The sequence below is a fragment of the Amblyomma maculatum genome, unplaced genomic scaffold (assembly GCF_055883805.1).
Source record: "Amblyomma maculatum isolate TAMU_Amacu unplaced genomic scaffold, ASM5588380v1 scaffold_13, whole genome shotgun sequence".
Lineage (NCBI taxonomy): Eukaryota > Metazoa > Arthropoda > Arachnida > Ixodida > Ixodidae > Amblyomma > Amblyomma maculatum.
The window spans coordinates 11,660,995-11,805,173 of record NW_028146738.1 but is presented as its reverse complement, the minus strand read 5'-3'; the positions used below and the strand labels follow the sequence as shown (position 1 = coordinate 11,805,173).

Sequence of the window (144,179 nt, the reverse complement as noted above, 5' to 3'; positions counted from 1 at the left end):
ACATGGGGACGTGATCAAGCTCATGCCTGCAGAATGCTTGTTTCCGGCCTCATCTCTCTACCTGTCCTGGCGCTCTTCGATCTTTTTGCACCTATAGGACTGTGCACCGATGCTAGAGGCCATGGTATTGGTGCTATCCTTGCCCAGTACCAGCGTGGTTACGCTCGCATAATTTCTTATGTCAGCCACGTGCTATCTTCCTCTTAGCGCAAACATTCAATTATGGAGCGGGAATGTCTTGCACTTGTTTGGAAATCGACTAAATTCCACCTTTATTTGTTTGAGAGGTCCTGCGTAGTGACAGACCATCATGCTTGTGTTAGCTGTCCTCACGTAAGGAGCCCACCAGCCGCTTAGGTCGCTGGGCCTTGCGCATACAAGAGTACATATTTACTGTGGTTTACAAGTCAGGCTAATTGAACCAAGACATTGATTGCTTGTGCTGCAATCACGTAAATCCACCCGATTTGTCTGACCATACCACCGACAACTACATTTCGCCCATCTTGGACTTTATCAATATCGGTTCCAGACAGCGCCGTGATCGTGCACTGCAACACATTATTGACCAGCTGCGCAACACAACTCTGATCCTTCCACCAGCATGTTTGTGCTCCATCACGAGACATTATAACGATGCAATATGCGTCCAGACGACGCGGACATTTTACTGGTTGTTCTGGCTCATGTGCGCTGTACTGCTCCCGCTCAACTTCATGACTCCCCTACAGCAGGGCATCTGGGAGTGTCAGCATGTACGACAGTGTGCAACGATTTTTCTCGCCTGGTCTTTACCGATCTATCCGTCGCTGTGTCGCCGCTTGTGAGCTGTGTCAGCGCCGTAAGACACACTCGCTTCAACCTAGTGGGCCCTGCAATCACAGTTCTGACTTAGCCATTTTCTTGTGTGGGCCTCGATCTGGGGCCTCTTCTGACATTGACTTCGAGTATACTATCCAGTATACTACAACCAGAACTATCCCCAACTGCTGTGCCTCTGACGTTGCAGACTTTGTTCGGCATAATGTCATCTTGTTTCATGGTGCTCCCCATCAACGGCTCACAGATCATGGCCGCTGCTTCCTTTCTCAAGTACTTCATGACCTTCTCCATTTCGTCACCAATTCTCAATGGCCGACCATTCACAAACGAATGGTCTTACTAAGCGCCTTAAAAGTCCACAGAAATGGTCACCAAGAAGGTAAACAATCCCATACCACTGATCGATATTGAACCAGCCATCACTCTCCCACGAAAGTGTTCGATCTAGTTTCTGCAACACCAGAGATATCGGCGAAAAAAATGACTCTTCCAATTTTCCCTCTGAACTCGTTTGCCGAAGGGAGTCGTAAAAAAATAAAGAATACAAGCAAGCTCAAAGCTCCACCCAGAAATACGGCACTTCGACGAGCTTCAGTTTGTCGTGTGCTCGCTCGCTGGCGTACTCGTGTGTGTCAACCCGTCCTCGCTCACACACGCCGGAGGAGTTCACGCATCGATACCCCTGTTACACGGGCAGGGTTAACCACGGTTATGCAAAACCGGGGTTAGCCCATGTTACATAGCGGACCAAACCATGGTTACAGCACTTAACGCAGTTATCGTAAACCGAGCTTGGCGACCTCGGTTTGCGTCGTTAACCAAGGTTATGGCGGAGTGTGTTGATCGAGGCTACTCGACGGCGCCCGAGAGCGCAAAACATACGAGCGGGTCTGCTTCACAAAGTTATTCATTTACCCACTGTATCACGTTTAAAGATCAATATATAGAATATGCGGTGTCTACTGTGCTGCCCAACGTCTTTGATTACGGCCGACAGCGCACCGACTGCGTACTGAAGCCTTGTCCTGCCTGCAGTATCGTTTGAACGGCTTAATTTGTTGCTGAGCAGAACATCAAAAAATGCGCAGCCTTAGCTGTAATGAAAGTACACGAGTTCGGAATACTTGCAGCACGGAATGCCGCGAGCAGGCTAAGTACTGTCTTTGCCAAAAGTAACCGAGGTTACCGAGCAGCCCCGCCGGCTGGCGGAGCAGGCACGGGACCGAGGTGCGGTGCTACCGTCAATGGAGGCCAACGCTCCACTTAATCAAACGGCTCAGCAGCAAGTGTGGGGGCGCAGGGACGGAGGTAGCGCGTCGCCTCTCCGTCGCTATTCTGCTCGCTAAGCTCCGCTACGGTGCCCCTTACTTTGACTTGACCGCAGCAAATTACAAGACACTTGGCTTACTTTATAACTCTGCCTTGAGGGTTATAACTGGTCTACCCGTACACACGCGCATCACGGTGCTTCACAGATTCGCTCAGCTCCCACCAGTGGATGCACTTATTGCTACGCACCGAGCCAATCATGAAACTCGCTTGCGTCACACACCCAACGGGCATCGCCTCCTCACTCGAATCTTTGACGAAGCTAACCTACACTTTCCCATATTGGACCACCTTACAGCACCATGGACAGAAACATTGGTAACAGATCCAAAATCCCTTCCAACCAACACCAAAGGGCCAGGAAGAGATCACCGACAACGCCACATAATTGATACACAAGACCAGCACATCGGTCTCCGCATTTATACCGACGCCGCCCTGTATCATGACGATGACACCGGCATCATGTTTGCAACCACCGCTTACTACCAAGAGGGTTCAAAGCTGCACGCTACTAGCCACAGTGGTCGCCGGTACTGGTCCGCAACTGAACTCGAATTAACAGCCATCGACGAGGCCCTTCAACACTGCACCAAAGGAACAGATCGTTTCATCCACATCTACACCGACAGTCAAGAGGCTATAAAAACCCTGCAAGCCCGTTCTTACAAGACCTCAGTACAACACAGCATCAAAGAGCGCTGCCGATACCTGCGAGAGACCTCACAAGTCTCGGTACGAATTCATTGGACACCTGGACATCACGCACAAGGAACTGGGACCCACGAGGCCGCTGGCGCGCAGCTACAGGAAGACCGCCGGCACAGCCTTGATGTGGGCCCGTCCAACTCGGACTACCCTTACTGTTCTCCCGTCTCCGTCATCATACCGGACTCTGTCATCACGCCGCTTAAACATGAGCGGAGGGTTTTGTTGCGGGACCTTGTCCCCGGTATTACTCCTCCGATCCCTTCCGGCCTCTCTCGTCCAGCCCAAGTTTTAACTCACAAGGCGCGAGCCGGTGCAGCGTACACACCGGACATCCTGAGTCAATGGCGCCGAACCAAGATCAGCTGCCCCAACTGCCCTGCTGACTCCGTTGACCTGCAGCACTTGGTCTGGACCTGTCCTGGCACGGCTGGCCTCCGCACGCTACACATCTGCTCACCACATTCAGAGTTACGAAGACTGGACAGCCCCCAATACCAACGCCAAGCGCAAGCTTAGTGCCCTGCTAGACTTCATGTCGGAGTCTGGCGCCCTCAACCTCACCTAACCCACCCCCTTCCCCTCTAGGCCTCAGGTCATCCTCATGAATAAAGGTTTATGAATGAATGAACGTCGCCGTTAAAAGTCGCCGTCGCTGGCCGCTGCTCTCTGGCGGCGAGTGTAAGCTGACTGACGCAAGCATGCTGCCTCGCTCTCCTTCTTGGGATGATAAAAAGTAAGCGAGTATCACGTGCGATGTCTGATTTGGCGCCTTCAGAATGTTGTGCTGCTGAGGAAGGGCGCTCCGCATAGCATCGCTTGCTCAACGCTCCTCTTTGGGTGGCGGTGTGAAGCTTGGCTCTTCGTAAGAATGCCTTCGTGTTTAATATCAGTACAGTACTCCCGTAGGTTCAATGAGTGGGCATATACATCCTTTTTTACCCGTTTGGTTTGTCGGAAAGTAAGACGAGGAATTAATTTCGAAAACACGATGCGCGTTTCGTGCGGTTTTTAGTCGTCTGTTGTGACCACGACGTACTGGATCTGCTGTGATGCTCCATTAAGCTGAAGGAGAGAAAAAGAAATGATGTTCAGCTGTTGCATGTGCCCCTCTTGCTTCATACCATATTTCCCGCTATTTGGTAATCTACAAAAGTGGGTAGTGCTTTCCGCTTTGGAAAATACGTTCATGAGTTAGCCTGTGGCTGTTTAATGAATGAACTGCATAAAATATGTAATTCTGGTGCCTCAAACATACGTCGCCAATTTCCTTAATAAGTACAGCCGTTTTCTGTTTTGTTTTAGGCGGGAACTCCATGCGACCAACCTAAACGCAATATGTTCTGGAAATGAAGAGAAAACCGGAGACGCGGCATTTGGACTGAGAGCTATTTTTGCATTACTCGTTATTACTAGCGATTTGATTGGTAGCTTAGAGCCCTCTGGCAGAGTGGTGCATCGGTAACTCGGTATATAAGGGGCTGGAATGGAATCTTCAAACACAATGCAAGCTCGCAAACCTGAGACTTCCACCTTTGCTGAACTCTGGTGGCAAAAAGGTGAAGCTTCAGAGGGAGTTTCAATGTATATTCGCAACTCTAATGAACGACAGGGCACGCTGCGAAGTCTGGCCGCACTGGGCAAGATGGCGGCAGTATCGAGGTCTGCACGCAAGTCGTCCCTTTAAAATGTATTGTGGTTCCTTGCTTGTGACGAAATTTGTGGGTTTTGTGAAGAGTCGTCGCGTTTGTGACGGTCCACTTTTCATTTTGGCATGCCCCAAGTGCCCCAGGGGCTATCAGACCGAAGTTCAGGCGCCGGTGTAGCTGGAGATCCTCAAGAAATAGTGATCAGCTAAAGAACTTGTTTATGAAATCTACCGTGGCGAAAAGCGACGTGTTACTGCTTTGCCGATTCTGCTACGGAAGCATGTTGGCACTGCACTGTGTTTGCATATTGTAACAGTACAGAAGAAGATGAAGTTTGGAACACAAGTGAAGGAGAAAGACGTTGGAAAAAAGACTCTCGTGCCGGACGCGCTGCCGTTGACCAGCTGAGCTCCCTACCCTATCGTCTTGTTGTTCAGCGCTCCGACGTCTTACCCCCGTCGTAACAAATTGGTGGAGGTGCTGGGTACGACTACCCTGAAGACGCATCCTCAATCGCTGGAGCTTCGTCGGAGCCGTCGCCTCGCGGGTCTCCCACCCTTTTCAACAAGAATGCAGCAGACTACCGAGCAGCCCCGAACATCAACACGGGACCCACTACCCCCGTCTCGCGATGCGCCGCCGACCACCACGAATGCGACGCTACCGTTTCGCGAGCCTCGTTCCTTTGCCGGCCAAGCAGGGGAAGATGTTGATGACTGGCTCACTCATTATGAACGTGTGAGCCGCTATAACCGCTGGGACTCAGTGGCTAAACTAGCCAATGTAGTCTTTTTTTTCACGCAACCGCCTTGATGTGGTATGAGAACCACGAGGACTCCCTGACAACTTGGGAAAGTTTTGTCGAAGCTATCAAGGAATGTTTCGGTGACCTAGCTGCAAAGAAGAAACAGGCCGAGCAGACACTTGCTCAGAGGGCCCAGGCAGCCGGAGAAACTTGCACCACCTACATAGAGGCCATACTCAAGTTGTGCAAGACCGTCGACAGCAGGATGACTGAAGATAAGGTAGGCCATGTGCTCAAGGGCTTTGCGGAAGATGTCTACCACTTCCTCAGTGCCAAGGAAAACTTGAGTTCGGTCTCTGACGTTATCCGGAACTGCCGAACATTCGAGGCCCTAAAGACTCGCCGCATTACACCGAAATTTGGACGGCTCGCAAATGTGACTACAGTGGCTAGCATTGAAGAATCGTCATCTCAAAGCCTCCTGTGCGCCATCCGTGAAATTGTTCGAGATGAGATGACACGACGTGAGCAGCTTGCTTCGGAGGGGACGTATATGCTCTTCCAACCTATGGGGGTGCGTGCCCGCCGATGTCCGCAAATGTCACCGACTTTGTCTGCCGCGAAGACCTATATACACTCCGCGACCAAGACCTGAAGAGAATTTCCAACAATTCTCTTGCCATCAGCGTAGAGATCCTCGCCCTTACTCCAGTCTTACATCGCGCCGACCGCCGGACAACTACATCGTCTCGGAACCACCATCTGGATATTCGTCGCGGCCTACCATGCAGGAACCAGCTGACACGCCGCTTTTTGACCGATGTCTTCCGGTGTGCTACCGGTGTGGTGCCGCGGGTCACATTTCCCGCTACTGCAATCGGCGCACATCGTTCCGGAATCCCCCGACGGCACCGAAATGACGCATCGTCCAGCCCTACATCGACAACTATCGACCAGAACATCCCTCCCGGAGGGGCCGTTTTCAAAACGAAGGGCTCCGCAGCCATTCGCCAGCGTCTGACCGTAGTGTGACACCCCCTCCGTCATTTCGTGTGCGCCGCTCCCCGTCTCCACGGCGCCGACCTCCACCACCAACGCAGGAAAACTAGCCAGCGCGGCCAATGGAGGTGAGGTCGCTGGACAATGTGCGCTGCTACCTATTATTCTTCCGTTTGTGTTCACATTAAAGAACAACGTCAGTGTGATTGTTGATGGTTTGCCAACGACGGCGTTGGTAGACACTGGTGCTACAGTTTCAGTAATGAGTTTAGATTTTAAGAACCTTTTGAAGAACAGTTATGTTTCGGACAAAACTGCAAATTTTTACGGAGTAAGTGGAGAGTTATTGTATCCGGTGGGGTATGCAGCGTTAAAGTTTCCTTGGGGGGCACAGTATTTCCGGCGGAGTTTGCAGCACTGCCCCGATCTACACACGACGTAATCTTGGGAATTGACTTTCTGCGTATGTGCGGCGCTACAGTTGACTGTTGAACGGGAGAGCTAAGTGTTAGTGGTTCTCTTCCTCATGAACTTTTGGAAGAGACATCAAATTATGAACACGTTTTGTGTGTGTGTGACGAAGTCGTCATACCGCCACATTCAGCAGTGTGTGTGCAGGTGTCCTGCTCCCGTGCTATTAACAACTCTTTTGAGGCTACTGCGGCGCCTCTTAATTTACAGTGTGTAAAGAAAAATGCGTTAGTGCCTCATTGTTTGGTTAGCGTGAAAGAGGGCCGTACCGGACTGTGGACTATAAATTGCTCATCGGAAGCAGCTGTTTTTCCAGCGGGCTCCAAACTAGCTTCATGTAGCGCAACTCTCCCGAATTGTGTAGCTGTCGTTACTCCTTCCCTAGAAAACCACGCTACTAACTCACCTGCTGACGAAAAGCTTCTTCCGATGATCAGCGCATCGTTGAACACCTCACAACGACAGATATTGAAGAATCTCTTGTCCCAGCACCTATCCGTCTTTGATTTCACGCAGTCCGACGGCTCGCAACGTTTTCCGCTGTCGCGCGTACGCCACAGGATTGACACTGGATCTGCCCATCCTATCCGTCAAAAGCCGGACCGTGTGTCCCCATCAGAGCGTAAGATCATTACCGAGCAAGTCCAAGACATGTTGAATAGGGGTGTTATACAGGAATCCTCCAGTCCTTGGGCTGCTCCCGTGATATTGGTGAAGAAAAAATACGGAACATGGAGGTTCTGCATTGACTATCGTCGCCTCAACTCCATCACTAAAAAGGATGTGTATCCTCTCCCACGCATCGACGATGCCGTAGATTGCCTTTTCTCCGCGTCTTATTTCTCTTCAGTTGATTTGCGATCGGGGTATTGGCAGATTCCGATGAACCCTGCTGACAAGGAAAAAACTGCATTTGTTACGCCGGACGGCCTATTTGAATTTAACGTGATGCGCTTCGGCCTATGTAATGCGCCGGCCACATTTGAAAGATTTATGGACACAATACTTCGTGGCCTCAAGTGGGAAATCTGCATGTGCTATTTAGACGATGTTGCTATTTTTGGCCGGACTTTTACTGAACATAACACGCGACTCGCTGTCGTTTTAGATTGCCTACAGAAGGCTGGCCTTGTCCTGAATTCCAAAAAGTGCCGTTTTAGTGAACGTCAAGCGCTGGTACTCGGGCATCTCGACCGCGATGGAGTTCGGCCAGATCCACAGAAGGCTGCAGCAGTTGCAGCATTCCAACGACCACGCACTCAAAAGGAGCTCCGCAGTTTTCTGGGCCTGTGTTCCTACTTTCGACGATTCATCCCAAGGTTTGCCGACGTCGCCTACCCTCTGACATCCCTTCTACAAAAGGACGTCCCTTTCGACTGGACCTCAGATTGTGACGCGTCTTTCCGCCAACTAAAGTTTCTGCTTACGTCACATCTCGTACTACGGCACTTCAACCCCTCCGCTCCGACTGAAGTCCACACTGATGCAAGTGGGATTGGTGTTGGCGCTATGCTTGTGCAATGTTTGACAACAGGCGAACATGTAATTGCGTATGCAAGCCGTTCCCTCAGCAAACCTGAGCGTAACTACACTGTTACGGAGCAGGAGTGTCTCGCTGTAGTTTTCGCAGTTCAGCGGTTTCGGTACTACCTATGTGGATGCCATTTCACGGTTGTGACGGACCATCATGCCCTGTGTTGGCTTGTCAACCTTCGTGATCCATCCGGTCGTCTGGCACGCTGGGCCCTTCATCTGCAAGAGTACGACTTCACTGTTTCGTACAAGAGTGGCCGCAAACACGCCGACGCCGACTGCCTATCACGTCTTCCTCTTCCTACGACCGAATGTGACTCTGGTGATTTCGATCATTACATCGCCTCCGTCGTTCCCGAGTTTCCCGACGCCTCGGCTCTGCGGACTGCGCAAGAGACCGATATAAGCCTCGAGCCCCTACTTGCGGAGGCGCGGGATTCCACTGCTTCCAGCCCATTTTGTCTCCGTGATGGCCTTTTGTACAAAAAGGCTTACTCAAGCACCGGTACGAATTTTCTGCTAGTGGTTCCCGAGAGCTATCGCTCGTGCATCTTACGCGCCATGCACGACGACCCCACTTCCGGTCACCTGGATTCTGCAAAAACGCTCCATCGTGCCCGCGACCGGTTTTATTGGCCAAAGATGCGCCAGACGACTGATCAATATGTGGCGAGCTGCACTGAGTGCCAAAGACACAAACGCCCTACGTCCACGCCACAGGGCCTGCTGCATCCTGTGACTCCACCACGTGGCGCATTTGAGAAAATCGGAATCAACCTTATGAGTCCCTTCCCGAAGTCATCCGACGGAAATCGTTGGATCGTGGTTTGTGCCGACTATCTCACCCGCTACTGCGAAACGGCAGCTCTTCCTTCAGCCACCGCTCACCACGTGTCCCTGTTCTTGCTCCGTTCTGTGATCCTCCGCCATGGACCTCCGCGAGTGATCATCAGTGACCGAGGTCGCCAGTTTATGGCAGATGTTGTGGAAGAGCTTCTTCGTTTGTGTGCGTCGCATTTTCGGCATTCCACACCATATCACCCTCAAACCAACGGCTTGACGGAGCGCACAAACCGCACACTCACAAACATGCTATCTATGTACATCGCATCTGATCACAAGAATTGGGATACTATACTGCCATTTATAACGTTTGCATTCAACACTGCAACACACGAGACTACTGGCTACAGCCCGTTCTTCCTGTTATATGCCCGTCCTCCTCGGTATTGTCTAGACACCATTCTTCCTTACTCCGTCCATGACGAACCGTGCATCGCGGAAACTCTTTGTCGAGCCGAAGAAGCTCGCCGTCTCGCCCGTTTGCGAATTCTCGCTTCGCAAGAGCGTTCAAAAGCTCGGTACGACAGCCGGCATAACCATGTGTCTTACGCCCCTGGAGATTTAGTGTGGCTTTGGCGACCTCTCCGAAAGCGTGGTTTAGCCCAGAAAATGTTGGCGCATTACGCTGGCCCTTACGTTGTGTTTGAACGCGTCAGTGAAGTGAACTACCAAATAGCACGTATGACAGCAAGTGGTCGTCGTTCAGTCAGAACCGAAGTTGCCCATGTCGCCCGGATGAAGCCGTGTCATTCTCGTGGAAACGAATAACTACCTCGCCCGGGGGGCTTCGTCTGCCCAGGGGGAAAATGTAACACTACAGAAGAAGATGAAGTTTAGAACACAAGTGAAGGAGAAAGACGTTGGAAAAAAAGACTCTTGTACCGGACGCGCTGCCGTTGACCAGCTGAGCTCCCTACCCTATCGTCTTGTTGTTCAGCGCTCCGACGTCTTACCCCCGTCGTAACAATATGACTACAGGTAAGGACCTCGATGATTTCGCAATTATTCAGTGTGAATGGAAAGGCGCCACGTTCATCTCACGAGCCTTCGGTCCTCGAGCTTGTTGCCGCTGTTTGATAGCGATCAGCAGTATAACCTTTTTTTCCCCGTCTGCGGTATGTTTTCGTTCTCAGGAATAATATGAAGCTATTAGTGATGAGAAGGGTCATCATGATTATTTTAAACGAATGTGGTTTTTGATGAGACTTGGCTTGTGCACGATAGTGCAGTTCAAATTAACATTGCATTTCACTGAACTAGTGCAACAATTCTTTCGTGCTTGATGGTGCCACTTGCATTGCTAGGTGTCAATTTGAGCACGCAGGTGTCTTGCGTTTGCGTTTTATTTCACTACGCCGACTTTCTTTGTTACGTGCACGTGTGCATTTGCTTTCCTCGAGAGTGCGAGCGTGATGCCTTCGAAAAGCTTGCGTGCTGCATCGCCTCTTTCGCGTGTGTATTTACATCTAGGCTATCGGATATTATAAAGGCGTTCTCTAGCGAGGCCGTCGGGAATTTTTGCTCCCTCAGGCAGTCTGTGATCGAGACGCTTGTTATTATGAATTCCGTATTGTGTTATATTGTTACGTGGTGGCATGACAAGCGATGGAACACGGCGACACAACAGAAACAGAACGACGTGATGACATGACGATGAAATATGCTTTAATGGCCAGCGGGCCTGGCGCGAGCGCTCCGCCCCGTGCCACTGCCCGCTTCGTCATCTTCGTAGCATTACCCGGGGCCACCGAGCGATCGTCCCTTGCTAGAAATCCAATGCATGACATGACTATGAACACAGACACAGGATTGGGACATGAAACGCTAGACACCACAATGAATGCGAAGATGGGAAGAATGCTTGCACCGGAGCATCAAGTCCAATCTTCACCATTTGCCGAAGGCCAAGGCTCATGGACACGCTGAACGGCTTGGGCGGGGGTGCTGTCTTCGCTCGAGTGGTCGTGAGGTCTCTTCGTCGTGGGGTCTGTAGGGTCCGTAGAGTCGGCTTTGGGCTCTTCCTGGTCGTCGTGTGTTGTGGTCAGCGCTGGGAACGAGGCTGGGGACAGCAGCTGGTCGGGTCTGAGCAAAAAGGGCTGGGGCAGAGCTGGGCGGCGATCTCTACGGGCTTTCGGCAGATGGATCCGGCGTACGGTTGGCTTCGACGGTGCAAGGCGAGGATGGCGATGAACCGCACCTCCAACCAAATGTTACGTGGTGGCATGACAAGCGATGGAACACGGCGACACAACAGAAACAGAACGACGTGATGACATGACGATGAAATATGCTTTAATGGCCAGCGGGCCTGGCGCGAGCGCTCCGCCCCGCGCCACTGCTCGCTTCGTCATCTTCGTTGCAATATTCACATGCTGCTCGGCCCGCCTGGCTTGTGTCTACATGTCGACGATGTACTTCCAACCCAGTTACAGGGCTTAAAAAAAAGTTGTTAAGAAAGTTATTGAAACGGCAGACATAAAAGTAAACCCTAAAACTGTGCTTTCTGTTCGCCTGCATGGTTAGTCACCCTCAATTTCGTCTTGCTCCTTTAATGCTTGAATCAGTGAAGTGATTCAACAACTGAAGTGAAAGTGAAATTATTATGGCACCTTTGGCTCCCCTACTGTGCACTCTACACAGCATTTACCAGTTGTTGCAAGGCACACGCCCTGGATGTGTGTGCCTTTCTCATTCAAATGCCTAAATCGGTGTGCCTAAATCATTCGGACCATAACGTGTGTTACATGGTATCTCACCCATTACTTTGCCACTGGCCTGGTTTCAGGCTAAGGGAGCATGGCACCGCTATGTTAGGATGGGTGGAAAGTTTTTTTTTCTTAATGGCTTCAGCTTCGGAGTTTGGAACCTTTCTGGTTAAATGATATATAACTTGTTCTCTATAGGCTACAAGTACCACTAGGATGATATTTCAGGAGATAAAAAGTTCTGGTTGAGGAAGAATATGCTTCTACACATTTTCAGTGCTAATATCTCGAGCATGGTATAAGAAGAGGGACTTGTCCTTCCTTTAATGTAGTAGACCTTTTTACTAGACTGTGGAACCGCCTATGATTGTTATTTTAATCTGTTGCTTCAAACATTTTTCTTAAGATGTTACATATCTTTGGCAAAGAAATTGAGCAATTTTTTCTCTAATTGTAGTTGCCAACTCCTTTTTGAAATAATTTTATTTGTACTCTGTTTGCAGAGGCTTTCTTCACCATATTTTTATGTTTACACAATTTCTCTGAACCATAGGGCTTGTTTTGTTCATTGCTAGTATTTTGCATTGTTCTAATTGTGTTCTTTAACAACGCAGCTGAAAAGGCCCGCCGTCCACATCAACATATTGTGCTGAAGAGGACCGGCGGATGCCTGTGTGTGGAACATGCTGCGCGGAGGACGACAGGAAAACTGTAGAGTCAATGACACTAAGCATTCTCTTGGTGACTCAGATATCAAAAGGATTGCATCAATGTAATTATCGCAAATACCATCTTTACCAGGCCACAAGGCTTGCTTCTCAGCCACTATGCATATGCCAAATAATACCCACAAAGGCTAGAACACCTTTTAATTTGAGCAAAAGGGTGCTCTTTACCTTGTAGAAGTTTAGAGCTTGGAGGTAGCATGGTGCTGTATTGCATGACTAAGAAATAAAATTTGATGCTTTGTAAATTTTTACAAACTATGCATCTGCAGTCTGCGCAAACATTTCATGAAAAATTCTTATGAATCTTGAAAGTAAACCTGTCTGTACTCTAGTCATGATTGCTTGAATGCCAAAGGAAAATTTTGTAATACGCACTTAGTTGTTTGAGTCGTGATACACAAGATAGGCATCACGTCACTCCAGTTTCCTATCACTGGGTGCTTTGTGCCCATGAAGCTGGTGAATTAAATTCAATTATGGAGCACTTGAATGGTAGGTGGGCGACACAACTCAGCTGATCGCCATCTAAAATAGTCGAATTTGTCTTTTCCAGTGATGATTACTGTATATTCTGAATCTATGTTATGATGGTGCTGTATTCCAGGCACCTGAAGACTTGTTTGCAAATATGTGCTAGCAAAAATCATCACAGTTCCTTCACAAAGGCTGCCGGGCATTCCTAGTCGACGCTGGGAGGAGGTGAAAATATTTATTTGGGCACCGGATTTTCAGTAAGGCAGTTCACAAACTGTTAGACTGCCAAACTAGTCTCTCTGGAGCTCAGTATTGTGCTTATCTAGGATTGTAAATACTTCACAACTTTGTACATTAAAGCCCCACTCCACATAAAGTTTAAATCTGCACGACATACAGTGACAATGTTTCAATTAAACATTTTCTTGTACCTCACGTACCCTACATTTTGTAGCTTATGGTCTTAAACTTTGTTTCTTAACTTAAAAATGATTTATGAAGACGAGCAGGCTGAATGCGTCTTTATACAAGTCCATCAGTTTATTGCCAACCTCTTCTGCATTTCATATATCGTTCAAATAATTAGCTCCATTCCTTCAAACCTTCTGCTCTTGGCTTTGATAAGCCCAGCAAAGGTTAGCTTCATTGAAGTTCTTACACTAGTTCATCCTCTTGACATTTCTTTGCGCTTGGATTTTCATGCGTGTTGCATGGCTACTGCTGATGGACATTGGTGTTCATTTGTAAAACTATCCTTTGGTGAGTGCAATAATATTTTACCAGCTAACATGTTATTGTTGTGCAGTAGTGATTCTGCAGGTCTGCACTCACATACAGACGCATTCCTCCAGTACCCGCATATGCAACTTCCTCTCGTATGCAACAAGCTCTCCAGACATATAATGTAAGGATTCAAAATACAGTCGAACCCGAACATATTGAATTTCGGTTATATCGAACTCACAGAACATCCCCTTGAAAATCCCATGTAAATGCATAGGAAAGCCACGTCATATATCGAACTCAATTTCACCGGTCGTTCGATATATCGAACTCCGCACCACGCACTGGAAAGTGTGCCTTTCTCAAAGACGATCGCACCACCATCGGCAGTTTGCCGCGTGACGTTTTCTAAGCCACGCGCGGAAGTAATGAGAGGGGACAGTTTGGCTAGGGCAGCGCCGTGTCCAATCCCTAAAGGCGCGCGCATTTGCGGTTATCGTTTCCTGCGCGCCAGCACGTGACATTTGCAAGCCATATGCGTGAATGAACCAGCGACAACTGGTGGGAACGAGAGGGAAAAACGCGACAGAGCGAAGCGCAAGGGTGTGCCCATTCTTTTGCCGAGCTATTTCTCTCTTTCCTTTTTCCCGGCCTTCGTTCGCAGTAGCACGTGCTACGCATGCGTCAAGCCAGCTCAGCCCGTTTTCAGACAGAACGTCGGACGCTTTCTCCAGCGTGTGTTGCGAACCCTCTGCGCGCGGCGGCTGATGTGGCTATGGCGCCTGCGGAAGTTAGGAACGACAGATCTTTTTTTTTTTTTGCTAGAGTCGTCGTTTTTTTATTGTGCTGTACACGCGGCGTAGCGTAAGATATGGCGTTAAGAAGTGACTTTTTTTTTTTTTTGCGGGAGTCATTTATCTTTGGATGTATGAATCAACGAAAGCACGCGGTCAGCTGCGATCATGATACCGGCTTTTAGCATTTTTCGCTTCAAACGGGATTTGAAGCTACTGTATCACACTTTCCAATAATTTTGTGGCCGTGGACTACGCCCGCCCCACGCGCGGCGTGATAAATCGAACTAGGCTTGTGCAATCAAACTATCACGGGCAGTCTGCCAAGTTCGCTTCCCGCCGCCGCAGGAGCTATCAAAAGATAAACACGCCGTGACGTTATCGCTGCGCAGCATCTTGGCACGCTGCCAAGAAATGAGCTGTGGATGAGGGGACCGAAACAGAGTCCGACATGCAAGCCAAAACGCTGGCGATTTCTGCCGCGGCGACACAGAAACCTTGTTTTGAGCTTCCGCGGTGGCTCGAACGGCAGAGGAACGGCAGAGGAACGCAGTTCCAACAAGTTGGAAATTTTTTGCTCTGTCGCTGAGAATGAGATCGCTTATCGCTTGCATGCGAGCGAGCTGGCCTTAACGCTTTTTTTTTTAAGTCTGGAGTGTAAATGTGGAGGGTGGGTTCATTATGCGAGTGAGTTAATTACGCGACAAATACGCTATTGTTTTTTTGCATCGTAGGTGCCGTCCCAAGCCGATTTCTGTATATATATATATATCGAACTATTTCGCGATCTCCTTCGAGTTCGATATATCCGGGTTCGCCTGTATTTATAAATTTCGAGTTCTGTTGTTATATTATTTTCCTTCCAGCATCGGAACTGTATGATTAAAGATGCCACCGAGCTGAAAGAAAATAGACACCTAGTGAACACACGTAGCACAGACAAGTGGCTGGTACCATTTTTTGCACGGACTATAGGCTGCAGACATTAGAATATACTCTTCCCTCAATTTTAAATAAATTAAAAGAAATAAATCAGTCCACTAAACCTGCACTGCGTCAGTGTTTTGCAATTATATAACCCAATGGTATTTTCCACAGTTGCAAAGGTCTCTTATTTTCATTCATGGCCTGTTATAATTTCGCACTTAAAATTGTGAAAGTATGCACTATCTGCGGCTATTTTTTTAGTGATTCTCTGAATATATCCTGCTTGTTTGTTTTGCTTGTAGAACTGATATTTAGATGCTGTTGTGATATACCTATGTTTCCATTGCATTACTTACATTAGTGATCCGGTTAGCTGCATTTAAGATATGAAAAAAAAAAGTATTTGCTTCTTGATATATATGTATATTATTTTTATTGTATGTGGCCTGCCTTATAACGGCTGCGTAGGTCTCGTCAAGCCGTTTACTCGCAGCTTTTAGCCCAGGAAGCCGACCAGAACATTCTGGGAAATAAAATTGGAATTGAATTTGACTAGCAACAAGTGTGTCGACAGGGTGCAGGAGGCAAGTGGGAAGAAACCCTCCTGATAGGAAAGGGTTCTATATCTTGCCGGAGAAAGTGCTGCTGTATTTGTTTTGGATGTAGTTCATATAGTGGGGCCCTGGGTAGGGCCAAACTAGCAATACAAATTGACTTGTAGGCCTGGCCACTGGAAATTACTGCCCTTATTTTTTTGTTAACCAAGTGATTGAAGAAAGAGTAGTTCACTCCATCCTCAGCTTCGACTGCGTGCATAGTCATATAACATGGTTAGGTTGTAACCATTTAGGTAATTATAGGCCCTAACCAGTTAAGTAGCATAAAGTAGTTGTTTTTAATTCATTTTTGGTCCTTTCAGTTTTACTCTCTATATATTTTATGCTCTAAATATATGCTCTGCTACCATCATCTTCAAGCATGCCTCCTGGTCTTCCATGTGGAACTACACGATTGATGTATATTCTGGTGTTTGTTGAAGATAACATCTTTGACACTGAATGGCACTGTGCCCTTTGCTGAAAGTGAGGACAGGGCCACTTTGTGTTTGTCATAGCTCTTCAAAGATCAGAACACAAAAGAGCAGTGCAGCTGTCATGGAGAAAACTAGTTTATCATTCCCTGATTTGTAATAAAAATATTTCTTGTATAATGCCTGAGTGTGTGTTCTCATGAGAAAACAACACAGTTCCTGCTCACTGCAAGATGATCGCAGCAATGACGGAGTTGTAGCAGGAAAACACTGCTCTAAAAATTAAATATTGATAGATAATACTCATGTGTCAACCCCAAGTGAGAGCATGAAGTGTGGATTCTGTGACAGTGGAAACACAATGTTCCAGCCAAAGGCTGTGCTGATTATGTTGTCTATATGTGGTAAGTAGTTTTCCCTTTCATATAAGCTGCACGGTAGAGCAACTAATGTTTACTTATGCTTTATGGTACATAGCTGCCATATCTCATGTTCTTTGTTTACCTGATGCTCATTTATAGTTCCACACGGCTCGAACAATGCCACGCTTGCTGCTGTTGACTACATAGCTTCAAAAGATGTAAACTGGGAAAGCAAGAATGGTGCAGAAAGCGTTTCAAGAGAACTATATGTCGGGCGCAGACACAGTCATGTACAGTATGTCGCTACTATCTAGACATCGATGCAACACTGCTTTGTTAACACAAGTGTTCAAGTTTACTGAAAGCAGTTTGTGACACCTTTCAGAGTTAACACATGGTAGAAGGTTAACATGTCGAGACTGTGTGGCTGTTTAGCACTTAGCAGGATATTGCAGCGGAATGTGCGGCTGGGTGTAGATGTTGAAAATTCTTTGCTGTAAAGAGAACATGCAATCTGATATCAAGTGTAGGAGGCACATGGCAATTACTGCTCGTGCCAGATGATGTGCCTTTAACCTTGTATATAGCAGTGCAAAAATAGAGCTTTAGAAAAGTGACAAATGGATGCTTTGGACATCTGGTATCAAAGAAAAAAAATTTGGAGGACGCTTAAGCTCCGCCTTCAAGAGTGGAACGCGATAGCGTCAGGGGCGAGTGGCGCGCCACGTGTCGGGGCAGCGCCGCACATTGCGAGGAGGGGTTCTTCTGTGTTTGCCGCAAGATGGCTCTGCATGTGCGCAGAGCGCAGAAGAAATGTAGCGGAAACGTACTTCGCTACTCGTGTAACTGCGCTTTCTGTAAGTAACATGCTCATAATTACCGATATACACCGCAGTATAACGTTCTAGGGCACGTTTCTAAGGAAACACCACATTCATTAGAAGCGCTTTTGTACCGCTTTCAAGAATCGAACTCGTGGCTGAGTGGTAGCGTCTCCGTCTAACACTCCGGATACCCTGGTTCGATTCCCACACAGCCCATCTTGGAAGTTGCTTTTTATTTATGAAGTGCATGCCGGGATTTATCGCTCACGGCCAACGCCGCCGACGACACCGGCTTTTCTGCGACACGAGCTCCTTAACGCTACCGCGTTAAAACAAGATTTGAGGAGAAGCCTCAGTTCGCAAGCAAACATTTCAACAAGAGGACTTCTCTTCGTCCGGGTGAAGACCGATCCTGCTTGCTTGTAAACTGAGGCTCATGTTCAACCCTTGTTTGGTTTTTTTTGAAACTGTGTATACATCTCCCCTCATTTTGGTGAGTGCTTATGCACACTTGCAATACTCTTGTGCATTGCATACGCAGAAAAAACGTTCAAGAAGTTTGATAAGGTCTATAAGTCCCAAGGGCACTGACTGTACAAAGATGGAATCTCGAAAGCTGCACTGTTCATTGATTTATTGTTTTGCAATATCCTACGTGCTTGTCTACAATGATAAGCACAATAGGGCAAGTAGAAATATCGATAGAATAAGATGCCATGCGACGTTTCCTGATAAAAGAACCAAAGGAATTCGGCACAAGAAAATAAAGCTCTCTGAAGCAGGTAGCAGATGAATTGTGTACAAAATAGCATCAATTTCACAGCTTGTGTTTTGAGACTTCAAATTCAAGAGAAAAACTAGAGGCAGGGCTACTTAGAGCACTGCACGGGCCGTAATTATCGGCCCGGGCCCGGCCTTCTCTGATACAAACCCGGGCCCGGCCCGAGGCCGTGGAAACTCTAACCTACCCGGACTGCCAAGTGGGCAGGCCCGGTCGAGGCCCGAAAAACGAATTTATAAGCTATATGCGGTTCAAATGCAGATGTTCTTGTTATTTCCTGTTTCCATGAAAAGATGCTCTCGTTTCTATAAGAGTGGCGTAAAACTCTAATTCCTAGTACTGGTGGCGTTGGTCTCTGTGTCCGAAGAAAGCACAGGGGCTTGGATTATTTCCTAAACTTAATGCTATCATAAGATGGTTTTAGTTCTGGTACTGCTGGGTACAAATATTAAAAGAATATGTAAAACAACCTCTTAGCTCAAAATCGGTTCGCTGCTAGAGGCCAAAGAAGCCTGCGAAGCCGCTCCTCAGTCAGACGTCTGCATTGTGGATTCCGATGTGTATTTGAAGGGGGGGGGGGAGGTAAAGGCGGCGGGGCTCTGTTGAAAGTCCTCGTTGTTATTAACTTACCGAAAAGTAAAGAAATTATTAAGGGCAAAAAGCGCACCAAGTGCATCCAACATTCCAGTCTCAGCCTCAGTTGGGGTTCGGTAAAAATTCTAATATATGTATTCCTCACTTCTGCGCCTATATTTGCTGCGTTAAGTCCTCTGTTATTGTGATATTGGCTTCAATTATTCTTTGAGTCAGCAACAATGATGAATAGGCACAAACCCGTTGATTTCAGCTGTTAATGCGGTCTCCTGCTGCAAAAATATTAAATTTGAAGCAGCTCAGTGTCACGCGATGGAACACGTACCAGTTCTCATAACATTTATTTAGACATCTCCGTTGATCAACAACAAAGCAGCAGTCCCTAAGAATGCTCTGTTCAAAGGGCAGTTATTCAACTGTGGTAACTTGTAAGTGTAGAAGTTTCGTGCTCTGCGCATTCTTATGGCGCAATTCTTTAAAGCCTCCTGTACACGTATACTCCTATGAAGATTTGTGTCTGTCACGGTGTCGTCTTCGTAGGTGCTATTTGTAGCGCTCAGGAAATTTGATAGCCTATCAAATGTTCAATGGTTGATTAATTCAGATTTTTCTTCAAATCGTTTGCGGATGAACTCATACGCTGAATGTCGTGCAGTCTCCTGCAGAGCCATATTCAACTGGCACGACCTTCACCTGGTAACCACGTAAAAGAAAAACAGTGGGTATTAGGTTAAACTAGCCAGTCATTCGCAGGCCTGAGCCCGGCCCTGGCCCATCTTTTACAGACCCATGCGCGGACATGGCCCGTGGCTGTAAAGCCCGTGCCCGGCCCAGGCCCGCCAATGAAGTGCTTTACCCAGCCCGGCCCTGGCTTTCGGGTAAGCCCGAGCCCGTGCAGTGCTCTAGGCTACTTTGGGAGAAATGGAGAGCGCATTTTATCTTTCCGTGGGCATTGCTCCTCAGGGCAACATTACCAGACTGCACTCCCAAGTACCAGTAATAAAATTTTACCTGCAAAAATACCTGGGTGCCACGGTTCCAGAGTAGTGCATAACGTCGGCAGCAAGTCTCTTCAGAGGTCACAGTGACGAAAGGCTGAATTTCCCAGTTGAGGTTCTATTTCCCGGTTAGGCCCGGACGCAGTACCGCACCGGAGCTTCAGAATTGATCAGCTGTGCTGAGCTGCCTTTGCCATCATCATCATCATCATCATCATCGTCAGCCTGACTATACCCACTGCAGGGCGAAGGCCTCTTCCATGTTTCTTCAATTAACCCGGTTCTGTGCTAGCTGCATCCACTTGACCCCTCCAAACTTCTTAACCTCATCCGCCCAGCTAACTTTCTGCCGCCCCCTTGCTACGCTTTCCTTCCCTTGTAATCAAGTTTGTTACCCTAAACAACCTTCGGCCATCCTCTCTTCGCACTACATGTCCTGCCCATGTCCATTTATTCATCTTTATTTCTGCTAGAACGTCGGTTACTTGAGTTATTTCTCTGACCCACTCGGCACGCTTCCTATCCCTGAATGTTACCCCTACCATTTTTCGTTCCATAGCCCTATGGGTTGTCCTCAACTTAAGTAGAACTCCCTTGGTTAGCCTCCACGTTTCAGTGCCATAGGTGAGTACAGGTAAGATGTAACTGTTATATACTTTCCTCTTTAGCTATACCGGCAAGCTGCTAGACGTAATCTGCGAGTGCTTGCCAAATGCGCTCCATCCCAATCTTATTCTTCTTGTTATTTCCTTTTCATGGTCCGGATCTGCGGTTACTACCTGTCCTAAGTAGACATATTCGCCTACTACTTCCAGTACTTCGCTACCTAATGTAAACTGCTGTTCCTTCCCGAGCCTGTTGAACATTACCTTAGTCTTCTGCATATTGATTTTCAAGCCAACCTTTCTACTTGTCCTGTCTAGGTCATCAGTCATTATTTGTAGTTCATCTCTCGAGTTGCTTAGCAAGGCAATGTCATCAGCAAATCGCAGATTACTGAGGTATTCTCCATCTACACTTATCCCTCAGTTCAGTTCAGTTCAGTCGTTCAATCGTGTCCGACTCTTCGTGACCCTATTGACCATGTCGCGCCACGCTTTCCGGTCTCTCACTATCTTCCTAACATCACATAACTTCATCTGCAGTGCCTCGAGGATGCCATCAAACCATCGCGTTCGCTGCGTACCCCTTCTCCGGCGACCCTCAACCTTTCCCAACATCAAATCTTTCTCCAGCGACTCCTCTCTTCTCATCAGATGACCAAAGTAGCTGAGCTTTACCTTAGAATTTGACCCTCCAATGAGCAGTCAGGGTTTATGGTCGACAATATTGACTGATTTGATCTTCTGGCAGTCCAAGGAACTCTCAAGAGTCTTCGCCAGCACCACAATTCAAACGCGTCAATTCTTCGGCGGTCAGACTTTTTCACAGTCCAACTCTCGCATCCATACATCACAACTGGAAAGACCATAGCACGAGTTATACGGATCTTGGTTGGCAGACTAATGTCTCTGCTCTTTACTAGGCGGTCAAGGCTAACCATTGCTCTCTTTCCCAGAAGCAGGCGTCTCCTAATTTCATGGCTGCAGTCTCCTTCCGAGGTAATCTTGGAGCCCAAGAAGAGAAAATCTGTCACAGCTTCCACTTCTTGTCCCTTGATGCTCCAGGACTTGATAGGGCAAGACGCCATGATCTTTGTCGTTTTAATGTTCAGTTTAAGCCCAAACTTCTCACTCTCTTCTTGTACGCGCATCAGAAGTCTCTTGAGTTCCGCTTCACTTTCTGGCATTAAAGTGGTATCATCTGCATATCTAAGGTTGTTGATACGTTTTCTAGCAATCTTCACTCCAGCTGAAGACTCGTCCAGACCGGCCTTCCTCATGATGCACTCTGCATATAGGTTAAATAGGCAGGGCGACAGTATGCAGCCTTGCCTCACTCCTTTCTCAATCGGAAACCAATCAGTAAGACGATGCCCAGTTCTGACTGTGGCCTCTTGCCCTTAACTGCTCCCATTCCAAGTCTCTGAATACTTCCTCTAAGCAAGCTATGAATAGTACTGGGGAGATTGTGTCTCCTTGCCTAACACCTTTCTTTATGGGAATTTTGTTACTTTCTTTATGCAGAACTATGGTTGCTGTGCAGCCACTGTATATATCTTCCAGCACTTTCACGTACGGCTCGTCTACCCCCTGATTTCGCAATGCCTGCATCACCGCCGAGGTTTCAACTGAGTCAAATGCTTTTTCGTAATCAATGAATGCTATGTATAAGGGCTGGTTATATTCCGAGCATTTTTCTATCACCTGATTGATGGTATGGATATGATCGATAGTAGAGTACCGTTTCCGAAACCCTGCTTGATCCTTTGCTTGATTGCAGTCTAAGGTTGTCCTGATTCTATTAGCGATTACCTTAGTAAATACCTTATACGTAACAGACAGTAAGCTGATTGGTCTGTAATTTTTAAGGTCCTTAGAGTCCCCTTTCTTGTGAATGAGGATAATGTTTGCATTCTTCCATGGTTCCGGTACCGTCGATGACACCAGGCACTGCGTATACAGGGTGGCCAGGTTTTCTAGCACGATATCCCCCCCGTCCTTCAGCAAATCTGTAGTTATCTGATCCTCTCCAGCTGATTTCCCCCTTTTCATAGTTTCTAGTGCTTTCTTGACCTCGTCCTTCGTCACTGGTGGAACGTCTGACTGTTTTTCCCTACCGCCAATCTCATTACGGTCCTGACTACTTTGGCTACTGTAGAGATCTGTATAGAACTCCTCGGCTACTTTGACTATCTTTTCCATATTAGTGATGACGTTGCCCGCCTTGTTCCTTATCGCATACATCTGGTTTTTGCCTATGCCCAATTTCTTCTTTACCGCTTTAAGGCTTCCCCCGTTCTTTACAGCATGCTCAATTTTCTCCATGTTTTACTTCCTTATATCGGCCACCTTACGCTTATTGATTAGCTCTGATATCTCGGCCAATTCGATCCGGTCTGTTGGATTGGTGGCTTTCATTCTCTGGCGTTTCTTAATCAAATCTTTCGTCTCCTTAGACAGCTTACCGGTATCCTCTCTAACTGTCCTACCGCCTACTTCTACCGCACACTCAGTAATGATATCTCTGGAATTATTGTTCCTTGCTTCTAGAGTAATGTCGCCATCGTCGGTTAGAGCTGAATACCTATTCTGTAGCGAGATCCTGAACTCTTCTGCCCTCCCCCTCACCGCTAATTCGTTGATGGGTTTCTTTCTTACTAATCTGTTGCGTTCCTTCTTCAGATTTAGGCTAATTAGGGACCTCACCATCCTGTGGTCACTGCATCGTACTTTCCCTATTACCTCTACATCTTGCATAATGGCGGGGGTTGAACACATTATGAAGTCGATTTCATTTTTAGTCTCCCCGTTCGGACTTTTCCATGTCCATTTCCGGTTCTTCCGTTTGCTGAAGAAGGTATTCATGATTCGTAAGTTACTGCGCTCTGCAAACTCTGCCTGCCTGCCTGCCTACCCGCCCGTCCGCCCGCCCGCCCGCCCACTCGCCTGCCCGCCTGCCCGCCTGCCCGCCCGCCCGCCCGCCCGCCCGCCCGCCCGCCCGCCCGCCCGCCCGCCCGCCCGCCCGCCCGCCCGCCCGCCCGCCCGCCCGCCTGCCCGCCCGCCTGCCTGCCTGCCTGCCTGCCTGCCTGCCTGCCTGCCTGCCTGCCTGCCTGCCTGCCTGCCTGCCTGCCTGCCTGCCTGCCTGCCTGCCTGCCTGCCTGCCTGCCTGCCTGCCTGCCTGCCTGCCTGCCTGCCTGCCTGCCTGCCTGCCTGCCTGCCTGCCTGCCTGCCTGCCTGCCTGCCTGCCTGCCTGCCTGCCTGCCTGCCTGCCTGCCTGCCTGCCTGCCTGCCTGCCTGCCTGCCTGCCTGCCTGCCTGCCTGCCTGCCTGCCTGCCTGCCTGCCTGCCTGCCTGCCTGCCTGCCTGCCTGCCTGCCTGCCTGCCTGCCTGCCTGCCTGCCTGCCTGCCTGCCTGCCTGCCTGCCTGCCTGCCTGCCTGCCTGCCTGCCTGCCTGCCTACCTACCTACCTACCTACCTACCTACCTACCTACCTACCTACCTACCTACCTACCTACCTACCTACCTACCTACCTACCTACCTACCTACCTACCTACCTACCTACCTACCTACCTACCTACCTACCTACCTACCTACCTACCTACCTACCTACCTACCTACCTACCTACCTACCTACCTACCTACCTACCTACCTACCTACCCACCCACCCACCCACCCACCCACCCACCCACCTACCTACCTACCTACCTACCTACCTACCTACCTACCTACCTACCTACCTACCTACCTACCTACCTACCTACCTGCCTACCTACCTACCTACCCTACCCTACCCTACCCTACCCTACCTTGCCCTACCCTACCCTGCCCTGCCCTGCCCTGCCCTGCCCTACCTTGCCTTGGAGTTTGGAGTTAGTTTATTTTTTTCGTTAGCAAGAAAGGGGAAGCCAAGGCAAAAGGCGATAAGCCTGACTGGGCCTTGGCTCCCAAAACAGATAACAACAGACAACTGCACACACCTCTAGTGTATATAAAATATAAATAAAAAACATCATGCAACACTTACATACGGAATGTAAAAGGTATCAATACATGCAGTATTCACTGGATATACAAATCAACAGACCACGCTCTCGATAACATAAAGTTGATAGCAAAAAATATTTACACAAAAGAGATTGCACATGATGAAAATACAGTTACTACCACCATTGAAATTTTAGGGCATATTCATTTAAATATTGTTTTACGTTCTTTTTCAATACCGTAGGTGCCAATAAAAATTCCACATTTGGTGTGTTGCTGATTAGGGATGGCACTTGAAAAGTTAATTTATTTCTTTTATTTTGTTTTGTGGCTTTATAGAAGAGATGCATGGGCGCAAATGCAACGTTCTCCACGATCGCTTGCAGCGAAACTTAAGCGATCTACTGATCTTTTTTTTAATATACTTGGAACATTTTTATTCAGTCAAGACTTGGCTGGGCTAGTTAGCTCATGGCTAAATGGTGAAAGAACAGCGCGAAACAAACGAGGACGAAGAAACACGTGAACACCGGACGCTGGTCCTGTGTCACGCGTCAAATGTGCGTGATCTTGTACTGCTTATTTTGTACCTCGCATAGCCGAATCCACTTTGGCACATTAAACTCACCATATATATACCATACTTAAATATCCTGCTCGTTCAGATCTAGGTTGTACGCGGATATATATTTCATTCGTCAGGTTCCTAATGACCTTCGAAATAAAATTTATTAATCGTAGGAATAATGCTGCGTGACTTTGCCGGGATCCTAACGATGTTATACTCACTTTCTAGGACCGGTGATGAAGAGTCACTCGTTAAAACATGCGAAAGTGAAAACAGAGAAAAGCTACTTCACAAGACCGGGCCTGCTGGAGTGACCGCTCAAGGCAACAGCAGTTACCTTCGCAGCAGCTTTTGTGTCCTTTTTTGTACGGACACACGGGCAGTACTGCAGGTGAAGGGGATGCCACAGCGCTGCTTTCTTGCCTTCGATTAAGACCATATGCACACGGAATATCGCGCCAAATCTTCCTATGACTTGATAGTATATACATCAAAACCTGCACAAGCTGCAAGCGTTTGCTATTGCGCTCTTCGTCGTGTGGCCGAAAAGCAATCACGAAAATTAAGAGTTGCAAACTACCTGATCAAGTTTCAGTGAATAAGTGCAATGCACGTTAGCCGCGAAGGTAATCCGTCGCCGAAGGGTCTACCTATTGCACTCAACGTGGCTGCCGTTCGCTCTCATCTTTATCCGACAGCAAGAAACATGTGAAAACAGGTGTCATTTTCTTTTTTGTGCCTTGTGGCGCAACCAACCTCATCATAGCTTGCAGCAATATGAGGAATTATACTCCAAAACACAGCAAGCTCCGCGCATCCAATGCAAACCGCTCGGGTACAATGAACTTTGCTTGCACCCCGAAAGTCACTGCTGTCGCCAGCGCCGCCGAGTCTCCACAGACATCACGGGCTGACACTTCCACGCGCGCTAAACGCGCCAATCCTGACACTATTTCCCCTCCCGCCCTCTTTCAAAGAACTGGTGTGGTCGGCCGCGCTGCTAGCAAAAGACACGGGCACAATTGCGAGTTGTACAGAGCTCCTGCAGCAGCTTGAAAGAATGAGGTTTTCAATTTTGTCATGACTTGTCCTCGATCACATTACAGTTTCTGGCAACGCCACCAACTTTTGTGAGCCCATGTTGTTTCGTGCGTTGACAAACACGTGGATCCTTTTCTCTTCTTTCGCTTCCCACTCATAGGAACCGCTGCTTCTCACAGGCATTTCTTTATTTCTTTTCCACCGCGCAGCGCGGTTGGAATGATAAAGAAGTTTATTGTTGTCGATATATGTGCTGTGCGCCCCATAAACGTGCCGAGACTTGTAATGCTCGCAGCCTGCTCGATAAACTGCTGTTTTTTTGGCTACTGTGCGAATGGCAAAAAAAAAAAATCTAAAATGGTAACCTCGAGAGTCTTCATACATTTCATTTTGCACGTCATATGTCTCTAAAGCACGCACAGCGTATTTGGGTTTTTCCCCAGGTAAACAGACGACGTGGCGCGAAGTGCCTTATGGATAATGCAACAGCGTTCGAGAAAAAAAAAAAGTGACTGTGAGCACGGCCGCTTGTTCGATCAACTTCCCTTGAGGCAACGACTTCCTTCTCACCAATGAAAAGGTTATATTCTGAATGCCGCATAATCGTGCGATGATCACTCGGTTTCGTTTTGTATGCGGGTTCTCACTGACAACTGAATCGCACCAGTGTTTAAGTACTCCTGCTGCTTCTACATCGTTGTGGTTGGGTCATTCCATCTGAAGCATCCAAGATGTACCACGGGATTGCCTGAGATCTACCAGAAAAAAAAAAAAAACGTTCGTGGTAGTGGGTATAAATATTCGTAATCTGCCGAATATTTCTCGAGAAAAAAAATTCATATTAAAGTGCGTGTTCAAATACAAGGCTTGGTGCGAATGGAGGGATCAGAATTGTTTAACACTTACATTGATCATACTGTTAGGACGGGGGTTTGACGTCGGAGCGCTGCACAGGTATAGGAGGCAGAGAACTCAGTTGGTGAACGGCTGCGAGTCCGGCACGGGCACGAGAGTCTCCTCGTCTTTCTCAACTTCCTTTTTCATTTCTTCATCTATGTGTTTTCCTCTTCTTCAGGATTACTACCTTTCCCCCCGGGACAGCCGAAGCCCCTCTGGGCGAGGGAGTTAGTCGTTCCCACGGGATTGGCACAGGTTCATCCGGGCGGCATGAGCGAGTTCCGTTGTAGCTGAGCGACGACCACTTGCGGTCATGCGTGCGACTTCATAATTCAGGTCACTGACGCGGCCGAGGACAACGTAAGGGCCAGCGTAATGCGCCAACATTTTTTGGGCTATACCACGTTTCCGGAGAGGTCGCCAAAGCCACACTAAGTCTCCAGGTGTGTAAGACACATGGCGATGCTGTCTGTCGCACCGAGCGTTGGAACGCTCTTGCGAAGCTAGACTCCGCAAACGGGCGAGACGGCGAGCCTCTTCGGCCCGACAGAGTTTCGGCGATGCAGGTTCGTCATGGACGGAATAGGGAAGAATCGTGTCGTGGAAATGCCGAGGATCACGGGCATAGAGAAGGAGGAACGGGCTGTAGCCGGTCGTCTCATGCGTTGCATGGTTGAAGGCAAACGTTATAAACGGCAGTATTGTATCCCAGTTCTTGTGGTCTGATGCAATGTACATAGAGAGCATGCTGACGAGTGTGCGGTTTGTGCGCTCCGTCAAACCATTGCTTTGAGGGTGGTATGGTGTGGAGTGTCGAAAATGTGACGAACACAAACGGAGAAGCTCTTCCACGACATCTGCCGTAAACGGCCGACCTCGATAACTGATGATCACTCGCAGAGGTCCATGGCGGAAGTTGACGGAACGGAGCAAGAACATGGACACGTGGTGAGCGGTGGCTGAAGGAAGAGCGGCCGTTTCGCAGTAGCGGGTGAGATAGTCGGCACAAACCACGATCCAGCGATTTCCATCGGAAGATTTCGGGAAGGGACCCATAAGGTCGATTCCAACATTCTCAAATGCACCATTTGGTGGAGTCACAAGATGCAGCAGGCCAAGTGGCCTGGATGTAGGACGTTTGTGCCGTTGGCACTCAGTGCAGCTCGCCACATATCGCTCAGTCGTCTGGCGCATCTTCGGTCAATAAAACCCGTCGCGGGCACTGTGGAGGGTTCGTGCAGAGCCCAGGTGACCGGAAGTGGGGTCGTCGTGCATTGCACGCAGGATGCACGAGCGGTAACTCTCAGGGACCAAAAGTAGACAATTCGTGCTGGTGCTGAAATAAGTCTTTTTGTACAGAAGGCCATCACGGAGACAGAATGGGCTGGGAGCTGTGGAATCCCGCGCAGCCGCAAGCAGTGGCTCGAGGCTTATGCCGGTCTCTTGCGCTGTCTGCAAAGCCGAGGCGTCAGGAAACTCGGGAACAACGGAGGAGATGTAGTGATCGAAGTCAGCAGAGTCACATTCGGCCGTTGGAAGGGGGAGACGTGATAGGCAGTCGGCGTCGGCGTGTTTGCGGCCACTCTTGTACGAGGCAATGAAGTCGCATTCCTGCAGACGAAGGGCCCAGCGGGCCAGACGACCAGATGGATCACGAAGGTTGACGAGCCAACACAGGGGATGATGGTCCGTCACAAACGTGAAATGGCGTCCATATAGGTAGCACCGAAACCGCTGAACAGCGAAAACTACAGCGAGGCACTCTTGCTCCTTAACAGTGTAGTTACGCTCAGGTTTGCTGTGGGAACGGCTTGCATACGCAACTACATGCTCTCCGGTTGCCGAAGGCTGCACAAGCACAGCACCAACACCAATCCCACTTGCATCAGTGTGCACTTCCGTCGGAGCGGAGGGGTTGAATGGGATCTGGGGCCGTAGTATGGGATCTGACGTAAGAGGAACTTTAGCTGGTGCAAAGAACGTCACAATCTGAGGTCCAGTCGAAAGGGACATCCTTTTGTAGAAGGGACGTCAGAGGCTAAGCGACGTCGGCAAACCTTGGAGTGAATCGTCGAAAGTAGGAGCACAGCTCAAGAAAACTGCGGATCTCCATTTGGTTCTGGGGTCTTTCAAATGTTGCAACTGTTGCACTCTTCTGTGGATCTGGCCGAACTCCATCGCGGTCGACTAGATGTCCGAGTACCAGCGCTTGACGCTCGCCAAAACGGCACTTTTAGAATTCAGGGAAAGGCCAGCCTTCTGCAGGCAATCTAAAACAATAGCGAGTCGCATGTTACGTTCAGTAAAAGTCCGGCCAAAATTAAGAACGTCGTCTGAATAGCACATGCAGATTTCCCACTTGAGGCCACGCAGTACTGTGTCCATAAATCTCTCAAAAGTGGCCGGCGCATTACATAGGCCGAAAGGCATCCCATTGAATTCAAATAGGCCATCCAGAGTAACAAATGCAGTTTTTTTTTAGCGGGGTCCATTGGAACCTGCGAATACACCGATCGCAAATCAACCGAAGAGAAATAAGATGCAGAGAAAAGGCAATTTAAGGCATCGTTGATGCGCAGGAGAGGATACACATACTTTTTAGTGATGGAGTTGAGGCGACGATAGTCGATGCAGAACCTACAGGTTCCGTCTTTTTTTTTACCACTATCACGGGAGCAGCCCAAGCACTGCAGGGCTCCTGAATTACGCCCCTGTTCAACATGTCTAACTTGCTCGGTGATCACCTTGCGCTCTGACGACGACACGCGGTACGGCTTGTGGTGGATCGGATGGGCAGATCCCGTGTAAATCCTGTGGCGTTTGCGCGATAGCGGAACACGTTGAGAGCCGTCGGATTGCGCGAAATAAGACGGACACCTGCTGGGACAAGAGGTTCTTCAACATCTGTCGTTGTGAGGTGTTCAACGATGCGCTGATCATGGCAAGAAGCTTCTCGTCAGCAGGTGAGTTAGTGGCGCGGTTATCAAGGGAACAAGTAAGGAGAGTCACATAAATCGGGAGAGCTGCGCTACATGAAGCTAGTTTAGAGCCCGCTGGAAAAACAACCGGTTCCGGCGAGCAATTTATAGTCCAAAATCCGTTACGGCCCTCTTTCACGCAAACCAAATAATGCGGCACTAATAAATTTTATTTACGCACAGTAAATTAGGAGGTGCCACAGTAACCTCAAAAGAGTCATTAATAGGACGGGAGCAGGACACCTGAACGCGCACTGCAGAATGTGGCAGTACGACGACTTCATCACAGACACACAAAACGTCTTCATAATCTGTCGTCTCTTCCAAAAGTTTACGAGGAAGAGAACCACTAACATTTAGCTCTCTCGTTCGACAATCAACTGTTGCGCCGCACATACGCAGGTAGTCAATTCCCAAGATTACATCGTGTGTTGATCGGGGCAGTACTGCAAATTCCGCGGGAAATACTGTACCCCCCAACAAAACTTTAAGGCTGCATACCCCAACCGGACACAATAACTCTCCACTTACTCCATAAAAATTAGCAGTTTGGTCCCAAACAAACATAACTTTTACCGCGACAGTAGCACCAGTGTCTACCAACGCCATCGTAGGTAAACCATCAACAAGCACATTAACCTGAGTCCATACTTGCATTTGCCTACTGTAACCTTACATTGTTCGCCTGGTATTACCCATGTAATCCCTACATATACCTGTATTGTATCTGATGCGTTATTTCTCCGCGACATGTGACATTATGTATTGTTATAGCGTGGTGACATTATGCATTCATCTTTCTTTGCTTTATTTCTTGTATAAGTTCTACGCGCTTTTGTTTGATTTGTGAGGTTTTAGTTTATATTTTCTTCTCTTCATTGGTAGTTTTACGAATGTATAAGCGATAACTAACTTTGTTATGTTTATTGTAATGTTACTACTTCTGATGTCTCTAACTTTGACGATTGGGTGCCTGCAACCTATGAACTTTTTTCATTGGACCCTTTACTAGCCGCTGGCTATGGGTCCAAGCAGTGTCTGCTTATTTTCCTGTAGCGCACCAAAAAACAATAAAAAAAAACTTGTTTAACATGCACACAGACGGAGGAATATAAGGTAGCAGCGCACATTGTCCAGCGAACTCACCTCCATTGGCCGCGCTGGCTAGTTTTCTTGCTTTGGTGGTGGAGATCGGCGCCGTGGTGATGGGGAACGGCGCACACGAAAGGACGGAGGCGGTGTCACACTACAGTCAGATGCTGGAGAATGGCTGCAGAGCCCTTCGTTATGAAAACGGCCCCTCCGGGATGGATGTTCTGGCCGATAGCTGTCGATGTAGGGCTGAATGGCTCGTCGGTGCGATGCCGTCGGAGGATTCCTGAACTGTGCGCGTCGATTGCTGTAGCGGGAAATGTGACTCGCGACACCACACCGGTAGCACACGGGCATAGGCCGATCAAACAGCTGCGCTTCAGTGGACTCTTGCAAGGTAAGACGCGACGAATATTGAAATGTAGGTTCCAGGTCGACGTAGCTTTCCCGCGGTAGGCGCGGTGTACGGTTTGAATAGGATCGAGTGTCTCGGTGCTGATGAGAGAATTGCCGGTAAATCTGGCTGGGCCTTGGTCGCGGGGTGTCCAGGTCTTTCCGGAAGGTGAAGTCGGTGTCATTGGCTGGTGTATAGCTAGACGTTGGTGGTCACGTACGTGCATGGGCTGGAAAAGCGTATGCTTCATCCGCGAAGCCAGAGGGCAGCCGGGCAAACAGCTGACGTCGTGAAATTTCATTCCTTACGATTTCACGAATGGCGCACAGGAGAGTTGGGGATGGAGATTCTTTGACGCTGGCCATGGTAGTGACATTTGCCAGTCGCCCAAACGTCGATGTAATGCGGCGTGTCTTGAGTGCCTCGGATGTCCGGCAGTGTCGAATAACGTCGGTTACTGAACTCAAGTTGTCTTTTGCAATGAGGAAGTGGTAGACGTCTTACGCAATGCCCTTGAGCAGATGGCCTACCTTGTCTTCCTCGGTTATCCGACTGTCGACGGTCTTGCATAATTTCAGTACTGCCTCGATGTACGTGGTGCAAGTCTCGCCTGCTGTCTGAGCTCTCTGAGAAAGTGTCTGGTCAGCCTGCCTGCTCTTTGCAGTCAGATCGCCAAAACATTCTTTGATAGCTTCCACAAAGCCCTCTCAAGTGGTCAGAGTCTTCGTGGTTCTCGTACCACATCAAGGCGGTCTGCGTTAAGATGAATACCACATTCGCTAGTTTCGCCATCGAATCCCAGCGGTTGAAGCGGATCACACGTTCGAAGTGAGTGAGCCACTCAATAACATCTTCCCCTGTTTGACCGGCAAAAGAACGAGGCTCTCGAAGCGTTAGCGTCGTATTTGAGGCAATGGGTGGTACATCACCAGACGGGGACAGAATGCTTCGCGTTGATGTTCGAGACTGCTCAGTTGTCGGCTGCATTCTCAGAGGAACGGGAGGAAGACCAGCGAGGCGATGGCTCCGGCGAGGCTCCAGCGGTTGAGGATGCGTCGTGAGGGTATTCGTACCCAGCACCTGCTACCAAGTTGTAACGAAGGGGGGTTGACGTCGGAGCGCTGCGCAGGTATAGGAGGCAGAGAACTCAGCTGGTGAACGGCTGCGAGTCCGGCACGGGCACGAGAGTCTCCTCGTATTTCTCAACTTCCTTTTTCCTTTCTTCATCTATGTGTTTTCCTCTTCAGGATTGCTACAATATTGTTACGAACCGGCAAGCAAGAAGAAGCGGGCAGTGGCGCGGGCAGGAGCGCTCGCGCTAGGCCCGCGAACATTCATTAAACGTCATCTACCATCGTCATCGGTCATGTTCTGTCTCCTGTCTTCATCGGCTTGCCGCTTCGTAACATTTGGTTGGAGGTGCGGCGTACGGCATCCCCATCCTCGCCTTGGAGCATCGACGCCATCTTCAAGCGGGACCATCACCGAGGGCCCAGGGACATCGCCGAGCAGCTTCGCCCCAGCCCTTCAAGCCCAGACCTGAACAACTACCACCGCCCAGCCCCCAGCCCGGACCTGAAGACAAGGAGAACATACATACCGATCAGAACCGAGATGAAGGACCCGAAAGACCCGAATGACCCGAAGGAACCGATGGACACGAACATGCAACCCCCGCCCAAGCTGCCCGACGTGACCTCGAGCCATCGGTCCCATGGACTCTGGTGACGGATGGTTGACAGCTCCAAGGGAGGCGGATCCCCCACGCATCAGACATCGTACCGGCAAGCCGTTCTATTCTTCCTTCTTCCTCTTCTTTTTCAAGCATCCATACACGCCCATCATCATGCCATAAAATCATTAACATCGCTAAACTTGCTCGTCCACGATCGGGACGATCGCTCAGTGGCCCCGGGTCATGTTACGGACGACAAGGAAGAAGAAGCGGGCAGTGGCGCGGGCAGGAGCGCTCGCGCTAGGCCCGCGAACATTCATTAAACGTCATCTACCATCGTCATCGGTCATGTTCTGTCTCCTGTCTTCATCGGCTTGCCGCTTCGTAACAATATTACTGGATTTACATATTTTGCCTACATATTCAAATGCTCCTTCAGGCTCAAGCCTCATGCAGAAATGAAAAAATTAGACACTAAATGTTGTTCACTTCACGCTATTATGCTAATGATCATGCGCACCTGTGGTGGTAGGCGCTGCAGGAAGAGTTCCCAGAGGAGTTTGCTGTCGTGTGAAGAAGCGTAGTCTCTAGCCAGGGCGGTCATGCGACGCAACAGCTCGGTAGGTCTTCGATCTCCGAGCTCTTCTGAGGCAAGGAGCTGCTGCAGACGACGCGGCTCCGCTTCAGAAGTTCGCTGGATAAGCGTTGTCCGAAGATGATCGTAAGGATGATCGGTTAGCGGAGAGCGGAGTACATCACGAACAATCGCAGCAGTAGTAGGCGTGACGGCGTCAATGACTTGGTCGAACATGGTAATCTGTGAAGTGACGCAGTGCCGGCTGAATAAGGCCTCGATGGTGAGGAACCAAAGTTCAGAGTCCGATGACCAGAAGTCAGGGAGCTTGAGAGTGGAGAGCGCGGACTCATGAGGTGGCGCCATGTCAGGCGACGGAGACGGTACATGAGTGGAGGAATCCGTGGCCATGGCTTACACGATCGAAGGTATAGGCGGGGTCTCAAGCTCCGGGAGCTGGTAGGCCTAGCGAAGCGGTTGATACAAGCGCAGGGGAATGAGTAGAGAGCGAAGACTAGAAGTCCAGGGTCATCAAATTTGTGGAGATGAACCACAGACACACTCGTTGTCGGGTCCCCACAAATGAATTCGACAGAACTCGTTGACCCAAGCGGGGACGCGTATTTCCAAACCCTATCCCGTAGGAGCACTCGAGTAGACAACACTCTGGAGCGTGAGCTTTCTGAGCAGCGTCACCTGACAACAAATAGTGAAAATATTGTCAAAACAAATAAGAGCGCATTTAAATGACACTGGTCCCGTCGCTTTTGTGGCTCAATTTATTTCCTCACTGTACGGTTTTCCTTGGAATACCTATACAGTCTATCCAGAAGACAGATGACAAAAGTTCTTATTGAGACATTATTTCCTGTACCGATGTATAGGCACCCTTACCTGTCCTTTCTAGACAATAGTATATTAAAGCGGGTTCAACGAATGTATATACAATTAGCCGCAAAGATTTCTTTTTTTAAACTTCAGACATCAACCTTACCTGTCAAAACGGGGCTTCGTACAAAAGGGACTTCTGTGCCATGATCAGTAGACTGTCGCCGGTGTCATCAGCCAGAAACTATAGATCATTGCTTTGTGTATAGCTGTGATGCAGTGTTTTTTTTGGGACATTCTTCAACGGACTCTCAAAAAGGACACTGATATTACGCCGCCTATAATGTAAGCTTCTCAGGCGCCATGTGACCTTTTTGTGCTCATGGGACTTTTTAGCCTGTAGAATAGCCGCATGACAGATCGCCACGCTGAGCCACCACGTTCATCGAAGTCGCTGTTCAGAGAACAATGTGCTACGGTGCGGGGAGTGTATGCTGCGCAGGATCGACCTCCGGCCTGGTTACCTTTACTAGATGCATGTTATGTTTCCTGGAATTTTAATGTGTGGCCAAGTGAGCGCTCGATGCTGGTGTAACTGAGTATTGACAGGTTGCGGAATGAGACCTGGGTAAATTGCTGGAAGTACGTCCATGCACTACAGAAAAAGAAAAAAGCTTTTGTGGCGCAATGGATTAACACTATTCGTCTCAGCACTGACGCCACTGAAACATCTGTTCAAATCTGTATTGCATTTTTTTCTGAATATTTTTTTATTTAACAAAGTTAAAATAAGTTACTAACACCTTTCCTGAGGTATGTTCCTGTTTAGGTTGTACTATGTGACGTTTTTGGTTGTTAATATATATATATATATATATATATATATATATATATATATAAAACCAGCCACTAACAGAGCCACGAGGTGACGGTATGACGACGATTACACTAAGCAGTTACCTTCACCGTAATTATTTCTTGCCTTCAGTGAGTGTGTTACCTTTAGGTTGCGTTCAGAGGCACTTTAAAGCAGCAAACTATACGGCATCGGTTATACTAAGCAGTTGTATACCTTCACCTATAATAATTCCCTGCCTTCAGTAAGTGTATGTTACCTTTAGGTTGTGTTCATAGACATCAGCAAAAAATCGCCGTTAAACTCGCTGGGTGCGTCATCTGCTCGAGTGCTCCTACGGGAAGTCGTTTGGCGATACGCGGCGGAGACGGGACAGCGAATCGCCGGCATTCAGTCCTGCTGCCACGAAGAACTAACTGCGTGTGCTTGGTAGGCGTGCTGAGGGTGTCGTCTTCTTTTGCGGCGGAACCACGATGGCATGCCACAATTTCAGTACCTCGAAAATGGCGCTATTTCTCGGATTGATTTCAAAAGCAGTGCTCGTTGAATAAATCCTGCTGAAAAATTGTCAAGATGCTGTGATTTAAAAAAAATAAATTGTGCTCGTGATCAGTATTTCTGTTTGCAGAACAAACTAGAAAATGCGCGAAAAACAGCAATTTCGAAAAATATTGGTTGCATGAATCTCGCAACCAATATCTCGCAACGCACTGAATCTCCACCTAAAAACATTGAACTCCGCTCATAGTCCAATATATCTCCTTCTAATACAATATAATGTATTTGAAATAATTTTTGTTCTTAACCGGAAAATATACTTCGTTTCAGTTGAGCGGTATTGCAGTGCAGCGCACAACTCACCTCGGGCACTTCAACAATTATGAGTGCGCTGATGGCACTATTGGATTGATCGGAGCTACAATCCGCACAAAATGGGATTTGGTGCCACAGGAAGTAAAAAAACAAAAATTAACTTTTTTGTCGTTGTCGCTTATGCGTTGGGGTACTGGCCACAGAACAAAGTTCCGGTGAAACTTGACAACTCGTTTAATTGGCTGCACGAATGAAGAAAACTGTACAGAAAATCCTATGGCCGACCGTTTCGTTCGGCGTCTCGCAAGCCACTGTCCCCGCCGCCGCTTGGCCTTGTCTTCCTCCTCTCAAGGTCTTCTTTTGTCTCCTTTTTTTACCTCCTTCGTACTCGGCAGGCGTGCGTGTGTGGGATCTTCGAAGCTCGTATAGTCGCGGCGGATATATGGTTCCGTTCAAAACTGGCGGCGGAAACAGGTCCCATTCTTCTCGTCGCCTCGTCAGCGCCCACTCGCGGCACCCTTGCCGGTTTGAATGTCATTGAAGTTAGGCCGCCAGCGCATCCACACACATACACACTCACGCACACACGCACATAAACATATATTAATAAGCAGCAGCGCGGCCGGCATTCAGGACGGCGAAACTGCGCGGAAACAATTACGTATATACGTCTCTAAGTACCCGCTTCGGCTTTGGCGTTTTCTTTTTGTCCCCGACACAAGTTAGCCGCAGGTTAACTTACATAAACCGATAAACACATGTAAAAGCACTGTTTATAGGCACGGTTTGGCAAGGTTAAAAGAAGTTCACTTTGATCTGCACTGCATGGTTCCTTTAGTTAGTCATCCTAACTTTATTGCATGGAGTGTGTGATTGCTTTAATACAATAACTATATATATTTTACAGTAGATGTTCTTTTATATTAACGTTCTGAATTGATTGCGTTCCCCAAATATGTAAGTCCAAACTGTGCAGCGATCCATTACGTTATTGATATTACTCATTTCTCTTTGTGATTCATTTTAAAACCTTTCATTTTAAAACCTTTATTACACCCAACAACATATCCTTATGACTCAAGCACTGCGACACCTTGCTCATGTTGTCTACAGAAAACATTTGTATAATGTAATGCTAAAGTCACGGTGAAGTTTTTTGTTTTTGAATAATGGGATATCACGCAACCCTTGTGACTTCATACACAAACTTTATGATCCCGAATGAGATGGACCTTCAGTATCACACACGGCATATGCTATCAACTCCAGTTGTATGAGAGCTGAATGAGGCGGGTGACATGCGATGTTGAATGACGGGCGATATCACATAATTTATATGATCTCAAACGAAAATCATTCGACCTTTACATATATATTGTTGAGATCATACACATCAATCAGCTATCGCACATTTCTAATACATTTCTCATACATTTTTTTTCAGTAGGGTTGCACAGTGTGTGCCGGCTGCTTCCTGGCAACAACGCCTCGCACAACGCGAGGGCTATCGAGGATTGGGCCACCCGTGTGCCAGCGCTTCTGAACTGCTCCACACCAACATCCAGGCGCCCCCAAGCTGCTCTCGAGGGAACAGCGGACTCAAGCCCGCAAAATTTGCGCAGCCTTCCGCCACCTCGGCTTTTTATCCACCCACGCCTTTCCCGTCTCAGGCGCTTTTCATGGCAACTACACAGACACTGACCCTCGGAAGTTTAGGAGCTTGAGTGAACTCCCTCGGCGGTACTTAGTCAATTAATCTCACGCAGAGTCTGCATTTGATCGCCATTATTATTCGTAACTTGCGCAGCTACAAAGCGTGAAACAGCCATGTGAAGATTTTGCAGATTGTTCAAATCCGCCATTGAGGCCTTTATTTTGCGTGTAGTTGTGGAATTCCGGTCGGAAATTATCTGGACACTAATGAACGCGTCCATGCCTTGAATATCCACACGGGCGAGCTAGCATCACGTTAAACATTGTTTCAATTAGGTGTGGGGAGGAAGTGGAGAGGGGGCTGCAGTTGCTTGTTAAGCCGAGCACGGCCCCTGAAAGGTATTTGGCAGCTGTGATTTGGACAATAATTACGCCGTTTTCATTGAAAGCAAAATGAACGGCTACATGTAGACAGAGAGAGGTTGCAACCTCTCTCTGTCTGGACAAGAAATGTTCAGCGATTCTCGCGATTTCTTTAGAAGGTCGGAATTCTGTTGATTAAACGTAAAGCGAAAACTGTATAATGTGGCTTATGGGGGGTATTTTTATATGTATATGGCCAGAAGGCAACCCAAAAGGTACACAGACGAGACGAGACGACAAGAACGGCGCTCAAATTCCAAACTTTTATTGCCAATCAATAACGTTCACTTTGAAGATACGGCATCATGGTCAACGCGTGCCCATATAGGTCAGCTCTTTTGCGGGGAAAGTAATAGCTGCGAAACTGACATATCCTTCCTCCCTACTGCATATCAGTTCCGATTCCACTATTCCTCGGGTCATACCTTCTTTCTTTTTTTATAATCAAGGTTCTCGGAGGAACACGGGATCAGTCCTTGTAAGTCAGTCAGTGAGGGGCCCGAAAATCCTTCAACATATTTCCCTTTACGGCATTTTTTACGTTCTTGGCGTGTTCTTTTAACCTTTCATTCAAGCGTCTCCCGGTTTGACCAAAATACGTTTTTCAACATCTTAAGAGAATTTGATATACTACGCCTTCTGCGCATTGAGCGAAAGGTCACCTGTTCCTCCTGGCGCATTTCCGTTGCTGGGTAGCCTCTGGATTGGTTACCCAGCACAGCTTTGAAAGCTTGTGAGGAGCAGAGACCTTCACGTCATGCCGCATCGATACCCTCTTGACTTTGTGTGACAATGTCTGAATGTATGGCGTCACAACTACTAATGAGGGAGTAATTACTCATTGATATCCATTTAAATATTCGACCATCACAGCTACATTTCGTCTACATTGTGTGTGGGCGTCACACTTTTTCACCTCAGTTCGCAATTTTTTTTTCAGGAAGCCTTCAGCTGCCGAGATGAGAATGTGTAGAAAATAACCGGCACTGCGCTGCCTTTCGTCTTGATGGTCGAACGCTTCTGTGATGAGGTGTGTGGAAGTTCTGGCGAGCGCATTCTTGATCGGTAACGTGGCAATGGCTCTGACGGGGTGGAGTTGAAAGGCACAAGGGTTTTTTTTGACACGTGGTTCATGACCGCAGCAGACTTAAAATTTCAATTGTCATTCCTATTTTCGTTTTTTACCTTAGCTACGCACTTGTCACTTCCTCCATTCACTTCAGTGCCTTTGCCCTCTCTTCCTATTCAGATGACGCCTCAGGATTCTCATCCGCCAGTAATGTAGCGAGCGTAGCAACTCAAAGCACAAAGCTTTCAAATGGAATATGGCCTTACCAGGGAAGTGGTATTCTCTGTTAAGGCAAGAAGAAGACACGTATAACAAGAAAACCACTCGGGTGGAAAAGTTTGTGAAGGCTGCCATAGAATCCTCGTTGATGCACAGTGCTGAACAAACGACTTTAAAAACCTAGACTCTGATTTAGTCAACATTAGTTTGAAGCTAGATATAATAGCTAGCATGAAAATACATAATAAAGGTATAATGACGGCATGAAGACAAGCAACAAGGCTTGTCTGGTTTCTTAAAGTGCTGCTCAGTCACTGGAGGAGTAAAACATGCCAGTCTTGACTCCAGCTGATGAATGGCTCGAAGCCGCCGTTTATTATTTGGTCCCTGCTGAGCGGTCACGAGATATACATGCTATTAGTTCGGTACAGTTAATTGACCCGTGTGCTACTGTACCATTCTGGCTTGTTGTTCTATTATGATTAAAAAAATGAAAGCATGTGGCCGTCGTCTACTGCGCAGGGTAGGGAACTCTTCATGCAAACGATCAGCGCGTACGTGGCCAACAACAAGCTTGACCTATGTACCGTAATCGCGCGTCGCAGTCGGAAAAACCAGCGCCAGCCTATGATGACAGCTAGTATAGATATGGCGATGAAGAGCGGCCACGGTTACGCGAAGAAAAACAAACTCTATCAGGTCTCAAATAATCCGATTATTTCAATGAAGTCATTTTGATAATTAACTGTGTGTTCCGTGAATTACTGATCGTTCTTTAAATGGTTTCTTTTTCGATAAAAGACACCGCTAAACACATTCTAAATTCTTTTATTCCTCGTGTTACAAAGAGGATGGCTATATATACATTCATTTAGCAGGTTAAAAGTGAGGAATGATCGCGTCTGAGCTGCAGTGGAGAACTAAGCCAGAAGTAGTGATTTCAGACTAAAATATCTGAAAATAGGTGTTCCTGAACTTGAACAGTACCTGCAACCTTGAAACGTTCCTAGAGCACGACTGAATCTGCATTAGTGGGAAATGCGAAAGCCTGAGCATTGTGGCCGCACACAGTACTTCTCGCACCCCTTGTATAGCTTTTGCTAGTCTGGTGCCGCAAAATATACAATTTCTCTCTTTGGTGTGCGCTCGGTTCAGTGCTGTATATAGTTATAATTCGTTTACAGGAAACAAAACACGAAGTATCTGTCATACTTTTTCCAGTAAGTGTTAGATTTGATAGTAGACCGTCGCTCCTGTCTCGTACCGTTCCTTGGGGCGCGTTCGCTGCAGTGCATATTCAAGTATGAGATTGGCGCTACGGCGTCGCTGCTATCTCGCAGCGTTCTCATAGCCGCGTGACATTCTGAAACAAGAAACGGCTGAAGCGTGGTCGAGGTGCACGGACTTCTAGTTTTTTTTTTTTATTTCGCCCACGCCCTCACCCAACGACGTAATCGCCCCGCCGCCTTCTCCCATGACTCCACGTTGTTGCTAGAATGCGCCATGACATCAGCGGTGGCGGTCTCCATGGCAGCCGCATTGGCATGACGCCACCATAAGCGCACTCCTTTTACCATGTCATGTTGCCATGGAGACGGCAGGAACTCTCTACAAAGAGAACTAAGATATGTTACGTGCCCGGTGTGGCTTAGTAGCTTAACGTAGTAGCTTAACCCACTCGGTCGGTAATTGTACGGGTAGAAGTTGAATTCTCGGTGCAGAATATTATTTTCTCAAAGGTTAAACAGAAAGCCGTCGTAGTTTGACGGGTGAGTGTGACACTTTCTTCGGACGGAAGCCCACTCATGAGTCTATAAAGGCTTTCGGCTAAAGAGTCGAAGCTTCATTTTTGCAGACGAGACAAAATACACTTTATTACATAACTGGCTTTAAACAGTGCAGTCGATGATATTTCACATAATAAAAATCCACACTGCACTTTATTTGCCAGCCTGCCTCAATAAAAGCATGAAGCACTTTTGCATTGCAAAACTAAAACTGCGCAATACTAAAAGAAATATGTTAATCTCCACCTTTGAACTCATCAAGAAACTGCGTGCTGTTACGCTATTAAGCTGCACGAAACGTATCATGGATGTAAATCAATCTACCGTGTTGTTTCACAATATTTTTGTTTTGTATCCCACCTCTGTTGCTGCATTAAAAGCCATGGTATACTTATGCTGAACTTAAGGCTCTTTGTCATTTCTTTTTATTATAATCCTCATCCTGTAACTTTTTGCCGTGAAATGATTACTGTTTTCATTCGGGGTAATATTGCTTTCACATTACAGCTGCATGCCCCCACTGGGTGGTGAACGTGCAGGGTCCTGCGCCAGCTGCCGTGAGCAGTCCAAAGGCAGTGGTGCTATTGGGTCTTCCATGTCTCCACCTCCCTCCGCCTCCATTTCGAGGTCGTTGCCAGATTGGTTTGATTGGTTGGGACCTTCCGACTCATCAGGTTCTGGGATGTGGCCTATACGATAGATAAAAGGAAGATAACTGTAACAAGTAGCTGGTTGGTTTGTTGGTTTGTGGGGTTTAACGTCCCAAAGCAACTCAGGCTATGAGAGACGCCGTAGTGGAGGACTCCGGAAATTTCGACCACCTGGGGTTCTTTAACGTGCACTGACATCGCACAGCACACGGGCGCCTCGCTTTTCGCCTCCATCGAAAAGCTGCCGCAGAGGCCGGGATTCGATCCCGCGTCCTTGGGAACAGTAGTCGAGCGCCTTAACCACTGCGCCACCCCGGCGGGGTGTAACAAGTAGCAATATGCGCTAGATGGCTGCAGGTACAATCACTCTTCAAAGAATCGAGTATCGCAACTCGTTGGTGTCAAAATGGTGTCAGAGCAGCCATTTGACGGCTGAGCATGCGCGCATGCACAACCGTTTCTTGAAAACATATTGTTAAAAGAGCGAGGATATTTTGCAATCGAATTGCAACTTTTTATGCCTGTATTGCTGAATTCGAACATCTTGTTATACTCCATTACAGTGACGTCCGTCCTCCCTTCAAGGGCTTAATTTTTAAGTTGGTATTAATTAGCAGTTAGGAATACCTGATCTTGATGTAGCGCAAACAGTACTGGTCGGTGCGTATAATGAACACTTGAAGGAGCAACCAATTTACTATATTATTTTTACTACAGTGCATGACACCGAACGACTTATACATTTAAATTTTCGCATTATTGCACGCGACATTCATTTGACTACTGGACCTCTTCCTACTATTTATCCGCCCGTCTGTTCGCCCACACTGGAGCGTGGATGCGAATGTAGATCGTTTCCTTCGTTGTGCCCCAGATTAACGCTCCGGCTGTGCTAATGCATATGCTGATCTGTGTAGCTGTAGTAGGCTGCGAGAGTGGTTGCCTCAAAAATAGAAAGCTAAGTTGGACAGTGGGGTTAGGGGAGCCACGCATCTACGTGTGTGTACCTTAGCCTTGACGAATACATTGCCTTATAGAGCAGATGAGCATGCAGAAGTGTGGTGAGAAATAATTAACGCCCTCGTTAAGGCCAGAAATATGTTTATGTCCTATCTCGGTCGTCCAAAGTCCAAAGTTCCTAAACGAGAGTTAGCCATTGCGGTCATCTTTACTGCAAAAAAGATACATTGCAATTCCCATTATACAGCGTGCGTAAGCAAGCATTACGGTGTAGCGAACCGTTTATTTCACTCGTTTTCCGGTGTTTTGAGGGAAAACCGAGGGCGTGGCACTGGCAGGTGGTGGCTGCCGCATGACATGGCTGGGTGCTAATTGTTTCTGTGTGTTGTGTAATGTCTCGAGATGACGGGACATGGCAGGGGCTGCCAACTCGGACTTTTATTGCCGGCCAATTACAATATCACGCTTAAATACGCTCTTTAAAGTTAACAGCTTATAGAATAACCAATCTCATAAATAAATATGACATATATAAGCCTAGCGAACATGCCTTTCGTAAATATTATTGCCCCGCTACAGCGATACTTTCAGTGGCAAAAATAATAGGAAGTGTTAAACAGTAATCATGTTAGAATAGGTCTTTCTATATATATATATATATATATATATATATATATATATATATATATATATATAATTTGTTCAGATGTTAAAGAACAACTCGTACTGAGTATGTAGAAATTATAGCTGTCAGACGCCACTAAGGACATTAAAAACTACATCGCCACAGAGCTCGGTCTTCGGCACTATATATTTTTCGTTATTTATGCACAACTACCCTATTTTCCTACAGAGCGCCTGTCAGTTTCGTACACCGATGACAGTTCCTGTTATGACGCACAGCTCCTTAAAAAGAGAAGAGGTAATAGCAAATAATGCACTGCAGACTGCAATGCTGTGGTTTAGAATCAAGCTTTTTCTCAACATAAAAAACGGCATTTATATTTTCCACTTCTAGCAGAAGATAGGCGCTAAAATATGTGGACCACAGGTCCGAGGAATAATACTTGGGAAGGTAGGAAATGACAAGTTTGTAGGATTAACCTCAGATTAATCTGAACATTTTGCTGCTTACATAGAAGCCCTATGCAATACGTTAGCCCCTGCATGCGCCACATTAATTAAAGCGGGAAAATAGTTTAGCGCTGACGTATTGCATGTGGTCCATATCAGCATATTTCAAGTCATCTTGCATAATGTATCCAGTCATGGGGCTTCGACTACTCCGCGACTCTCGCCCCGCTCATTACTTTCTAGAAAAGAGCGTTAAGAATAATAGCATCGGTATCTTGTCACTCCACATCGGAATGACTCTTCAGAGACTTTACAGTTATGCGCTTTGATATAATTAGCGATTACACAGTAGCGTTTTTGGTGAACACTATTATAAACACAAATATACCTTAGAGTCCTTAAATTCTGATGCTTCCTTCAAATAACACTAGACAAGCTGGTAGCAGCAACCTCAATTTGCCTGAAGTACACATATACGGACGTCAAACTATAGCGTTTGCCAGGGCTAAAGTTTCGAATGTCGTTCTATTCAGAATTTGTCCCTCTCAGAAATTGCCCCTGCTATAAAAAACGCATGCAATCTGGACAGGATACCTCCCCCAAGTATTAAATTGTCCATATGTATGGTGCACCAAAAGCAACCGACTAGTCTATATAGGATTATGTAATGTATCTAGAAACTGGCCAACAGCTGTGGATTCAGATGCCTCTATCGACTCGAACTTTGTGTATCTTTTCTCTGCAACAATAATGAAAAATAAGACAAAACAAAGAGGAAGTTGTATTTACCCACCCTGTCCAATTTTCAACGCTCATGAGCTCCACATGTCAGATACCTTTAATGCGTAATTAAAAGTGAGAAACCAGCTCATTCATGATTCCTATTTTTAAAACAGCACAACGGCAGGACAAATAATAGACAGCATTTGCCATGCTCCACCGCTATTTATTATTTAAAAAAGCACGCTTAAAGATTATAAATAGGAATCTGCAATCAGAACAAAGATAAGGAAGATGAGGTTTGTGAGGGAGCGCGTGGTAGAGATTGAGCGCCATGTTGGGATACCGATAGCTGGGGACAGTCGGGTATTAAACGTATTCAGAGGCGTCCTGGGGCCTGCCCTCCTCCTTCTATAATTTTTATTGCCGAAAACCTGAAGGGTAACGTAAGCTCCTTCATCGATACTTCCTGGAGTTTGCGAAAGGAACGTCAACGATCCTCCAGGAAGATACCAGAAGCTCCGCTATCGAACCTTACCGCACAGAGAGAAGAGGGCTTCAGCGATACGCCATGGACTGCATTATAAGGAAACGCGTGACTCAATGAGATTTTCAGTCCTGGCTCTGCCATGAGGCAAGTAATCTACTAGAATCGACTGAAGGAACTATTCTTGACCTAAAGCTTATTCACGCCAGACTAAAAAGCTGCAGCGACCGCCTCCGTGTTCTGATTGAGAAAATGCATGCTTTTAAAGTTGACGTTTATGCAGAAGACGTCACAGCTGTACAGGAGTACGAGGAGATTGCCAGACGAACGATGATGCCTCTCAGCTGGCACATCGAGGTCCTTCAGGTGCCAACTCCCGCTGACGACAGCTGCCATTTTACGAAACCAGCAGATGAGCTCCCTGCACCAGCTACATCGTCTACGAACGCAGCTTTACCGGAAATTTTCAACAAGCCACCTTTCGACTTAACCACCGATTCTGCCATTGAGCTTAAAGAGAGGCAAGTCGTAAGTGCCACGGTTTTCAGGCCGATGCCCGATTTCCATTTATTCGAGTCAACCTCAAAGGCATCTATGGAGGCAGCACAGTACGAGGCATCGCAAAAATTCATCGATAAGAGTGATTTTAAGTGGTCCCATTGCGATGTTAGCATTCACATAGGAGCGGCTACCATGCAATGGAAAACACCTTTGGGCCAGACGTATTGCAATCACGAACCTACCCAGACGGGGCTCTCCGACAGCAAAGAAAGCACAGAGCCACTTACACGCATTGAACGGCGGGCAGACACATCTCTTCTGTGTACAAACGAGATTGTTTTCGGACTGCGATCGGAAGAATTAAGACTCTGAAAGAGCGCAACATCTTGTCCTTTACCTGGTGACTTCCCCTTGGAGCGAGAATGCAAAAGAATCCAAAAGCAAACAAGAGAGAAAGACGGAAGTGCATTCAATGACTCTGTGCAAGATAAAAAAAGCCAACCGCAGAGAGCCTACCCTGAAGAACTCATAAATGGAACTCCCGAAAAATAATGTGCGGAAGAAAGACGCCTCGACAATGATTCTAGCAGACACGCCGACTTCTATAGAGCTTGCGAAAGAGGCCGTGGTGGCAAACGAAAAGTTTGTCTCCATTGTTATTGTACGAACGAAAGATCAAGGTCGGGCAATGACGCAAGCACTTATGCAGTGCGCAAGGCAGACGAAGAAAGACAACGAATCATCGAACAGCCTGGAAAAGTGGCGGACACAGCTGCACAAGCACAGGAAGAAGGCAAGGCCAGGGCGCGAAAAAAAAAAACACGGTGGAAACCCAGAGTGTTTTGTCAGAGCGTTGTGTTGTGCCAGAGTGTGTGCGCGAGTGTGTCAGTGCTGACGTCAATGGTGTCCGTCAAAACGTCGAGCCAGTCCTGCGCACTGTTGCTGGTGCTGCAGTGTTTTCATTTTGGCACAGAGAGCTCTACACAGGGAGTCACCAAGAAAAAGACAGAGCACGCGTGAGCCTGTCAAATTGAGCATCAAGTCAAAGGTCCAGCTTAGCCAGATGAAACGGTCAGTGCTTTGGGCATCGAGAATTTCCCTCTTTCAGAAAACGCGGAGCAGCTGGGTAAACGTTTTCCCCCAAAGTAGCGTTTTACATGGAAGTGGTGTCAAAGTAGGTATCTGGAGAGGTGGTGCTCTGGTCGTCGCCCAACAGAAGCGGAACATCTGGACATCGTGCAGCATTGACGAGGACCCATGGCTACGATGACACTCAGGCAGATCAGCGATGATACCTCCACCAAGGGGACCATGACGCGAAACTGAAGCCGATGCTGGACGAGCACTTGTGAATTTCGGGTGTACAGATCTTGCGACAACATCTTGGACGGTATCCACCGGCCGCAGATAGTCATCATAAGGGATGCCATAGGCTGCGAGAAGACTATCTAGGCGCCGCAGTACATAGTGGGTTCTTACATGAACCAAAGAATTGATGTATCGTCGTCACTCATCCCGACGAATCAGCGCATTCTGTTGCGGCGCGTAAAGCAGCAGGTGCGTAAGAACTTGGACTCGAGTGTAGACTACAGTGTATGATTTTATTATGTGCTGCCACGCCCCTCCTTATTCTGCACTGATGGTGCTCCTGTTGCAGTAGTGGGAAAGTGGTTTTCGTAGATTATCTCAAGTCATCAGCTTACTCCAGTACCATGGAAAGTAACTAGGTTCATTACCACTTGAAGTGTCTTTATGATACAGACAGAAGCGTATCGCAGAGCCAATGTAAGGGCTGTCAGTGCTGTTTCAAAGGAAGCACTAATGCAGATATGCCTAATGCAAGAGACGCGGCGGACGAATACAGTTATAATCGAAGGGGTCCTGAAATATAATTTGTGTGCATTGTTTTGCGTGTTTGTGACAATTGTTGAGGTATGACAATGCTATTACCACCGGTAGTAACGCGCATGCTTCGGTATTTAATATTGTAGTTTGCCGAAGGAGGAAATCTTGCTACTATTGGTGGCGGCCCACAGGGGTGGTTCTTTTCAGCGGATGACGTCAAAAGGCACGCGTTTGATGATTGAATAAATAGCAAATGCAGTGCAAATCGTGTCCACGAGGAAACATTTGTTATGTCATGTTGTTTTAGTTTATTTCAAGTCAATGAATCCAAGATGTTTGTTTTATACAAAGGCACTGCTAAGCAAGTGACCAAAAAAACGTCATCAGAGGCGTTGGTTGCTACTTTGCACCAAAGACATTCACGACCTATATATATGGACAGCTATATGAAGTCAAAGTTGGGCTTAAAAAAAGTGAACGACCTCGCCAACGCTCCTCGCTATTGTAGGATGCCTGCTGACAGAGAGAAAAGGGCGGTCAAGGAGCGGGCTCACGAGAAAAGCACAATAGCTGGGGGGTGCGTGGTTATAAAGGAATGTTCCTTCTCTTTCCTGCTCCTGGCTTCTTTGTTCCTCATTCTATTTCTACCAGGTACCCATTCAGTCTTAGCATTGGAAGAGTGGTCATCAAATCTAGCAAAAACGTGTTACAGCGAACAGAAAAACCCGAGAAGCCATCTTCCGCGGCGTTGTAGTGACGTGCTCACGTAGCTGTTTCGATTGGTGCCCCGCGTGTCGTCATTGGGTGAAAACGGGAAAGCGAAGGACCGGGAAAGTTGAGTTGAGGGCTATTTTTGATTTCCCTGTATTTTGAAAATTCATTCTTTATTAAGTCAAGCTCTAGTGCACCGATTTCTATAATTCACTTTGACTCGGTATCTGGATGACGTTAACCATTCATCTCACATTCACAAGTGTAGCGGAGAAGCGTTACCGGGACCCTTTAATGATTAGTAGCCGCAAAATAGAATATAGACAAATCTTATGACTCCTCAATATTATCGTTACTACAAGCAAAACATGCGAGCAGCCCCGCCGGGGTGGCACAGTGGTTTCGGCGCTCGACTACTGTTCCCAAGGATGCGGGATCGGATCCCGGCCTCGGCGGCCGTTTTTCGATGCACGTGAAAACCAAGGCGCCCGTGTGCTATGCGATGTCAGTGCGCGTTAAAGAAGTTCAGGTGGTCGAAATTTCCTGGTGTCGTCCACTACTGCGTCTCTCATAGCCTGAGTCGCTTTGAGCCGTTAAACCCCACAAACCAAATCAAAACATGCGAACAACAAAGCAAAGCAAGTAAAATATACAGGGTTTCTCTTAAGTCTCCTTAGAAGCTATAAATGAGAAAGCCTTTCTCTCTTCGGCTCATTTGCTGCTGACTGCCGCACTAGACTGCTGTGCTGTTGTGTCAACCTGACTAGATGGCGCAACGCGTCTTTGTAACGGGAGATTCACAGTCTTTGTCATCTTTAGATTGTTGCGTGCGCAATTTTTAAAATACTTTTGTTGCCCGACATAACCTATATTCTGCAAGAGGTTTTCTGAATTTTTGTTAATTTTTATCTTTTTCACCACGTTACCGACTGTCGTTTAATAAAATTCGGTTGGGGCTAGTTCGTTCACTGCGCTCTCCGGCGTCTTTACGCTACACAAGGGGCATTTAAAATGCGCTTTCAGGCAGTCGGCGTGGCACAGGCATTTGGGCGCTCGGGGGAAGAGCCGAAGTATGACTATTTTATTTTTAGCGGTGAAAATGTTTTTTGTAAGTGTCGGTTTGTGCCCGCAGACGTTTGACCGACACCCCCGTCTACTACGTTCGTAAACTAAAAAGAGCTTTCGCCTCGTAACATTTCATTTTCAAGCTTCAATTACAGCAGCGACAACATTTATGCGCAACTCTCTCAAACAGGCGAGAGAAAATGCGCTCACGAATTTCCCACATTGCAACGCAACACAAAGCGGGAATAGGCGAACGGCTCAACAGGGGTCTTGTATTTCGTCCCATGGTTCATGTATATCACAGGGCAGTTTGGAAGCCTCAAGTGCTGCACACAAGCAGGCTAAAAGGGAATGTACAATCTTTGTCCAAAGTATACGGCCCAAGAGGTTTGCTTCTAAGCACTATAGCGTGGCTGTTGGCCGCAATACTGAAATATGGATGTAAGCTATAAGAGAATGAGGGCGAGATTTGTTATCTGCAAGATTTCGAACGCTAGAGTTTCTTTACGAGCCTCGTTACTAGGCTTAGAACAAAAATCCTTGGGCTGTATACTTTTGACAAAGACTACCTAACTCCATTCACGCTTCGGCAATCCAGGGACACACCTGCTCAGCCTGCGGGGAGGTACACGGTCTACGCTGCCCAAGTCGGCAGCTGAGAGACTGAGGCAAGCAGTCTGTTTCTCTTCACTATCACATTATTACACCGCATCGGTTTTATTTGTCTTGAAAATGGCACACACGCATCCTGACCAAAGAGAGGGGTAATGCACCAGGGCACATATCCCTCTTCATTTATTCTTTCCGTAATCACTCACTCACAAACAGCACAGCATCGCCTTCCGTATGCGCGAATTAGGTTTAAATCCTGATTCGTCGCTAGGTCGTTTTTTTTTTCTCAAAAGAAATTATCGTTAAAATATTGAAAAGGTGGTCCCAGATGATGCGCTGGGCTTTCATCAGTCAAGGACAACAAGCACAGGCTCGGTCGCCAAATAATTTGCGGCATAAACACAAGCGCCTAATACGAACGTGGAACGGGCACGAAACAAGACAGGCCAACGCAGAAAAGCTGTGTCGTGACGCCGTTCACTATACGAGCCTATAGTGAATGTCTCCCAACCACACTTATTTCACCAAAGAAAGAGAGGCCAGGCCTCGTAGCCCCATTAGTCAGGCACGCTACTGGGACACCTCATTCTGAGAGAAGTGAGACATGTTGTTAGAGGCGTTATGCACAAGTCGATGAGAATGGTCTAAGATTCTGATGCGCAGAAAATTTGCTTTTAAAATTTCTCCTCTGTTCAAAGCAAGCAGTTGAGACAACTGGCTCAATTTTGGAACCTAAATGACGCAATTATGGAATTTGTTAGGATATGTTCGGGGCGAAAGGGCCGAAAGAAGTTCTTCACGGACATTTTTCTCCCCCTTTTACTCACCCGCAGTGCCCCATTGGAGTGTTAAAAAACGAAACGCACGACACATACACAGCTTACAGAATAGTGTCAAATTATTCCGAATATGCAAGCATGGAACGCACAGGGTTCATAAGGCACCGCTCTTTAGCGCACTCTTTCGAAGTAGTCAATGTAGGGGCTGATGTATTCGAATGGAAACACGCAGAAACTAGCCGTGACCACTTCGCAAAATAACTAGCTTTGAAAATTAACGAGCAGAAAAATCAAGGGAGCAACAGTGGCTTTCTGTTCTCAAAATAAATCTGTATTGCAAAAAAAAAAAACAAGGTTAATGAAAAATAACGAGACAGCCCTCGATTACTTTGAGGATATTGTTCATTTTCTTTTCTGAGTCTCCAATTGACCAGTGTCATCAGTTACAGCTCAGATGGATCAAGTGAATCTTAATCCGTTGCACATTTGGTTAGATGTACGTACTAGACTGCTCCTCAAAAACGCCGACAACCGGATTTTACAATAAAAGAAAACCTCACTGCTGCAAACACTGTAAATAATGTGTTCAGATCCCGAATATAAAGCTGTTCCGACGTAGGGATAGCGGGGCAGCTCGACTGGAAGGAACACAACCAAAACTGCATTTCTGAAGCCAAGGCCCGAGGTGCAATAAAGTAGAGCAGTTGCTGCCGTGAAAAGTTTCCCTCAAAAAGCCTTTGCGCTCTGTATGTCGAGTGCAATCTCAATGTCTCTTGGTAAGTGATTTCAGCGGGGGCCCATCGTAACCGCCTGCTCCACTGATCGTGCCATGCACTTTCTCTTACTTGATAGCTAGATGCACGGCATGGGATAACCGTCGCCAACCGCGTCATCGTCTATAATTAGAGAGATGTATACCAATACAAAGAATACTTATAGCTCGCAGTGAGCGCCTTGAGATTGACGTGCTCTCACATTGGGCTTTCTGCGATACCGTTTTTGCTCATGACTACGAACTCGTCATAAGAACTAATATAATTTAACAAGTTACATAGCATTAGTTATATTTTGTGATTTTTTAAGCATTTTAACCATTTCGCAGTTCACAGTATGCTTACGAAAAGATCATTTTTCAAGCTTGTCTACTTCTTTTTTCACTACTGATTAGGAAGAGGGAATTTTGCGTTTGAATGATGCAATGTTTTCGAGCACTTTTGTATTCCGCCTCTTAATTCCTTTAGCAAGTGTGTCAGTGCACAGTGTTTTTGTATTCCCAATGCAGGCTGTTAAAACCACCTCATTGGATAGCTTCTTATGGTGAAATGTCAATAGAACTGGGCAGCACATTTTGCGCGGTAATGGGGTAGAGGTAGCGGTGTTCAACGGGCCGAGCCGGCCAATGAGCGTCGATAAACACCGTGTTGACTGGCTTCGGATTGATTTGCACCGTGGGAAGCGTCAAAAAGCACGAAGGATTGGGGACACTTGATGAGACAAAGAAAACCTATTTACTAGAAGGCGGGCACGAGCAATAGGGATTTCATGACTCCTTTTCCTACACAAGAATTTTTAAGCGGCCTTCAACAATATCGAAGATATGGGCGAATGAAAACGACGCTCCGCCCCCGCCATAGTGCACGTCGATGAGCAAAAAAAAATATATAAATAACTGGAGAAAACAAGTCGCGACGGCTCCCAACACACACCACACAAAGGAATTTCTGGAGAACGGAATTTGAAGACTTGTCATGTGCTATAGATTGAGGTTGTCTTTTACCTTGCATGAAGTCATGCAGTCTATATTCTTTAAGGAACCGAAGCAAGCTCCGGCTCTGAATACTGTCCATTAGCCGCAAGGGTGAATTTTGCTGCTTTTTAGCTGACAGTCCAACTTTTTGTAGTCGTCTTATTCTTGACGGCTGCTTTTCTGGCCATGTCCATAAAAGGTGGCGAAGATGCACCTCGGCAGCTGGCCTTGGACACTTAGGGCATGCGCTCTGCACTGCATCTTCTCCAGAGCCCCGTCGGCACGTCACTGATGTGGTAAGGGCCGCCCCAGCAGTAATTGTTGCAAGGGACACCTCCTCAATTCTCGTTAGGCTAAGAGGGAGGGGCGTAAGTGCGTGGGAGAGTAAGGGCACGTGCATTTTTTCTTGCAACAGATACCAAGATTGGGAAAGCGGAGCGCTCAGGATTAAATGGGGGGCTTGTGGGGGAGGCACTCGTGTTAGGGCCTTGGTGTGTAAGCGTATCTGTTATCTTTATGATCTCTGTTATTACTGTCTTCTTATATGCAGTGCACCTGAACGCGTTTTGTTATTTTATTATTTAGAGCATGTATGCCATGGGTAACGTTTAGGCTTTTTTAACTATATTGAGCGGTTTAATAGCCGCTAGAGAGTCACTGTAAATGAGAGCGTCGATTATAGACGGTATGGCATTTATGGGTAGTATACAGCTCCATTGCATGTGAGTCCGTGTGGCCTGTTATGTACTCCCTATGTGTATATAACTCTGCATGTGTGGGGCTGGTAGTTGCAATTCCTCCCCCACTTCGAATCACTGATGTGTCTAAATAATCTGTACTTATCCGAGACTTACGTCAACCACTGGACGTATTGTCGGCTGTGATTTACATAGAGCTGTGCAGTCTTGGCAGTTGTAATTGTTGTGCTGGCCCAGGGAAGAAGGTCTATTATTTTTGGTGTTTGTGCTGTCATCTCATTGTATACAGCTGCAACCAGGCTCAACATACTTTCTCTTTAAATCTCTTGTTTCTTCTCTCTGTTGAATAATTTCCGTCAGAGTGTTCAACTGTGCATATTCATGAAGTATAGGGATGGGTGTAAGTTTTGGGAAACCCCTGATGGTGCGCATAGCATTTCTAGTTATCGTTTCCAGCTTCGCCACTGTTGTTTCGTTAGTCTACGGAAGTGAGCTCGGTACACTATCCTAGGTTCAAGTACTGAAAGCACAAGACGTTTAGCTATATCTCCTCGGGCCCCTCCTCCTCTAGACACGATTCGTTTAATGGAATGAAGCGTAGTCGCTGCCGCCTTTTTTGTATTATGGAGCCATTGAGTTCCTTTGCTCGACTTATATATGCCTAGCCCAAGGACTCCCACCTCGTCCACTTGCTGTAATGTGTGGTTACCAGTCCTCAATATAAAGTTATTATCTTTCAAATCCTTTCATTCGTTGTTATCTTCACTTGATTGTAACTGAATTGTTGAGGCGACAGTTCCAGTCCTGCTTCCCGCACGTACCCGTCCAAAGTGTTTAAAGATTCTTGTATTTTAACGTTCGGCGTCTTTAGATATGTTTATGTGTTGACCATATTGTGACGTAATCAGCATAAATCAGGAACTTTATATTTGCTATTCAGCATCATTTCCAAGAAAATGGTATGAAAACAATATTAAACAGTTAAGCAGTTATTAAACACGATCGATTTGAACGGTAAGCAGCTTTTATTTTCTACTTGCCTTTACTTCAACCAAATCAGACCCGAGACGTTCCTTGACATTAGCGCATGAACGGAAATCCTAATCAGTCATCGAGATCACTTTCTTCAGCGACAATACATGCAGGCGAGTAACGCGCATTGAGGGCACTCACCGCTGCTTTCTGTCACCGGGGTCCTCTTGTACTCGTTAAGAAACATTGATGGCGAAAACCGCCCAGCCTGATCCTGCTTCGCTTCACGGTCTCCAGGATGCTGAAGCTCCTGCTGGACGATATTGGGCTCCGATTCCGAAGTCCCTTGGAATGATGGCAACGCAGAAAGCGTAGTGATCTCTATGTCGGTGCCTCCTACATCATCTTCGTTGGAGAGAAGGACGTAGCTGGGCATTCTGCTGCTAGGCCCAGCCTCCGGTTCCTGCGTGGGAGGAACACTCAGTGACCCCTCGTAGATGCGGAAGCATGCGCTACAGCACAACAATCTCTACGTGGTGTTTGACCGAAGTCATTATCATGATTCGAATCAAAACTAAATGAAAATGCGAACCCTCATTAGGAGACATGAATGAGATGTAACTTCCTAGAAAGACCCAGGCTGTGAGAGGCGCCGTAGTGAAGGGCTCCAAAAATTTTACTATCATGGATTTTTCAGCATTCACAAATATATAACAGCGCACGGGCGCGTTATATTTCGCCTCCACCGAAACGCGACCGCAGTGGTTGGGACTCCATCTCGCGTCATTGGGTTCAGCAGCAGAGTGCCATAAGTATTCAGCAACCGCGGTGGGACCCAAATTAAGAGACAATTTGCCCCGAATGACCTGCACTACTTCGCACAGACCTGCTCATTTTTCATGAATACTGTGATTACAATCGACTTTGATGTGCACATAAGAAGGCCCAGATGTCTCGCGTTTACTTCTGAATAGCATAGAAACAATAAAAATTAACGCTGGCACAATTAGCGACGCAGCCAGTTAGGATGACCGCATTTTCAGGGCACTTTCTTCATATTAACTTAAACATATCTTTAAAGTATTGCCTCAATTACTATGTGCGTTATGACTTCTAAAAAATTATGGCACCAGAACTTTTAAGCGCCCGCCATCGGTATACCCTAAATTCTGGCTTGAAGCATCAGTCAAAAATGGAGACAAAGCACCGCACGCCTCACTCTCTAGTGGCCACCGCGAACAATAATGACCCCAGATATCATTTTCGTACAGAGAAGGGCACTGCAAGTCTTTATTCCAAGCATTCTGAATCGTTCTACTCTGGCTCAGAGTGCACTGGGACGTGCAGGGGAGGTCAGAGGCTGCCTGGACGGGTTTCTAAGATATGTCAACGGTTCGTAAACGCTCAACTTTCCAGATATTCAAAGGCTTCGATTTTAGGAAGAATATTTGGGCTTTGCCTTATATAGACCTTGGCTCCGTACATGGTTCTTTTACAAACGTGCAGAAAGTACACGAAATCAATCGATGCTCAGTTGATAGTCAGTGAAGAAAAACTTGTCTCGTGAGCAGAGCACAGAAGGTTATACAGCCAACGCATATAACCATGGGTATGGGATATGAATGCAAATATTCAATTCCAAAATATAAGTAAATAAGGACGTTTCGGGAGAAAACACTTCACGTAGAGCAGCTGCGACCACACGGAAGGAGACGTAGTCGGAGGAGCCTCGAGACCTGCCTGCGGCTTTTGGGTTCTGGATGACAGCTGGAGAGGCGGGGACACGTCCTCAGGAGCATCCTGTGAATCGTGGATGACCGCCGCTTGCTGGAACTGTGGTGCGGCGGGCAGGTCCCTCTCTGGCGGTCTGTAAGTGCATGGGATAGCCAGAAATTTGAAAATGAGGAGCATTCCCCTCTACAGACCTGTTACTCATTAAATAATGTTCCCCTGCAAAAAGGTTTTGAATATAAGTATCTCAACGTATATCTCACATCTAAACTTACGTGGACGAGACTAGTTGAGCATATCACATTGAAAGCCTGCAGAATGTTTAATTTTTTAAAGCGTAATTTCAACAAAGCGTGGTCAAATGTCAAGCAGCTCCTGTATTTCCCTTACATAAGGCCAATTCTTGAATATGCATGCCCTGTATGAAATCCCCATCTCTTATCTGACATGCTCGAACGCGTCCAAAATAATGCTGCCAGATTTGTGTCTAACAATTACAATTTTACATCTAGTGTCACGTCTATTAAACATCATCTTGGTTGGGAATCTGTAGCTCACCGCAAAAAACATTTCAGGTTGCAGATCATGCATCGCATTTATTTTGAAAACCTCAGCATTGATAAAGACCAATACCTGCTTCAACCTCACTTTTTATCTAGACGACTTGATCATCAGCGGAAGATTCGAGAAATAAAATGCCAGACAAATATATATAAAACCTCGTTCTTTCCAACGACGATCAATGAGTGGAACCGACTGCCAACTGGCATCACTGAGTGCTGCACGGAAAATTTATTTCGGGCTTTTGTATCAGATATGTGACGTAGCGCCCAGTTCTCTTGCGTGTGTTTCCTTCATCACTTTGTTTTTGAGTGCTCATCACTTTGTACGTCGCGCAGTTGCCCCCTTTAGATGCATGTTTCTCATTCTGCATTATCCCTGTGTCGTTTTATTTTCTTCATTTTTATGTATTTTTATTGTACTACTGGCGTTTTTAGCAAGGTTGTCATCTCTCCCCCCCCCCTGCAATAATGCCTTCGGGCGCTCAAGGAACCCGTGACCACCAAAGCATTTTTATCCTAAACTTATATAGCTCCCCATGAGAACGACAATGCAGATTTGGCACCCTCTTTTCAAGAACTCTTAAACTCGCACATTACAATGGCCTAATTATAGTAGGAGATTTTACCGCGCCCCACACAGCCTGGGGCTATTACAAAGACAGCCCCAAAGGAAGAGATTTATGGCTACATTCGCAACAACTAGGCCTCACACTCGTTACTGACCCCCATACCCCGACCCGACTAGGTAACAGTGTCTCAGTAGATACAACCCCAGACTTAACTTTCTGCAGGCATGTAGACGTACAGCAATGGAGCAATACAGGGGAAAACCTGGGTAGTGATCACTTCCTCATATCTACTATCTTCACCTCTGGATTGTATCGAAGGAAAGGTAAACGAACTCTTCTGACTGACTGGGATAAATTCCGCACTTTCCGTGACCAAACAGCCCCACCCAAAATTGAAAATCTCGATGAGTGGGTTTCCACCCTTCGTGAGGATATTGGCCACCACACTGAGGGGACCCCAGAAGAAATAAACCACACAACGCCAGACAAACACCTCCTGCATCTGTGGCAGGCCCGAAAGTCAATCCAAACACGTTGGGAATCACAAAGGCATAACCGCGCGCTGAAACTGAAAATTACGCAGCTTGATCAACGCATTGAGGATTACACCCTAAAACTAGCTCACCAGAAATGGGGACAGGTGTGCGATAACATGCAAGGACAATTAGGTCTTTCCCGCACTTGGAACTTCATGCGGTACCTCATAGACCCAGCCAACTGCAAAGCTACCCAATTTGATAGTCTGGCAATGGTAATGCACATATACCCGGGAACCGAAGCAGACCTCCTACGAGATTTACAAACGTTATATATCAGCTCCCATCCCTCGACCACCCTTCTGACGTATGCTGGGCCTGCGAATCCCGAACTTGATGCCAACATCACGGAGGCTGAAGTACGACTATACATGACGCAGCTTCGCGTAAACTCCGCCCCTGGAGCAGATGGTGTCACCAACAAATCTGTCCGAAACTTAGACGATATATCCATCACATCACTTACAACTTTTATGAATGAATGTTGGGCGGAAGGCCGAATCCCGGAAGCATGCGAAGGTCACATTCATACCTAAACCGGGTAAACGGCTAACCATTGAAAACCTAAGGCCCATTTCTGTAACATCATGCATGGGAAAATTAATGGAGCATGTTGTCCTCAACCGACTCCACGCCTATGTAGAGGATAACCACATCATGCCACCCACTATGCTTGGCTTCCGTTCTCGACTCTCAGCGCAAGATGTGATGCTGCAACTTTGCCATCATGTTATACAACCCCCAATTGGCTCAGGTACCAAGGCTATTCTAGGTCTAGACTTAGCCAAGGCATTTGACAATGTAGCACATGAGGCTATACTTACCAACCTCCACTCAATAAATCCCGGTCCTAGGACCTTCAACTACATTCGAGATTTTCTTACGGGCCGAACAGCCGAACTTAAATTTTGGAGCCATCAAATCTCACACTATAACACTTGGCAGCCGCGGCATCCTACAGGGGTCCGTGCTGTCTCCCTTTCTCTTTAACTTGTGACTCTTACCACTCCCAGACAAACTCAACCGTATACCAAATCTGTCCCATACGTTATACGCCGATGATATAACACTCTGGGTGTCATCCGGTAATGACGGAGAAATTGAAGAAACTTTACAACTAGCTGTGGACACTGTTACGGAATGCGTAGAGAGTGCGGGCCTCTCCTGCTCCCCCACAAAATCTGAAATTCTTCTCAAGCGTGGCAAACCAGGCGCTGGGGGTTATCCCCAAATCCGGGTGTACGCTAAGGGACAACCTATACCAGAGGTATCTTCTATATGGGTTCTTAGAATTAACATCCAGAACAACGGCCGAAACACAGAGTCCCTCAATCGCCTCAAGGACACTGTCTCAGACAGTGCGCCTTATACGCCGAATCGCCAACCGATACTCGGGCATGAAAGAAACAGATCTCCTCCGTCTGGTCCAGGCATTCGTCATTAGAAGAATTACTTACACACTACCCTACCTTAAACTTAGCGCAGCAGAAACACAACGTGTCGATTCCCTAATCAGACAAGCGTACAAGTCCGCACTCGGCCTCCCCATAAATACCCCAACGGAGCGCTTCAACGCACTGGGAGTACACAACACTCAGTGAGCTAGTAGAGGCCCACCTCACTTCTCAGTACGAACGGCTAACCCACACACCGTCAGGACGCTTTATTCTTAACACCCTCTCAATTGGTTACCCCGCAGCAAGGCAGGACAAAATATCCCTGCCCAAGAACCTGCGAGCTCAATTGAAGATTCCAACTCTCCCGAAGAATATGCACCCTGAATTTCATTCAGACAGGCGAGTACAGAGAGCCAGAAACCTACACAAGCAATACCACTCCAAACAAGACACTGTCTATGTCGATGCAGCCGAACATGCGGACCGCAGTGCCTTCACGATTGTGGCTGTAAATTTCCAAGGTCAACTGCTCACGGCCGGCTCGGTCGTTACAAATGACCCGGAGGAAGCGGAGGAAGCGGCAATCGCCCTTGCGGTAAGCTCGACCTCAGCCCTACATATTATTAGCGACTCGAAAACCGCAATAAGGAACTACAGCAAAGGCAGAATATCCCCTCTATCACTAAAATTGCTGCTTGCCTCTCAGACGACAAACCGTCCCATTCAGCTGATCTGGACACCAGCACATTCCTGCCTTCCGGGAAATGAGGCTGCCCACAATTTCGCCCGAGGACTCGTCAGCCGGGCAGTGGGACAACCCCTCATGAGGTCGGCGAGAGACTGTATGGCTTCATATCAAGAAATTACCCAATACTTTCGACAAACACGTAGCTTATACCCTCCGGGACACAAATCGCTCTCGAAGGCGCAGGAGGTCACCTGGCGAAAATTACACATTCCTTCCCAAATCCTATCACCAACGCCCATGCATATCCTGCATTATACACCCCATATTGTAAATTATGCCAACAGAGGGCCAACCTAGACCATATACTGTGGGCCTGTCCACGAGATAGCCCTCCGCGGGATCTGCAGCTCTCCACATGCGAGCAGTGGGAGGCCGCTATGCTCAGCTCTGACCCACAAATCCAACTCCGGGCCATCGAGCGTGCAACCCAGGTCGCCAGAGCCCAAGGAAGGGCTACCTAGAGCGGTAGCCCCTGCTGCCTGACTTCTTCCTCGTCAAATAAATGTTTATCCTCCTCCTGTAATAAATAAATAAAAAAAGACTTAAATGAGCATAGAGGATAGCGTGCACGGAATAGTTTGATACGACACTAAAGGCTGCTCTGAACGCCTTCCTCACCTCAGGGCTCTAGCACCGCTTCCCTGGAACCGTCGAACTCACTGAAGACGACTACGAGTATTTTGAAAATACGCTGTCTACCATTCCAATTCATGGAACCTGGCAATATTTATCTTTTTTATATAGCATGCGTACTGTTTAGTCAATAATGCTATACATATTACAATTTTTCCGTTTATTTCTCCTTGGGCTTTTGTGTAATACGAAATCCAAAGCAGGGAAATGCCACTCGCCCATCTGGTGAGAGTTGAGGCACTTCATATATGTAACCTGGGGCGTAATTACGCACAGACCAACATCACAAGGACTGGACACAGACCTATTGATCAGCTCTTGATCCTATCGTTCTCCATGCCCGATTACCACAATTGACCAATTGTAGGTGCGCTTCTCGATAGTTTTGCGACAGATGTGCGACAGTTAATTTTTATTTGAATGTCGCCTAACTCGGTCACAGGTGATGAGTAGTAAACGGGCCACTTTCTCGTCCTGCGCATCCGGTCATTTTGACAGCCTTCACGACATTGTAACAGAGGGCAGTTCATGTGCAGTTTCTGAAACACCTGATCCAAGAACCAGAGATAGGTTACATCGGTGAGCGTCAATTTTCTTCAGCACAGTGCGGAGTCGCTTGACCTCTTCCCAACAATATATACTCAAGCTATAGCCAAAACACGAGGGCGAAATCTACAGGTTAGCGTGTGTCTTTTCTACCTTTTCTACGTGCTTCTTTCCACTATGGCAAATACTATTTTGCCCTGTCGTGGCGGCGCAGTGGTTAAGATGCCCGACTACTTTGCCGGGGCACCTGGGTTTGAACTTGAACGCCGACGGCTGCGTTTCGTTGGCGACGGAACAGAGAGGCGTTCATGCGCTGTCCGATGTCAGTGCACGTTAAAGATCCTCAGGTGGTAAAAATAATTCCGTATCCCTTTTTTAAGGCTCCTCTTTCTCTCTTCCCCTTTTACTCTTACCTTCTCCATTTCCCTTATGACGTAGTCAAATGCCACAAGAACAAGTGTGATAAATACTGTGCCTTTTCTTTCCTGTCAACCAATTATTATTATCATTATCATCATCACAATTACGTTGTGGAACCGGAAAGCCGGAGCCGAAGCAAACACCCTGCTGCGGTGTTCATTTCCTCTATTCGAATACGGCAAATGTGGAGTTTAACAACTGCTTTGATAAAAGAGGTCCCAATCTGATATCTTGTGTTAGAAACTCTCCTGAACAAGTCGACGCCATCTTAAAACAAAAGGGAAACAGAAATCTGCTTGTCCCCTGTGCGTGGAAAATGATTGTTATGGAACTGTCTTTTACGTTTAGGGTATGCAGGTCATCGATCGTGTAGAAAAGCCGTTGGTGTACTAGTAGTTGGCCCCGCGTGTCGGAAATTACCGCGCGGGATAGTCCTAGTTGGTCGAAAGGGGTATAACGTCACAGCCACATGGCCTCGTGCGGGGATGTCGAAGACCTCGCATTCGAAATAAAGACGTATAACAAATTGAGGAAGTGTTGAGCTGAAGCAACAGAATATTTGCTAATTAGGGCATTTCAGAAATAACATATATTTCACGGAAATACATTTTTCGCCATTTGGGTTCGATAACAGGTCTTCAGCTATACCAGGCGGACAAGCAACGCGCAGGCCAGGAAAGGCTTTTTTTTTCAGCATGGTATTAATTACGCGCGTTTAAATTCAGGAAGAAGGTATATTATTATTTACAAAGTAATCAACCCGTAGCCGAAAATGTTCAACTGAAATATACATCACACAACTAAAACACGTCTTAACACAACTCCACTAAACGGTGGCAAGGAAAGACAACACATCAATAATAGGAACCAGTCTGGTTGATAGTCACTCTATTCGTAAGCGTCTATCAGCTGGTGCCCCATCTGGCCGAAATGAGTACTGGTGGAAACGAGAGGCTCACCAATCCTGTTCAACGTGCCCTTTTTCCACGGGCTGTGTAGTCGAAGGAGGTAAATCATGTCAAAGGGTTCATGGTGAGGTGGTGTGGCCATTAGTTAACACAGACTGTGAGATTTCGAGACAAAGGTTTACTTCAGTGTTCTTTGTAGAACGTCTCAAAATAATGTCGCGCGTTTGCAGACAATAAAGTAGCGTTCGATGGTTTCAGGTGTATCACATAGTCGACCATTACATAAGACAATTTATATATATTTTTGTGAACCCACGTTTGAAAACGTGGAAGTTCGGCATGAAGGTTAAAGGAAAACGTTGTAGTAAAAGGCGAGATCGGCATTTTACGTACTCTTCTCAACACATGATGTGCCATGAAATTAGAGTAGAGAGAACGATATAATGAAGGTTGGAACAGCATAGACATCAAATCTATGTATAAGTTTTACGAGAAGCGGCAAATATGTACTCATAAGAAAAGTGAACTGCCAAAAAAACGCACTGAATCGTAGACTTATTTCATAAAACCGACCAATAAGGGCCGATCCGAAAAATTAGAAGAGAACTCTAAGTTGGGAAGAAGGTTCACAAAGACAGTTTTCCGGGATGTTCTGGCAGATAGACGAGAGTTATTACGGAAAAAAACGAAACGAGCAGCCATCTGCTTCACATAGAGATGTGTCAAGCCTAGTCTAAGAGCCGAAACATGCCTGAAAAGGTTATCGCACCGCGTCCACTAAAAACTGGAGCACTATATGAACGTCGCAAACGTTAGTGAAAGCTTTGGATGTACTGCCTCGTGCAACGAAGTACCTGCAAAATACAACATATTTTTGTTGCCAGAAACACGTTGCACGTCTGCGCTCGACCAAAAATTGATAGGCGGTGTGGTCCCAGCATAGCTTCGAAGCGCGGGGACCCGCTCTCTGCAGTAGAGCCCAAGGTATTTAGATGCTCACGAGACCAGTCAATTCCAGAATAACGATTTAGCATTGATCCCTATGAACTCAGTCACAGACCTGAATCTTTACAGCTATTCATTTGAGTACCAGAGACAATATTTCGCAATAGTGGTTATTGGTTTGTTAATACTGTGTTTGTCAATGAATAAAAACACCAAATCAGCAGCGTACGCAAGCACTTTGACTTCTTTGCCAAAGACAGCAAGACCACGGATGTTGATGTTTCACGGTACTCTAGGTAGTGGGCAAAGGGTAAGGATAACATAGGACAGCCTTGCTTCACGAATGACCGAATTGATACAGGCTTTGAGCGGTCGCTGTTAACAATCAAGCGATTGGAACAGTTGTCATAACGAAGTTGCACCCCTTTAAGTACGGTTGATCCAACACTGGCACGCTCAAGAAAAGAAAATAGAAACGAATGCCGCGCCCGATCAAATACCTTTGCAAGATCAATCTGGAGCAGAGAAAGCTGCTCATATGAGCCGGAACAAGGTTAGAGAATTATATGCGCAATATATATATATATGTCGTTTTGTATGGAGCGGTCCCTCAAACCACATGTCTGATGAGGACTAATGAGAACCGACGTCGCTAATTGTAGACGATTTCATAGGACTTTCGCAAAAAATTATAATGCACATTTGCCAACGTGATCCCACTGAGCGCAATATTTCCTTATCTATGCTCTGGAATTAAGACGGTGCGATTTCGAGTAAATGACTGAGGAAGGACCTCTGCATCTAAACTTAAAAAGAAAATCTGAAGCCGGACAGGGCTCAGCAAACATTTAAACACTTTACAAAACTCGCATGATATGCCATCAGGATCAAGTATTTTGGAGAAAAGTAATTGGTCTATTGCTAGTTTTTATTCTTTCAATGTGATAGGGCGATTGACAACAGCACATTGATCATTAGATAAAGGTGTTATAAGAGCTGTGAAGTTAGCTAGTAGGTTCCAATTGGGAGTATCATTAGCGTAACTGAACAGGGCCCAGCAATAGCTCACAAAAACAGAAGTCACCCATTTTGGTTACAAGGGTGCCTTGGGCATCATTTCTGGTATAAGCTTGGAAGTAGGGGGACGATGTTCATCAAGTAGAACTTGTCTAGGATTTTCACAGTGCGGTGCAGAAATCGTACGAGATCGAACTCCGGCGCCCCTGTATTTTTCAGCGTCGCGTTTTTGTAGGTCACACTTTACGGTACCAATTTTGTTTAAATATAATCCAGGTGTCTCACAATCCGATTCAAAGAGCTTCTACAAATTCCTATGTAGTGCCTTCTGCTGAAACTATCTGTAAAAAGACCTCAAATACATAATTTAAATGGCTATAGCTCGCACCTTCTATTTAAGCACAGCGCCCAAGTTGCAAACAATGACATGGTACCTCACAAGGAAAATTGCAGTTGTGAGCGTATGCGAACGGCGAACTCCTGGTCGTTTACAAGTGAAGAATATGACTTCCAAAGCTCTCATTGCGTCCCAAGCATTGAGCAGTAATTTTCGCAAGCCGAGCAATCACCCCATACAATGATCTGAAAATAGAAACTGTCCCGTTTCACATAACAGACCGCGGGGAAATGAGCGCGGAAGAATCATAAATCCTGTCTAGGCACACGTGGAACCTCCTGTGGAATGCGTGAATATTGTAGTTGCATGACATGAGACAATCAGTATCATTCAATATCAATATAAATGAGTGCCGCGTCATCTGTAACATGCAACAACACTTCTGTCTCTGTGAACACTAGGTAGGGCTCGATCCTTCAAGTGACATACACATTTAAAGTCCGCCATCAAACCCAAGCAGGATAACCACCCCTTCAAACATATCGACACGCTCCCTTGCACAATTGGACGCACAAATATTGATCAGTTTCCGTGGCTTACTGTGGAGCAGAAAATCGCAACTTATGAGCCGCCCTTCAGCGTCGGTACAGTAAGGTAACGCCGAATAAGGAAGAGACTTTCATAAAAACAAGAAGCAACACGCCTACAAACAAACAACATGCGTGACGAGAACATTGTAATCAGACAAAGAGCCCTCTGTCTCCTGCTCAGTTTCAATCCTCGTTTCCTGGGCGGCTACAAAATCAAGCCGCCTGTTGCAGAAAAGTCGGCGAAGTTGTACCTGCTTCTGGTGAGACCTAAGGCTACGCACATTCCGCGTTGCAAGCACCAACTCTTCAGAGGTCGCCATGATAACGAGAAAAATATAAACTTGCTTGCATTTGTTTGTCCGGAGAAGGTGATATCGCCTCCTGACCTCCCTACGACTACGGGACCGCGAACTTTGGCCCTTCTCCTTGTCATTCAACGAGCGCCCACGGCGACGATGCTTCACGCTTACCGCATGATCATCGTCGCGATGCACCGGGCGCTTCTGAAGAGATTTTTTCAACAGGAGAGATGGCCTCGAAGGGCGTTGGTGCCAAGCGTGCTAGAGGATCCTCTATTCAACGTGTAGTGCGTATCACTTTCTAATGTGTGTTTTGAATGCACGCTGATGTTACACTTATAATAACTTAAAAATTGAACTGATTTAAACAAGAAAAATAAAAAGCTAGCAGCTCTTCCGTGGTGGCCTCCGGCAACCGGGTCGCCACCGCGACAGACTAGCGATATTACGTACAGGTTGGGGTCCGTGCAAAGGGCCCAGAATTGGTTACTTGCAGCCGATGAGCCCCTGGTAGTTGACGCCGGTCTCTTCTCGAACCGCTTCTTGTTGATCAATGTGTGACGCACGGAACTCTGCATCAGTGGAATCAGAAGTGGGCTCCGGTCGTGTACATGAAAGACACAGCCGCTTTCGCAGGTACAGATGGTCGCACATTTCTTCTCAGCACCTGATCAAGTGGCGTAATTTGTAGGTACTTCTCACTTCTGGCTCAGCACCACTGCATCTTTAGAAAAAAGGACAACTGTAAAGAGGACAATGGTAATGGGTCATGTGGTAATGTTCCAAGGCACATGGTCCTCACATCTAATAGCCGTAGGTGAACTCCCGAGCACGTTGTTCAAGCGTAGCGGAAAATTATAAGGATTTTGCCGCTTTGTTGTAATTTGAGACAACACGAAGGCTTATAATACAGGCACATTCTGATGGGTATGCGGCAAACAAGCTTGTAGACCATCACCGCTAAGTGACGTTAAATTATTGCAGCGGCACAGTTAACTATGCTTGGGCCCAGTGGGACTGTAAAGAAGATTACGGCGTATGAGAATGCACGTGACCAATTTTATAACAGCAGTGCGTTTATTGTTCATATTTGTGAACATTATTAAAAAAGACGTATATTTAAACACAGTTTCTAAGGAAACGTAGAACGTACAGTGAGAGTTATACGGTGGAAGCCGCGATAGTGGCACTTCCTTAAGCAACGTTCATTTGCAGCACGCTTTCACCCTCAAAGCAGACTTAAGGTACGCGCTGCATCGATTGCTTTCGATTAGCGGTATATGTACGTTCTCCAATTTTCACAACCTCTGAACTCAGTCAAAGGCACAGATGGGTGAGTGAAAGGCCCACTGTGCACGACAAGCCCTGCTATGGCAGCAGAACCGGCTGTGACAAGCGATGCAAACTAATATGCCATCGGAGGTATTCAACCACTCGGCGCCCTGCCTTCACACTTAGTAAAGATGCTGTCTAGTAAGCTGTAGGTCGATCTGATTGCAATTTGTAGCCCATATCGCTCGCTTTACCGCAAAGGATAATTTAGCACCAGAAACACACACCTCGCAATCGAGAACACAATTCGGAACCCTAGTTATGCGCTCTGAATATTACCGGCAAATAGCACTAATAAAATACCGCTCTTTAAATATCTGATTTCAAAACACAGCCCCAACAAAAGGCATGACGAATCAATGTGATGCCTACGTCGTTGTACTGCCCCAGTTACAGGTGGGTTAACGAAGTGGCTAGGGAGAAATGAGAAGAGTGCTTATAGCTGAGCCAAGATTTTAGCCTTGGCTAGTTTGTTCTGGGCAAAGTGGCGCAACGCCCGCCGGTGCTGGCGTGAGTTCCTTCGTCGTCGTTTCTCTTTCCCGCTGTACTGTCGTCACTTCGCCTAGCTTAGAGATTCGAACTCTCCTGATAGTTAGGTGGCATGAAGTTGAAACATTTGCGGTGTCAAGGTCAGCGCGGCCTGAACGGCCCCACTCAACCTTCGCTATACTGTGAGCCAAGCGAGGTGCGTCGGGAATTCAACTTACACGGTAACTAGACTCGTACTGAGGAAAGTTGAAGCGGAATATCACGAATGGCATAAATAGGCAGGTGCCAAAATATTTATTGCAATTACCCCTGAGGAATTCTGCATGTCGTTTGCTGCAATGTAGAAAACTTTTCAGAACAATTGAGAGACATATACTTATATGGTATTTCTCCTATTCGCGTAGCACCACGAACTGTTTACTGTTGGCACACTCTTAGCTTCCACACAGAACTATACGGAATTGAATTCGCTCTACATTAGTGGGTGGAATTAGACCATCTTATTTGTGATACCAAACGTACGGAAAAACATTAAAACGATTATGCGTTTGGCATCGAAAAACCGATTATTTCTGTCAAATCCATTCGGCGTTAAGCTGTTCTAGCTCACCCAGTGTATTTCTGTGTAAAGACTTCAAAAAGCAATCTAATTGGCGTAAGCAGAAATGAAACCAGTTAGTGGCACGCACGTTTAGATAAGGCCATTTTCAACACAACCAAACGTATGCCAGGCAGAATTGCCCTTTATGGAGAGGGTACAAAGAACATCAACATATTGCAAGCAAAACTAACAGAAATGTTTATTTTCAGAGAATATTTACAGAGTACCATGAAGGCAACTGCTCCACATTTGGCGAATATGTTCTCACCAGTCGACGAAAATACGCGACAATATTTAGGGCTAATGTTTCGATGTCGTGATAGATCTGTGATCTGAAGAGGGATATACTGCCAAAATGAAGTGTATCTTCGGCCATTGTGTCCAGTCATGGACGTGTTTTCTACGGTGCAAAGCTTGATCAGGGCACGGAAGCTAAATATGGGTAGCCTAGAGAACAGCTGCCCTTTAAATCCTGGAAAAATGAACGAAAGGGAACAGGGATCAATACACAATGCAGTGTATAGAAGCTACTTCGTCGATTCTGGCAACGGGGACCTGTAATGGGTGCAAGCGGTGGCGTGAGGCTATAATTCGGGTAGTGCGCGTTGAACTTCATATGCGTGCTTTCCTTGACTTTTTATTTGAGGATTAACATTACATTTACTAATTCTTTAACGTAACCTCGGTCTGTGCCTATTTAAGATTAATTTGCGGTATTAGGCCCACTCATTCGGCAAGAAGGCTTTTCACCGAGTCAGCGAGCTGTGAATGCGTAGCCTGGCGAGCTTTAACCACTGCGACGACAAAGCGCACTAGATGCTGAATTCTTGTTGCCGTTATAGGAAGAACCGAACTTGCCACAAAACCTGTCAGAAGTTATCTGTCACCGGTAATGAGATTTGCCTGCGATGGCAAAGGAGCTGTCGGGTGCGGAGCCCCTTCACGCATTGCCGGCGGAAGCGACGCCGTTCAGCTGCTGCCTTAATCTTTGTAAAGCAAGCAAATTGAACAGTAAGGACGAGGCGAAGAAATTTTTAATGCGTCTGCGCTGAGGCGGGTTCACGCACCCAATCCTTGCGCACCAACACCGATCATTCGCGCTCGGGTTAGAGCAGATGTTTTTTCCTCCCGCAGACCGCTTTTGTTGACCGTCATTTTAGCAGATCACTACTTGTTCTAATGTCGCTCATGCTTCTGTTCTGCCTCGGTAATTTAAAATTACTTTTTCATTACTGAAGAATTGATGAATACGACTCATAACTGATACCATGCGCGTGGTGGCATAACCTTCGAGGTTATTTGTAGGTAAATTTCGTTGAGAAACACAAATAGGGCCTTTTGAATTTTGGCCGCATCTTTCTCTGTCTGGAATCAGACTGCTATTTGAAAAATGTGGAGTGTTTTCCAATTTACTAGCAAGTAGAGTACATTGGGATAGGCGCAAGAACGTAGACATGCGCGCCGTTTCTTCAGCCGCTACTAATCGAGAAGCTGAAAGCTAACTTCGCGGAAGAAATCTTTCCAGCTGATGTATTTGCCATGCACATACCATTTTTCTCTCACTTTGCGCATTCGCAGCCTCATTAAATGCTATTCTGAGAGCTCAACTTTCGAGTCGAAATGAGAGCTTGTGCCGGGATCGATCGCGTATGTACGGAATTGAGGTACAGAGCAGTAACCGACAAAAGCAATGGCTTAAATTAACTGAGTGACTCCAGCAGCGACGCAAGATCATGAGCACTGCTGCTCCTCGCTAACAAGTGACTATGGAGAGAAAATATTGATATTTATCTTTTAAAACTCCCAAATTCCATCGAAGTTCCGCTGTAAGAGGAATCACGTGATTGCACTTGCTGCTCTAGGTCAAGTCTAGCGCAGTGCCCTAAAGTCGCACCCAATGTTCTCTGTTAAAACACCAGTATTTTGGCGGATATTATTGGTTCCCACTGCGGAGTGTCGCCCTCGACGAGAATTTGACCCCATTCGAAGTATGTAAGAAAAATGCCGGCTCCACTACGTTTTTCACCCTTGCAGCCAGCCCATTTGATGTGTGGAGTTTAAAAACAAAACAAAAACGAAAGCAAAAATGTCTGAGAGGTACACAAGATTATTCTGACGTTTTTATTATTGGAAGCGAGGGTATATCTGTTGAGTCACCTCTCGGAAACGCAAGCGTGACGACTTATTGGGATAACGGGTGTTTAACTGCTGTTGTGGGATGCTTTCCTAGGAAGATATTTTGCGCGTTAGCATTATGTTATTTATTTATTTATTTATTTATTTACTATACACCTTAGTCTGGCCCTGTGTAAGCATAGTTTCGAAGTTGGCGAGTTTTAACTACTACGACGACGCGCACCGGGTGCAACATTGCTGTTGCTGTTATGAAAACAAAACAGAAACTGAAAGTGCCACATAGCCAGTCAGTGGTAAGCGGCGACTGAATCCAGGTAATGAGATTCTTCTGCATCGCCTTCGCATAGCGCCAGTGGAAGCGGCCCCGTTCGCCTGCTCCTTTGAACGTAGTAGAGCAGACACGCGTGACAGTGGAGAGCTTTTGAAATAATTTAATACCATATGTGAATAAGTGAGTTCTACGCTGCGAATTACTGCGCACTGGCTACCATCACAGGTACTCTTTGATATTTGTTTTCCCCGCGCAAACCAGTATATTTTTGACACATACCTTAGCGCATCACAACAGGCGTATAATACTCTAGCACTCATTTATTTACGTATTCCGTGATTTGAAATTACTAAAATACTAGATAGGCTGCATGTAGCAGCTCAACATGCAGAGCGCTGTCCGTGGTGGCAGAATATCAGCTAGTTCACTGCTAAGCAACTTCCGTGTCAACAGCTTCATTCAGAAGAATTTGAGACCTGGATTTTGCTCGATCCTTCCTTGCTTTGGGAGGGTACTGCTTCATGAAGAAGGCAGCATCTTTTCCATCCTGGCAGCAATGTGTCTTCGTAAGCTTCACAAGTGGTAAGAGCAAATAAAACGCGCTCTCTATTCCTTCTGCCCCTCACCGAATTGTTTTGTGCCAACTCTATGGAGGACATCTTGGTCACTGAAATGTCTCCTGCACACATGAGAATGACCACACGCATCTTTTCCCATTCAAATATTGATTAAGGAAGATTGCGGGAGCTTATTTTTTGGGTTGCAACGGAAGCTTACTCCGAGTTCCGTCGCTTACGTTCGAGGTCAGAACAGTAAATGACCGTGGCAATAGCTCAAATGAACTTCGGCAACCTCGGCAACAATGCAAGATAAAATAGTGCAATGTTGTCACTCGTTATAAAGCAAAAATACAGAAATGAACGCGCAAATTAGCTTCGAAAATGCACATATTCAATCCACTGCTCCAGGAGCAGTAAGAGGAGCCACGTGGTCCCTATTGCTCCCCCAGGTCGACTCTAGCGCCGTGCACTCCAGTGGTGGCGCTCGCGCTCAGTACTCATCAGACATGAAAATCAGCCCCAGCCCCAGGTGCAAGGTGTCCGTGATTTTCCATATAGGCGGCTCCTGCGCCTCGTGCAGGAGGCGTCCTCACACACATATACCGAGGTTTTTTGAAAACGCGGCGGTTTTGAAATCATGTCTTGTGCTTCCACATTGTGTCCTAGGCTGCATTTCCTTATGCTTTGGGAAAGAACAGCATCACAGGCTGATTGACAACTAATAAACTGCTTTCAAAAGATCCACCACTTCTACTCCTGAGGCACCAACTTTACTCTGTAACGCCAGTATTCTCCAGACTATGTGAGAGAGCCTATTTGGTTTTCATGTAAAGTGAGCGCACGTGCTCCCATGTTGGGTCTAAATTCAACAGCAGTGAAGGCAACAGGAGTAATGCATTCGGCTCATTCATCATACACACGGAGATGCTGCTCGACTTTTCTCCGATCACCCATACGGAGGCGTTCATTATTCATTGCAAGTAATTAGTCCCTGACGACTGAGATCATCATGAGTAAACATGATGTCGTCGAAGCGTTTTATATCGTCATTTTTTACGAGCTTTATCAAGAAGTTCTGCTCGTGACTGAGATTGCGAGTTCGAATCTAGTGAAGGCAGGTAAATTGGACGAATATTGAGCTCAGAGTATCAAGGTGTGCCGTCCAAACTCCAATGGCTTCCCTCTGCCAGTATCCAATATTGCTATTCCTCTGTCCCGCATGCGCACTTACCCGCTCGCTGTTCACTGATCCCTTGATTTGTGCCTCTATTATCCGACGCATACCCATTGACATAGAGTCGCAACATACCCATTGTGATAAGGGCAATCCTGCATTGGCATTAAGTCCGCCTTAACCAAGTCTTATAAACGAGCCTGCGAGGACTGAGGCATTGCTTGTCCGACTCGGTATCTAAAGGTGCCGGAAGGTACGATCCCCAACTCACCCTCATACATCAAATGAGCTGCCTGTATTGGCAGCTCCTACCGTATTGGCCATATCATGTGGTCGTGTCACGTAGCGTAACCCACCGATCAGTCAGAACGCGGCCATGCCATCTGCCTGTCTGAGGCGTGCCAGTACCTTCTGCGCTCCTATTGTGGAGTATGCCGACGCCAGATTTTGTTCAATATGGTGACATCTTGCGTTGAAATTGTGTTGCAAGTGAATTTTTCAACAATGAATGGAGATGTCGCTGTGCAATGTAAATGTATGTGTAGCCACAAAGGAATCAGTAAATGGAATACTGACAACTGTCAAGGTGTACGTAGATGGTTTGCTCCACGTGTCCATTTGAGACTTTTTGAATCTGATTGCTGGTATACACCCAGGACCTTCAGTCACTGAGCGCCAAGGAGTGCCCTTTGCATAGATTGCGCATTTGCGCAAACCATGAATGAAACGTTTCACTTGCCCATCAAGAAGGCATTATTTTACGCGAGAAAATGAAACGCAACATTAATAACATCCGAGATATGTTTACGTTTCACAGGGGAACTTCATTTTATTTAAACAAAGTTTTGGCACAGAATTTGTGCATTTCATTATAACTCCAATCCTGCTTTTTTTTTTTTTTTTTTTTTTTTACTGGGGCAATCCTGATCTCTTATAGAGGGCGACAGCTGCGCCGATGCCCTTGGAACAAATAAAGCAAAAGCCGCAGTTACAATATAAATATCTTCGTATACGTATCAAAGTTTCACTCACTTTCCATGTCGTTATCGCTTTCTCAGTCATAAACCGGAAGTATGGGTAGCGATTCCTGCAACGAAGAAGAGACCGAAAAGGTGACAAATTATTATGTACACCCGGAAAGAATGGGAAACAACTTTAGTCTCTAAACACAAAACCACATATCGAGATATTCACTCTTCCGTGAAGTATCCAAGGGCTAAAGTGTAAAAAAAAGGGAGTGGCTTGCACTCAACAGCGTGTCCCATGGTGACGACTTGCAAACGAACGTGGCTGACAGCGGGCATGTTTTGCTGCTGCAAGAACAGACAGGCAGTTGCATATTTCTTTTATTCACTTTACCGAACCATAGGCTTCCGTTCTCAGCTCAGGAGCTCCTTACTGTTGTACCGTTACTATTTATACTACATGTTTTGCGACATTTCTCTTTGGATAAATGTTCATTATTGAGTAATAAGTGCACTTTCAGCCAGGGTGGGTTAACTGGAGAGATTGCGTAAAGTACTTTGCGTTCAACAGCCACCTCCGGCTGTGCAATTCCAGAGAGTCAGATTGCGTTCGATATGTTCTTTTTATTCTCATCTATTGCACCTCGGTTCTTCGCGAGGTGCCCGGCGATTTGGCGGGCCATGTGTAATTGACAGGACGACAAAGAACGGTGCAAACGGAGCAAGAGAGGAAACTTAACATTATAGACAGTACGAACAAACAGTACAAAAACATATTTTCAAAACGAGGGGCGAGAAAACAGTAGCTCATATCAGCTTCAGCTCGAAGAACTGGCGCGCTAAACGCATGATCCCAAAGCGCACTTTTTACTTCTCCGGAGCCGTACCCGGCTTGCTTTCTTTGCCGAAACCTAAGCTAACCTTTATCGTGGCGCAAGGCGCTCTCAAATATCCGTGCCCGAAACTTCTAAAACAGAGTGGAGATCGGTGAGAGCTCGAACACCGTCGCGAGCGCGAACCTCTGTTCCTTTCTCGCCCAGGCCTGCTAGAGTTCCCTCGAATTTTCTCGAGCGTACGGTGAGCCCACGCGTCGTTTTTCAAGGACATGATAAGAAATGAGTATCAGGGTCGTGCGCAGATGCGCTTATGGGGTGGCCACTTGTGTCTTCTCGATTTTTTTATCTGCGCTGCTTCCGTCGAGATGGGTGTCGAATAAGTTGTGAAACGACCACCATTACCTTTCATCGAGTGTTAGACACGAACGAAAACCGCTGCCATTAGGAGGCCCTTTGAGCCGTCTTTATAAAAAAGCGACCAGGTGCATAGTTTGCTTCTTCTGTCGCGTAGCGGAGCTATTAGGAGTTACCTAAGTATGGTAGCTGCTTGAAAGGTGCCGACAACACTTCTCCTTTTATGTTAGGTAAAGTTATAGCCTAAAGTGAGACGCAAAGGTATCGCGATACGATCCAGGAGCAAAACATGCAGGTTGATAAATATTGGAGGGAAGCACACGGTCCCTCAGTCAGAATCCTCAGCATTTCAGCTTCAAGATACAAAATAGGCACACTGAACGAATGCTTTTCTTACTTCTTCATGAACTGTGTTGCCCTACTAACAATTACTCAACCTTTAGGTTAAAAAGCATCATGCGAAAGTTGGCCAAGAATGTAGGCTCGATCGCATTCGTCGGGATGCACCTAAGACACATGCAACTATTGTTCCCCGTCCTGGTATGTCTATGGGAACAAGGCTAGCCAAGGACATAGGCATTCGCGCATGGAAACCTGCTTGAAGTTGCATTTGATGCTGATTATATTTATAGCGTGTTAATGGAGATACATCTCATGCATTCAGGTTAGTCAAATCAAGTGTATAAGTGCTCAGAAATAACACACTGTCCCCATGTTGCCACATTAGGCTAAATTATGTGTGGTTGGTGTGCTTACTGCGTAATGAATATTGAGATTAATCAATAAGATAATAATAGACGGGACCCTTATAGCGATAATAAGGGATAAAAATCCCCCGAAGCCACTTGCACCTTGTTAAGAAGAGATGCGTTGATGTGATACTTGCTTTCCATTTTTTTTTGTAGCGACAACTGAAGCTCCATGAAAACAATACATTATATAGAAAGCGTGACCAAAAGATCAAGAAACAGATAATACCCGAACGCACTTGTCACTACATAAAATAGAGGCAAGCAACTTCATTGTAATGTAAGGATATAGTAGATGGATTACTGGCGAACAACTTAGTTTTTTTTTTTTGTGCTTCATGGGGTACGCTTCCATGACATCACGTATAAAAATAGCTTAAGTAAGGAAAACCAGATTTGCAGTAACGGACATGATTAATCAGATTAGGGAATTTGTTTGCGTGCAACCTTTGGAGTGTTATTTCAAACGTGCGTTAATGCACAGCCCCTTGTAGACGATGTACACTTGTCCTCATGACAGAGGGATTTCATGCACTGCCTCTCTGGAGCATGCCGCGTAATTTATTTCATGCTAGACCCAATAGATAGTATGACATTAATTTAGTTCTCCAGCTTCTTTCCAGAATAAACAAATGCTCTTAAGTTTCTTTGAGGTTCAGAAAACCACCCCTGTCTTGTACCTTCTCGTCATATTTTGAGGCGGTGAACATAAGACAAAAACGCGAACTTTGCAATGTACTCCACTTTCGCTAAATTCTAAACTAGGCACCTACACCGACGTCTTAAGGTTCATGCCCACAATATTGCAGCCGAATACCTCAACGCCATCCGGGTATCCAGCTTTCTTGAGGTTTTTAATGGTTCATTGAAAGTCTTGAATATCGTATGGTTATAAGATTTAGAGAACGCAGACAACGAGGATGTGATAAAATCCTGTTTTAAGTTTTCCAATGACGCAAAAGTCAATTCGTGTCGGAAGTCGTGTCCGCACTAAATGGGCGATAGCTTTCAGTATCAGGTACGCAGGCTTTTCGCTGCTGGCTTGCCTTGCTCTGTCATCACAGCTGTTGCTGAAAATCTCAAAGAAACGTGGATCCCGTGGGCTAATATCGGTTTTCTGGATAAATTTTATAACAGACTTTACAAGGCTAACAGGCCTTTCGTGCCTGGCTCATTGTCATGTGCAGTTCTTTCATATCTGTCCGCCTTTCTTGTAACATGTCTCTGACAATAGCTACCCTTAACAACTGAAGAGGCAATGAAATATCATTATTATCTGTTATATTAGTCTGACAAAAGATATCAAAGATAGCTTACGCCACCCAAGTGTGACATGTGATGTGACTACTTATATAAATGGAACTAGCTGACAAAATAAAATCAGTTGATAGTAGCGTTCTGTCGGGTCGTTTCCTCTTTGGTTGTCCACTTTTGCGCTGTCTTCATACCGAGAAGAAATGATAGCACTCATTAACTGCAAAGGATTACGAAATACAAAGACAACTTAATTTTATCAAAGTACCAACCCAGTCTCACAACTACCAACAACGCTCCCTTCAGCGCATGTAATTTACGAAGACCCGTAAACATACCCTGAATATACTTTGCGAGATTTGGTGTACACTCGATTGCATCTTGTATTTTGGAGCTGCTGGCGAGATTTTATTTTCGTGGCAGAAAGGGGATCGGTGCCTAGTCAAGCTTCTGCATTTGTAGCGTGTTGTTTTTACTCTAGAATTTCTTTTTTTTGTTCATCAGAAAAAAAATGAATAAAGGTGATTTCATTAGTGTCCGAAGTACCATAAATATGGTCAAAGTACAGCAACTTCACACATTCAGAGGAGGTCGTGGATGTAGCGCAGCCAGTTTGGATTGTTTGTATGTTTGCAATGGAGCAGTGGTCGCCTGATTTGTGAGATTTCTGCAAATTGTTTCTGCCATTGCAGTCCGCCTGGATCATGTTAGTCCATGCAAATTTCACTGCGAAAGTCAAAGTGCTTGTGCAAAGCCTCCGCTTATTCCCTATTCCGACCGTTTGTTCTCCAACAAAAAGAAAAATTATACTTGGCGATGCGGAGGTGGCGTGTCTGAATGGCGACTCATTCGGCGAAAACTCGATTCTATCATTTGACCCGTTATACTGGGCTATTAAACCGTCTATGAATTTCGGTTAACTCTCGTGCCATTCGGTTTCGCATACAGAGCATACGAACCGAGATAAATACTTTGAGACGTGCACCTGTCCTCGGTCACGGCGACCACCAATTTGGTGGAACCGCGGGCGGACCACGGAGACGCGATGGCAGCTATATTGTTGCCGGCGTCACCTGCCGCCGCAGAGCGCTCGTTCCCTTTGTGCAGTGTTCAGTGTTGAATGTCATATCGGGGACCAGTGGAGGTTTTCTTTTGTATATATTCTCGTATTGCTACGTGCGCGTCTTTCCCTCTGCGCATGTGCATACAGCCTTTGTGGGTATTAGGTGCGCGGTGGCTGACCGGTGCGCGATGAAGTGCAGTGGGTCACTGAGCTGCAGGTGCTGAAGAGAAAGGCTTACAAGTTGAAATTTCCACATAGTGTTTGAGCCCTCACTGACAGCTTTGTTTCTTTTTTTTTATAAAGAACTTCAGTTGTTGTTCACGCGGCATACCCGCATGCACGTGTGCGAAAGAGAAAACAAGGGAAAGCAGAGGTTCCGAATGTGGTGACGTCAGTGCCGTTCACATGTTTGGTTGGACCTCTCCTTTCCCAAGTGTTTGTTTAGTTAATATCCTTTCCCCTGTATTTGATTGGTGAGAAAAGCTGCCTGATTGCTTATTGGTTGCTGTACCCGCCAAGGGCGAAGACAGATGGCTTAAAAGTAAGCACTCTGGATAAACCGGGGCTGGTTTCGTCCGACCAACGGGTCAGACATGCAAATAGTTATCTCTTTCCTTGTGTCTTCTTGTTTCATTTATATGTAAATAAATAGTTAATCTTTCTCTCGTGCCATCAAGTAACGTGATTGTTGCGAGTCTGAAACTTCAAGGTATCAAGAACATCGTTATCATCAAGTGTTTCCTGACCTGGCCACCTCAATGGGAAACTCAACTCCGTCCTTCTCCAGAAAACTGAAGTATTGATTTTTAACCACGTTATGACTTGGTAATGGCGAGAGAACGGCATTGAAACCAGCAGAAACGTTTTGCTGGGGTCCTAATGTCAGTGTTAAGGCAACAACCCAGAGGCATTTGCTGCAACTTGTGACTCGCGGTCACATGGCCTCACGGAAGTCTTCACTGTTTCAACTCATTTTTGTATGGGCCTGCCTCTAATTGTATGCAGAAAATGCTGACGCAGACTGTGCAGCCTAAAGCGGAATAAATTATTAATGCGCACGCTGTACTAGCACAGAAATGCGCCGTAAGAGAAAGTACAGTGGTAGAAAAAGCTAAAATTTATCGTTTTCAAGAATCTATACGTATTCACAAGCGACATCGATTTGTCCTTTGACAATTAGCACGTGGCAGTCCTCTATTTTCATCAATCATTTTGTTTGCCACATGTGCCATTCTCGAACCATCAAATAACTCTCCATTTATCACTGCCAAAATTCACTACACTAAACGCACGAAGCCCGCTTAAGTGCCCCAAATCTTTACTGTCATGAATCTGTACCAACTTCGTTGACAAATCTTTAATATCGATGCCTTTGAAGTCTGTAACTAAAGAGAGTTGCTCCTTACGTAAAAACAGTGGCAGAAAGCCAGGAGAGATCGTCGCAGTCAGACACCAGCGAGCAAAAGTGTTGAAATGTTTCTTGCGGTGAATGCATGAAATCCAGACTTGGTCCTAATGACTAATGGGGTCAAATTTGAAAACTTTGAGTGAAGCGTATAAGTTTAAAGTAATTTTTAAATTGACTCCCGGTGACCGCTCGCGATCGATTGGAGAGACATTTCCGAGTACACACCGCTCGCAAATACCCAAGTAACGGTGTCACTTGGGATTGCAGTGAGCGCCCGCTCATTAGACGTTCCCTTGTAAGTTACGCTCGTGAGACAGGGCGTGACGGGGCGCCGTCGCCACTTGTTTACTTCTTTATTTATCGCGTGCCGGCGTGGGCTGCATTTAGGGGGAGAGGAGGAGCATTATCTTTGATCGCTCATATCTTCAGTGCTAATAAAAGTAGCGTTAAATCTTTTGCGTTCCGGTGACGATTGATGTGAAACATTGTTTGTGAGCGTTTTCTAGTTTTCGTAAATAGCTTCTCCTGGGCTTTTAAAGACGGCGTGCTATATCAGTGGTACACAACAGACAGATGCTTGATTATTAGTTGAGTTACAACCACTGCTACTCACACTAAATATTCTGGAGCACAGATGTGCATCCCTTCATCGCCAGAAAAATACAACACAGGCACTCACTGTAGCGCAGCGTACACGTGAGGCACGCGCAGCGCCCCGTGCGGGCTGTTCCTTATTGCTTCCTCCACTAGCTCCGGAAGTTGTCCCTTTGGTCTTCGGACGCGCGTGCCAGGAGGAAAGAGAGATGCCAGGGGACCCGGCGGGAGCACTGGCACGATACACGTGTCGTCCGGGCTGGCCAAGGGCTGGATGAAGTCGGAATGCGAGGTGGACTCTGCGGAGGCTGTCAGTGCACGCCAGGCGATGCGGCGGTTAGAGTTTACGTTTCTAAAGCTCCAGTGGCACCCAAGGCGCTTTCGTTGCGCGTATGTTTTCGTACAAGCGAATCCACCATAGTTCGTATAATCTGCCCATTACAGCGGCAATACACTCGTGCGGCGACAGAATGTACATTCTGAGAGCGTCTCAAGAAAGAAGTTTTCTGAACACTGGGATAAAGTGTGCATAGTGAAGAAATGGAATAGAACTGTTCAGTCTGTGGCATGCCCGATTACAACAAGCACAGAAAAATTTGCGTGAAAAAACAATACTACTATGAAAATCTATGAGCTGTAATCACCTTTCGTATTTGATGATAAACATTCCTGGCAGTGACATACTATCTATGAGGGAAAGCATAATGAATATATTCAGACTGATGCAGACTACACGATGCTTTTAGCACGTCCCTCATTATATCACAGATTATCGTTTTGTGTGTGTTTGTCCGCCATTGCAGGCCGAGTCTCGACTGCTTTCGAGGAGAACGCTCTAATTGCTTAGTCGCCCTGTTGTCTGACAGTGCAGGAGAAGCAGAACTTATTTTGCCGTGAACAAAAAACGTGTTGTTTCTCAATGCAGCTAGACAGTTTGCTGCCTTTACGGGTAATGAAACGAAAGCTGCTGCTATTCTGGCGGTAAAGATTTGCTCTCAGGCCAAGCTCGGACGGAGATATTGGTGATAACGAAAGTGTAATGCAGAAATCATAAGAAATATTGTGCGTAAAATGTCAAGTCTTCAATGAAGGAAAATATCAGCGAGTAGATTTCGTAATGAATGGCGCTTGTGAAGCGTACTTTAGAGCGTGAATAGTTTTTAGATTACGACCATCAAAGAAGCGCGGACGAAAAAAAATACGAACAAAGGCGAGACCCGAATTTGAGCTCATGTCGTCAGAAATTGGGATGTGTTGTTTACTCGCACGCAAGAGGATCCACTTTGTCAAACGGGAGCAACAGAGCTGAGCGTTTCTACGTATACATGTTGTTGCGGGCAGATCTAATTTAATATTCCAATTGTTTTTCAATCGAGTAGTTGCCACAGCTTTTTGTGCTGCACGGCACATACTAAATTATCCAAAAACGTCAGACTTTCTTTTTTGTTGCCAAATAAATAAAGAAGGCTCGAAAGTGGTAAACGTTTTTGTCTCACTCATACTCCTTTTGATTGATTCATGATTGCCGGCCGTGTACTTACGACCAGTGCGTGGTAAGGATGACTTTTCGCCCTTTCCCTTGACCACCAGGGCGAGGTCAGGTCCAATGCTGTCCACGTACTGCTTTGCCATCTGGTCCATGACTTCTTCTGTGTCCTGCATGAGCGACAAGGGTGAGCTCCTCTGCTGCCTATCTTCCTGCTCTTGAAACCAAGGATAAAAGATTGGTGTTTTCTGACGTGCAGGTAGAAACACGAAAGGATTAGGTGAAACTTTGCCTGGAAGGGATTTAGGAATGAAGCTAAATCACAGCGATCACACACTTATGGTGGACAGAGCTGGTTAGAAACCAACCTGCCATAGATTCTAAAAAGTAAGGCATGTCTTTTTCACCTAGGCTTCGGGAGACCAGCAAGGCTACGAAAAGCATACGAGTGGTGATTCACTTATTTGGCCCGATATGCGGAGCACATTTCCCTGCGTCTTAGAGGACTGCTGTGTTTTTACTCGGGTTTGGTTAGAGCTTGTTGTGACGGAGGTTTCAATAAAGAAAGAATGTAGAATCATTGAGCGTTTTTATGTTGCCAGTGTATACTTCAAGCAGAAGAACCATGGGGAGTTGCTTACGAAAGAATCAATAGCCATATTTTCCATGCATCCCAACGACATTAAGCGCAATGTAGTGAAAGCCAACATATTATTGTCGCATGATTTCGTCTAATTTATGGATGTACATTACAGAAAAACTTGTAGTTGAGGGTTGCGATTAATTTCATCCATCTAGGGTTTTTTAATGTTTATTGGCAAGATATATCACATAGCCGCCATACGTTTCTCGTCCATAAACGCGGGGCCACCTCGGTTTGGTATTAACTCGGGTTCACGGCTCGGCATTCAAATGTCCTAACTGCTGCCCATCACATCGGGGCCATTGAAGTAAGCCAGAGACCTGCTACATCATGCGTTCTATTCTGTTCTAGTTTCGGTTTCTTTTCGATGGATTGTGCCTGCACTTGTGTTTTCTTCTTTAGCTTGTGTCGTCATCAGTGAAGTAAACGAACTGTGTAAATATCCGGCGCTTCGTCAAGAAACGGGCTTCTCAACGTGTACACCTGACACTCGAGCTCCGTCTCCCCTTCTTAATGAGCGCCTAGGCCGATGCAACATTAGCCTACGAGTATGAAATAGGCCTAGTGCATAGTGAAATAGGAGCATCATCAGTTACATAAGTTATCCGATCACATCCGTCTTTGAAAAGCATTTCTCCTCTAAGCTTCTATCCTAACGAATTAACGAATTACAGCATAACTTTCTTCGACGTCGACGCATTGATTTAGAGCGCCGCTCGCAGCGTCGCCGGCGGTGTTGTACCCCGTAACCAGGTTCTGCACAGCGCATGCGCGCATCGCCACGGAGGGCTGACCGTGTGGAGAAGGAAAGCGTCTACCGGCATCGCATGCTCCCTATATTAAAAGTGGATTCTGCCCAGAACGCCGGTGAACTTTGATGCGTTCAACGCATCGTTGGTTGAGTTCGATGCAATTCTCGACAGGCTGCACCTCCTAAGTCGAAACGCAAAGTCGCCGCCGTTCGCCACTGCGAACCGCCTCCATGTATAAATTGTTTATTCACTGTCATTTTTTTCTAAGCCATCACTGAAGCACTCGGTGAAAGTCCTTCGTTTGCCGCTGCGTGCACAATTACTCCGCCTAGTGCCGAAGCCGCCTTTCCTGTTGTAGCGCAGGCCACATATGCGTTTAGGTCAATAACTGCTGTTGGAATGTTTCTTGCAGAAGGTATATGTGTGAAAAATAAAACGTCGTCTTTAATTGTACATACAGGTCTTACGCGAATTGTTTGCCTCAATCTATCGAAATGATGAAAAAGCTCATGAGCTGCGCTCAAATTTCGCACCAGGATGTAACGCAACCGTCGGCAAATTTGTTTCAGTTTCAGCAATTTTCTTCAATATTTTTAAGTTGTCCAGCGATATCCTGATAAGCCACGCCATGCTGGCATGCCGCGTCGAGCCAACCAGGTTCACCGCTGAAAGTCAGTGAGTGAAATATTTTCATCCTGTGAACTTTTCTACGAGAAGTGAAGTCGCAAGTGACCCAGCAACAGAGGCGTCAAGTTGTCATGTTCGCGTCGCTTACGGGGGAGCGTTGCTAACCACATACGGACGCCGTCATTTGTATTTGCTGTAAACGTCCCTAACAAAGGTTGACAAGGGAGGAAATGAGTTTTCTACGTCTTTGAAGTCTGCCACAGTGAACAATGCGTCACCGAGTTCAATCAATTTTTATCATTTACAAGAATTTTCATTGCACGAGCAGTAAAGGTTTCTAGTTGTCACGATTAGCGTCAGTTCGCTTCGTATTAGAGCTACTCGCCATTCTGTGCTTCTCCCCCGAGAAGACTGTCGGCCATGCGGTCGCATGGTGTCCTTCTGGCGTGGTTACGACACGAGTCCGTTGAAGTCAGTGCAAGCGGATTTCTTTCTATCTAGTTGTTGGCTGGCCCTATCATTGTCCGATAATTATCCCTTCTACATTGTCCATCTATCACACTTGTTTCGCGGGCGTTCGCCCACCTTGCTGAACCGTTGCTCCAGCATTCAGGTCGTCCGGAAATCCAATTCTCGCAGTAAAATTTAGCTTTGGAAATTTATTTGAGCATATCAGGTGGGTCTATAGCGACTGCTGTGAGCAAGAAAGCTCTTTTTCTTTACAATGTAGGAAATGAGGCTAGAAAAATTTATTTCGCTCGCGCTGCGTCTCAAAGTGAGAGTACCGCTACTTCGTCAACAGAGGATAACGACACTACTCCAGAAATTTATAAGGCAGCTGTTGCACTGTTGCGACAAGAATTCAAGATACCAATGAAATTGGTCATAGAACGAAGACGTTTTCAAAACAGACAGAAACAACTACGCGAGTCTATTTAACAATATATCGCTGCTTTATGTGAAATCGTCCTACTATACGACTACGCGTCTCCAGAAGGAATGCTCAGAGCTCGCTTTGTGGCAGGAGTGTGTTCTCTGGGAATTCCAGAAACACTTTTGATGGAAGAATGCAAAGCCATTTTTGCGACTGCGTGTGAGATCGCTTTGCAATACACACCGGCTATCAGTCATGCTCAAGAATGTCTCGTGCCACTTCAACTTATATCAACCCGTCCAGTCTCGTCACAAATGTCAGCTCCAAGGCAATTTCTTCATTTATTACCTACACAGGAGCCAGCTTACGGTCATTGACGACCGGCTCCACAAGCATCAAGATTCTAAGAATTTTCTCAAAGGTCTTTTAGCTCGCAACAAGGCTCCACGACGAATTAGCCGCATTGAATGTAACACCGTCTCCAAGGTCTCAATACCACACACGATCACCAGCTTCATGATCTGCTACCAAGCAAACTCCATCACGGACACCGCCTCCGTATGCACCATCCATCCAATTACAATGTCCACGTCAAAAACAAGTGAACTAACATTAATTCTGGTCAATGAGACACACCGCCACTGCGTCAACCTGCCCTGCACAAGACAAGAGATGTTTTTTTAGTTATAAGATAGGACATTTTAACTCTGTTTGCAGACAATGCCAAGCTGTTCGACAGGTCCAAGAATACGACCCACAGCAAGAGGAATACATAACCAAAGAAGGACAGCTCCCTGTTGAAGTGATTCAAATTGAGGAAAATGCGGTAACAGATGGTGTTCATGACAGGAAACCCCGGATGGGCACAGAGGAGGTCAGCACCCAGCTACCACGCCAGTCCGAGATGTACGGGATACAACCCCTGACACCTACTCCGAAGGCATCAGAGAGGTGCGCTCGTCCTGTGTGTATATTTCTTCAAAGCAACAACCAAGCAGATCAGCAGTTATTGGACCAGCTCATCCATAAAACAAGTCCTATTCATAGTGATTTGACAGAAAGTGAGACTGTCTCGTCGAAACTTAGTGGTTTGGATGACTCATCAGCCAGTGTGTCACTTTTCTTAAAGTGATCGATGGCCTGTCCTTCACGACACCATGGGTGAGTTCACTTCTGCTTTGCAGCCCTATCTAAATATAATAGCTGAATCGCCACGGAGACCTAAATGGATTACCCACAGAGAATCATGTGTGTGTCGCGCTCCACCCAGGCCACAACCTCTCAGTGAAAAGTGGATGTGTGTGAAGTGTATATACTGTAACTTGATGCCTTCTAGGGTACGATCCTTTTCAGTGAGTGCCAATTTCTTGTGTTAAATTTGTGCACTTACAATATAATGAGCGGTCAATACATATTTCTTTTATGTGCCACCTGCTCCTACAAAATGTTGCAAAATTCAAAATTTCCTTTGTCCTTTCCCTTGTGTAATATACCAATGTACTGCCTCCGCTCCCTTTTGTTTTCCCTTAGGAAGGGTGCATATATTGTCACGTAGTGATGATAAGGTCGATGACACAAATGGAGTCTTGGAGTGCAGTGAAGAAACTCCTTAATGGGCTAACTTGCACCCACAAAAGAACTAAACTCTCGTCGGCGGCGATAGTAACAAACGTGTTCGTCGAACTAATAATGCCTGTCGCACACGTCAACGTGAAATTTAGATAAGACTTAGAAATTTAGATAAATTTAGAACGATTTAGATAACGTCGCAAAATGTTACTAGCACAAGCTGGAACCTTGTAAAAACATAAGCGAGTGGCCATAATCTTCGAGACAGATCTCGGCGCATCTTGCGCGACAAAAAAAACTGATAGAGGTGCGTCTCGCGGCATCGAGCATTGACAAACGATTATTACACAATTGATATGCGTGCCAGAATCACAGCGATAAGGCCGCATGCCGACGGCTGATAAAAACAACAAATACAGTTTCGAAGGTTTCGCGCCATTACTATCCCCTTAAAACATCTCTTCGATGTTCCAGAATAAACAAAGCAACTTAAACATAAACATTACAAAGTTTAAACATCACGGATTCTTTAACGCACGTAACAGGGCTTCAGACTGACAACATGAACGATTTTTGGATTCGCGCGTCGACGTTGTGATGCTGTCGTACCATCGGGAATTACTTCATAGTCGAGTTGTCCGACGTGGCGAAGAATTTTGTATGGCCCAAAGTATCGACGCAGTCCAAACCCACACTTTGTCTCCTGAATTGCACTCTGCGTGGCGTCGTCGTAAATTGTATCGACGGGTGTCGGTGCGCTGTTGGTCTTTAATACGCAGCTGAGCGAGTCGTCGGGCTTCCTCTGCACGCTGCAGATAAGCGGCGACGCCAAAGCTTTCCTCGTTGGTTACGCGCCGCAGCATTGCGTCATGCGTCGTCGTGGGCTCCCTGCCGTGCAGAAGCTCGAACGGGGTCGCTCTGGTCGTCTCCTGGACTACCATGTTATACGCAAAGATCACGTACGGCAAGATGGCGTCCCAGGCCTTGTGTCCGTACATGGCGTCGACATACGTGGTGATCATGTCCGCAATCGTTTTGTTCAGGCGCTCCGAAAGTCTGTTGGTCTGGGAATGGTACGCAATTCGTCGAAAGCTAATATGACTTTATTCCAGGATGGCTTGTATCAATTCTGCCGTAAACGCCACTCTCCTGTTCATGATGAGCGCTTCTGGGGCGCCGTGTCGCAAGATAGTTTGTTCGACAAAAACTCTGGCGACTTCTGCCGCGGTACCATTGGGTAGTGCTTTTGCTTCGGCGTAACGGGTAAGGTAGTCAGAGGCTACAATGATCCACTTGTTACTCATAGATGAAGATGGGAAGGGGCCGAAGAGATCCATCCCAATTTGTTGAAATGGCAGGATTGTAGGCGGAATCAGGTTAAGTAGACCCGCTGGTCTGATTGGCGGCGTCTTGAGTCATTGGCACTCGCGACACGTCCTCACGTAGTGGGTAACTTCGGCAGGCAATCGCGTCCAGTAGTACTTGATCCTGAATTTGACGCAACGTGCACACAAACTCGAGGTGGCCTGCTGTGGGTTCATTGTGCAACGTCTGCAGAATTTTCTGCAGGAGGCTTTTAGGCACAACAAGAAACTGCGCGGTCCTGTTGGGTGCGAAGTTCTTCACGAGCAGGCAATTGCTTAACGCGAACGATGCTAAATGACACCTGAACACAGCAGGAGGGCAAGCGGTCTGTCCAAATAATCGGCTAGCACTTTCAGTTCAGTGTCTGACCACAGTTCTGCGAAACTGCTGGCGCTTACTGGCCCCAAAATCGCGTGTTCGTCGTCTTCTTTCGCCGGCGCATCAACTACTCCGATTGTTCAGTCAGTGGACCGTTTGCCTTCCAGCTCAGGAAAGTAAAGACCACTTGGGATGGTCAGCTAATCCGCACTGCTGGTGGTAACTTTATTACGCAATCCGGACGATGCACCGCAAAAGTGAAAGTGAATTGAGGCTTAGTGGTCTTGCTTACGAGCTTAGTGGTCTTGCAGCAGTGCTCCCGCAAGGTAAATTTGGGTATGGACTTTCTGAATGAGCATCGGGCGATCATCGACCTCTACTCAAAGCTCATCATGATCTCCACGGACAAAGCAATACCTTACACGACGGCTTCGAAGCAACACCTCCCTCTAAACGTCCTGGACGAAGTATTTAGAATACCGCCCCGATCAAGAATCGTCGTCTCCGTGGTTACCAGCGACATTGAAACTGCTGAAGGTGTCATCGAATGAAAAACCCAGTTTCTTTTGAGCGCGGACTAGGAGTAGCAAGAGAAATCGCCCATTTCCGCCATGGACAAGCTCAAGTGCTCTTTACGATCTTCACCGAAGAATAACCAGCACCTCCACCAGATGCCACATGGTGGTCGATGACACAAATGAAGAGTCTTGGAGTGCAGTGAAGAAACTCTTTATTGGGCTGACTTGCGCCCGCAGAAGAACTAAGCAACTCGTTGGCGGTGATAGCAACCAACGTGCTCGTCGATCGTCGAACTAAGAATGGCTGTCACACACGTTAACGCGAAATTTAAAGGCGGCTCAGAACCATCTAGATAACGTCGAAAAATGTTACTATCACAAGCTGGAACATTGTAGAAACATAGGCGAGTGGCCGTAATCTTCGAGAGAGAGATCTCGGCGCATCTTATGCGACAAGGAAACTGACAAAGGTATGAGTCGCGACATCAAGCATTAACAAACAAAAAATACAGAATTGATATACGTGTCAGAATCAGTGATAAGGCCACATGCCGGCGGCTGCTAAAAAACACCAAATACAGTTTTGAAGGTGTCGCAGCAATTTGCTGTATCGCGTGTTCTATTAGGTTCCAGGGGCGCTATTCTTGACACACATAGCCGCCGTTCGGCACCATTTTTTTTTTCTCTGATTGGTTCTCGGAACAGTCACGTGTTTAAAATTTGTGTTGCGAATTTTCGGTGTGTCGAAATGGCTTTTAGCGGTGACGTAAAAATGACGTGAGCGTGAAAACGAATTTTTAGCAGCGGTATTCATGATGTCAGGATGGTATTTATAAGTAATGGCGGAGAGAAAACAGAGGTATTTATGATAGAAAGGGATGCACTTAAGCTTGTATTACGAATGGGCTGGAATGAACCACCCATCTGATTGGCTGACGTTCTATGGCGGAAAATAAATAATGCATAAACATTTAATGATGACGTAAAAATGACGTTTTATTACGTAAAGATATTCTGCCATTGCTGTAAACGACCAAAGTTTTGTGCCACATTTCGAACCACTTGTGGCGGCCTGAAAAAAAACAGCGAATTCTACGTGCAGTGCAGGCGGCTGCTAGCTCAACGCAGTTTGACAGTTTGGTGGGTGGTGAAGTAAGCCGACACATCTTGTTGTAATTAGAGAAATCACTGAAACGACGTCATAAGAGATCTTTTCAGCTACGTCATCTTTTAGAGGACAAATAATGAAGACGCAGATTTACAGCCGCACGAGGGTCTTCCCTACACTCCCGTTGCAAATGCTTTGCTCTCAGAGAAACCATCGACCCGCGCCGTCGTTGCCAAGCGCAGCAATGCGGCCCGCTAACTGAAGCGCTTGATCTGCGCGTGATGAGGCATTTCATGCAGCAACAGAAGGGAAAGTTGGGCGAGTTGTAGGTTGTTCATGATGGTTTTTGTGGGCGCTCTTTAACACAGAAACAAAGAAAAGAAGAAAAATAAAAGCGCCAGTTTCGTGTTTTCTTCTCTTTGTTTTTGTGTTAAACAGCTCCCACCAAACTGTCGTGACGCTGGGACTAAGTCGACCCGGCCTTCACTTGGTAGCGTGCAGAGACTCCAGGTTGATGAAGGATTGGATCTTCGAAGTTGGTAAAATATATACAAGCAGGTTTAATGGCACTTTGAGAAAACTTATTTACGTGAAAAAAAGGGTATATCAACAAAGTGGCAATCGTTAAGAGTTCATAGCGAGAAGCGTCTGGATGAGCCGTTTACCCAGGGCTCAGAGCGTCATTTCGTGCTCTGCAACGTCCTTAAATCCCCCTATGTCCAGCCCCTCTCTGAAGATGCTGACCAATCAGTTCCAGGGCACACCCCTCAGGTATCGGCAACCAATCGATCACATCACTGCACTGATGGTCTGATGCAGTGACTGGTCCAGTATTGTTTCGTCGGGCGTGGTCAGTTGTTGGCGGGTAGAGCTTGAGAACGGCGAGGAGGTAAATTTCGATTCTTCTGCAAAGATTCGCTATACTGGTTCCGGTAAGTGGATTTTATTCTCAGAAAGCCAAGTGTACGTGCGCGCCACGAATACTGCTCCCAGCATTGTCCATTTCCGGCGATTGCAACTCTTTCCTGCATTCCCGGGAAATCCTCTAATGGCCGTAATTCTCATGCTCCTTTCTTCTCCTGTATGTCAGCGGACGTGTCACTCCGATCGTCTCCTTTGGACAATAGGCATTCCTCACTTGACAATAGCGCCTCCCAACGGGAAGGGTGAACAGTTGAACAAAAGCACTTCCGTCTATTTCTCACAGGGCGACGTTTCTTTGTATTTTTCTTGACATTCCCTTGACAGGGCCAACTTGGCAGTTGTAGGGTCACGACAAATCAAAGCATGCTCACACAAAAAGAGTCATGTGAACACGCTCGATCACTTAGAGCCCTTGCACAAACAGCACATATCAATACCATGCCCACAGGCGCACAAGTGCGCGCAAGCGCGGACCATGCACGGTCACAACAGCCTCCTCCCCCGCAAGAAGAGTCACGGAGGGCAGCAGTCGCAGCTGCTGCATGAAGAGATGGCTTAATGGCATCCACATGAACGCTTGAAGCTCGCTGTCGCTTGTCGCGTTGTCTTGACTGTCGTCGGCCAAATTGCTTGAGCTGTCTCTGAAACTCAACCACATGTCTAAGCAAGCACTCGGCTCCCGTCCGAAGAGACCAGGTCAAAATAAAACTGCCATCGTTGTCCGAGAAAAGCCCACACTCAAGACGCTCAGGACCCACGTATGCCTAGAAAACCAAACGTGCTACTCTACATAGTTACACCATATACAAGCGCACGAAAAAAAAGAACCTGAGTATCGATTTGGATACATGGTGAGGAGCACCTCGGGCCGCTTAGAAACAGCGGCTAAGCGCGTCCGCATTCCCATTTAACTTCCCCTTTTTGTATCTTATTTCAAAATTGCACTGCTGTAAAATTAAGCTCCACCTTAGAAGGCGACTGTTCTTCGATGTTGCAGTTTGCAGCCAAGCCAGGGGACAATGGTCCGTCTCTACGGTGAATTTCGCCCCTCCAGGATAGCACTGCAATTTTTGAATGGCAAATACAATGCAAACGCACTCTTTATGCCTACCGGGGATTTTCACTTCGTAGGTAGTGTTAGAAAGCTTTGCAACGACTTCAGCAGGTTCCTTAGTGTTATGTAAGCGATTCAGGAGGTTCAGAATGAATTCTACTACTGTTGGGTCTTCTCCGCGCCCCTCCCAGGCTTCGCACACCATTCGTAAAGGTGAGCGCAGTGACCTTCCGTACACCAACTCGGCTGGGATAAATCCAGTGGATTCGTGCGGCTCTGACCGCAAAGCGAAAAGTGCTGCAGGAAGGCAGGTATCAAATTCGCGCTTCTTTTCATAGCAAAGTCCCCTCAGGACGCGTTTGAGAACAGAATGTCATCTTTCTACGCTGTTGCTCTGCGGATGGTGGATCGAGCTGTGCACTACCTTAATGCCGCATCGCTCGAGAAATGAGGTGGTTAGGGCACTTGTGAAAACGCTACCCTGATCACTTTGGACCTCGGAAGGGAATCTAACTCGTGCAAACACTGACAGCAGCGAATCCACTATACTCTCGGACGTCACCTCGCGCAGCGGAACAGCCTTTGGAAACTTTGTGGCTGGGCATAACATAGTGAGGATGTAACGGTACCCTGACTCTGTCACAGGAAGTGGCCCAACTACATCTATTACTAACCGGTGAAACGGCTCGGTAATGATTGGTACTAGCACCATCGGAGCTTTCCACTTATCTTGCGCCTTTCCAACCGGCTGGCACGTGTCGCATGATCGTACAAAATTTTCCGTGTCCTTAAAACATCCAGGCCAATAGTATTCTTGCAACAGCCTTTGCTTTGTTTTCCTTATTCCAAGGTGACATGACCACAAGCTGCCATGGGAAAGTCGCAGTAAGTCTTCGCGGTACTTTTGGGAAACGACTAATTGGTCCCGCTCTACTCTGCGCTTATCCTTGAATAAGCGATACAGCACTCCCCTTCTTATCTCGAAATAAATATTCTTTGCTGTCTTAGTGGCGCGGTGGCGCTCACTTATCTCCTTTATCTCGGGATCATTGGCTTGCTCCATAGCTAAGTCCTCTGGGGTTCCACTTAGAAGTCTCGTGAGATTGCTAGACACTGGCGGCAAGAGGTTACTCTCAAGAACGTCCTCATTCCGCGTCTCATCAAGCTCACTTTCAAGTTGACTTATCTGAGATGCCTCGCTCTCAAAGTTTTCTGACCCGCTATCTTCTGCATCGACCACTGTTTTAACTGCCGTTTCCACCGCTGTGGAATTTTCTGGTATGAGCAGTGTAGCTAGTTCTCGCGCCTTTGAACGTGTTAAGGCTTGCACAACTCTGTCTTCGAAAAGGATGCCTCTCTTTCGCAGCAGCAAGTCCGATTTGTTGGAAAACAAATACGGATAGCACTTAGGAAGCTTTCCTGAAACGGCAGCCTCGGTTGTCAACTCGCCGAAAGGGCCCTCGATGACCACGTTCGCGATTGGCAAGCACACACTCTGTTCCTCCACTACCTGGCGGATCCACGCACACTGTCCTGTATAGTCGGAAGGCGACACATACGCCGGATGGACAACATCTATCGTTGCGGCCGAATCGCGCAGTACCTTGCAAGGCTTCCCGTTGACTACTAGGTCATCATGTAGGGTTCCAAAAGCTTCATGTTTTCATTGCAGTCACTGACATACGAGAAAGCAATCTTTTCTTTCCGGCAGTTGACGGCAATGTGAACCTGCTCATTACACCTAAAGCATGTGAGCGGCTTCCTAGCCTCAAGCTTGTTCTTTGTGTTCTGCGCGTTGGTCACTTCCCCACTTTTCTCACTGCCGTCCTTTCTATGGAGTTTGCCTGAAGAAGCCTTCTTTCTTCGTTTGCAACTCTAGCAAAGTGCCTTTCCTGACGGTTATTCACACTCAACTTGGGATTGCGGGGCCTATCCACTGCTGGGTTGCTGAAATGTCGGCGCGAAGCGTACTCCTCAATGATTTCGGCAGCTTCAGTTGCCGACTTAATGTCGCCTCGGTCCTGCAACCAATTTCTTTCTTTTTCTGGGAGGCAGTTATAAAACTGCTCCAAAAGAATTCGCTAGACTACAGCGTTCCTATCACTGTAGGAATCTGTGCTATTTAGCCACTCGCCCAAATTGACTCTTAAATTGTACAGGAATTCAGGGTAACTGTCGTCCCTGGATTTAGTAGCGTTCCGAAAACGTTGTCTGAACGCCTCGGCGCTAAGCCTATACTTTCTCAGAAGGCAAGCTTTGACCATCTCGTAGTTGTCCGCGTCCTCCTTGCTTAGCCGCGCGACAACCTCCGCTACCTCGCAGGGCAGAACCGTCAATAATCTCTGAGACCAAGTGTCTCGCTGGAAGGACAGTTTTTCGCAGGTTCGCTCAAACTTAGCCAGATACAGACCGATATCCCCTGATATCATATATGACTGCATGTACTTTGACATCTTGAAATCTGCCTCCTTCTTGAGAAGAGGTACCGCTAGCTGGGGACAATTGCCCGACCTCTTGCTCAACTCTACTTCTAATTTCCGGAGCTCAATTTCTTGCTCCAGCCTTTTTGCTTCTCTCTCAATTTCTCGCTCCCGCCTCTTTTACTCTTTTTTTCCCGCTCTTTCTGCTGTCTGAGCTGCTCCTCCTTTTTTTGTCCGATGAGGTTCCATGCTGCACTGAGCTCCTCATCATCGGTTCCCAAATCAGTGATTGCCTTTAAAATCAAGGGTTTTCGTGCCAAACCACTTGTATCAATTCCCAATTCCTCACACAATAGCAACAGTCCCGGTTTCTGCAGCTTTTGTAGGTCCATGATTGCTCCGAGTGTCGGCTACTTCCAAAACAACTGTGCAAACCACCAAACCTAAAGGCGTTTCAACACTCTTTGCCAGTTCTAAAATCTAACCCTGTTCTAGAACCTGGTCCACATCAGAAGAAAAGCCAAGCACTCACCCACACATGCGATCGATGTTCCGAGCTGCTCTCTTGTTGGCGGATTGTTGCTCCTGCTTGTTGCTTGAGATGCCACCTCCGATAACCAGATGTTGCGACTTGTAGCTTCAGATCCACCTCCAATCACCAGATGTTATGGCTTGTAGATTCAGATCCACCTCCAATCACCAGATGTTGTGGCTTGTAGATTCAGAACGCTGGTCACCAGTTGTCGTGACGCCGGGACTAAGTCGACCCGGCCTTCACTTGGTAGCGTGCAGAGACTCCGGGTTGATGAAGGATTGAATCTTCGAAGTTGGTAAAATATATACAAGCAGGTTTAATGGCACTTTGAGAAAACTTATTTACATGACAAAAAAGGGTATATCAACAAAATGGCAAGCGTTAAGAGTCCATATCAAGAAGCGTCTGGATGAGCCGTTTACCCAGGGCTCAGAGCGTCATTTCGTGCCCTGCAACGTCCTTAAATCCCCCTATGTCCCGCCCGCCCTCTCTGAAGATGCTGACCAATCAGTTCCAGGGCACACCCCTCAGGTATCGGCAACCAATCGATCACATCACTGCACTGATGGTCTGATGCAGTGACTGGTCCAGTATTGTTTCGTCGGGCGTGGTCAGTTGTTGGCGGGTAGAGCTTGAGAACGGCGAGGAGGTAAATTTCGATGCTTCTGCAAAGATTCGCTATGTTGGTTCCGGCAAGTGAATTTCCTTCTCAGAAACCCAAGTGTACGTGCGCGCCACGAATACTGCACCCAGCATTGTTCCTTTCCGCCAATTGCAACTCTTTCCTGCATTCCCGGGAAATCCTCTAACGGCCGTAATTCTCACGCTCCTTTCTTCTCCTGTATGTCAGCGGCCGTGTCACTCCGATCGTCTCCTTTGGACAATAGGCATTCTTCACTTGACAATAGCGCCTCTCGACGGGAAGGGTGAACAGTTGAACAAAAGCACTTCTGGCTATTTCTCACAGGGCGACGTTTCTTTGTATTTTTCTTGACGGACAACTTGGAAGTTGTAAGGTCACGACAAAGCAAAGCATGCTCACACAAAAAGAGTCATGTGAACACGCTCACTTAGAGCCCTTGCACAAACAGCACATATCAATACCATGCCCACAGGCGCACAATAGTGCGCGCAAGCACGGACCATGCACGGTCACAACACGAACCATCATGAATTTCAGAGAGCACCGCGATGCTTTCTAATTATCTGTCTGGTGGGTTCGTGAGTACAACTTGAGGGGTCATATAATTCGATGGCTGAGCAGGAATTTCGCGCGACAGGCAGCGAGGGATCTTTAAGGACTGTCTTAAACGTCGGCCTTAAACACTGCCTATTTTGCCTTGCACTATGCACTCACTGCAATGTTAATGAGCTGAACAGCCTTTCCACTCTGAAAAAAGCAAGCAGAAATACTCGCACCTTCTATTTCAATAAAGGAATGTATGTTGCATGTACATGACACATGTTTGCTTGCCACATGTGATGTGTTTCATATATTGGTTTGGTTTGTGGGGTTTAACGTCCCAAAGCAACTCGGGCTATGAGAGACGCCGTAGTGGAGGACTCCGAAATTTCGACTACCTGGGGTTCTTTAACGTGCACTGACATCGCACAGCACACGGGCACCTTGCTTTTCGCCCCGATCGAAAAGCGGCTGCGTTTCATATATTAAGTTTTGTTTCAATATGCATGCGGGCTCACCATTTGCTTATTTTTTTAGGAAAAAAAGTACTCAGGAGAACGTTATGACGGTACGCTCTAACCATATGATATACTTGAGTGACATTTTGTGTTGATTGCTATTTTTAATACAGCCGGAAAATATACTCGCTTTATTGATTTGCATTTTACCGTTTCGACAGTAAAGAATACGTGCGCGCGGCGACGCCCTAGCTTCATACCACGATTTACTCAGTCATCTTTCGCTCCCATTCTACGTTTATCCCCATCTGCACGGGTACGGTAGCCTAGGCATCGCCTAATTCACCTTCCTGCTATTCCGTTCTTCTGTTTCTTTCTCTTTCTCTGACGTCTTTTGCGTTTCGCAAGAGCCTTTCGCGCAAGCGCATGAAAATTTAACCGACTAGGTGTAAGGCCCAGGGTATGCCTTTCACTTCGTGTGTGTGTGGAAGACTCTCTTTCTCTCTCTCTGTCTCCCTCCATCTCTCTCTCTGCGCTGCTTTTTTCGCTCTAAACAACTCATGCCGACACAAAATGTTAGAAACTTAGGCAGACTCGGTGACCTGACGGTAAATTGTCATAACGCGGCATTTCGAAAAAGGTGGGTAGAACAGCCAGTACCTATTGAAAATCAAACTAGCGCACTTCAAAACAAGGACACAGGGAGAGAACGACAACACAGCGCTGACTTCAACTGGTTTTTATTGGAGAGTGACACATTATATATGTACGAAAAGTGGGCGTAAAGAATTGATAACGACTGCTCAGTTTGCACGTGGCGTAAAACAACTAAGGCAAAGTTAAAAGGCGCACGATAACAATATAGGTCAAAGCAAGGCAGAACGGCAGGGGTATGAAAAATAAAGAAGCGAAAAACGGGGAGGCATGTAGGTAAAAAACAGTTAAAGATGGCATGATCCGAAGATACATAAACTAAAATCGAAAAAAGCCAAAAGGGGCACTAAGAGCGATAAAAGCCAAAAGGGGCATTAAGAGCGATAAAAGCCAAAATGGGCATTAATAGCGATAAAAGCCAAAAGGTGCATTAAGAGCGATAAAATCCAATAGGGGCATTAAGAGCGATAAAAAAGACAAAAGGGGACAAAAGAATCAAAAGGACAATTAAAAGCATTACAAGACCAAAAGGGCATTAAAAACAGAATACCTAAAACAACCAAGGCCAAGTGTACCCGGAACCTAAACATTAACTACTGTGCGTCTGGTTCAGATATTCTAACTCGCGTTTAGTCAGGGCTATTGAGGGTGTGCTAACACAATTTTGACCTAGCTTTAGAATGTGAGCGGCTTCTATGATTTCGCGTGTTAACTGATGTGCATTTCTCGCAATGACAGTGCAATTATGAAGGGATGGCTCACAGGGCTGAGAAGGACACTTTAGGCAGTGAACACCAAGGTTTCTTTTCGTAGTATTGTAAACACTGTTTGAGTGTTCCATGAGTCGTTCGTTTAGGCAACGCCCGGTTTGCCCCACGTAGGCCTTGCCACAGCTCAGGGGCAAACCGTGGGGCAAACCGGGCGTTGCCTAAACGAACGACTCATGGAACACTCAAACAGTGTTTACAATACTACGAAAAGAAACCTTGGTGTTCACTGCCTAAATTGTCCTTCCAGCCCTGTGAGCCATCCCTTCATAATTGCACTGTCATTGCGAGAAATGCACATCAGTTAACACGCGAAATCATAGAAGCCGCTCACATTCTAAAGCTAGGTCAAAATTGTGTTAGCACACCCTCAATAGCCCTGACTAAACGCGAGTTAGAATATCTGAACCAGACGCACAGTAGTTAATGTTTAGGTTCCGGGTACACTTGGCCTTGGTTGTTTTAGGTATTCTGTTTTTAATGCCCTTTTGGTCTTGTAATGCTTTTAATTGTCCTTTTGATTCTTTTGTCCCCTTTTGTCTTTTTTATCGCTCTTAATGCCCCTATTGGCTTTTATCGCTATTAATGCCCATTTTGGCTTTTATCGCTATTAATGCCCATTTTGGCTTTTATCGCTCTTAATGCCCCTTTTGGCTTTTATCGCTCTTAGTGCCCCTTTTGGCTTTTTTCGATTTTAGTTTATGTATCTTCGGATCATGCCATCTTTAACTGTTTTTTACCTACATGCCTCCCCGTTTTTCGCTTCTTTATTTTTCATACCCCTGCCGTTCTGCCTTGCTTTGACCTATATTGTTATCGTGCGCCTTTTAACTTTGCCTTAGTTGTTTTACGCCACGTGCAAACTGAGCAGTCGTTATCAATTCTTTACGCCCACTTTTCGTACATATATAATGTGTCACTCTCCAATAAAAACCAGTTGAAGTCAGCGCTGTGTTGTCGTTCTCTCCCTGTGTCCTTGTTTTGAAGTGCGCTAGTTTGATTTTCAACATGAATTACCAACTAGCCCGCTCTTCCACCCTTGCAAGCCAGTACCTAACAGTAATTGATATTTTGAGACTGCGAGCGTTGTTTTGTCAGTGCTGGAGCTACAATGGAAATCTGTCGATTCCTTCTCTTTACGACCAAGTCCTTAAACGTTTTAGTTCCTGCATTAAAAAGCCGCTAAGTGAATGTGAGAGGTCATCGGCGCTTATGAACAGCAATGATACTTTCCGCTCCCATTTTGCACCAACCCACTGCGAATATTCCATTGCCGTTCTTGCTCTTCAGCTGAAACTCGCGCAGCAAGCTTTCCGCGCGTAGCTGATGACGAATGTTCAACTGCAAGTATGTCATGAGATACTAATACCGCAACGCCACAAGATACTTCACTCGCCTCACTGCAACCCGAGACTTCCGAATCGCGGAATGCACAGCAGCGGCACGGTTCCTGCAGGAGCATCGTCGTTTTTCATACTTGGCGCCAATATATAGCAGCAGACGACAGCGCGCTTTTTCTGTCACTTTATTTTTCTTTCTTCAGAATGCGTAACTCGAATTTGTGCTTACGTAACCTGGCACCGTCCTTCTGCACATGTCCCGCGTACGTCACAATTTGAACAAAATAGCGAATTTTCGAGAATAAGGCCCAAGCTTCAGTTTTAATTCTATGAATTGCGGCTGTATGTATGTCTTCGTCTCTCGATTGTGTCATCATCGGGAACGCAGGCTGACTTGTACAAATATCTAGTGCTTCGTCAATAAGTTGTCTTCTCAACGTGGGCTCCTACGAGCGAGCCCCCTCTACCCTTCCTAACGGCCACCTCAGCCGACGCAACAGGACGCTTCTCGATATTTGTTGATGGTGAGAAAGGCGTTTTCACAACGATTTCTGAGAATCAATAAGATATCAACATTCAACAGTCGAGGTCTGATTCGTTATGCATAGGAGATATTGGCAGTGTACACACCGATGTGTCCGTCTTGCGCCTATCAGTCCTTTTTTTAGGCGCTGCAAGAACGAGCAAATATACTCACCAATACTTCTCTCACTGCATATTGCTCAAATAAATGTTGCATTTCTGGGTCGAGCATTTAAAAGAGTGCATAAAGCAAAGCACAGCGCACGTAAACAGGAAGCTAGGTTGTGAAAAATTAGACTGCATTCCGAATGATGACCACAATGCAGGTGCTATCTAGCATTTATTGGTACCTTTCTTGCAGCAAATTAAGGTGAATGCTGTCGCTGCACGCGTCGGACATTGAAGACCTTAGATATTGAAGCTTATTGTTAAATTAAATTAGGTAAATTAGGAGAGAGTGTATTTTATATTACCCCTTTAGCGGGTAGTTTGCTATAGGCAGAAATTTTCTTTTCCTAATTTTTTTACATGTTTTTTTCTGTACAGCGACCAAAGCTCTGCATTGTTGGCATTAAAAACGAGCCAACCACTCATTTGTTCACCGGTCGTTAGTAGTAATCGCTGGGTCCATCTACTGTCAGGCCAATGCAATGTCATCCTTGTACCTTATTGATCACATGGGTATTGAGCGCTTCGATAATATCGTCACGTGCTGTTGACAAGGCCGTAGACACCAAACGAAGACACAGGTTTGAAATTACTGAAATTAACTATTGTCACGTAGTCGTGACGAGGTCGACGACACAAATGAATGGGGTCGATGATTGCACAAAGAAACTCTTTATTTCGGCTGACTTGCGCCCGCCAAAGAACTAAGCAACTCGGTGGCGGCGATAGCAACAAACGCGCACGTCGGTCGTCGAACAAAGAATGCTCGTCACACTCGGCAATGCTCAATTTAAAGGCTGCACAGAGCAATCTAGATAACGTCGCAAACAGCTACCATCACGGGATGGAACATTGTGGAAAGACACCCGAGTGGCCGGAACCTTCGAGACAGATCTCGGTGCATCTTGAGCTACAACAAAACTGATAAAGGTGTGACTCGCGCCATCGAGTATTAACAAAGATTACGGAACGGATACGCGGTCCAGAATCAGAGTGATAAGCCTGTATGCCGGCGGCTGTTAAAAAACAACAAATACTGTTTTGAAGGTTTCGCGGCACTATTTATTGGGCTCACTTGCGCCCGCAAAAGAACTAAGGAACTGGGCGGCGGGGATAGCAACAAACCTGCTCGTCGATCGCGATACTTAGACATTACTGTCGCTACATTGCATCATGTATAGTCGCTACAATCGTGTTATAGGTAGGCGATTTCTTCTATATTCTATGTTAAGAGCTTATTGTTAAATTAAATTAGGTAAATTAGGAGAGAGTGTATTTTATATTACCACTTTAGCGGGTAGGTTGCTATAGGCAGAAATTTTCTGTTCCTAATTTTTTTTTTACATTTTTTTTTCCGTACAGCGACCAAAGGTCTGCATTGTTGGCATTAAAAACAAGCCAACCACTCATTTGTTCACCGGCCGTTAGTAGTAATCGCTGTGTCCATCTACTGTCAGGCCAGTGCAATGTCATCATTGTACCTTATTGATCACATGGGTATCGAGCGCTTCGATTATATCGTCACTTGCTGGTGACAAGGCCGTAGACACCAAAAGAAGACACAGGCTTGATATTACTGAAATTAACTATTTATTGGGCTTACTTTCGCCCGCAAAAGAACTAAGCAACTGGGCGGCGGCGATAGCAACAAACGTGCTCGTCGATCGCCATACTAAGAATGCCGGTTACACTTGTCCGTACTGAATTTAAAGGCGGCTAGGAAAGATCTAGATAAAGCGAGTACTAGCATGACTGGAACATTGTAGAAACACACGCGAGCGGCTGTAAGCTTCGAGATACGTCCCGACGCATCTTTCGCGAGAAAAAAAAATGATAAAGTGTCGTCTCGCGACGAGCATGAACAAATACAGAATACAGAATCGATAAGCGCTCTAACATCACAATGATAAGGCCGTATGCTAGTGTCGAATAGGAACAAATAAAGATTTAAATAGTTCACGGCAATATGATGCAGGTATGTTTCATAGTGGGCATACCAAATATTCTGGTACGATGTTGAATAAATCTGAATAAATGATTGTATTGCTTTGACTGATTCGTTGATTCTCTTCATACTTTGGCTGTAATATATGATTGAAACGGAGTAAACCGATTGACAGAGTAAAATTAATTGAATATTGAATAATAACCTCTTCATCAATTTTATCGTGAATGTATTTCGGTACCTCTTAGGATTGCGATAATTTTGAGTGTTTTGGATTCTAGTCGCACACTAATCGAGGACCTTCGGCATACACTCCTTTGTCGGAAGCATGCAGTTCATAAACTGTGCTCCTGCCCGCGCACTGTGACTTGTTGTGCATGGTCAGTATTTTCAAAATCTGGTAGCCTAGAACAGCAATCGTACTAGACAGCCCCGCTGCATGCCTGAGAAGCAGACTTCTCGTGGCATATGCCCACAAATGCTGCATATGCAGTGATGCCGGACGCATCCTGGAAGATGGAAGTCACACTCACTACCTCGAGATCTATTTCCTAGTTGTGGCCGAGGTGGTCGTACCCCGTGCTTACCTGAGGTGGCGACAGGGTTCCGGCCAAGGTGTCGCGCGGCTCATTTTCTTGGCGCCTTGAGGCCGCGCTGTCAGCGGCGTCCTCCATCCCCTGCTTCAGGCGTGCTTGTTTTCACTTGTTTTCTTGACACCTCAGGTGAGCCTTCTGCCTAAAATTCGTGAAATGTGGCGGTGTGAGTGGCGGCTAACAAATTCTGCATATCGCTGACAATCGTACCCAATGGACCACTATTCATCGGCACACACCAAGGCCTTGGTGATTAAAGATAGCAAGTTCTGCGCACCTTGCTCCATCATCCCTGTGCGCAGACCAACTATCACTGCTGAGGCCTACTTCAACCACAGAGGGGGCCCTGTTTCGTCTGCTAAATCACGTGGACAGCACGCATATCGCAGTGCCTATACAGTCACAGCGTGTCCCGCAGGCAACATTTAGCAGCGGTGACGGCGCTGTGAACGGCGGCTAACAAATTATTCTGCGTATCGCAGGTTAGAACTTCTATTCTTTTTTTTTCTCTTGTGCGTTGCTGCTGCTATCAGCGTCACGGCTGCCAATGCATGAGTGATTTTTGTTTTCTGAGTGCCTTTGTGTGCAGGGTAAAATATGGCGAAGGAAATTGCCAAACTCTTTAACGAATTGAAAGATGAACTTAAAAAAGTGAAGCTGAAACTGCACTGAAAAACCATTCAAACTTCCGCCTAGAGGAGTACACCTTATGCAGTGAGCTTGAGGAAATCAAGGCAAGCCTGGAGTTTTGTAGTAAAGGGCTAGATGACGCAAGCAAACATCTTGCAGCCGCTCTAACAGAAAATGGCACACTGAAGAAGGATAATGAAACACAGAGAAAAATTGCAGTCTGTTGAAAAGGAACTAATTGATTCTCAAACCAACTTAGTGTAGTCCGAGCAATACACACGGAACAGGAACATCGAAATTAAAGGTTTACTGCAGGAGCCAAACAAAGGCAATTTCTGAAATCTCTGAAAAGATTGGAAATGCGATAGGGGAACCGATTACTCACCCTGACGTTTACTCGTGCCATAGGGTACCAGCTAAGGACAAAAACACCACAAATATGGTCGTCCAGTTCCAAAGACGCGACAAAAGTGACAAAGTCCTGGAAAAAGCAAAGTAGAAAAAAATCACAAACGCCACTCTGGGCTTTGGCAACAACACTGCAGATGAAGCGACTCTGATTGCCTAAGTGCACGACCCACATATATAAAGGAACACCTCTGTCCTTACCTGAAGAAACTTTTAGGAAGAGCCATCGCGCGGAAGAGTGAGCACAGGTGGCGCTTTGTGTGGGTGAAAAATGGCTTAATTTTCGCTCGTTGCAATGAGAAGTCATCCATCGTTTCAATCAAACTTTAGAGCGACCTCGACAAGGTCTGCGCAATCGCAGAAGTCTCTAATTCTTCGTCATAAGATTTTGTATATGCCTGCGTTGTTATGTCTTGGCGATTATTCTGGAAGATGTTCAAAAAACAATTGAAAACAATAAAACTGTCAAATGGTTCAAATTGTTTCGTCTAAACGCGAGATCTATACAACCGAAATGGGATGATATACAGATTTTGCTGAAGACATGTGGCGCCAAGTTTGACGCACTTATGTTCACGGAAACCTGGGACGCTAATGACTCAGCATATTCAGTGTTACCCGACAACAACTATTTCTACTTGAACAGAAGAGACAGTAGAGGATGTGGGTGTTGTCATACACATGCTACATCCCAGTTTTAATATCGTATCTGATTACAGCTCAATCAATACCGATTACGAAGCTTTGAGCATCCTGAAGGGAAAGAATGTGCTCGCTGTCCTGTATAAACCCCCTCGTGGAAGTGTGTCACCTTTCTTTTGGTTTCTTGAAGGATTTATTGTCTTTTGCAAATATGAATGAATCTGTACTTACTATCGGCGGAGATCTAAGTATTGACGTCTTAAATACCTCCAGCGCTGCTAGAGAACCGGTTACAATTTAAGAGTCTAACGACTATTGCAATAGAATAACAACTCCTCCTCGCGTTCCACTCGAGACATGCTCCTTAATCAATATGTTTATTACTAAGGGCCCAGACAAAACTGTCAATACTAACGTCATTAGTTCCGATATCAGCGACCATTTGCCCATAATTTTACTTTCGAATCAACATTCGTCATATCAGACAAGCACGAAGCCCCAACTGACGCCCCGTGAGATTTCAAATGGCACGATGAAAAAATTTAGACAAAACATTTTATCTGAAGATTGGACCGCTGTATTTTCTTGCACAGATGTGGAAAAATCATGCGAAGTATTTTTATAGATCTTCAAAACGCACTACTACGCATGCTTCCCAATAAGAACACAACGGGAAGATAAAAAGTCACGTAAGCCTTGGATTACCAGGAAACTTCTAAAAGTCATTCGTGTAAAAAAATAGACTGTGTCAAACATTCACACACATTCGGGACGAACAGAAGATACATGAATTTAGAGCATTTAGGAACAAATTAGATAGCTCCATAAAAAAGCTAGAGAAAATTATTACAAACTAATGTTTGACATGTGGACATTATAAAGGTGACGTAATGTGGAAAAACCTAAATAAGGCTCTCAGTAGGCAAACGGTACTTACCAGCAATATCTGCATTGCAATTAATGGTATTGAAGTTGCAGGCACGACCCTTGCAAACAAATTCAACGATTTCTTTGTCGAAATAGGTAGTTATAAACCCTCTCCAGAAGCAGCACTGTGCATCCTGCCTTTGCAACAATAACTTTTTTCCACCCTACGATACCCCGCCGGGGTAGCGCAGTGGTTACGGCGCTCTACTACTGTTCCCAAGGACGCGGGATCGAATCCCGGCCTCGGCGGCCGCTTTTCGATGGAGGTGAAAAGCAAGGCGCCCGTGTGCTTTGCGATGTCAGTGCCCGTTAAAGAACCCCAGGTGGTCTAAATTTCCGGAGTTCTCCACTTCGGCGTCTCTCATAGCCTGAGTCGCTTTGGGACTTAAAACCCCACAAACCAATCCACCCTACGAGTGTCTCGGAAGATAATTCAGTTATCCAAGTATTTAAATATGGCTACAGCTGCGATGGAAATGTCATAGAAATCAGGCCGGTTAAATACGTACTTGACATAATTGCTCCTATGTTAACACGCATTTATAACTGCTCACTTTCCATAGGTGTTTGTCCAAACAGTATCTAAACGGCAAGTTTAACTGCCATCCACAAACATGGCGACAAAAATGCTCCTGGCTATTACCGACCAGTTTCAATACTGCCTATTTTTTCTAAGGGTCTAGAGAAGGCGATTAAAATACGCATTGACTTTTGCCAGAAACATGAACTCATAACTAGGCATCAGTTTTGCTTTAGAAAAAACCGTACAACAGAAACAGCATTGCTGGCACAAAAAGAAATAATAATAAAGAATTTCGAGGATAAATTACAGGTTCTCGGACTGTATCTAGACTTTAGTAAAGCCTTTGAATGCGTGAATCGTTCAGTCTTACTAGATAAACTTGAAAGATATGGATTCAGAGGAATGGCCCTATAACTGCTGGCGTCTTATCTTGAAGGGCGGCTCCAATCTGACAAATATTAACAGTCGCGTTTGAGACATATAGAATCGGGAGTTCCGCAGGGCAGTATTCTTGTGTCTCTTTTGCTTCTTTCCTACATTATTGACATTGTAAAAATATACGATAGCTGCCGTTTTGTTATATACGCAGATGGCTGTACTGCTTTTTTCTCTGGAAAGAACATGGCGGAAATAGAAATAAAAGCAAGTGCTTTTTGTTGTAAACTGAAAGCTTGGTGCGAAAAAAAAATTGCTTATTTTAACTGAAGTGGAAACGAAATTAATGCTATTCAGTTCCCGCGGCTCATTAGTTGATGTACCGAAAACACTTGTTTTTGGCCCGTGTGTAGTTTGTACAAAAAAAATGTGTCAAATCACTTGGAGTGATCTTTCAAGAACACCTGTTTTGGAATGATCATGTCCACTACCTCTCATCAAAATTAAGCAGGACAGCGGCAATGATAAACCGGGTTCGCCATTTTCTTCCAGATGCAGTAAAACGCATGATCAACTATGCTCTTTTTCATTCCCATCTCTGCTATTGTGTTTTAGTTTGGGGCAACACCAGTGCAACAAATATACATCACATTTCCGTCCACCAGAAACGAGCTCTCCGCGCAGTTAAAAATGTGTCAGCTTTGGAACATACAGCACCACTGTTTCGTACACACAGGATCAATAAAGGGCTATTCACACTTGCGACTAGATGAGGACGTGCGACTACCAGTCGCGCGACCAGAGAAGAGGAGCTCGATACTACCGGTGTTCAGACTTGCGGCTGTCACCCTCTCATTCTGTTCTCGTTCCGAACGAGAACCACCGGGAATGACGCCGTTCGCGCGCTTTTTCCGTCTGCTTCGACGCAAAACGCTTGCGCCACCCTTGCACTCGTCCAGCATACTTTTAATTTTGCTCGTAAAGCATCATGTTTGAAGATTCAAGTGAGGAGGACGTCGTCGCCGTTTTGATGTGCGTTGCGGCCGCGCGAGCAGTTGCAGCACGCTCGGCGCAGAAACAACAGCGACGGCGTCGGTGGTGGGTACGTCCGTGCCTATGATCGCGAGAGGTGGCCGGGCACGCAAGCCGCCTTCTACCGGAGCTAAGGGCTCATGACGAGGAGTATTTCCGAGAGTAAGTTTTCATTTCAAGCTCAAGTTCCAATTTATTAACTGCGCGCGAAACCTCTTTCTTTCTTTTTTTTTGCACTTCACAGATTCCTCCGTATGCCACCGCAGACCTTTGACACACTCCTGAACCTGGTACAAAGCGCAATCACTGCAGGATACCAGGTTCAGGAGTGCGATATCAGCACCAGACCGCTTGGCAATGACCCTCAGGTAAGCCGCATTGTTCTAAAAATGGAAAATTTTCACATATTAGTCAAATATTTACTATTACATTCTATAGTAACAGCTGGTACTTTAGTTATGACCATGTCATAACTGAATGCTGACTGAATTTTATTTCAACAGCTCATGCTGCATATGGCAACGAATGAGCATGCTTTTCTGTATGGACAATTTATTGAAAATCTTGCGGAGAGGTTATATACGAGGATCATATCTTTGGTGTACAAGTGAACATCACAGTTAATATATATATATATATATATATATATATATATATATATATAGATGATATTCAGCTTTTATTCTTTTTATTCCATTTGCAGGTTCCTGGTCACAGGTCAAAGCCTGAGGGAATTGTCGTATAATTTCTTAATCGGAAGATCGACAGCGAGCTGCTTGGTGACAACAGTCTGCCAGGCACTTTGGGATATTCTTAAACCGCTCTATGTCACCCATCCACAAGTAGCAGACGGATAGCTCGAGTTAGGTAAACTTTATCTTTTAGCCAAATTTCTTCCTGCTCTGCTCTAAAGGCACTGATTGTTAGTGCACATGGGTTTTCCGCAATGCTTCACATGAATAATGTGTTAGTAGTGACCAATGTGATTCAGCTTGACTTATAGAAGTACACCATTTAAACTTATTCTGCAGATTCCAGCAGACTTCGAAGAAAGGTGGCAAATTCCACACTGTGTCGGTGCCATCGATGGAAAGCACATCACCATCGAGTGCCCACCGAACTCTGGCAGCGCAGATTACAATTACAAAGGCTTCTTCAGCAAATCTCTTCTTGCTGTCTGTGATGCTCATTATAGGTAAGACTGTCATCATCATCATCAGCTGGACTATACCCACTGCAGAGCGAAGACCTCTCCCATATTCCTCCAATTAGCCCGGTCGTGTGTTAGCTGCATCCATTTGACCCCTGTAAAGTTCTTAACCTCGTCCACCTATCTGACTTTCTGCGGCCCCCTGCTACGCTTTCTTTTGTATTCTATGACAACTTTGGCAGCATCAGCTATTTAACACTGGCTTAATAACCTGAAGAACCACCACAGGCTTTCATGGTTACAAACCATCAAATAGTGTGAATATAAGGCACTTTGTCGATCTTGATACTGTGCAAAGGCCAACAGTTCATGCAAGCTTTTGAACTTCACTTCATGCTCAAAATTAAAGGACACTACACAAGCGCAACAACATAATATTATTGTAAAATCCACTTACCGGTTGAAACTAAATCCACGGTTATTCCAAACACATCTACTGCTACTCTGTGTGCGCTCAATTTGAAACTATGTACATTTTTTTGTTCAGGTTCCTGCATGTCGAAATGGGACGCAGTGGAAGCGAGTCAGACGGAGGAATTTTTTCCGCGTCTACATTAAAGAGCAAAGTTTCTCGGGGCGAGTGGGTGCTGCAGCTTCCAATGGGTGCTGCAGCTTCCCAGCTGCAGCACCCATTGGAACGAGGGCCCACTGCCTTACTTCTTTATTGGGGACGAGGCATTCCCATTGAAAGAATTTATGATGAGACCATATCCAAGATGAGGTAGAGGACTTCGATATTTGACTTCATTCTTTGTTCCTGCCAGTGATACAGCACTTTTTCTATCATTGTTATCTGCATGTGCCATAATCCTAATCCTATTCTTGTTTTTTGCTTCTCAAGGCAATGCCTTTCTGGTGTGAGCGTTTGTCATATGTTACGACGACAAGAAAGCAGAACAGTGCCAGTGTAAAGCATAAAAACTATTGTGCAATGCCGCAAATCTATCTTTGCACCATATTTTCTTCACCTACTTAGACGGTGTTTGGTTTGGTGATATCGGCAAATAAACATGCTATTATAAAGCGGATAGAAATCGCATTACAGAAATGCCTTTCGCGTGCATGTAGTAACGCGAGTACCAACGCACTTGTAGTTTTAGTTTTTATACATTGCACAATATGAGCCTGAGACAGTACTCTGCTTTGTGCTTGAAACTTTCTAGCTTCACCAGAGGCTCAGGGCCATGCTTTCTGAGAAGTTTAGTAGGATGCTAGGTATTATAGCGGACTGCATGCAAATAAGAATTGCACAATGTTTTTCTAATTTATGTCATGTTCTTGTCTTCAGCCTTGCACGAAACTGCATCACAGTCTGGCTCATCTGGCATTGAGCGGCGTGTGTTTAATTATTGGCTGAGCCGGACACACCGCATCATGGAAAACGCGTTTGGCATCCTGGCACAGCGGTGGAGGATTCTGCGCCGACCCTTTAAGGCTAAGACTATTAACATCAACAGGTACGGAGTCCGCAGAATCCTCCTCCATTTACTGTCTGCCAGGGTCTGCCGACGCTGAAGACTGGGAAGGGCGTCTCTTGCCTGGGAGCTGGAGAGATGATGCCGCCAGCTCCGTGTTCGCTACACAGCGACTCACAGGCTCTAATTTGTAATTCCTCCACTATTTGCACTGATCTGTGCAATGTATACACCACCGAAACAGGAACATACTTGCCTGTATGCTACATGAAGTAAATAGTGTGGATAATCACAATTATAAATCTACTAAAACTCTTAATTGGCCCTAATGTCTTTCAAAAAATGGAAAAGGAAAAAAGTAAGAACACAGTACACTGAGAGGTTGAGGAGAACCCGTTTCAGAAACCTTCTCTGTAACGGTGTAATGGTGTATAGTACTCTGCAGTCGTGTACAATCCCAGAATATTAACGCTTTGGCTTTATTAGACAAGTAGTCAGGTGACTTATGTTGGTAATGGAATAAAACTTGACAGTGCAATTGCTTTACAGGTATGCAAGAAAGTGCGTGACCATCTTAAGCACTACTTCGTCACAGCTGGTGAGGTGCCATGGCAGCATGCAATGATCACTGGCAATCGAGAGTAGAAAAAGGTGGGTTCAACACTGGTGAAGTTTATTTTATACAAAGAGAACTTGCAAGATATGTTCTCTTGCATGTTCAGCAAGGTAAATCATGAAGTCTTTTCAACAATACTTACACAAGTGCAGTGAAAGCATCTATAAGTAACAGGTTAATAACATAAACGACGACAGGTGCACAAGCGCAGTGAAAGCATCTATAAGTAACAGGCTAATAACATAAACGATGACAGGTACACAAGTGCAGTGAAAGCATCTATAAGTAACAGGCTAGTAACATAAACGATGACAGGTTAGGGATTGCACAGAAATTTGTATAAGTAGAATTCCCTCAAGGATAGGCGACGTGCAACCGAAATACCTAATAAAGTAAAAAAATGAACAGCAATTGCCATGAGTCAGTGGTAGAGAACTGGACGTGAGATTCGGAAGTTGTGGGTTCAGATCCCATGAGCTGCATGTAGTTTTTTCTTTTACTTTAAAAACAATGACCTGTACGATTCCATTATTATTTCACTTATCAAAAATAAATATCCCTTATGGTTTCCTTGGTGTCAAGGGGCTGTTGGCTTCCTTCATGTCTCATAATGAGCCACCTGTTTTCCCTATATTTGTTTGATGTTTGCATATTTTAAAGTATTGCACAATGTTATCAAGTATAAAAATTAAATAGGAACAATGTCTACCAGAAAAATTGGATGCCCTAACATGAACAGGGCAAGCAGTATGAAATACCAGGTTAAATGCAATGAATAACTTATTATTGATGCAGTAATAAAGCAAGTTGTGACAAGATTAGAAAATGTACTCTATAGCAGTCATAAGCAAACAGAAATGCAATGAGATATTCGGTTAATAAAGAGGTAGTAGCACAGGTGCTGACGATGTCATAGATTGCACAAAATTTGCATAAGTAAAAAGCCATATTTGTACACTATATCACTTGCATATTTCAAAGTATCAGAAACTCTTCAAATATAAAAATGGAATAGGAACAATGACCACCAGAAAAAAAAGATGCCTTAAACATGAACAGGACATGCAGTATTAAATACCAGGTTAAATGCAATGGATAACCTATTATTGATTCAGTAATAACGCAAGCTGTGACAAGAGAAGAAAATGTACACTCTATAGCAGTCATAAGCAATCAGAAATGCAATGAGATATTAGGTTAATAAAGACGTAGTAGCACAGGTACTGACGATGTCATAGATTGCACAAAATTTTCATAAGTAATAAGCCATTTGTACACTATATCACTTGCATATTTCAAAGTATCACAAAATCTCTTCAAATATAAAAATGGAATAGAAACACTGTCTACCAGAAAAAAAGATGCCTTAAAAGTAAACAGGACATGCAGTATTAAATGCCATGTTATAAATGCAGTGGATAAGCTATTATTGATGCAATAGTAACACAAGTTATGACGACTGAACGTAATTTGCACTTCATAGCAATCATAAGTAATTACAAATGCAATGAGATATTCTGTTAATAAGGAAGTAATAACACAGGTACTGATGATCAGTCGTAGATTGCACGCAGTTTGTATAAGGAAAAAGCTATTTGTGCTCTATATCACTTGCATATTTCAGGTAGAACAAGAGGAAGATGGTTTACACGGTATGAAGGAGCAATGAACAAGGGTAAATGGGGTACGCCTCAGTTCGCAGGTCGAGCCAACATTTCGACAAGTGGACTTGTCTTCGTAAGGACCCAGACGAAGACAAGTCCACTTGTCGAAACATTGGCTCTACCTGCGAATTGAGGCGTACCCCATTTACCCTTGTTCAGTACTCCTTCATACTGCCTATTTAAAAGTATCAAATGATCTCCTAGAATATAAAAATTGAATAGGAATAGGTCTTGGTTATTCTTATCACGTGCTACAAACAGTAGAAAACACAATATGGGACCAGCTTAGGCACTTCTTTCAATGCAAACCCAGCCTAAAATGGTTGCAATTCCCTGCTTCTTTTGGTAATCCTGACCAGCATACAGGACTGACCAACTAAGTGGGGCATTGTGCATGATTTTTGAATGGTTTTGTATTGAGAGCGGTACGTAACATGGCCCCTGGACTAGACAGCCTATTCAAAAATAAGGGTCTCAGGCTGCTACTTCAGCCTCATATGCTGTGGTTTCAATCTGGTGCATGAGATCATGGCCAGTGTGCACAGGCAAATTGCGAAATCGGGCTTCCAGGCGCAAGCAAAAAATGAAATAGAATCTTTTTTTTCAATCCGTTGCTCTCTGATTTGCGCAAGGTGGTCCATGCATGCCTCAACAATCACTTCCTGGCTGCTGCCCTCTCCTGCATTTCTGCAGACCAGGCATTTCACATTAGTGCACACTGTTAGGCAGTTCGTTAAACATTCAAGGTAAATTTAGCACAAAGCTGACCAAGCAAGAAAGTCTGCACAGACAAAGCACAGGCATATAAGTGGTAAAACCAACTTGCTTTTACCCTTACTCTATATTTTGACATTACAGTTGTTCGAAAATGTGATGCAACAAACAAAGATTGGAAATACTCACTTAGAATTTCTTCCTCTTTTTTTGTGACACCCGTGCCCTGTAATGAATTGCACAGTTTTCAGCATGAAATAAAAGGATTCATCTTCTGCCATCTGTTCAGCTAATTTGACTGGGCAGCCACACACATACCGTTTTGCAGGTGGTGCTTCAGGTGCTGCCGCCGGTGGTGCTGCCATTTCAGTCTCTTCTGGCATGTATCTGCAAGTCCATTACAACAAGGACACTTACGCTACATGCAACCTATATGAAAAACGAACCTAGCTTTGAAATAGTGGTAATATGCCAGAATATTTAAACTTTTCCTTACTCTTGTCCTCAGGCCTCTACCCCTGCATTGGAGTGCGACGAAGCCTCACTGAATACCTGCAGTGCCATGGAACTGCAATGCCACAACGAAAACTGCATCAACCCTAACTCTTTCTGTGTTTTTCTCATGCGGTGCACCTCATAACAATGTATAGTGACAGTAACTGCGTTCAGAGAACAAATCTCTGAAAACCTTTTTCTCAAACTCACTAAAATGTTCACTGCATTTCGTTGCTGCTCATTGTGGTTATTAGGGGGGCAATTGAGTGGTTCTTTATTCTATTTGTTCATCTCTTTCGGCCGGCATTGTGCTTCATGTTATAGTATACCCTCTCCATTTACCATGTTTGTTGTAAATGTTTGTACTGCAACACCTCAAAGATTGTTGCTGTCGAGACTACTTATCACTGTTGCATACTCTGTCATTTTCCTATTCTTAACTATTTTGCTTTGTTTGTCACATTTCATATAAGGCATATATATTCCTCCAGTTATACCCCTGCAATATACCCTTGAATTGTAGCAGGTACTTGAATATATGTAAAAATAGTGCATGTATGAAGCTGGTGCCAGGCTGCAATATCTGCTTTGTTTTTTCTACGGTGGGAGGCGGGGTGGGGTGGGGGATGGTGTTGCCTGTGTGCATTGACAGCATTTTATTGTGATGGTATTCATAGTGGCGACATCCTCCTTCCATAACTAGAGACAGACTCAGTGGTTGGCGAATTCAATAGCTGCCTCTTGTGCCATCCTGCTTGAGCAAGTGTGTATGGTGCCTTGTATTGTATTTGTTTGTGGCCACTATACTCACAGTTTTAGATCTGTCTGGGCAGCTTTTAGCTTCTGTGTAAATGACATCTGGATGTTTGTCACAGTCCCTTTTCTGTGCCTTCCTTAACCCAGGCTTGCCTCTTTCCCGCATTCTGTTCTGTTCAGAGTTCATGTTTCTTGGTGTTGGTGCTGCCTGATTTTTCCACTGAGGTCATAGGACCTGGGCCAATTATAGTGGTATGGGGGTGTTCGATGGTCGATAGCAGTTTGTGAAGTGCTCTGCCAGTGCACGAGTTTCCTAGCCTGACTCGGTTGCATGAGGTTGTACCTTAAATATTCACTCAATTTTCACCACCCTCTTCCACTCTATAGGTGACGCTGAAAACAAGACAAAAGCACATGCATTATCCGCAACTGCCCAAAGAAACTAGTCTCTCTCAACAGGATGGGACAGATTCACTTTTTTAATCAATGAGTGTTGCTACTTGTAAAGTACACATTTGTGTAAAGCAGCAGATTATTGTGGTGATGCAAGGTTTCTTACCTCGTGTCACAATCTGCACTGCAGAGGATGCTGAAAAAAATATGCATGAATTGTTTAAGCTTATTGTACCCATGCATAAAAGTGCCCCTGGATAAAGCAGATTAATGATGAGAGAAAGTAAAGATATCTAACTGCATACAATGTTTGTGTATATCTCCTTATTCGACCACGGTTAGCAGTACATACGGCCAATAACAATTGAGACCTGAGGAGACACCTGTGACTATCTCAGCGGAAACATTTTTACCGCGCACGGCACAGTTATTGGCAGTACTAACATGCAGCAAGCATAGAACTAAAAGCACTGAAGCACAGCTTGATTGCACCTAACTAGCCTCCCCATGATGATACTGGTACTATTACACTGTTATCGAATCCCTACGGGGCCTTCATGCTGTTCATTTCATAAACTTCTATATTGTTAAACTCAACAAACACAATAGACGTTTTTTCCCGCATACATTCATGAAACTGTATCCATTATTATGGTCACGGCATAGCTGGCACAATTTTAGCATGTTACACTCACAGTTCAGGCTGCGGTGCGTCCTCCATGAGCTCAACCATGGCCTCAAAATGGGGCCATTTGATGGTGGGTATATCAACAGCCCCAGCGCCACTCTTCTGTTTTTCCTGAAATAATTATTTTTGGTCCTTACGTATATGTCCTTCAGGTTTTTAATTTTTTTTCTACTTGGGTCCCTGCAGGAGGAGAAAAGGTTGCCCATGAAAGCTTGCACGAGGCAAAATAACCTTGCTGCAAAGAATGCTGTGTGTTCAGCTTGTTTTACCTGATAGCTATGTTTTGTGCAAATTTGTGAGATTTTCTCAAAACAAGAATGTTTTTAAAACATTAGACTAATTAGACTAATTTGTGTGCATGCTTGCTTAAACCTCGGTTGCGCAATACGTGCCGGCGCCACAAAAAGGAATCGGTTTATTACCAAGACATATATCTCGGCTTCTCTAGACAAACACGAGCATCAAGAGATACACACACATACATACATACATACATATATATATATATATATATATATATATATATATATATATATATATATATAAAAAAAAAGGAGCACCGTTTATTGTTCCACATGAGCTCGTGTGGGTAGATGCCTGCAAAAGCATTCATGCTGTTGCTGTTGTCCAAATAACACATGTTGCAAATAAGTTTTTTGAAGTGCTTTCACGCAATAAAAAAAAGAATGTGATTGGAGGGATAGAGGAAAGGAAACAAAAAGGAAAATAAATGAAATATGAAATGAAAAGTTATTTGAAATATTGACACCATCCATTCATCATCGTCGTTCTCCTGGAAATACGAGAACGCGGCATGCGCGCCGGCTCGCCTGAAAAAGTTGAGGTGTCTGGCAAGCACTCCGCTTTTAGGCTGCTACCGACGTCCGCTAATGATGACATCTTATTGATAAAGCCCCTGGAAAAACTCTTTTTGAGCGCTATCAGCGCCACCTGCCTCAGGTTTACCTGGCTCACTACGTCAGGCACAGTTGGGAGTAGGAGAGCTGCTGGGCGATAATAGCGAACGTCGGTAGCAGCCGCTTGCCAGACACTTCAGCTTTTTCAGGCGAGCCCGTGCGCATGCCGCGCTCTCGTGTTTCCAGGAGAACGCCGACGACGAATAGATGGTGCCAATCACCGTGGTGTCAATATAAAGCTTAACGAGCAGTTAAATTCTTTCTGTTCTCCAGAATGTTGCGCCTGAGTGAAAAACCCATTTCTCAAAAGTTTATGGTAATTACCGGATAGCCCGAATAACTTTCCGATCTCCTCCCAGGCCATATCTTTCTTCTCCCTGCCTTTGAACTCCGGGTGCCGTTTGTTGAAGATGTATGGGTATTCCTTAAATGAATTAAGAAGGTGCTCGACCGAGTACTCCATTTTTCTCGTCTTCCCGCCAATTTCCAATTTTCCGCCGGCGGTTGCATGAACTACTTCCGGGACCTCGCTGATTGGTGGAATGGTTTGCGACTAGTAGTCGCGCGACTGGAAATTCGAGCAGTGCCCGATCGGCCCGCGGCAGTCTCTTTTCGACCGATGCGATCATTTGCGACTGTCGCTTTTGGACCAAAACGGTCGCGCGACCGCTGCTAGTCGCAAGTGTGAACGGGCCTTAAGGCGCAAAATATATATATGCCTAAATTACTTTGCACCTATAAACGGGCCATTAAAGATACCTTAGTCCTATTTTTAGATTTATCTCAGTTAACAAAACCTTTCAGTAGCTATAGTTTTCGTAATTAATCAACTTGGCTGGTTCCGTGATCAAAAACTAATTATGATGGCTCAACATACGTTACCAACTATACTAAATCAGTACGATACGCTACAGATCAATATCGCACAACTGTCGCAAACGGGTTTTGCTGAACTGTTCATATAGTGTCGTTTACTGCCCCCCGCACACAATGTAATGTGGTATAATATACTATGTGTGTCCATAGAAATTGGAGTCTTTGAGGATGTAAACCTTTTTTACTTATGCATTTTCCATGTTAATTTTTCTTTTACAAACTGCCAAATTATGTATAAACGTAAATACTGCATCGTTCGTCAATGCTGCTGGGTGAGTGGAGCTCAGTCAAGCTCCAATAAACCAGCTTTTTCTCCTGTCACCATTTTTCGCTGTACATTGTATGCAAAAATAAACTAATTGATTGATTAATTGGTTTCTTGTTGGTTTGTAGAGCATTCATAGAGGGCACGATTTCTGCTCGTAAGCTTGCATATATGTACCACTTTCCAGGGCTAAACTTCAATACGTAAACAGACATTGCGAAGTTTACCATCTCAAGACATCTCGGCAATAATGTGAGGGGCTGTTGAACAGTCCTTCTGATAATATCGACCACCTGCGAAAATTTATCATGATCTCACATTGCACGGTACATCAGCACTTTGTGATGCTAGTGCGCGTCTGTATTACCACTGCAGGCTGCCGATATTATCTGGAACCCTCAATGAATGCTTGCAATTCGCCTTAAAAATACAGCTCTGAGTCTCTTATGAGGCAAAGGGAAAATGTGTGTCCACCTCTTGAAACGGAAAATCTAAACCCCCGTTGAAGGAGTGCGATTGCTCTGTGTATTCTCGAATATCTATATTAAGAGGTGCAAATCTAAAGAGATTTGAATTGTTTTACTCATGTTTAGAAATGGAGTGTAATATCAGTTCAGTTCAGTTCAGTCGTTCAGACGTGTACGACTCTTCGTGACCCTATGGACCATGTCACGCCACGCTTTCCGGTCTCTCACTATCCTCCTAACATCACATAACTTCATCTGCAGCGCCTCTAGGATGCCATCGATCCATCGTGTTCGCTGCCTACACCTTCTCCGGTGACCCTCAACCTTTCCCAACATCAAATATTTCTCCAGCGACTCCTCTCTTCTCATCAGATGACCAAAGTAGCTGAGCTTTAACTTTAGAATTTGACCCTCCAATGAGCAGTCAGGGTTTATGGTCGACAATATCAACTGATTTAATCTTCTGGCAGTCCAAGGAACTCTCAAGAGTCTCCGCCCGCACCACAATTCAAACGCATCAATTCTTCAGCGGTCAGTCTTCTTCAACGTCCAACTCTCGCATCCGTACATCACAACTGGAAAGACCATAGCACGAGTTATACGGATCTTGGTTGACAGACTAATGTCCTTGCTCTTTACTAGGTGGTCAAGGCCCACCATGGCTCTCTTTCCCAGAAGCAGGCGTCTCCTAATTTCATGGCTGCAGTCTCCTTCCGGGGTAATCTTGGAGCCCAAGAAGAGAAAATCTGTCACAGCTTCCACTTCTTGTCCCTTGATGCTCCAGGACCTGATAGGGCAAGACGCCATGATATTTGTCTTTTTAATGTTCAGTTTTAGCCCAAACTTCTCACTCTCTTTTTGTGCGCGCATCAGAAGTCTCTTGAGCTCCACTTCACTTTCTGCCATTAAAGTTTTATCATCCGCATATCTAAGGTCCTTGATACGTTTTCCAGACATCTTCACTACAGCTGAAGACTCGTCCAGACCGGCCTTCCTCGTCATGCACTGATGCACTCTGAATATAGGTTAAATTGGCAGGGCGACAGTATTCAGCCTTGCCTCACTCCTTACTCAATCGGAAACCAATCAGTAAGACCATGACCAGTTCTGACTGTGGCCTCTTGCCCTTGATACAGGTTCCTAGGAGACAGATGCGGTGAATTGGAACTCCCATTTCTTGGAGAGCTTGCCACAATTTGATGTGATCTACGCAGTCAAACACTTTCGCATAATCAATAAAGCAGAAGTAGATGGGTTTCTGGAACTCTCTTGCTTTTTCCATGATCCAGTGAAGGTTGGCAATTTGGTCTAGTTCCTCGTCCTTGCGAAACCCAGCTTGCGCGTCCGCAAGCTGCCGATCCACATACTGCTGCAGCCTATCTTGCAGGATTTGCAACATCACCTTGCTAGCATGCGAAATAAGTTGGAACAATCTTTGGCACTGCCTTTCTTTGGAATGGGGATGTAAACTGACCTCCTCCAATCCTGTGGCCACTGCAGGGTTGTCAAAATCTTCTGACATAATGTATGCAGAATGTTAACAGCGTCATGGTTGAGGTTTTGAAGCAACTCAGCTGGAATGCCATCAATTCCGCTAGCTTTGTTCTTAGCAAGGCTGGCTAAGGCCCATTCAACTTCACTCTTCAGGATGCCCCGCTCGAGATCAGTAATCACAACCGTCTTATGTTGGGTTTGCTTATCCGGGTCCTTCTTGTACAGTTCTTCTGTGTATTCCTGCCACCTCTTCTTTATCTCTGAGGCTTCTGTTAGGTCCTTGCCTCGTTTTTCCTTTATCACGCCCAGCTTAGCACGGAAGCTTCTTTTGATATCTTTGATTGTCTTATACAGAGCTCTTGTGTTCCTTAATTGGCTGTTGTCTTCAACTGCTTGGCACTGTATGTTCAGGAAGGCATTCTTATCTCTCCTTGCTATTTTCTAAAAATCCGCATTTAGAACCTTGTATCTTTCTCTTTCCCCCATAACTTTTGCCATCCTCCTTTCCTCAGCTATTTGCAAAACCTCTTCAGATAACCAGTTTGCTTTCTTGCATTTCTTTTGCTTTGGAACTACCTTAGTAGCAACTTGTATTATATCACGAACATCAGTCCCCATCTCTTCAGGCACTCTGTCTTCTAGATCTAATTCTTGAAATCGATTCCTTACTTCCACAGCCTATTCTGATGGAATTTGATCCAGATCATACCTGAAAGGCCTTCTAGTTTTCTGCGTTTTCCTCAATCGAAGCCTAATATTGGCAACAAGAAGCTGATGATCGGTGCCACAATTGGCCCCAGGCCTTGCTTTTACTGCTTTTATACCGCTTCTCCATCTCTGCCGGCAAAGAATATAATCGATCTGATTCCTGTACAGACTGTCCGGTGAAGTCCATGTGTACAGGCGCCTCTTGTGCTGTTGAAAATGAGTATTCACTATGGTCAGGTTGTTTTCTTGACAAAACTCTACTAGCCTCTGCCCAGCTTCGTTTGGCTCACCAAGACTGAACTTGCCTGTAATTCCAGATATTTGTTCACTCCCCACCTTAGCATTGAAGTCTCATATGAGAAAAACGACGTCTGATGATGGAGTGCGGTCTAAAAGACATTGCAGGTCCGCATAAAATCTCTCAACGTCAGCTTCTTCAGCAGTAGTGGTTGGTGCATAGACTTGGATAACTGTTATGTTGAAAGGGTGACCTTGGATTCGAAGTGAAATCATTTGGTCGTTTTTGGGGTTGTACCCTAGTACTGCTTTGCCCATTCTTCTGTTTACTATGAGAGCGACCCCATTCCTTCTCTTGGATTCGTGCCCACAATCAAATACATAATGGTCGCCGGAGCTATATTCTCCCATTCCGGTCCACTTAAGCTCGCTGATACCCAAGATATCAATGTTCATTCTGTCCATTTCCGCTGGACAACATCCAGTTTACCTTGCGTCATAGATCTTACATTCCATGTTGCTATGTGATATACCTCCTTGCAACATCGGACTTTCCGGTCGCTTCCCGACACATCCACAACTGAGCGTCTTTTTGGCTTTAGCCCAGCCGCTTCATTCGTCCTGGAGCTACTAGGAATCGCCCTTTGTTCATCCCCAGTAACATGTGGGACGCCCCAACCTGGGGGGCTCATCTTCCGGCGCCATATCGATAATGGTATTGTGACTGGCCATAGGGTTTTCTTGGCAGGAAATACTGGAGTGGGTTGCCATTACCTTCTCCAGTGAATCACATTTTGTCAGAACTCTCTGCCGTGACCTGTCTATCTTGGGTGGCCCTACGCAGTAGAGCTCACGACTTCATCGAGTTTCGCAAGCCCCTCCGCCACGACAATGCAGTGATCCATGAAGGGGAATTGTACGGTAGTGTAATATACGGCTAACTTATTAAAGGATCAGTTGATACTTGCTTGAATAATTGTGTTTTATTACAATCATTGATGGGAGGCGAGTTATTTTATCTCGTCTAGGTGGGAACAAGCAGTGGGTTACTGGTGATAGATTTCTTCAATTCATCAAATTAGAGTGATAACATTTAGTGTTCCAAGGAGATAAGTCATACTCAATATTCTACTTTTTTTTTTGTTTCAGTTTTGTCAGTTTCCTACGCGTAACGCACCAAAGCTTCATTGGTGACAACTTAGATGTTTATGAAGGGTTATCGCGATGAACTACCGCCATAAAGAAGACAAAGAACCCTACCAGAAAAACTGGCAGAGGCTGTCTCTATTAAATCAATTTTAATGAGAAAGCGCTGTTTTTCTTTCCTTACTTTTGCGCGAATGCTCTTATTTACACGCTACGTACCTGATACAAACTATTTGCGGCCATGGGAGTGACACGCTGCAGTTTCAGCTTAAGATGTGCTGCCATCTGGGAGCCACCGCGTGAAATGGTAGATGTTGTATCGTCGCCTCTGCGTCCAGTTTCGGTGCAACTGTGCAGTCGATGTTGGAGGCCAGGGTTTTAACCTGTTCTTGCCGTCATCTCAAATAGCGGACGTTTAACCATACTTAATACTGGATATGAAGGGCGAAAAAGCACCCACCGCGGTGGCTCAGTGTTTAGGAGTCTCGGCTACTGAACCCAGGAAGCAGGGTTCGAACACCACCGATTCGAATTCGCTGCGATGCGGAAGGCACCACGAGAGGTCATGTTCAGTTATCGGTCAGTGATATTCTCCGTGACTCTCTCTGTTCACTGGAAAGACCCGTCCGGTAAATTGCCGTGTTTTAGCTGCTATACCGAACTTAGTTTGATTTACCGACTCAAGTGGCTGCCACCGTACGAAACAGCTTAGACAATCAGAGGGACGGTACAAACGAGCGGACAAGATCGAGCAGTTCTTTTGGTCGTTGGTGGTGAGCGCATGAGGGTTTCTGAAAAAACGCACCCACAAGGCCACACAACGCAAGGCAATACCAGACGTTATCACAGAGGTTCATGCTACGCCAAATTCGATCGAGGGGCTTCTTCCTCTTCATAGAGATACCGCTTGTTGGTCTGTACGTAAGCATAAATGGCAAAGTAAGGAATTCAAGCAACAATGCTCTGGTCCTGCGTCATTGCCCGCTTCTCTTAAAGTGGTTTGTAATGTTTGTTGTAGCTACTGTGAGCAGTTTTTATGCTTTGCAAGAACGATCCGCGTTCTATATTGATAGCACAAGATAGCAGGTGATCTGCTCTTAAGATGGGGAAAGCTCAGAGCCGCTTGGTTAGATACAGTCGGCTTTTGCTAAAAATTATCCTCCCCTCTCCTTTCCGGTCCTCTCAGTAAGCAATTAGTTGACGTTTTCGGACAGTGCCTTCTGAGGGAGACCAGGTAAGGAATACAAAAACGAAAATAATGTTTAGCCAAATAAACATGGGATTCGAGAACAGGACAGTTTTGGTAGGAGGATTGGAGGGAGTGGAGGTTGTTAAGTGCGCGGTATGTAACGCAATAAATACATTCATTGTTGGCTCATGCGTAGCTTACGGTTGTGATAGCAGTGTTAAAACGACACCAGGAGTCACATTTCACAAACTGGGCTCATTAAAGCTCATTCCGCAGTGGCCGTGCTCCTTGCACTGCACCGAGTACGTGGGGGCACAGAGCGGCTGTTTCTTTTCAGCTACGTTTCCAAAGGATGCTCAGGGGCTAATACTTTGGGAATGAGCTGTTAGCCTTGAGGGGTGGCAAGCAAAAGACGGAGGCCGCTTGTGTTTGGCACATTTTAGACTAGAATTCTTTGACTCCACTGGAAAAAAAGGCACGGTTGTGCATACTCTGTGTGCCGGCTCTGTTGTTCCCGGCGCAGCTACCGGGGCCGGTAATTATTATATTGGCTCAACAGAGTTCCTTCTGTGTATTACAGAATAAATGGCTGATAAATCTTCGAATAATTAGTCTGCTTGAAGTGTTAAGCATGTTGCCAGAAAAAAATAAAAGAGGGCCATCTAGATGTTTCTTGAGAGGAGAAGGGGGAACTGACTACCCTTCCTTTCCTATCGTTTGCCTCTCATCGGCGTTCGTTGCAGGGCAACATATAATTGGCTTAGAGGAAAGGAAAGGCGCCGTATCTGTCACACTTCCTCCGACAAGTGTGAGTTCGGACGGTACACCACGGCTACTGTCACGTGGCGTTCCTTGGTGCGCGTTCAAGTGTGGGATTGCAGATGGCAGGAACTCTAGACAAGAACAGATCTCGCGGAATCTCACGAAGTATGACAGATCTCACGCACATTTCTCGAGCACGGGAATGTCTTCTATGAGCCTAGAAAGGTTTTCGTATTAAAAAAATTGCCAACAAAAACGTTACTTCCTAATGCGAAATTTGAATGCAGCTCATCGGATTTTTCACCTTTTAGATAGATAGGGAGAAAGAATTCGAGCAACACACGTATGTACAATTACAGACAACGTTTTATTTTTCACACATATTTCTTTTTCAAGAAACAATCTACTAGGAGCTCTTGATCTAAGCGCATATGCGTCCTCCGCTACAACAAGAAAGGTAGCGGCGGCAGTAGGCGGAGTAACTGTGCACGCTGCAGCAGACGAAGGACTTCCACCGGTTGCCTCTCTCACGGCCACCTTACTTAGATAGAGACAGTTCGAAAACTATGCTGGCGCGCTGCCCGGGGGATTGGGCCCAAACAGTCGGCCTACAGGCGCCCGCTAACCTCAAAACGACCGCAGCGCCCCTCCCTCGACTACGCGTGATAATTAGGGCGGGAATTTTAAATGCTACTAACCCTCTTCTTTCAGCAACGCAACAGAAAACAAAACTGCATTTGCGTTTTTCAAGCGCACTTTTGTACGCATATGAAAGCCAACGCATCTGACGACGCGTCTGAAGCAAGGAGGTTGCAGACACGGCTCAAGCGTTTTGTCTGCTTCCTGTCTGCCTGAGATACATCTGCAAACACGGTGGCTTCTCATGCATTAAAAAGTGTGTTTCGGGCAATGCCCACTGGGGGGCACCAGGTTGGGAATTAAAACGCGAAAATAATAATTAGCGAAAAAAAATGGGTTGTTTCGACTGCAGGGCAGCATTGGTAGGTACACATGCTACTCATTCCTCAGATAAAGTGTGAAGGAACAAAGAAATATTTCATGAGTACTTCGAAGTGTGAAGTCAGTAATTTAACGGTCTTGAAAGGTAAGGCGTTCAGTTTATTAAGTAAACGAGAAATCTGCTGTAATGTTGGAACTATAACGCACAGTATTGAGGAAAGCAATGAGACACCCAAATAAGCTCCTGTGCATCATATACCGGAGCAATAAGGGCTAACGTTTCTTAGCTTACGCCGTCTCCTTACCTCACAAGAGGAACCCACTCAGCTCAAGGAGCAGTTAAAGGGAGTTTTGGGATCGCCCTTAGACGCTGCATGGACATATTGAGGCGAGGAGCCGATTGCACGCTTTAGGTTTTGAGAACATGGCTGTAATGTTTAAAATATTTTTATCCGCACAGCAAAAAGAGTTGGTGCGGATCTATATAATTTTATTGTGAGGGATACGCTCGTTTTGCATATTGTACGTGTTATTTGAATGTTCTGGATGCCTTGGCGGGAGAAAATCCTTGGTATGACGTCGTACAAACGTTTGCGGTGCAACACCAGTGCAGGGGTGGGAGCGCATATTTGCCTCCCTGTTGATGAGCTCGCAGACATCCGAACTGTCAAAGACTCTCTACCAGTCATGCACTAAAAAGTATTTGTGCTGTGAAGCTAGCTGCAGAGTTAGAGGCTAATGTCTACTAGTCCGGGTGCAACATAGGATTTGGCCTCAGTATGTCACAATAGGCTTGTCCTTTGACCTCAAACTGCGGCAACGGTGAATTGTACTGCGCTTGATTTTTGGTTCTTATAATCCAGTTTGCAAGTTAAGGAAAGGTGTCCACCTAAAAAGTGAGAGATACTGCGTCTTCCTTTCCCCAAAAATCCACGAAAAATAAAAATAAGATTAAACGCCTAAATAAATGTAGGCGTTTAATCAATCAATCAATCAATCAATCAATCAATCAATCAATCAATCAATCAATCAATCAATCAATCAATCAATCAATCAATCAATCAATCAATCAATCAATCAATCAATCAATCAATCAATCAATCAATCAATCAATCAATCAATTAATCAATCACGTCTTTATGTCCTTTGAAAAGAAGGAGTACGGGACTAAAAGCTTAGAGAGCTTGACGAGGTCCCGACCTCTTACAAGTAAGAAACAGCAAGACGACGGCCAGTCATGCATAAAATTTACAAAAATAGACAAGTAGCAAAGAGCATGGAACAACACACACTGCAAGTGGCAAACACAAGAAAAACAAATCAACAAAAATGCCGATACAAATAATTTAACACTAGAATAGAAGCTGTCGATAAGAACGCGAGCAAAATGGAATCTATTATTTTAGTCCTGCGAAAAAGCAAGTTGGCAAAAACATTTGATGATATCCTTTTGGTGACAGGTAGGATCAAACTCCTGCCAGTTTAGTTTAGCAGCGAGGGTAGCTTGTAAGATAAAGATTGTCCATCATAAGATGCTCTAGGTGTGCGAACGAGCCACATTTATTTATATCTGGTTTGACGATCGCTTGCGTTCACCTGCAGTTTTGCAAGACGTATTGCATAATGCCTGTGAAAATTAACAAAATACTTATAATGTAGCATCAACCTATAACTGCACAAGCAAAATACAGGAAGAATATCATATTTTGGAAAAAGAGGTTTCGTGGAGGAAGTATAATGAACATCAGCAATATAACGCACGGCCCTTTTCTGCAGCAAATGTAAAAGTATCTCTCGCCGAACAGTGAGAGATACTGTGCATTCTTTTTCCCAGAACCTAGCTCACGAAATATTAAGGAATACGGGAATGAAAAGGCAGTGTTGAATGGCAGATCGGTTTTACCTTTAAGGTCAAGGAGGAGCTTCGCTCCATTACAAACCTTCTACAGCATAGCTTAAAAATGCAAAACCACGCCTAAATGTTTTACTCGTACAAGTAGACTAAAAACATGCTTACACATCTGTAATGTTTTTTACTATAATTCAGCGAAGAACGCTTCCTTTACGTTCAGCCAACCCAGCGGCTAGGCAGGTTCTCTGACAAGGTTCTCTGCCTGTTATTTCCGAACGAATCTTTTGCGCCGCCCATTTTTTGTTACTGCATTTGTGCAGACTTATATTTGCTGTAAGATAAGATAAACTACTGCACAGATCCGCTTCACTCGTGGTTAAGGCTCTTTTAGAACCCAAACTGACTGAGACTGTGAAGTAGGAGATGCCATTTTGATTGACTGCGGTTCTTTATTGAGCACCGATATAGCACGGGCGTCTTCTACTCCGTCTCCTAAACGTGTCCGCCCGTGGAAGCTGAAAAAAGCTGCCCTGGTCTACTTTGTTATTCCGAAAATCTAATTCAATACATTTTACGCAGTTGCATCCAAAATCAATTGCACCGACAAAAAACAAAAAAAACAAAAAAGCTTTCGTTTTAGGCACTTAGAACCTTTTCAAGTGCGGCTAGGCGAAAGCCTTTCCTGGGATTCATTTGGCGATTTCTCACTCATTTGCTTCATCGCAGTTCTGTGTTTTGCTCCTTTAGTTGTTTTCATTTTTTCTTGTTTTTAAACCATATAATTTGCTTATTTTTTACTGTTTCTACTATTTTTTCTCTTTAATACTTCTTTTCTCTTTTACTCTTCACTGATTGTTTACTGACTTTTTCACTTCAATGACTTTTGCAACGCTTTTGTAGATGTTTTGCACAATTTTGGCGCATTGCGCACATTTTCGATGCTCATGAGTTTTTAGACGTCTGCACACTGCTGTGTTACGGCTATTTTGATGTAAAATTGACGTTTTGCAATTAATTATTGAATAATTATTCCGGATGCACGCCATTTTCAAAAAGATATATTTTTTACCCCCTGTACCTCACACAGCCATTCCCTTGCTTTTAATTGACGTCATTTTTCGGAATAGGCGGCGTGACTAACTCTCCCGATGGGCACTGTATGTACAGCCATGACCTGTGAAGGCTTTCGCCCTAATATTATCATCATCATTCTTATTATGATCAGCATGACTATACCCGCCGCAGGGCGAAGGCCTCTCCCATATTTCTCTAATTAACCCGGTTCCGTGCTAGCTGCATTCACTTGACCCCTACGAACTTCGTAACCTCATCCGCCCACCTAACTTTCTGGCGCCCACTTCTACGCTTTCCTTTCCTTGGAATCCAGTTTGTTACCCTAAGCGACCATCGGTTATCCTCTCTTCGCACTACATGTCCTGCCCATGTCCATTTCTTCCTAATTTCCGCTAGAATGACGGTAGCTCGAATTATTTCTTTGACCCACTCATCACGCTTCCTATCTCTTAATGTTACCCCTACCATTTTTCGTTCCATAGCTCTCTGGGTTGTCCTCAACTTAAGTAGAACCCTCTTGGTTAGCTTCCATGTTTCAGCCCTGTAGGTGAGTGTCAGTTCAGGCGTTCAGTCGTGTCCGACTCTTCGTGACCCTATGGACCATGTCACGCCACGCTTTCCGGTCTCTCACTATCTACTTAACATCACATAGCTTCATCTGCAATGCCTCGAGAATGCCATCTAACCATCGCGTTCGCTGCCTACCCCTTCTCCGGCGACCCTCAACCTTTCCCAACATCAAATCTTTCTCCAGCGACTCCTCTCTTCTCATCAGATGACCAAAGTAGCTGAGCTTTAACTTTAGAATTTGGCCCTCCAATGAGCAGTCAGGGTTTATGGTCGACAATATCGACTGATTTGATCTTCTGGCAGTCCAAGGAACTCTTAAGAGTCTTCGCCAGCACCACAATTCAAACGCGTCAATTCTTCGGCGGTCAGCCTTTTTCACAGTCCAACTCTCGCATCCATACATCACAACTGGAAAGACCATAGCACGGGTTATACGGATCTTGGTTGGCAGACTAATGTCTCTGCTCTTTACTAGGCGGTCAAGGCTAACCATGGCTCTCTTTCCCAGAAGCAGGCGTCTCCTAATTTCATGGCTGCAGTCTCCTTCCGAGGTAATCTTGGCGCCCAAGAACAGAAAATCTGTCACAGCTTCCACTTCTTGTCCATTGATGCTCCAGGACTTGATAGGGCAAGACGCCATGATCTTCGTCTTTTTAATGTTCAGTTTAAGCCCAAACTTCTCACTCTCTTCTTGTACGCGCATCAGAAGTCTCTTGAGATCCAATTCACTTTCTGCCATTAAAGTGGTATCATCCGCATATCTAAGGTTGTTGATGCGTTTTCCAGCGATCTTCACTCCAGCTGAAGACTCGTCCAGATCGGCCTTCCTCATGATGCACTCTGCATATAGGTTAAATAGGCAGGGCGACAGTATGCAGCCTTGCCTCACCCCTTTCTCAATCGGAAACCAATCAGTAAGACCATGCCCAGTTCTGACTGTGGCCTCTTGCCCTTCATAAAGGTTCCTGAGGAGACAGATGAGGCGAATTGGAACTCCCATCTCTTGGAGAGCTTGCCACAATCTGCTGTGATCTACGCAGTCAAACGCTTTCGCATAATCAATAAAGCAGAAGTAAATGGGTTTCTGGAACTCTCTTGCTTTTTCCATGATCCAGCGAAGGTTGGCAATTTGGTCTCTAGTTCCTCTGCCCTTGCGAAACCCAGCTTGCACGTCCGGAAGCTCCCGATCCACATACTGCTGCAGCCTACCTTGCAGGATTTTTAACATCACCTTGCTAGCATGCGAAATAAGCGCGATGAGTGTAGGTAAGATGCAACTGTTGTATACTTTCCTCTTGAGCGATACCGGTAAGCTGCTAGTCATAATCTGCAAGGTCTTGCCAAATGTGCTCCATCCCAATCTTATTCTTCTTGTTATTTCCTTTTCATGATCCGGATCTGCGGTTACTACCTGTCCTAAGTAGACGTATTCGCCTACTACTTCCATTGCTTCGCTACCTAATGTAAACTGCCGTTCCTTCCTGACGCTGTTGAACATTAACTTAGTCTTCTGCATATTAATATTCAAGCCTACCTTTCTACTTTTCCTGTCTAGGTCATCAATCATTATTTACAGTTCATCCCCGAGTTACTTAGCAAGGCAATGTCATCAGCAAATCGCACATTACAGAGGCATTCTCTATCTACCCTTATCCCTAACTGCTCCTATTCCAAGTCTCTGAATACTTCCTCTAAGCAAGCTGTGAATAGTACTGGGGAGATCGTGTATCCTTGCCTAATACCTTTCTTTATGGGAATTTGTTACTTTCTTTATGCAGAACTATGGTTGCTGTGCAGCCACTATGCATGTCGTCCAGCACTTTCACGTGCGGCTCGTCTACCCCCTGATTTCGCAATGCCTGCATCACCGCCGAGGTTTCAACTGAGTCAAATGCTTTTTCGTAATAAATGAATGCTATGTATAAGGGCTGGGTATATTCCGAGCATTTTTCTATCACCTGATTGATGGTATGGATATGCTCGACAGTAGAGTACCGTTTCCGAAACCCTGCTTGATCCTTTGCATGATTGAAGTCTAAGGTTGTCCTGATTCTATTAGCGATTACCTTAGTAAATACCTTATACGTAACAGACAGTAAGTTGATTGGTCTGTAATTTTTAAGGTCCGTAGCGTCCCCTTTCTTATGAATGAGAAAAATGTCCGCATTCTTCCATGGTTCCGGTACCGTCGATTACACCAGGCACTACGTATACAGGGTGGCCAGTTTTTCTAGCACGATATCCCCCCGTCCTTCAACAAATCTGTAGTTATCTGATCCTCTCCAGTTGTTTTCCCCCTTTCATAGCTTATAACGCTTTCTTGACTTCGTCCTTCATCACTGGTGGATCGGCTGACTGTTCTTCCCTACTTCCAATCTCATTACGGTCCTGACCCTTACAAAAATGAGTTTTGAAACTCTATTGTTGGACTATTGACCACCTTTTGAATTTATTGAATTTCGATAGACATTCAACCCCAGCTGAGTGCAATCTTTACAGGGCCAACAGAATTTTCATTGTGTTCTACCCAATAGACTTTTTGTGCTATTTTTTCTATGTGCTTTTTGTTGTCAGTTTTCAACGTTCACGAACAATTAGCGTGTACTGTTCATGCTGACCCATGTTTTTAAGTAGTTTTAGGCACCAATGATAAGAACATGATGTGACAATTTCGTTATGAATTTTTGGTCTCACTTGTAATCAACTATTGGCCCCATTCTGCAAAGGGAAATATAAGAGCAGCATGCAGTTGCGTGCTCGTTCATGTTATATAAAAGTACATATTAACGGTGCACACTTAGCTCAAGCTTCGAAACACAGGGAAAATATGCCCTAAAAACTTCATGATGGCAAAGCCTCCACTAATAATACAAATACATCGTTGAATGTCAATCAGAATCCGTAATGGATCAGCTTCTGTATGTCGCAGAAGGTAACTTTAGTGGTAGGACATATTTTATATTTATCATAAAACAAGTTCAGTGAGTCATCATACTAACAAACAGGATCCTAGATTGAACCTACCATGTAGGGCAGGACAGAGCTTTTTTAAACCAGTTGCAAAGTTCACTATACATATGCTTCAGGGTCTGACATTCTGCCCAAGCCTAGGTATTTTTGCCCGTAGCTTTTGCCGCAAAATGAGGTGCAGTCTGTATTGGAATCCTCCACCGCTGTATGTCTTTGGAGAATTTTACTGTTATTTTTTTCTTTTCCTTCCTTTCTTAAAGTGGACACCATGCTAAAATGAAGTCACTTGAAACATTGAGGGGTTCTAATAATCACGGATTGATCCCACGCATCCTATAGAGTTAACACGCATAACAAAAACATTCGCGTATGAAATAAAACGAAAAAAAAAACAGGATTGCACGCGTCTTCTATCGGCGACTCTTCTTTTCAAAGAAGCATTCGGCCACTGCCTTGCTCCCCCTGTGCCCGCGAACGGCGCCAGCATGTCCGGAGGGGTCGAGGTTTACTTCCTGTCGGCTGGGGGGAAAAAAAGGGCGGCGGGGAGGGGTTGCTCCCGCTGGGTCTGTGCTCTCTGCCTTCTCCGTGGTTTGTCTTCACGGAGATGACCTTGGCTGCAGCATAGCTGGAGTCGCGCAGCGGGGGCGGCGGCTCCCCCTTTTCACCGAAGCTGTTCTTCTGCGCCCCGTTTTCTTTGCACGCAGACGCGGGTACGCTGAGTGCGGCGATGTGCCAGTTCAGTTGGCGTTTTCCCGCCACCGTGGTCGCATCTTGCACTGTGAGCGAAGCACCGTATGTAGGTTTTTCGCTGGTGATTATCACGAAGATCGTTTTGTTCAAATTGGAGCGCGAACGTACGCATTTAAGTCTTCGGAGGAATCCGCTCTTGGGCGGCAGCTTCTGCGCAAGGAGGACGTGTTTAGAAGTTCAACACTCGCAGGCGTTTTGGATTCTAGGCGAAAAGCCGGCGCGGGCGGATGGAGCGTCTGCACTTTGGTGAGTGTTTTACTTTTTCCTATTCGTGTTTGTGTCAGTCTTGTACAGTGTGTGCTACAAGGTGAAGCACGCATGTAAATATTTCTAGCAGGCAAACCAGCCTCGTCGGAAAAAAAAGGATGGGGAGAGGGAGAGAGAACGAGGCTTGTCTCTACGCGGACGCTGGGGCCGACGGAACGCCAGTTGGGGTGGCGACATTTTCTTTCTTTTTTTTTAACCGGTGACCGTTTTTGACGGATTGTTCGGCACAGTGCTGTACTCTTTCGATACGCTACTCGCGCTGAGACGGACACATTATCGAGATCATAATATGCCTCTGTCACACATTGTGGATTATTGAATCTGTGCAGCTCCGCCATTTTTGCAGTGTTTGTTTTTGTTTCCACTCATTTTAGTGCCTATAGTTGGTAATTTTGCTTCAAGTTTTCTGGGTAGTAATGCTTGTGACCTGCGCTTTGCTATTTATATTCACAATGGGATCTTTGACGGCAGCATATATTGTTTATCAGGGAGAAATGAACGATGTGGTAGTGCTGCCGAGCTGTGGAGGCGGCGGTCGATGCCGTCTAAGCAGTGAAAGACAGTGACAACTCATTTTAGACAAGAAATTTCTTGAGCTATGACGTGGAGCAGCGCACAAATGCCTTTGCTCTATTTTTAGGTTAGTATATACCGCAGCTTAATTATGATTTATATTTTTTATTTCAGCATCACATGCGAGGAGTTCCCGGACGTATCAGCGTTTTACGCAAAGAACAGCCTGGCGTCATACCTTGCACATGAATTGAAATAAAGCAAATAAACAACCCAGCTCATGTTATGTGTTCACCAAAGATGCATATTTTTTCTTTCTCATTAACGCGCATTTTTTATTCTGTGTTCCCTTTCCACTGCGGATTAACAGAAAATGCTGCGTGATCAACGGTTAGCCAGGAGCAGGCACGAGGTGGTTTACATTAATGCAAAAGTAGCACAGCACATATCCTTGCTGCGGTCAGTCAACACATTCTATGTTCTGCTCGACCAATCAACAATTTAGTCAGTTTAGTGTAGGTTAATGAGTGAGTAAGTATAATGGGGTTTAAAAGATCAAGATCTGTTTTGTTCTTTTATGCCTCCTTATGCTTATCATTAACCAGCACTGATCAGACAGGATTGTTGATTGGTCGGGCAGAACATAGATGTGGTGACTTATCGCAGCTAGGAGATGTACTGTACTACTTTTGCATTAATGAAAATCACCCCGTGTCTGCTCCTGGCAAACCGATGGTCGTGTACTATTTTCTGTTGTTCAGGAGTGGAAAGGTAGCAGAAAATCAAAAAGCGTCACTTGCAGAGTTTCTGAAGCATTTGAGCCTGAAATCAACAGAATTTCAGTTGCGCGAATTCCAAAAGCGCTCTTAAGAAACACATGGACCACTATTTCATAAGCGCTCAACAAGAGGTCAACACTGCATCATCCAAGACGTTGCCGATTATCGACAGACTTTCAACAGCGTGTATTGACACAACGCTTTCGAATTTCTATAGAAACCCTACATGCATTTTTGTAAGGGGACTACTTTGGCTGCTGTAGAGATGTGTATAGAACTCCTCGGCTACTTTGACTATCTTGTCCATATTCGTGATGACGTTGCCCCACTTGTCCCTTAAAGCATACATCTGGTTTTTGCCTATGCCCAATTTCTTCTTTACCGCTTTAAGGCTTCTCCCATTCTTTACAGCATGCTCAATTTTCTCCATGTTATGCTTCCTTATATTGGCCACCTTGATCTTATTGATTAGCTTTGATATCTCGGCCAATCCTATCTGGTCTTTTGGATTAGAAGCTTTCTTGCTCTGGCGTTTCTTAATCAAATATTTCGTCTCCTTAGACAGCTTACCGGTATCCTAACTATCCACCCGCCTACCTCTACAGCGCACTCAGTAATCATAACTCTAAAATGATTGTTCATTGCTTGTAGGGCAATGTCGCCATCCTCGGTTAGAGCTGAATATCTATTCTGTAGAGAGATCCTGAACTCTTCTGCCCTCCCCCTCACCGCTAATTCATTGATGGGTTTCTTTCTTACTAATTTGTTGCGTTCCTTCTTCAGATTTAGGCTAATTCGGGACCTCACCATCCTGTGGTCACTGCATCGCACTTTCCCGATTACTTCTACATCTTGCATAATGGCGGGGGTTGAACACATTATGAAGTCGATTTCATTTTTAGTCTCCCCGTTAGGACTTTCCATGTACTTTTCCGGTTCTGCGGTTTTCTGAAGAAGGTGTTCGTGATCCTTAACTTATTACGCTCTGCAAACTCAACTAGTAACTCCTCCCTGGTTTTTCCCTACCTTGGCCTTGAAGTCGCCCATTAGTACAGTATACTGCGTTTTTAATTTTGGCATTGCCGATTCTACATTTTAATAGAAGCTTTCAACAGCCTGCTCATCATAACTACATGTAGGTGCATAGGCCTGTACAATATTCAGTTTATACCGCTTATTAGGTCTAATAGCGATGCCTGCCACCCTCTAATTATTACCATAGAATTAATCTATATTACTCGCTATATACTTATTTGCAAGGAAACCTACTCCTAGTTCTCGCCTCTCCAGTAAACCTCGATAACACAGTACATTACAATCCTTCAGTACAGTATATGCCTCATTCGGCCTCCTAGCCTCACTAAGCCCTATGAAATCCCATTTCATACCCTCTAGTTCCTCTAACAGCACTGCTAAACTGGCTTCACTAGCTAGGGTTCTAGCGTTAAACGTTGTCAGGTCAATTTCCAATTACGGCCTGTCCAGCGGAGCCAGGAATCCTTAGCACCCCCTACTGCGTCACAGGTCTGACCGCCGCCGTGGTCAATTGTGCCGCTGGTGACTGAGGGCCGGGGTTTTATGGAACTAATCATGAGAGGTAGCTGCCAATTACTGCACCAGGGTGGCCAACTCATTTTTTGGTGAGGGAGTGCGTTGATGGAGGTATTCACCAGCATGAGATCGCACCCCAAACTTGTTTATGCGATTCTATCGACACGCGGATTTTTTTTTTATTCGGTGGAGAATTACGCGGCACCGTGATTTGAGCCCCGGTCCTCTTGTATGCGAGGCGGATGTTCTACCGCTGCACTTACATACTTAATATACTTTAATATACAACTTAATATTTTATACAATTAAACAGCTACTATTGCAACGACCTAAGTCAGTTAGCAATTTCGGGAAAACAAGAAACACTCATGGTGGACCTATTTTTTCTAACTGGTGGTTTCTAATCTGGCAAATCTTTTACGATAATTTTGAAAAATAAATGGCGCGAAAAGTGAAATCCAAAGGGACAGAAATGACTCTAAAGAAAATGTTTTACTCCACGGGGGGGGGGGGGGGGGGGGGGGGGGGGGGCTCTAAAACAACTATAAAGCTATTTGTAAATTCCAGGAAATTCTACAGCCATAGCTTCTTCAACCACTCTACGGCCTGTTTTGAAAGACACTCCCAAGTTCTTACCCAACGTTCGCGAAGCGTTAAGCATTAGTGTCAAATGATGAGATCAAAAACTTCCAACGGGAGAGATCGAACCATTCAGTCCCTTCTTGGACACGCCAAATGCGTGCGCCATATTTAAAAGCCGGATATATACTTCCTCTCAAGGAGCTCGTTCTAGAGGCGAAGACAGCTTTCAAGAACAGCCTCCGAAACCAAAGGTTGATATAAATGTGCCCGCTGCATTTACGGCAGAATGAAAGTAACAAGATTTTTAAAAGCTGATCGATGCTAAAATATAAACACGTTGTGAATGACGAAGGGACGAAGGAAAATGAGAGCTTCGTTCACGTGTATTGTTTGCCATTGTTCAAGACATAATTGAAGCAGAAGACTGATGCACCGTTATCGGTCCCGAATATAACTGAAGCACATGCGTAAAATTTTGTGTGAAATATAAAAATTACTTCTCCAAATGTAAGAAAAAATTTCCAAGATCACTGCAGAATCTGCACTGAAGAAATGCGTAGCCTTAAGCGTTGCTGCGTTGTCCGCGAGATGTGTCCGCGGGATTCCGCGAGTGATATATATTGCGCATTTGCTTTCCTGTAAACAAATTATAGAACGCCGGTGAACGTTGATGCGTTAAAAGGAACGCTAGGTGTGTTCGACGTGTGCAGCAGTAAATTTGAGGCGTCCGCATTTCCCCACTGCAGATTCTGCAGTACTCTCGGAATTTTTCAGACTGCAGTTGGTTAATTACCTCTTTTTACACAATTGGTAACCATTCCCACTCATGTGTGCACGCAGATCAGGCCGTTTCCCGCTCATTCACGTTAAATCAGTTCAAATTTCCCGCCACCGGAAGTTAGGCCTACGTCACCAGAAGTCGAGCACCAAGTGCCCCCCCCCCCCCCTCCCCCTCCCCACTTGGACGTCTACATTACCCCTCCTGGATATATTGACATCTAATTGACTTACCTGGCTCCAATTAAATAACATATTACCTTAGATGCACTTCCCGATTTCCCATACGAGATTTTCTGATGCTCTATCTGATGCAACAATTCTCTTTTTATAAACTCATTCCTTCAAACGTATCCTGTGGACAAGCTCGTGGTGATGTAACATAGTCATACGATGTTTACGCATTAGTAACTTCGATAAGGAGATTAACATGCGAGAGAAAGTCTGTTATTGCGGGACACTGTAGTACAGGGCTACGAACATTTTGACCGTCAAGGGTCGCCACAAAGAACAGTAGCGCCCTGCGCTTCCTGTCTAAGAAAAGACATCGCGAATGTACATTGTGTGCAGTTAATCAACAGAATGCATTACTTCAAATCAGTTCTTTCCATAACAGTTGCTTCGACTTCCCCTCAAGGTTTCGAGCCATGCCGAGGAATAATTTTGAACTGATTGTTATACCCGATGTATTTTTATGTATTATTGATGTAGTACCTAAGTACGAAGATGTATGAAATAGCGTAAGACACAAGCAGACCAGCCAGGTTTTGTCTCTAATATATGGCTCTGTAAAGTTGGCAGATAAATTTGCAATTCACGCGAAATTCTAGAGGCAATTCGGACTAAGTTCGATTCGCTTTGCAGTGATATTCATAAAAACGGCCGAAATAATTTCCTGTATGATAATGACAACCTTGAGAAAATAAATAATCGCGAAAAAGTTTCCCACAATTTTATTTTCCTCAGTAGACCACACGGCATGAGCCGAGCGAAAAATTATCTAAAAGAAGCATACCATGCGAATTAGATGAGAAAGAACTTCGCGCACTATTCGCTTGCAAAACGTCTGAGGCGAAAGACGAAACGTGACAAATATTTTGGCATCATATGACAGAAATATGGAACACGCACATAGATAAACTTGAGGAAGAAAAACAAAAATTAAAATGGCACTTTGGACCGTTAAGTGCGATGAGGCGAAAGCATTTATAACGCTGTGTATTTAGGTCTCCATAAGGAACCAACCTCCATAAGGCACCACGTTTTCTCTTTCTTCTTTCACTCCCGCCTTTCCTCCTTTCCTTACAGCGCGGTGAAGGTTTCGGTGGTGAACAGTGACAAATACTGTGCCTTTTATTTTCTGTAAACCAGTTTGAACAAGCGCTGAATCCTGATTTGCTGCGTCTGCTTCTGTATGCAGTGCGGTGTGGCGTTCCATGAAGCACCAAAGGAAAGGTGCAGCACGGACGCCTGGATCCGGCGTGCTGCTGAATCGCCCGATATCCCGCGGAATCTGGCGAATACACTTCTCGTGGACACACGCACGGACACTGATGAAATAATAAAGCAGCAATTGAAAAGAAAAGTGAAAAATGTCTAACGTAATGCACCGTGGCAAGAGGCCATATTTTGCAATTTTCCGAACGTGAGCAGCGATATTTAGTTTGTCGCGCAAAAGGCACATTCAGCAGGCATTACCTGTCAGAAAATGAATAAAATTATTTTAACCTATTAGTGTTCCTAAATATAATAAGAAAATCTAAATAACTGTTTACAGTTGTCAATGCCACCGAAAATACAAAAGGAGGAAACTAACTACGCGGCGCACCAGAAATGGTGCCGTTCAAAGTTTACGCCATGTTGTAAATAAAGGATGGCTACCACATGTCCTGGCTAAACAACGAGCGGAGGACGCTAATGAATCTCGCAGCGCTGTGCAGGGGCGATTGACGGCGATACTCTCACCACCAGCATTATCAGCGCCTCTCAGTCGCACGAGCGATAATTGTGCGGCTAAAACATTGCCAAACTCTAACAAACCCGGTGCATCGCACACCCAGGCTTAGTGCAACCCGGTCTCGGTGACCTTGACAGACAACAGAGGATGAGAAAGTAGGTAAACATGGCGGCGGGAGGTCCAGTTCCAATTACGACGAGGCTTGGTTTGTCGTCTTCCCTTTTGCTGGCCCTTGAAACCTTTCTTTGAAGTCGGGTTCGGGTTTAACTGCCTGTTGTGATCGGGGCGTTGCCAGAACTTGTCCTCGTCGTCCACTTTTGTGCAGCTACGAAGCCTCGGGTTAAAACAGTATCCTGTTCGGGGCACCAAATTGGAAACGTACCTGCGTTCGCCAATCTGCAATCGACGTTCTTCAGACGACGTCCTAGTCACTGTCTTCTTGTCCCTTTTGTGTCCGTATCGCAATAGTCTCCTGCCTGTGGTTTTGCAGACTTTGCACATGACACCACATGTTTCTTCCTTCCCTTCTCTCTCGTGTGCACAACTGTTATGTAGAAGCGTTCCGAGGTTAATAGGACGCGATAAGCTAATAAGCAAAAAAAAAAGCGCTTCCTCAAAAAAATAAAGGAACCCTTGCGCTTGGCTACTAATAGTATGAAGCGATAGAAAACGCTCACGAGCTGTTTTTTACTCTATTATGTTTTATTATTTTATAGGTGCAGACGCACAATACAGATGCGTTCTTCTGCACGATGTCAGCCACGAAGGCGGGCGGGGATATCTTCTGCGCCATCGTCTGCAAAGATGCGCAGTTTGTCTTCATCCGCTGGTCATGCCATCTGAGACCTGCTTTTTGCGTTCTGCATCTATGCTGCCCGAGGAGTTTATAACAGAACTGCTGGAGTTGAAGGAGCGCCAGTCGAGTAAATCCTTCACGATGCCATCTTGCGGTGGGCAGAAAATCAAACCAGTTGCCGCAGAGGCCACCCGCTGAGTGTACGGAGAAGTGGAGGTTTTTATGTGTGCGGCATGTAACACAACGAAATCAAACAATGTTGGTTCATGCGTGGCTTACAGTTGTAATGTCAGTGTGAAAACGACACCAGGAGTCACAGTTCATGAAGTGTGCTCGTTAAAGCTCGTTCCTAACTGGGCATGCTACTTACACTGCGGCGTGTACGTGAGGGCGTAGAGTGGCCGTTTTGTTGTGGTTGTTGTGCCCTGTGTTTTCCTATGTTCTTCTTCTTCTACCTTGGTATATAGTAGTTACAAAGTACGGTCAGCCGCGAACACTTTGGGAACGAGCTGCTCGCCTCGAGGGCTAACAAGCAAAATATGGAGACCGCTTGTGTTGTGTTCATTTACACTCCAGAATTCTTTGACTGCCCTGGAAAAAAGGCACGGTTGTGCATACGCTGTATGCCGGTTCTGTTATCCCCGGGGCGTTTACAGTGGTCGGAAATCATTATGTAGGCTCAACACAGTTTATTCTGTGTATTAAAATGTAAATGGCTGATAAATCTTCGGACGAATATTAGTGGAAGCGTGTACAGAACGTTCGCTCGTAAAGCCGTCGCCATATTCCAAAACTGTGGAAAATGATGAAAGTCTTGTGTGCGGTTTGTGAGGCAGTGGCGTCATACGCCGTGCACAGGAAAGACGTGGTCAGCTAGATAAAGTGTGGATAAAGTTCGAATATGTGTCGAGCAATAATTATGAGGCAGCGAAAGTTGAATTAAGATTTCATAAAGTTTTAATAAGGCTGGTTCAGTGATTAGGGCGCTATTAGGAGAAAACGTTTTATTAAGCGCGGTAATGTAAGGTTATGGCAGTCTATGTTGGATATAAGTAGTTAAAGTTGGAATATGGCAGTTTACATGAGAATAAGGATGATTATTTTGTATTAACTTAGAATATGGTGGAGTGCGTATTATTAAGGGTGATTACGTTGAAATAAAAATGATTACGTTGGTTTAAGGCTCATAACGTTGAATTATTGTGGATTAGATCGGAATAAAGGGGATGTATAGTTTGGGCTATGATAGATTAAGTTATATTTAGGGGTTGGAGCTTTAGCTTTTTATTTTCTGAGAATTCGGCGAACTTTTTTCGGTGCCTATTTGCGAACACAACTTCTGTTTTGTTTTCGGTTATATTATTTTTTGCTGAAGAAATATCGTTTTTTTTTTTCCGTGAGATAAGAGGCATCCTCTACAATTTAAAGTGACTTAGTGTTCATTTTAGATCTTTTTTCTTGCATGTTGTTTTATACACTTTTACGATCAAATTTTTGGATAAACCAAATCACTTAAAAAACGAAAGTGCTTCTCTCGGCTTGTATCTGAGAAGTGTCATGAATCAAGAAACTGGCCGGTTTTTATCTTCGCGATTTCCCGGAAGCCCTTGCGCTGCAAATGCTCAGGCCTGTCCTCCGCCCGTCGAAGTGCTTGCCTTGCTGCAGGCGCCCTTACTCAGACGCTTGACATGTTTATGAGGGTCGGGAAGCACGGCTGCCGTTCTTTCTCTATTCGTGAGGTCATGAACAATGTCACAAAACCCTCAACCACTGTACTTAAACCAACCATTCCATTGTCTCTCATCATTCCCCTGGATTGAACACTGTTTTAACTTTCTCCCGTCATCGAGAGTTCGCGGTGTGCATTAAAAGGTACTGACCTTTTCCGGTGTAAACCGAACCTTTTAAAATGCTTTCGGTGTACGTTTATCGGTATTTTTCGGCTTAAACCGGAAAGTTCAACCCCTCGTTATATTAATGAAGAGTCAGTTTCACACTCATGACATGCAAGTAGCAGCCCTCTACTTTGAAAGAGAAATGAGTAATTGGTAATTAATTGCTAACAACGAAGAGGATGCAACGTTTGCAAGAAGAATTTAAAATCAATCATAAAATTTAGTTGAAAACAAAGCGCCTAGTGCTACAAGTGCTAAGCATTTTGCAAGAGAAAAAAAATAGAGGGTTTCTTAGATGCCTTTTAATAGGAGAATGACCAAAGCCTACTCTTGTTTTCCTATCATTTGCCTCTTATCGGCGTTCGTTATATGGCTACAAATAATTATAATTAGTTTAGAGGAAAGGTAAGGCGCAGTATCTGTCACACTTTTTCCGGCAAGTTTGAGTACGGAAGTATACATCATCCCTCCTGTCGCGTAGCGTTCCTCGGCGTGCGTTTCAGTGTGGAATTGCAGATGGCAGGAACGCTAGACAAGAACACATATCGCGGAAACTCCAGGAATATGACAGACCTCGCGCACATCTCTCGCGCACGTGATTTTATTCCATGAGCTAAGAAAGCATTTCGCCTTAAAAAAATTCCCGACGATTACGTTATTGCCTAATGCGAAATTTCACCGCAGCTCATCAGCTTTTTGGTATATCGAGGCAAAGAATTCGAGCAACACACGTACGATTACAGACAAATTTTTATTTTTCACACATATTGCTTTTTCAAGAAACACTCCAATAGCAGTTCTTGATCGAAGCGCATATGTGTCATGCGCTACAACAGGGAAGGTGGCGGTAGCACAAAGGGGAATAACTGTGCACGCAGCTGCAGTTACAATTTTCACCGGTTGCATCGCTCATGGCTCAGAAAGAACCGACAGAAAATAAACTATTTATATAGGCAGGCGGTTCGGAGCGGCGAGCTGCGGCGGCTATGCGTTTCGACTCGGGCGAGGCGGGTTACCGAGCGTGGCATCGAACACAACCAGCGTTCCGTTTGAACGCAGCAACGTTCAAAGGCGATCTAGGCAGAATCCACTTTTATGCCGGGAGCATGCGATGCCGACAGACGCTTTCCTGCTCACTCGGTCGGCCCTCCGCGGCGGCGCGCGCATGCGCACTGCAGAGCCTGGTTACGAGGCGCAACGCTGAAGGTGACGCCGCGAAACGCAGGAACGTGACGTGAGCCAAAAAGAGTCTCGCTCTAAAATACGTTTTCTCAGTTGAATCAGCTTCTCCCTCTCATTGGGTATGATCCTTGGGAAAGCGTGTCCACAAGCTTTCCAAAGATATAGTGTAGCTCTACGTAAAATCATGATTTATCACATAACAAAAGAGCGGACTATATTTAGTACAAATGACGAACTGAGGGCCGTCGTTTCAATGTTTACATAATTTAGGAACCAATGGAAGTCCAGTATGCGCCATCAGGATGATGGCATTAACCTTGACGGGCGTCATTGTTTATAGTTAAAAAAAGGAATGAGTGTAACGATGATGTCACATGGCACTTTGCGGCTTTATATGAAAAATGGAAATATTGGTGAGTCACGTGTTCCGGTAGGGAACTATGACTGTTTTACGCTTACACAGAAATGCACTTCAAGAATTTTAATAATTCATTTATTTTGCTATTGGAAGTGTTGTATGAACTTGCCATTTCAATGGCGAGTATCTTTCAGCCAGTGAATTCTAAATGTTTGCCAAATATCAATGTTGGGAATGTTGTGTAACTGTGTAACCCGCCAGAATCAATGTTCCTGCTTGATCCTTCCTGTTTGTTTCTTTGTTAGCGGGTGACAACTAAACGTTACGAACTTGATATCAGCTGCTGCTTTCAAGCTTATTAAAGGTTCCTGCATTAGTGTGATGGTCAGGCTTATTATTTACAGCTGTATGGGTTTCTATTTGTGAAGCATCGGAAGCTATGTTGCTCCACTTGCTTTTTTTAAATACTGAATTCAATAGTTACTCAGACTTGCTGCATGCGTTGTTATTATTATGTTCTGAAATACTTTCATTCTGACAACTTACGTGACTTTTCGCTTCTACTTCTCAATGAGTGCATTAAAAACTATAAAGAAACGCGAATTGCTACGCATTTTATTTTCCACTTTAGGCCCAGCCCATTGGCTAGAATAGCCGACGTCCACTCCGGCAGTGTTTTATAATCTCTTTGATGCTGCTTAGTCTTAATGACCGTATTATGAAGCAGTGAGGCTCCAGGAGAAGATTGTGGGTTTCGGAAACACCAGCTGGCACAGGTACCCGGCTTCGCACTGTGCGTGCCATGTTCAAAATATAGATTCAAAATGTAATTACATACGTTGTCACATTGCTTTTCAATCAGTAGGCAAAGAAAAACGACGGGCTACGTGAGCATGCGATCAAAGGAGAAAATAATCCGGAAAATTTGGTTTCTATATGCATCGCTGTGCATTGGGCTCTCGCCCAGTTCCGGCCGTCGGGTGATTCCCACACACATGGGTCGCAGTGTTCTAAAATACAACGCCTTCGAAATTTGGCTTCATAACTGATTCATTCTGTGTTAGGGTAGACTGGGCTTTTCTTCATGAAAGGTCCATATCGTACTTGCGCTGTGAAATGAGAAAATGGATTTTAAGGCTTTCATAGACATGTGTTCTTATGGTGCACTGTGCCACTCTGGGCGCAGAATTAGCCACCAGTGACGCTGAACAAAGAGCGGTCAGCATGCACAGAGCCAATAGCGTTTCGCACACATGACCAATATTTTTCAGTTTTTAATGCCCAATAATATTTGCTGTAATTTTTTGTATATAGCGGTATTTGGCAACAGCAATCTATGGCTGTGCATACTGTGCATTTTCACACCTTTGTAGCTTCCTTTTTCCAACTATTTCCACTAATTCATCAATTGCAAAATCTAAATTTATCATCAAGCATTGGCTTTCCATTCTGAGCGTTAGCTCCTTTACCTTTTGCCTTTTGTAGCTACGGTAACATCAACGTAGCTACAAAAGGCAAACTATTCGTTGCTGCTCTAGCGCATTCCTTGATACACTGCTCAAATATGCGTCCACGAAAGTGCAAAACATATTGATATTGCTTCAGGATGTAAAACATGTCTGCAATGTCATTACGCTGCATCAGCCGCCGCTGGATATTTTCGAGTCATGCACGGGCAAGGCTCAATTTGTTACTGTGTCACGGCGCTTAATCGTGATCATTGTTGTTTCGTATAGTACGTTGTACGAATACGCGTACACAAAGGAGCTTAATTTTGTTCCTTTCTTTTAAAATATAGGACTGATATCTAATAAACACTGTGCTCCGATGGACCTTCACTATTCCCAGTACAGCACGCTCACTACTGTTCCCATCCTCTGTCTGAATGTTTAGCCGCTGATGCATCTCGTTAGCATGTAAACAACCATATAGCAGATCCCATAATATGTTACTGGTTATAACCCCCAACCACGTGAATTTTCCGGCGAAACGTGACAGTTCAACGACGTTATTCCGTGCGCGCTTAGATATAAGTCCTGTTGCCGTCACATAGTGGCTCTATTTCATGAAAATTAATATGTTAGCAGATACTGCTGTCTGCGAAGTCACATCGCAGAGGTCTGCCTTATACCCAGACGCAATTTCAAGCTCCTTCGTGGGCGCGTATCCGAGCAGTGCTTTGTGCATTGCGCAGTTTTTGCAGCAAAGTCATTTTCCTCTCCAATGCCGCATTTTTTTTTTCCCTTTTTCATTCCGTGGTGCTTGACAGAATTGAAGAATTTCAACTTTTTTTCTTTGTTCATGTCATGGATGGGCTCAGTAGTGAGACAGGCCCCGACCATCGAAGTTTATTTAGAGTCTGTGCCAGTTTCTAGCATTTGAGATCTTTTTTTGTTGTGGTGGTGGTGGGGGGGGGGGGGGGGGGGGTGAACGATGTTTAATGGCTGTCTTTTCTTGTGAAGATTTTAAATGAACAACTAGTTGCACGGCATTCTCACGGAATATTCGACACTAGCGACTTTCATCGCGGAATAGATTTGTGAACACGTAGCGAACACATGTGGGCTATCTAATGTTAAATGGTGGTTTTCCTTTAGCTGCCGAACATATTTTCCAAAGTCCAAATTTATGGGTCAGTTGACACCTGAAAGAACACAAATGTCATCAGTGTGGAGCTGTGATGAATGGCTTTTTGTTTTTGCGCCATACTGCAAAACTACAACATTATTTGCCATCAGCAATTAAGGGAAGTAGTACAATGTCCCGACCAATGGGCAAACAGATAATGGGATGCGTACGCTTATAGAGCTGGATATTTTTAGACATAATAACGTTGGAAGACATGTGTGCGCTCATTCCTGTTTCTACTGTGATAGCCGCAGTAGAGAATCTCTCTGCTAAGCGCGGTAAGGCTCACTAAAAACGATATTGATCTGTGCATAGTGACCAACGATTGACAGTTTCTGTCCCTACCTCATTACACTATTTTGATCGCGCGCCATGAAGGTTAAACTAGAAAACGGCATTATTCAGTGATCTGGATGAGAGAAAACAAAACTGGCGTGGTCCAAATTAAGCTGTAACTCTTTTTCGATACACCTCACATAACTCGCAGAGTAAAAAATCCCGCACGAATAAAAATAAAGTAGACAGCGAGGTGACCGCCATCACTAGAGCAACAGTCGTGCGAACTGCGGTAGACGAGAGCAGCTAAATGGTAGAGGCAGTTGCTGCCACGTATATTTTGAGTCATTCCTTTTGCAAGTCGTGTTCTGGAGACGCATCTCAGTAACTGAAGCCTGCACGTAGTCGACTATATTCAATTGATCAAAGAATCGAATGCTTCAAGATGCTAAATATCGCGCTAGAATTTAAGAGAACAGTCTGGCGCCTTTGAAATGCCGAAACGTGCTCTTTCTGGATACCTGGAGCAGAATCTTTTGACAGCTTGTATGCATGAAACCGTAAAAGTTGGGCTGAGTTGGCTCAACAAGGAAACCAGGAACAACACTCTTGCACATCTTTACGCAAAAAGGCGATGCGCATCCCTCTACAGGCAAATGTAACACACCGTGGGTGATATATTTCGTCTGCCTTAGCACTGAGTACGGATTTGCAATCTTCCAAAGCACGCT

At 45.6% G+C, this 144,179-nt stretch overlaps 2 protein-coding genes across 9 annotated transcripts; both read right to left on the bottom strand.

Moving 5' to 3' along the window:
* Positions 1-33,761: 33,761 nt before the first annotated feature.
* On the bottom strand, positions 33,762-34,256 carry LOC146172202 (uncharacterized). The gene has a single exon (XM_084585999.1). It carries the CDS (start codon positions 34,254-34,256, stop codon positions 33,762-33,764), a length of 495 nt encoding a protein of 164 aa, XP_084442125.1.
* A 7,159-nt stretch (positions 34,257-41,415) lies between these two features.
* Positions 41,416-102,319, bottom strand: LOC146172201 (uncharacterized). 8 transcript variants are annotated; one of them, XM_084586069.1, is made up of 9 exons: positions 102,178-102,319; positions 101,157-101,304; positions 80,881-80,995; positions 79,425-79,609; positions 73,149-73,203; positions 66,007-66,125; positions 56,055-56,181; positions 54,516-54,777; positions 41,416-42,182 (listed from the first exon to the last, which is right to left on the bottom strand). In XM_084586069.1, the coding sequence occupies exons 2-9, from the start codon at positions 101,198-101,200 to the stop codon at positions 41,995-41,997; spliced, it is 1,095 nt and encodes a 364-aa protein (XP_084442195.1). In that variant the 5' UTR covers positions 101,201-101,304; positions 102,178-102,319; the 3' UTR covers positions 41,416-41,994. The 8 variants fall into 8 exon arrangements, with proteins under 8 accessions (XP_084442195.1, XP_084442194.1, XP_084442193.1 ...); XM_084586068.1 differs by lacking the exon at positions 102,178-102,319 and adding an exon at positions 101,440-101,569; XM_084586067.1 differs by lacking the exon at positions 102,178-102,319 and adding an exon at positions 101,373-101,533.
* Positions 102,320-144,179: the final 41,860 nt, after the last annotated feature.

Coding starts and splice junctions, on each gene's coding strand:
- LOC146172202 (XM_084585999.1), bottom strand. CDS start 34,256: ATGGCCACGGATTCCTCCACTCATGTACCGTCTCCGTCGCCTGACATG.
- LOC146172201 (XM_084586065.1), bottom strand. CDS start 101,243: ATGGAGGACGCCGCTGACAGCGCGGCCTCAAGGCGCCAAGAAAATGAG. Junction 80,996..101,156: donor GAACCCTGTCGCCACCTCAG/GTAAGCACGGGG, acceptor TCGCTCATGCAG/GACACAGAAGAAGTCATGGA. Junction 79,648..80,880: donor ATCCTTACCACGCACTGGTC/GTAAGTACACGG, acceptor GTGCACTGACAG/CCTCCGCAGAGTCCACCTCG.